General features: G+C 38.5%; 8 protein-coding genes and 4 long non-coding RNA genes across 12 annotated transcripts in view; 5 read left to right on the top strand and 7 right to left on the bottom strand.

Annotated features, from left to right (window-relative positions):
* The first annotated feature begins 396 nt into the window (after window positions 1–396).
* Window positions 397–8155, top strand: LOC134812058 (uncharacterized). The gene is made up of 2 exons (XM_063819245.1): window positions 397–491; window positions 7645–8155. Exons 1-2 carry the CDS (start codon window positions 397–399, stop codon window positions 8153–8155), a joined length of 606 nt encoding a protein of 201 aa, XP_063675315.1.
* Window positions 8156–11615: 3460 nt separating this feature from the next.
* Window positions 11616–16568, bottom strand: LOC134811076 (uncharacterized). Its single transcript, XR_010159755.1, has 3 exons — window positions 16483–16568; window positions 13906–14005; window positions 11616–11709 (listed from the first exon to the last, which is right to left on the bottom strand). It is a non-coding gene; the product is annotated as an uncharacterized LOC134811076 (long non-coding RNA).
* A 12729-nt stretch (window positions 16569–29297) lies between these two features.
* On the top strand, window positions 29298–31637 carry LOC134812051 (ankyrin repeat domain-containing protein 50-like). Its single transcript, XM_063819237.1, has one exon. The coding sequence runs from the start codon at window positions 29334–29336 to the stop codon at window positions 31635–31637; it is 2304 nt and encodes a 767-aa protein (XP_063675307.1). The 5' UTR covers window positions 29298–29333.
* An 18-nt stretch (window positions 31638–31655) lies between these two features.
* Window positions 31656–32951, top strand: LOC134812048 (serine/threonine-protein phosphatase 6 regulatory ankyrin repeat subunit A-like). Its single transcript, XM_063819235.1, has one exon. The coding sequence runs from the start codon at window positions 31656–31658 to the stop codon at window positions 32949–32951; it is 1296 nt and encodes a 431-aa protein (XP_063675305.1).
* A 3009-nt stretch (window positions 32952–35960) lies between these two features.
* LOC134811075 (uncharacterized) lies at window positions 35961–36612 on the bottom strand. The gene is made up of 3 exons (XR_010159754.1): window positions 36538–36612; window positions 36160–36230; window positions 35961–36040 (listed from the first exon to the last, which is right to left on the bottom strand). It is a non-coding gene; the product is annotated as an uncharacterized LOC134811075 (long non-coding RNA).
* A 632-nt stretch (window positions 36613–37244) lies between these two features.
* LOC134811561 (FAD synthase-like) lies at window positions 37245–37937 on the bottom strand. The gene has a single exon (XM_063818517.1). The coding sequence runs from the start codon at window positions 37935–37937 to the stop codon at window positions 37257–37259; it is 681 nt and encodes a 226-aa protein (XP_063674587.1). The 3' UTR covers window positions 37245–37256.
* Window positions 37938–38959: 1022 nt separating this feature from the next.
* On the bottom strand, window positions 38960–39310 carry LOC134812044 (cytochrome c oxidase assembly protein COX19-like). Its single transcript, XM_063819231.1, has one exon. It carries the CDS (start codon window positions 39308–39310, stop codon window positions 38960–38962), a length of 351 nt encoding a protein of 116 aa, XP_063675301.1.
* A 3636-nt stretch (window positions 39311–42946) lies between these two features.
* On the bottom strand, window positions 42947–43932 carry LOC134812043 (zinc finger and BTB domain-containing protein 41-like). The gene is made up of 2 exons (XM_063819230.1): window positions 43539–43932; window positions 42947–43431 (listed from the first exon to the last, which is right to left on the bottom strand). Exons 1-2 carry the CDS (start codon window positions 43930–43932, stop codon window positions 42947–42949), a joined length of 879 nt encoding a protein of 292 aa, XP_063675300.1.
* Window positions 43933–44559: 627 nt separating this feature from the next.
* On the bottom strand, window positions 44560–49145 carry LOC134811712 (uncharacterized). Its single transcript, XR_010159845.1, has 4 exons — window positions 49025–49145; window positions 46390–46518; window positions 45684–45894; window positions 44560–45220 (listed from the first exon to the last, which is right to left on the bottom strand). It is a non-coding gene; the product is annotated as an uncharacterized LOC134811712 (long non-coding RNA).
* A 27193-nt stretch (window positions 49146–76338) lies between these two features.
* Window positions 76339–121896, top strand: part of LOC134826500 (uncharacterized) — a 95580-nt gene continuing 50022 nt past the window's right edge. Inside the window, exon 1 of the long non-coding RNA XR_010161708.1 lies at window positions 76339–76370. This is a non-coding gene — a long non-coding RNA (uncharacterized LOC134826500). The remainder of the gene's footprint in view (window positions 76371–121896) is intronic.
* On the top strand, window positions 83396–90757 carry LOC134826493 (uncharacterized). The gene is made up of 14 exons (XM_063838873.1): window positions 83396–83564; window positions 83708–83788; window positions 84075–84149; window positions 84284–84334; window positions 84489–86643; window positions 86774–86926; window positions 87050–87130; window positions 87234–87444; window positions 87591–88231; window positions 88391–88441; window positions 89404–89543; window positions 89703–89859; window positions 89965–90108; window positions 90263–90757. Exons 2-14 carry the CDS (start codon window positions 83744–83746, stop codon window positions 90574–90576), a joined length of 4218 nt encoding a protein of 1405 aa, XP_063694943.1. The 5' UTR covers window positions 83396–83564; window positions 83708–83743; the 3' UTR covers window positions 90577–90757.
* Window positions 96164–106013, bottom strand: LOC134826492 (uncharacterized). Its single transcript, XM_063838872.1, has 7 exons — window positions 105929–106013; window positions 105535–105617; window positions 101049–105118; window positions 98762–98847; window positions 98418–98651; window positions 98177–98283; window positions 96164–97992 (listed from the first exon to the last, which is right to left on the bottom strand). Exons 1-7 carry the CDS (start codon window positions 105961–105963, stop codon window positions 97025–97027), a joined length of 5583 nt encoding a protein of 1860 aa, XP_063694942.1. The 5' UTR covers window positions 105964–106013; the 3' UTR covers window positions 96164–97024.

The following is a 121896-nucleotide window of genomic DNA, read 5'->3' as shown; positions in this document are numbered from 1 at the left end:
TTCTCCATTATCCGCTGTCATATCGACCTTCACTGGACTTTTCTTGACATCTCTTGATCGTGTCATATCTCCGGGTGTCATACCTCAAATTATTTGTTATATAGTAGTGTTGAAAGTATTAAAAACTGGGATCATTTCGTCCGTAAAATTTTACACAATATAGAAGCTACAATAATTTATCTATAAAATTTATATAAACAAACTTAAGAGACCTCAAAGCTCGTCTTCTGAGGAATGAGATTGAAGGATACGTCATCCAGTCCAAGGTGCTGGGCTTTTTGTCTTCCTCTGATTCCCCTGAGTGCTATGAGTGTGCTTCGTAGCAGATCAAACCTGAATCGTGTTCTGATGTGGTTTTTGACCCTAACCTTGAATCAGTGTTTGTCTCCATAACAAATGTTGGCAGGCCCCAAACAGTTGGTGTCCTATACAGACCACCTGGTGGATCTGACAAAGATGCCCTACACGAAGTTGAGAGCCTTCTTAATCAGGTTCCTGATAGGAACGTTATCCTGCTTGGAGATTTCAACTTTAATCTATTTAATAAAGGCTCTGCCAGCTTTGAAAACATCTTATATGGAAATAACTTCATCCCACTTATATCACTGGCAACGCACCATAAACCAGGCTGTGTCCCATCGCTTATTGACAATATTCTGACAAACTCCACTGACAATATTGTGTCAGCTGGACTACTGGATACCAGGGTTTCGCATCACTCTCCAATTTTCTGTATTCTCGAATGTAGCATGCCTGAAGAACCAGAACTTGACCCTTGTAAACCAAAATACGACTACTGTGAATCTAATATGACCAAACAAATTTTTGTGGGCAGGTGTGCTACAACGTAGAAAACTTTGAAATTTTTGCAAATAAGATACAACTTTTGATCAAAGAAAACTTTTTAATTGAATCTGAATCGTTCAAAAAGTCAAAAAGAAATATGATTGCAAACCCTTGATCACACCAGGGATCATTGCATCAGTGAAAAAGAAAGAATATCTTTACAAGCAGTGGAAGAGTACAATTAAGGAACCCAACCCTCTTGGAATTAGAATTAGAATTAGAATTAGAATTAGAATCAAATTTTCTTGGAGACTCTGATCTATACTTAACCTATAGTAAATTCCGTCGACAGTTAAAATACATTATCAGATCTGCCAAGAAATTGTACTATTGCAGAAAATTCTCAAAAGTCTCAGGTAATATGAAGCAAACATGGGCACTGATCAATGAACTGAGGGGAAAAACAAAAACTGGAATAAAGGCCTCGTTCAAAATAGATGGTAGTTTAGTAAAAGACAAGCGTGTCATAGAATGGACCAAAAGTATTGTAGGAAGTAAAAGATTAATAATATATTAGACTGCTAGTATGTGCATTAATGTAGGACACCCATATTATAATAAGTGAGATGTGGAGTGTGTGTATCAAAAAACATTAATAAGTACATTTTCAATCTATGTTGTTGGGATCACAATAAATTTTGTTAAATGTTGATATATGTTGCACCCTGTCACTTATGGGTGGTGTATTGATCCTTATTTAGTTTGGATAACTTAAAGAGAAACTCTAAAGAGCTCTAGAAACCAGACTACAAAACTACTACAAAACCTCTTAAAAACTACCGTTATCCATATATACAAGAAAATTTTTTCTTAACAGTATCCAAGCTTGTAACTTTGAGACCCTGGGCTGCAGAATATCGCTTGTCTCTCTTTGTTAAGTGGCAAGAATCATCAACACTTCACAAAGGTAACCTTTTTCTTTCCACGTTTAATATTAAGACGCAATGAAAACTATCGGACCATATATCGGATATAATGTTGTTCCTGGATTTTTATGGTCAATTTTTGGCATTAAAATGCTTTTTCCTTGGGCCATTTTTTATTTTTTTCTGCCAATTTGAGTGTAGGCCATTAAAGCTATTTTGAGCCATTCAAAAAGGTTTTATGTTGTATTATATTTTACGGTTTTTGCGGAATCGTGTTAAAGTTGCAGGCGTTGGTGCCAGTAAAATGGTACGGATATATATTAATTCATACCATATTTATAAATATCGTCTCGCTTTATATTTCGTTTCGCTTTGGGTCGTTCATTCAAAATCGCCTTATATATCAAACTTTTATCATTGTCTCTCGAACTATTTATCTACGACGTACCTCTCAATTTCGGTATAGATGAAGATAGGTCTCGAAAAATTAATTCCTTCAACAAAACTAAAACCCTTCGCGACAATGTTTTGTATACGTAGTAGCGATATGTGATTAGCGATATGTGAATAACTGAAACATTTAGTTGGTATCAAATGGAACTTGGCACGTTTAGTTGTTTATCAAACGAATTAGGCACGTAATTGAACGATGTTATTCTTTCTCAAGAAATTTTCCAAAATTTTGAACTCTGTTCTGCTCTGTTGACTGCTATCCTTGTCGCATGCTTTATATAGTTGTTAATGTTTAAACTCCCCAACCAACTCGTCACTTTGTGTCATACATCTATTTAAAGCTCACAAAGTTCATTATATTTGTCTCGCGTGACTGTTTAATTTAGGGACTAGTCTGCTATCGGATTGTGCATGATTTTGAATATGTCGGCCTGTATCTCAGTCACTGCTGGAGATTATTATCAAAACTGTGTGTTTTATTTGGGTTCAAAATTTGATTAAGGGTATACAATTTATGATAATTATAGGGCGAGACAGTATATATCGTAGGTACATGTTTCCGTGTCAGATTTTATGTAGTCGACACCCTTCTGTCAAATATTCCCACTTCAAAGGTTAGCTGGTTAATTTCCAGTGGAACGAAACCTGTCAGTGATCAATGTGTCACAGTGATCAATGTCCTATCAGCCAATATCCGGTTAACCGCACTAATGGATCAGCCTATCAGTGAACTTTTTGAATATGTTATATTTTTTCTGTATCGTTCATCACTTGCCCCTTTAATCAGTAAAGCATATTTGGATGTCGAGTGTCTTCAAAAGGTCATGTATGTGGTTTTGAATGTCAAGTTACAATACAGACATAAAGTTGTAAGGACGGTCTATAAACACGTTTCCAAATTGATTGATCCCGCACGGGTAACGGACTATGGTAACTGGTAAGTGGTATGACCATACCACACGTTTTAACAAATCCTGCCAGAATACTTAGTTTTGATAATGTATTAATAATTAGTTGTAGTTGGTCTCAATGCAGACAAGCAGGAGCATGATATTTCAACGGAGTAAACACTCGAATCAAGAGCGGGCAATTAGAATATTGAATGTTGGTAATTCATTATTCGTATTTGGCACCGAGGATTGTTCTTTCTTTTAACCATACCATGTAACGATTCGTTTGCCCTCGATTCTAGTCTCAAAAATATCAATATATTATGTTCAGTGTTGTACAGTCAAGTGTAATGATAGTTTGTCCCTTGGTAACAACACTACAATGTAATCCTGAGTTTATGAAGAGTCTTCCCCGCCCCACATTTCGTGCTTAATCCATTATAACAGTATAAAAACAATGTACACCACTTTGTGCCACAATAGAGTAATTAAGAGATTAAGTTGTGAGGGGTGCAATATAGTTTATGCCGTGATAATTAGGTGTTGTCAATTACACGGAAAACTCCACCAATTTGAGGAAACCCTCGTATCACGTGCTCGATATTCTGTGTAATGTTGGATTTTAAATTGTTGATCACTTGATACTGGTTTTAAGATGGGTATGTCACGGTGTGTGATCACTTAGAATTAGTCTGAGAGCGTACAATTACGTGTTAATCAACATTAGTCTGCACTATGAACAGCTGATGTGCACCATCTCGCACCATTTATTGGACGTGTTTGACACGTTAAAAAGGCTCAAGATGTTGGTAGAGAAAGCTGAATTTTGTGTGGCTGATTGCTAAATATGGGTAAAGCCATCCTAGTTTACAAAATAGGTTCCAACTTCATAGTTAACCTAGGATAAAAAAGCAGCCGTGGTCGTTAATTATAATGTTGATTGGCTATTAATGTTTATTGGCAAAGTAGTGTATTCAAGTACAAGCTATCTTCAAGAAAATTTAGGCAGAAATAGATTTTGTTTAGATTTATAATTGCTGTACAATTTAAATTTGAAATCCACAATTTGTAAAGGTGGATTCTCTTGTACAAAGACGGTGGTCACTGAAATATCAAGTACCTGTTGCCCTATTAGGTTTGTTTGCGAATTACTACTTTCCTTATGTTCCACCTTAGATTAAGACCAGAACTTTACAAATTGATCGCAACTCTAGTAGGTCGCCAACATTCTGCAATGCTACATGTGTTTGTATCCAGACTTATCGGCCTTGTTACAGGAGAAATGTATACCCGACACCTTGATCAAATCTCCGAGTTTATTAAAAGTCGACTGATACTGAAAGGCGGAATGCACGTGCCAGTGCACAGTCAATGAATTGTAAAGATTAAAATTGATTGGATACTTCTATGAAACAGTTGAGCAAGAGTACAGTAAACACACATTGTGTTTAACATATCTGTATCAAAGTGTAATCTCATTACTGTCCTTATAAGTAAAGACGCCCTACCTTTTTACTTATAAATATAGATCGTATCTGCAAAGACATTATGGTCTTATCTATCAGCTCTTGATATAATATTGTGTTCTTTCATGTGTTATCATCATTATGTGTTATCATTCTTTTTACGCATGTAGAGTGTTACTTTAGGGTATAGCAGTACTATTATACACTCATCATTTCAGCACCTTATTTCGATGTTTGACGTTCGGTCTAAATTATTAAAGGTCTATCAAGGCTACAATTATCCCATTATATTTATGCATATAGTCTATAGCTGTAAACAAACAGTCGCTGACGACTAGAATGTTAAAATATCGTTACAATTTGATATTTAAAGCAGTTTCAAAGTTTGGAAAACTGGTTTAACAACAGGCAAGTGTACTGATATTGTCTTGTTATCTAGAGATTCTACACCGCGTTATTCGTGGTCATGTTTGTATTAGAGATCTACACACCCGTTACATTTTACAAATCCACCTTGTTTCCACAATTCCATACACACACGACCACGTTGAGTACACGTTGGTTTACCTTTAAACAGGTTCTGAGTTTAACAAACGATTTTAAGCTGCACGAGCCAGTTACCGTCAGTTCGGGATTATAACCAGAGTTGTCATCTGTACTTAGTGTTGGCTTCAGTGTGGGAAAATTACAGCTGTAGCTGTTTTGGAAAGTGTTTTGATGAATGGGTGGTATTAAGGTCAACATGCACGGGGTGGATTCTTCTAATTCTTCCTACTGATTATTGTATAGTCCGGAATTATAGAATATATATGGTACGTAGAGGTATGGTAAGCTAACAGGTTAGGGATTTTGTTTTTTTAAGGGGGTCTAGGTTTTTTGTTGTTTGTTCGGCAAAAACCTATTTTTGATTTTACAGAAGTACTGGAGTTACAAAATCATTGACGGGATACTTTAAAATCGGATGAATTGTTGGTCCCGTCTGTAAAATATTGCGAGTAAATGAGTAATGCCAAGTGAACTTGCCCGCCCGCACTAACCAAAAACCGCGTAAAGGCAAATGTAAAATGTTAGGCGAATATGTGGGGAGAATGTTTAGTTTTATCAGGCGGGACTGTACACTGTATAGGATTGAACACGCCGATATCACGTGGTCTAGTCTTGGTATCTTTGACACACTGTCAGGAGCTAAATACAACTTTAAAAAGTTCGGAATACTGGGGAATGAGGCTCTGTGTTCACTGTTCCCAACTCCTTCCAGAGGCTTCTTAGACTCTCTCCTCTCAGCAGTAAATTTCTTAGTTTTTAGGCAAATTTCATTGAAAAACACTGATTCAGCCCCGCTACCTATTCTGCATGCATTAGACTTGAATGGATACATAGTAATCAGGGTCATGAGTGGAACAGTGAGTATGGTTGTGCAACTGTGGCTTAGTCCATTTTACAGTTGTATATAATAACATCGGCTACCAACGATCAATGGAGACTTCTATTTCTTTATCGCAATAAGTTTGTTACAGCTGATAAGAGTGCAACAAAATGTAAATCGATTAACGGACTGTTGTCACAGTAAAGGTAAGGAGGCAGTAGGGGTTTGTCTCGCATTTCGTGAGCTTCAATTGTTAAGAAATCGGCTCAGGAACCAATCCTACTCGAAACGATCGTCGCGTTAGACGTCAGTGTTCCGAAAGAGATTTGTGGATGATTCACCCATCGGCGTTAATAAACAGATAATAAACTCAATGCTTTGCTCACATCGAAAGTCAAAAGAATATGAGATACCGTACTATGAGCAACTTAATACATTGATAAACGCAATTGCGAGGTGTGTTCTGAGACAAGGTGTCCCCCTGGGAGTACACATGACGTTTTCACAGAGATTCTTAATTACAGACACTTTGTACTTTACCATTTTAAGTTGTATATTAAGGGATCGATTTTTTGCCCTGAACATCAAAAAATTATCGTTATCCATTTAACAACTTTACAGGGACTTCATTTGATCCTTTCAATTTGTTTACCAATAATAAAAACACGCTCGCTTAATTGATCATGAATGGCGCGGGTCAGGTTGAACAATTTGTATTGGCGTTGTTAATTTTATTGCAGTCCACGTTTCGATTACGTTATGTTACTGAAAGATCTCTTGATATTATAACTGTATTAGTTCTTCCGGCTTCATACTAGTTTTAGATTTAAACCTGTAGAATAGCTTTATTATGTCAACGTGTGGGATCTTGGGGTCATAAATATAGGCCTCCTTTGACGACCGCCGGGAAATAGCGTGCAAATATTATATACGATTTTACAGATTTCAAGTTTTTATTATACATTATTCCACTCTAAAATAAATATAAAGTAAGAAAGTATAAACAAAGTTAGACTGTGTTGACGCCAAGCAAGCCAGTGCGCTAAACTACAAGAATTTTTGAATTTTTAGATTTATACTTATTGTGTTTGATTGCAATATGAAACACTATTATTCAAGATGTTGTCACATTTTACACGTTTATATGATATGCATCTCACATGTTTAAACCACCACCAAACAGTTGGTAAAGCGGTCAAATGGGGGGAGCCAATAACCTGGAAATGGCAATAAATGTCTATTATTTACTCAAAAGTTTTTCCATTTTCTCAATAAAAATGTATGCCATTTAAGTCATTGGCTCCCCCGATCTAATTAACACCTAAACAAATCCTTTTAACGTTTCAGATAATTCAAGTGGTTTGCTACCTGCTACGACAGGGGCTCCATACTTAAATAATGGAGGGTTTCAATTAAGAGGCACTGTTTGTGGAAACTTCACATGGAGTCTTCGCTTGCTGCAAGGACTGGTCGTCCTCGAGCTTTACAAGGTTTAGAATAGTTATTAGATAACTTGATCTTGATTTGCTGATTAAGCGTTAGCCAGTTTGTGAGCATTTTAAAAAAAAAAAAAAAAAAACTAGCCTGAGTGAACTTATCTTCGCCAGCTTAATCAAGCAACCACTTTACCCTGTAATCATGCTTGCAATGACAAGCAACCAAGCCCTTTACCTTGGACAATGGACAGGGTCCGGTAGGGGGTGGACTAAACGTGTCGTGTTTTAAGTCTCTGTGTGTCCATTCTATTTCTGGAACAGTGCCAAGTTGGAGCAGTGCCAAGTTGGAACAGTGCCAAGTTGGAACAGTGCCAGGTTGGAGCAGTGCCAAGTTGGAACAGTGCCAAGTTGGAACAGTGCCAAGTTGGAACAATACCAAGTTGGAACAGTGCCAAGTTGGAACAGTACCAAGTTGGAACAGTGCCAAGTTGGAACAGTGCCAAGTTGGAACAGTGCCAAGTTGGAACAGTGCCAGGTTGGAACAGTACCAAGTTGGAACAGTGCCAGGTTGGAACAGTACCAAGTTGGAACAGTGCCAAGTTGGAACAGTGCCAGGTTGGAACAGTACCAAGTTGGAACAGTGCCAAGTTGGAACAGTGCCAAGTTGGAACAGTGCCAAGTTGGAACAGTGCCAGGTTGGAACAGTGCCAGGTTGGAACAGTACCAAGTTGGAACAGTGCCAAGTTGGAACAGTGCCAAGTTAAAACACGGTATAATGTATAATAATGGACTGATCTGTAGTCTGGGAGACAATTTTGCAATCAACACGTGATTTCAAAGAATTTATGATCTACAATTATAAGTCTCCAGACACAGTACAATTAATAAGAATCGGGACGTTCTTTTAATTCCGACAAATATCCCGATAGTGATTCCGACAACAATTCTAGAATATTCCAGAATATTCTATACTATTCTTTGATGTTATGTAATGTTCTGTAATGTTCTGTAATGTTCTGTAATGTTCTGTAATGTTCTGTAATGCTCTGTAATGTCCTGTAATGTTCTGTAATGTTCTGTAATGCTCCGTTATGCTCCGTAATGCTCTGTAATGTTCTATAATGCTCTGTAATGCTCTGTAATGTTCTGTAATGTTCTGTAATGTTCTGTAATGTTCTGTAATGTTCTGTAATGCTCTGTAATGTTCTATAATGCTCTGTAATGTTCTGTAATGTTCTGTAATGTTCTGTAATGTTCTGTAATGTTCTATAATGCTCTGTAATGCTCTGTAATGTTCTGTAATGTTCTGTAATGTTCTGTAATGTTCTGTAATGTTCTGTAATGCTCTGTAATGTTCTATAATGCTCTGTAATGCTCTGTAATGTTCTGTAATGTTCTGTAATGTTCTGTAATGCTCTGTAATGTTCTGTAATGTTCTGTAATGTTCTGTAATGTTCTGTAATGTTCTGTAATGTTCTGTAATGTTCTGTAATGCTCTGTAATGCTCTGTAATGCTCTGTAATGCTCTGTAATGTTCTGTAATGCTCTGTAATGCTCTGTAATGTTCTGTAATGTTCTGTTATGTTCTGTAATGCTCTGTAATGTTCTGTAATGTTCTGTAATGTTCTGTAATGCTCTGTAATGTTCTGTAATGCTCTGTAATGCTCTGTAATGTTCTGTAATGTTCTGTAATGCTCTGTAATGTTCTGTAATGTTCTGTAATGTTCTGTAATGTTCTGTAATGCTCTGTAATGTTCTATAATGCTCTGTAATGCTCTGTAATGTTCTGTAATGTTCTGTAATGTTCTGTAATGCTCTGTAATGTTCTGTAATGTTCTGTAATGTTCTGTAATGTTCTGTAATGTTCTGTAATGTTCTGTAATGTTCTGTAATGCTCTGTAATGTTCTGTAATGTTCTGTAATGTTCTGTTATGTTCTGTAATGCTCTGTAATGTTCTGTAATGTTCTGTAATGTTCTGTAATGTTCTGTAATGCTCTGTAATGTTCTGTAATGTTCTGTAATGTTCTGTAATGTTCTGTTATGTTCTGTAATGCTCTGTAACGCTCTGTAATGCGCTGTAATGTTCTGTAATGTTCTGTCATGCTCTGTAATGCTCTGTAATGTTCTGTAATGCTCTGTAATGCTCTGTAATGTCCTGTAATGTTCTGTAATGTTCTGTAATGCTCTGTAATGTTCTATAATGCTCTGTAATGCTCTGTAATGTTCTGTAATGTTCTGTAATGTTCTGTAATGCTCTGTAATGTTCTGTAATGTTCTGTAATGTTCTGTAATGTTCTGTAATGTTCTGTAATGTTCTGTAATGTTCTGTAATGCTCTGTAATGCTCTGTAATGCTCTGTAATGCTCTGTAATGTTCTGTAATGCTCTGTAATGTTCTGTAATGTTCTGTAATGTTCTGTAATGTTCTGTAATGCTCTGTAATGTTCTGTAATGTTCTGTAATGTTCTGTAATGTTCTGTTATGTTCTGTAATGCTCTGTAACGCTCTGTAATGCGCTGTAATGTTCTGTAATGTTCTGTCATGCTCTGTAATGCTCTGTAATGTTCTGTAATGCTCTGTAACGCTCTGTAATGCGCTGTAATGTTCTGTAATGTTCTGTCATGCTCTGTAATGCTCTGTAATGTTCTGTAATGCTCTGTAATGCTCTGTAATGTCCTGTAATGTTCTGTAATGTTCTGTAATGCTCTGTAATGTTCTATAATGCTCTGTAATGCTCTGTAATGTTCTGTAATGTTCTGTAATGTTCTGTAATGCTCTGTAATGTTCTGTAATGTTCTGTAATGTTCTGTAATGTTCTGTAATGTTCTGTAATGTTCTGTAATGTTCTGTAATGCTCTGTAATGCTCTGTAATGCTCTGTAATGCTCTGTAATGTTCTGTAATGCTCTGTAATGTTCTGTAATGTTCTGTAATGTTCTGTTATGTTCTGTAATGCTCTGTAATGTTCTGTAATGTTCTGTAATGTTCTGTAATGCTCTGTAATGTTCTGTAATGCTCTGTAATGCTCTGTAATGTTCTGTAATGTTCTGTAATGCTCTGTAATGTTCTGTAATGTTCTGTAATGTTCTGTAATGTTCTGTAATGCTCTGTAATGTTCTATAATGCTCTGTAATGCTCTGTAATGTTCTGTAATGTTCTGTAATGTTCTGTAATGCTCTGTAATGTTCTGTAATGTTCTGTAATGTTCTGTAATGTTCTGTTATGTTCTGTAATGTTCTGTAATGTTCTGTAATGCTCTGTAATGTTCTGTAATGTTCTGTAATGTTCTGTTATGTTCTGTAATGCTCTGTAATGTTCTGTAATGTTCTGTAATGTTCTGTAATGTTCTGTAATGCTCTGTAATGTTCTGTAATGTTCTGTAATGTTCTGTAATGTTCTGTTATGTTCTGTAATGCTCTGTAACGCTCTGTAATGCGCTGTAATGTTCTGTAATGTTCTGTCATGCTCTGTAATGCTCTGTAATGTTCTGTAATGCTCTGTAATGCTCTGTAATGTCCTGTAATGTTCTGTAATGTTCTGTAATGCTCTGTAATGCTCTGTAATGTTCTATAATGTTCTGTAATGTTCTGTAATGCTCTGTAACGCTCTGTAATGCGCTGTAATGCTCTGTAATGTTCTGTCATGCTCTGTAATGCTCTGTAATGTTCTGTAATGTCCTGTAATGTTCTGTAATGTTCTGTAATGTTCTGTAATGTTCTGTAATGTTCTGTAATGCTCTGTAATGCTCTGTAATGTTCTGTAATGTTCTGTAATGCTCTGTAATGCTCTGTAATGTCCTGTAATGTTCTGTAATGTTCTGTAATGCTCTGTAATGTTCTGTAATGCGCTGTAATGTTCTGTAATGTTCTGTAATGCTCTGTAATGCTCTGTAATGCTCTGTAATGTTCTATAATGTTCTGTAATGTTCTGTAATGCTCTGTAACGCTCTGTAATGCGCTGTAATGTTCTGTAATGTTCTGTCATGCTCTGTAATGCTCTGTAATGTTCTGTAATGTTCTGTAATGCTCTTTAATGCTCTGTAATGCTCTGTAATGTTCTGTAATGCTCCGTAATGTTCTGTAATGTTCTGTAATGTTCTGTAATGTCCTGTAATGTTCTGTAATGCTCTGTAATGTTCTGTAATGTTCTGTAATGTTCTGTAATGTTCTGTAATGCTCCGTAATGTTCTGTAATGCTCTGTAATGCTCTGTAATGCGCTGTAATGCTCTGTAATGTTCTGTAATGTTCTGTAATGTTCTGTAACAGTACCTTGCCGTACTGACTCTCCTCCTCTACATAGTTACTGAGCATCGTGTGGTCATGTTTAGCGTTTAGGGTTATCTCCGCCACATTAGTAGGGAAATGTACGACGCAGTCTCCTAGAAACCTGGGACAAATGGGATTAGAACGGTATTATGTGTACAGTATTGGTACTAGCATAATGGTACTGTATAATATGCTAGTACAGTATTGGTACTAGCATAATGGTATTGTATATGCTAGCACAGTATTGGTACTAGCATAATGGTATTATATGCTAGTACAGTATGGGTACTAGCATAATGGTATTTTATGCTAGTACAGTATTGGTACTAGCATAATGGTATTTTATGCTAGCACAGTATTGGTACTAGCATAATGGTATTTTATGCTAGTACAGTATTGGTACTAGCATAATGGTATTTTATGCTAGTACAGTATTGGTACTAGCATAATGGTATTTTATGCTAGTACAGTATTGGTACTAGCATAATGGTATTGTATGCTAGTACAGTATTGGTACTAGCATAATGGTATTATATGCTAGTACAGTATTGGTACTAGCATAATGGTATTATAATGGTATTATATGCTAGTACAGTATTGGTACTAGCATAATGGTATTATATGCTAGTACAGTATTGGTACTAGCATAATGGTATTATATGCTAGTACAGTATTGGTACTAGCATAATGGTATTATAATGGTATTATATGCTAGTACAGTATTGGTACTAGCATAATGGTATTATATGCTAGTACAGTATTGGTACTAGCATAATGGTATTATAATGGTGTTATATGCTAGTACAGTATTGGTACTAGCATAATGGTATTATATGCTAGTACAGTATTGGTACTAGCATAATGGTATTGTATGCTAGTACAGTATTGGTACTAGCATAATGGTATTGTATTTATGCTAGTACAGTATTGGTACTAGCATAATGGTATTGTATATGCTAGTACAGTATTGGTACTAGCATAATGGTATTATATGCTAGTACAGTATTGGTACTAGCATAATGGTATTGTATGCTAGTAGTTAGTACAGTATTGGTACTAGCATAATGGTATTGTATATGCTAGTACAGTATTGGTACTAGCATAATGGTATTGTATATGCTAGTACAGTATTGGTACTAGCATAATGGTATTGTATATGCTAGTACAGTATTGGTACTAGCATAATGGTATTATATGCTAGTACAGTATTGGTACTAGCATAATGGTATTGTATGCTAGTAAAGTATTGGTACTAGCATAATGGTATTTTATGCTAGTACAGTATTGGTACTAGCATAATGGTATTATATGCTAGCACAGTATTGGTACTAGCATAATGGTATTGTATGCTAGTACAGTATTGGTACTAGCATAATGGTATTGTATATGCTAGTACAGTATTGGTACTAGCATAATGGTATTGTATATGCTAGTACAGTATTGGTACTAGCATAATGGTATTATATGCTAGCACAGTATTGGTACTAGCATAATGGTATTATATGCTAGCACAGTATTGGTACTAGCATAATGGTATTATATGCTAGCACAGTATTGGTACTAGCATAATGGTATTATATGCTAGTACAGTATTGGTACTAGCATAATGGTATTATATGCTAGTACAGTATTGGTACTAGCATAATGGTATTATATGCTAGTACAGTATTGGTACTAGCATAATGGTATTATATGCTAGTACAGTATTGGTACTAGCATAATGGTATTATATGCTAGTACAGTATTGGTACTAGCATAATGGTATTATATGCTAGTACAGTATTGGTACTAGCATAATGGTATTATATGCTAGTACAGTATTGGTACTAGCATAATGGTATTATATGCTAGTACAGTATTGGTACTAGCATAATGGTATTGTATGCTAGTACAGTATTGGTACTAGCATAATGGTATTATATGCTAGTACAGTATTGGTACTAGCATAATGGTATTGTATGCTAGTACAGTATTGGTACTAGCATAATGGTATTATATGCTAGTACAGTATTGGTACTAGCATAATGGTATTATATGCTAGTACAGTATTGGTACTAGCATAATAGTATTGTATGCTAGTACAGTATTGGTACTAGCATAATGGTATTATATGCTAGTACAGTATTGGTAGTAGCATAATGGTATTATATGCTAGTACAGTATATATATATTTATATAAATTACAAGTTAACTCAAGTCACATAAACACTGAACCTTAGTCACAACAAACTGAACTTAAAGAAATGACGTTGCTGTCAGAATAAAAACAAGAGTTTTTACAAAAACATAGACGGAAAGTTTCAATGTGAACACTTACTTTTGGTCTGAGACGATGTGAATGACAGAAGAGTTTTTATTGAAGATAGCACTAAGTCCCTCGCATTCCTGGAACGTTAAGTTGAACTGCTTCTTTATTCCTGAAATCAGAAGAGTTGTAACATTACAGTCATAGTACTGTTGCTAGGTTACTGTTGATAGGTTACTGTTGCTGGGTACTGTTGCTAGATTACTGTTGCTAGGTACTGTTGCTAGGTTACTGTTGCTAGGTTACTGTTGCTAGGTTACTGTTGCTAGGTTACTGTTGCTGGGTTACTGTTGCTAGGTTACTGTTGCTAGGTTACTGTTGCTAGGTCACTGTTGCTAGGTCACTGTTGCTAGGTCACTGTTGCTAGGTTACTGTTGCTAGGTTACTGTTGCTGGGTTACTGTTGCTAGGATACTGTCATGTTGCTAGGTTACTGTTGCTAGGTAGTGTTGCTGGGTTACTGTTGCTAGGTTACTGTTGCTAGGTTACTGTTGCTAGGTACTGTTGCTAGGTACTGTTGCTAGGTTACTGTTGCTAGGTTACTGTTGCTAGGTTACTGTTGCTAGGTTACTGTTGCTAGGTACTGTTGCTGGGTTACTGTTGCTAGGTTACTGTTGCTAGGTTACTGTTGCTAGGTACTGTTGCTAGGTTACTGCTGCTAGGTTACTGTTGCTAGGTACTGTTGCTAGGTTACTGTTGCTAGGTTACTGCTGCTAGGTAACTGTTGCTAGGTTACTGTTGCAAGGTTACTGTTGCTAGGTTACTGTTGCTAGGTTACTGTTGCTAGGTTACTGTTGCTAGGTAGAGGGCGAGCCCACTGCCCACTGATGGTAATACTAGTGCTTATCTTCCGACCAGCAAACTTAGCTACGATTAGATTTCAAACTCGAGCAGAATAAATTAAATCAACTTAATAACACCAGAATGTGTGTCTGATCGTGTGTTCGTGTGTAATTTCCGAACGGTTATACAAAAAAAACGGTAATAGTTACGGGACTGGTTTTTTCGGTATAGTGCCGACAAAACTCTGACGAAGCCAATAAGCAAATTTTATAAAAATCGGCCGGTGGTAAGTGGTTTAATTGATGGTTTTGTACCACAAAATATGTTACATAAAATGGCTTGAGAAGAACGGCAAGAGTTACGGGGCTAGCTCTCTCTCTCTCTCTCTCTCTGCATATGTAGCGTATATATACATGGCGTATATATTACATGGTCATATGATACTATAAACTTATTAGGGGAGGGAGTGCTCAAACGGTCTGTTTGGACTGTAGAGAGAGTTCATACTTTCATACGACAATGTAATGCATGTTGACAAATATGATAGGCTGGTGTGGTGCAGGGTTAATCTCTATTGATTATTGATTAAGAATTACAATTTTTTAAGCATACTATTGGATACGTGAGGGCACTCCGAATAGAATTGCTCGCCTAATCCGGGTTTTGACTCAGCGGGTAATTACTCCTACCCTTTTTAACTGCGGCAGTGAAGTCCCGGCCGTAGGCCGGGTTACACTAGTTATAATATAAGGTCACCGCAATTTATCGAGGACCGGAATTTTTCAAATAACTCCGCAACTCAAAAGTTCTTAACTTTCGTTTGATGACGAAATTGTTGCGCGTATATAAACCCAAGTACATATTTCGAGGAGAGCTTACATATTATGAACAGTCACTAACTGGTAAACAGCAGTGATTGATCTTTAAGCAGCATCACACTGTTTTATTTGTCACAACATTTCTACACGTATAAGGTAGTTTTTAAAATTTCTTATCGGGAGAAATGTTGTGTCTTAAATGCTGCTTTACTCATTTTCAGACGCATTTATTCGGAATACAATAGTTTGTAACCACGCTTATGAATTTTACGTTCATATTTAATTATTTTGCCTTGTAAGATTTCATATTTAATTAATATTTATTTTCCTGTAATTCATTCTATTGTTAACAAACTAGGAGCCAACTGGGAGTCGATCGGACACTGATCCGGTCTGCTTTCATTTTCAATATCTTGCTCTGTCGAACTTGTTTATTGAACAATCAGGAGTCATTTATAAGATTGTTAAAAAATAAGCTGTCACAATTATATTGACAAGAATGTGAAATTTCATCTATCAACCGTATAGTAACTGTAACTGTAAGTGCCACACTGTGGTCCACACTGACACACTAGAAGTATCCCAGTTTGTTTTAGTTATCATAGGATTTGATGACTATTATCAACTAATCTTGCTATATATAAAGCGAGACGATATATGTCCGTACCATTTTACTGACACCACGGCATCAACTTTAACACGATTTTCCGCAAAAACCGTTAAAGAATTAAAAATTGGCCAAGAAATAAAAATTTTAGTGCCCAAAATTTGGACCCCCAAGTGGTGTCAAAAACGCGAATTAAATAGGTAATAATTTATTTAGTCTCTTGAGTCTTGACACCATTTTAGGGTTAGACGGGTTCCTGCTAGTGTATATAATGTATATAATGTATATAATGTATATAATGCATATAATGTATATAATGTATATAACGTATATAATGTATATAATGTATTTAGATAATGTATAACACCAGAATAATAATAACCGTGTCTGTGATTGAGACTGAAGACAAGTTCTCCTTCCACGAACTTTAATTCTATGGTAAAAGTGTCCACCGATTTCTCCAGAGAAGCCAAGTTCTTGAAAATAGACAGGCACGACTGAAATGAAAAACATTTATAAGATCACATAAAGGTTAAAAGTAGTCAGCAATGTTTTAAAACCTATGAATGTGTAATATATAAGTTCTTATTACCCACTAATTAATTAATTTATTACCCACTAATTAATTGAGTTCATGAATCCGAGATTTTGGAACAATTTTGGAACAGTGAGACAGAATTGAGACAGAATTGAGACAACTTTGGAACAGGCTTTTGGGGCAGTAGTTATGTCTGGGTTGACTTAAAATCTATCTGGTATGGTGGAGGGGTATGTTTACTAACATGTTCAGCCACTCAGAAGTGCCAAATGATCCCCTGGTTCATGAAATGAACGAAATGAACAAAAATGAACTTTACCCTAAAATCGCCTAAACTGAGTTGAAACCGATCAGAGTCTGTTGGTATTGATACCAGGAGTGTCCATGAAAAGTTTGGTGGCCCTAGCAAGCTCAGAAAAGGCTCTGGGGGCAATGTTCCATTTTGGTTTCAGAGTAGTTGGGATTCTGGAACAGAATTGAGACAACTTTGAGACAGGCTTTTGGGGCAGTAGTTATGCCTGGGTTGACTTAAAATCTATCTGGTATGGTGGAGGGGTATGTTTACTAACATGTTCAGCCACTCAGAAGTGCCAAATGATCCCCTGGTTCATGAAATGAACGAAATGAACAAAAATGAACTTTACCCTAAAATCGCCTAAACTGAGTTGAAACCGATCAGAGTCTGTTGGTATTGATACCAGGAGTGTCCATGAAAAGTTTGGTGGCCCTAGCAAGCTCAGAAAAGGCTCTGGGGGCAATGTTCCATTTTGGTTTCAGAGTAGTTGGGATTCTGGAACAGAATTGAGACAACTTTGAGACAGGCTTTTGGGGCAGTAGTTATGCCTGGGTTGACTTAAAATCTATCTGGTATGGTGGAGGGGTATGTTTACTAACATGTTCAGCCACTCAGAAGTGCCAAATGATCCCCCCTGGTTCATGAAATGAACGAAATGAACAAAAATGAACTTTACCCTAAAATCGCCTAAACTGAGTTGAAACCGATCAGAGTCTGTTGGTATTGATACCAGGAGTGTCCATGAAAAGTTTGGTGGCCCTAGCAAGCTCAGAAAAGGCTCTGGGGGCAATGTTCCATTTTGGTTTCAGAGTAGTTGGGATTCTGGAACAGAATTGAGACAACTTTGAGACAGGCTTTTGGGGCAGTAGTTATGCCTGGGTTGACTTAAAATCTATCTGGTATGGTGGAGGGGTATGTTTACTAACATGTTCAGCCACTCAGAAGTGCCAAATGATCCCCTGGTTCATGAAATGAACGAAATGAACAAAAATGAACTTTACCCTAAAATCGCCTAAACTGAGTTGAAACCGATCAGAGTCTGTTGGTATTGATACCAGGAGTGTCCATGAAAAGTTTGGTGGCCCTAGCAAGCTCAGAAAAGGCTCTGGGGGCAATGTTCCATTTTGGTTTCAGAGTAGTTGGGATTCTGGAACAGAATTGAGACAACTTTGAGACAGGCTTTTGGGGCAGTAGTTATGCCTGGGTTGACTTAAAATCTATCTGGTATGGTGGAGGGGTATGTTTACTAACATGTTCAGCCACTCAGAAGTGCCAAATGATCCCCTGGTTCATGAAATGAACGAAATGAACAAAAATGAACTTTACCCTAAAATCGCCTAAACTGAGTTGAAACCGATCAGAGTCTGTTGGTATTGATACCAGGAGTGTCCATGAAAAGTTTGGTGGCCCTAGCAAGCTCAGAAAAGGCTCTGGGGGCAATGTTCCATTTTGGTTTCAGAGTAGTTGGGATTCTGGAACAGAATTGAGACAACTTTGAGACAGGCTTTTGGGGCAGTAGTTATGCCTGGGTTGACTTAAAATCTATCTGGTATGGTGGAGGGGTATGTTTACTAACATGTTCAGCCACTCAGAAGTGCCAAATGATCCCCCCTGGTTCATGAAATGAACGAAATGAACAAAAATGAACTTTACCCTAAAATCGCCTAAACTGAGTTGAAACCGATCAGAGTCTGTTGGTATTGATACCAGGAGTGTCCATGAAAAGTTTGGTGGCCCTAGCAAGCTCAGAAAAGGCTCTGGGGGCAATGTTCCATTTTGGTTTCAGAGTAGTTGGGATTCTGGAACAGAATTGAGACAACTTTGAGACAGGCTTTTGGGGCAGTAGTTATGCCTGGGTTGACTTAAAATCTATCTGGTATGGTGGAAGGGTATGTTTACTAACATGTTCAGCCACTCAGAAGTGCCAAATGATCCCCTGGTTCATGAAATGAACGAAATGAACAAAAATGAACTTTACCCTAAAATCGCCTAAACTGAGTTGAAACCGATCAGAGTCTGTTGGTATTGATACCAGGAGTGTCCATGAAAAGTTTGGTGGCCCTAGCAAGCTCAGAAAAGGCTCTGGGGGCAATGTTCTATATTGGTTTCTGGAACAGAATTGAGATCAATCGATCTGGTATGGTGGAGGGGTAAGTGTGCAGCCCTAGCCGTAGTTATTGACGTCGAATAGAGAAGTGACATAATGAGCTAACAATTTAATATCATTCATAAACATAAATATACAAAAACACTCCAATTCAACGTCTATCACTCCTCATTCTCTTGCCCTGTGCAGGTTTTATCACTCCGAATTGATGTGAACTGCATAGGTGCCATTTGAGAGTGATGTGATCTGAGCCCTTCTGCAAATGTGAACTGCATAGGTGATCTATGCCCTTCTGCAAGTGATGTGAACTGCGTAGGTGCAATTAGCTTGTTGTTTGCGCCACCGGACGAAGGGGTTTATAATTATTAGATGTCGATGCGCTTTCTGTCCAGGCAGTACAGAAAGCGCTAGTAGATGAACATCGGCCATCATCAATACCACATGCCATAAGAACACGAACTTCGGCCCTCGTTAATACCACATTCCATAAGAACACGCCCATCAGGCCTCTCTTTGACTATTTCCAGCAGTACAGTTACCCTAGTAGATGAACATAAGCCCTCATTTATACCACGTGCCATAATACGAACATAGGCCCTCGTTAATACCACATGCCATAATAACACGAACATCGGCCCTCGTTAATACCACATTCCATAAGAACACGAACAACGGCCCTAATTAATACCACATGATCTGTTCATGACGTGAACTGTTCGATAAATACCACATGCCATTAGAACACGAACAACAGCCCTAATTAATACCACATGATCTGTTCATGACGTGAGCTACGTTCGATGAAAACCACATGCCATAATAACACGAACATCGGCCCTCGTTAATACCACATTCCATAAGAACACGAACAACGGCCCTAGTTAATACCACACGATCTGTTTGAATGACGTGAACTGTACAATTACAAGATCCGATCAGAGAATGATCACGTGCATGATGCTTACTTGAGCAGCATCAGCTTGTTATCCTTGTCACCGGACGAAGGGGTATAAAGGATATCACGACGAGGATCATTCATCTTACCCACCATCTTTACAGCTTTCACTACAACATCTCAGACAGTTACAACACGAAAGCACCTACCCCTTATTCCTTAGTCAGGAACGTAGTTTACTACTACTTCTTCGACCCTTCTTCCTTGCTCGGAAACGTAGCTTTCTGCTACTTTCTGTTTGACAACACACCCTACATACCATCCTCCTTAGGTCGGTAACGTATATCTCTGCTCCCTGTCCTCCATCACTTGTCGGATCGATGGATCGACAGCTCATCACATCTTACATTGACCTTATTCGTGATTCACATAGCTTAGGTTCCGTATTTGGCATTTATTTCCATGACATTAAGGACGAATTACCTCCTCTCGCATATGATTATTCTGATGACCTCACAGTATGTTCCTCTGTAGTTCTTAGGCTAGAATGTGGAAATTATGTATTCGTATCTGACGCTAAAGTTAGCCCGAGGGACCCCTCTGTAAGATTATTCTGTGGCTCAAATGTTCAAATGATTTATCCTCTGTTAACTGAATATAAGACATTCTTTAGACATTTCTTTCCAGCGAAACATACGTTAGAAGTTTACGAAGGTTTTAATCACAGTAGTCTTGATAAGGATGGTTCTATTTATTCTCTGTTGTCGTTATATAGTTGTATTATCACTGATAGAGCCATCAAGTTTAACCTTCTTGAGTCCCAAAATCTCCACAATGAAATCGTTTCGAGTTTTAGACGTTCAGTAGATTCGAATCAATTGTTGAAATTTTTACAGACAATATTTCTTCCGGTAGATAAGATTAGGCCAGATGTATTGTATTCTGTCATAATTTTCACAACAGCAGAAATGTTGGATTTAGAAAAATCCAAGGATGCAGCAGCTCGTGAGGCTTTCAAGAAGAAGCTTCAGACTCAGTCAGCTAAGCAGCAAGCTGAACCGTCGTTGACAGATTCCGACGATGATTTTGAGCAACCACCCAAGTATAGATGCTCTGATCAGGCTGGCCCGAAACAGTTCGATGAAACCTCTGAACTTCCAAAGTTCTCTAGTTTTAAGAGAGCAGATCCAGCTGTTTCGAAGAGCCGTCTAGATTCGATTAAGAAACTAGCCTCGATTTCGGTGAATGACTTGCCTTCTGTGATTAACTCGACTTCAGTGATTGATCCTGGTCAATGCTCAGTTCAGATTTCTGCTGGGGTTGGTGGGGAACAGTCAGTCGGTCATGATCAGTCTTCGAGTTCTTCCACTGATGTTCGGGATCAACCTGTTGCTTCTCCTCCTGACGAGCTAGATCAGGACCTATCCACGAATCATCCCTTTGGTTCTGTGCAACATATAGAAAACGTTCTTAAAACCGATGATGTTGATTCTTTGAAGTCTTACAAACGTGAAATGACTTGTAGAAATTTATCTTGTATTAGAGTGAAAACGACTCGTGTACTTCATTTTCATTGCTTGTTGTGTAAGTCGTACTCATACCGTGATTTTAAGAGAGTAGTTACGCATATGTTAAAATGTTCTGCCGGGCGAAGTTTTATAACAGCCCCATCTTTGTCCTCGACTTCAGTGATTGATTCGACTCCAGTGATTGATTCGACTCCAGTGATTGATTCGACTCCAGTGATTGATCCTAGTCAGCCCTCAGTTCAGATTTCTGCTGGGGTTGATGGGGAACAGTCAGTCGGTCATGATCAGTCTTCGAGTTCTTCCACTGATGTGCGGGATCAGCATGTTGGTTCGTCCACTGCTGAGGTTGATCGAGATCAGCATGTTGCTTCTTCTCAACCCAGAGTATGCTGGGATACGTCTGCAAATTGCATTGTTATGGCTTCTAGTGGTAAGAGGAAGCACTATCATTGTCCAGTTTGCGACAAGTCCCACGCATCTCTTTGTCGAATGAATGATCACGTTGGTCTGTGTAGAATCAGAGTAGAATCGTCTGGAAGTGCTCGCCCCGGCAAGGCCGATACCACAAAATTGCTTCAGGCGGAGCTTATTTGTCCATCATCAGGTACGTATCTTGTTAGGCGGTGCGCCCAGGGGCCCGCTAGTCCAGTTCATGTAGTTCATAATAAGAATGGTTGGGAGTGTACCGCACCTCTTTGTCGTGATTTTTACAACTTCCACAACGGTAGCTTAAATCCAGGTTTTTTGTGTCAACACGTACTAGCTTGTGTAAACCGTAACCTCAATGTTCAGCCAGATTTAATTGATAGTGTTCTTACATACGATAGTTTTGGTGATGATGATAAGAATCTCATAATGGCTTTTTGTAAAACAGCTAGGGATTTCGGTCTTCCGGTCATCAAGCAGTACATTCCCACTATGGTAGATATATGCAGTACTTCTCGATATATCTACTATAGTGTGTTTGCTGGTGATGAGAAGCCGAAATACTACAGTAAGTTAGGGCGTGTAATAGTTACTTATGATAGGTGTAGTAAAACACATAAATGTGAGTGTGGCATCAAATCTTGTCTTCATCGGAAAGTTGCAGTTCTCGCATCAGAGATTAATCCGGTTATTGGTGAGTCACGCCCCGAGGATGACAGTGACCCCAATGAACTGATGTTTGCAGAAGCGATGATGCAATATGTACTTAAGAACAAAGTCATACCCTTTGACGTGACTGGATTTAAGGATCACTCACCAAAGGCGGAGTTTGCTCCGATTGAAACAAAGTGTCACAAATGTACTGATGTTGATCTTGTAACCTTTGACGTGAGCAACCGTGGCTGTATATTCACCATGCATGAAAAGAAAACAGGTGTTAAAGTTGTCACTAAGAATTGTCCTATTTGCTCCATGAGGTATAGATATGCCGAGTATTCAGAAGGTTATTTCAATTTTAATAATAATTCATTTTTCTCTATTTCTCTGATGGAAGTTGCTCTCGCAGCTTGGATCAAGAACACTTCTTTGACTGCTTTTTTTGAGATAATGTCAGTTATGACCGACGTTAAATACAACATCCACCTCTTACTTGACGCTGTTAAAGCATACATGGCCTTAAAGGATTTGAATCTTGATAAAACTCTTAATTGTTATAGATGTGGCCATTTTCCTGTTTATTTAACGTACGATGTAATAAGGAGTGTTTGTTTTGATGTTAAACCTGGTGAAGTAACTAACCATGAGTATTCTAGCTCTTCAGCAATGCATTTAAATTGTTCACAGCACAATCTATCTAGGTCATATCTTGATAAGAAATCTCCTCATTACAGTAGCAATGTTAAGCACTTCTCCATGAAAAAAGGTCAGACACTTCCACCTATTGTCAGTTCTCAAAATTTTAGTAGTATAGATCCATACACACGGCCCCTCCTTGCTAATGATAAAGCTGAAGAAATCAAACTGCCATTAGAACGCATAGAACAACTGGTGAATTCTACAAATTCATATAAGCAGCTTAACCCATTAGGGACGATAGGGTCGTTTTTATGACCCACCTTTTCTAGACGAAAAACCAAATTATTAAACGCTATAACGAATCTATAGCATATATGCTCAAAATTTATTGGGCTACATATAATGAAGCCCAATAAATTTTGAGTATATGTGCTATAGATTCGTTATAGCGTTTAATAATTTGGTTTTTCGTCTAGAAAAGGTGGGTCATAAAAACGACCCTATCGTCCCTAATGGGTTAAAGATATTTGTAAGTCACTTGATATTGAAACACGTGGAGGCAAGAGCCACATGGTTGCACGTCTTATAGACCTAGAAGGTAATACCCAACTTTATTCAGTAGTTCGCAAGAATTTTACCAAGCTCACTGGAAAATCTGGAGGTGTCTTACGAGCATTCTGTCCCCATGGTGTGTGCTATGGTATTAAGTTCCTTACAATGCCCGAATCAGTGGCCGACTATGCTAACCTTATAACTTCGTTTCAAGTTCAACCTAGCTTTAATTTTTCCGACATAGCAACGACTTGGGGCAATCACATGGAAGGAAATTATCCAGGTTTTTGTAGACCATACCGGGGTCGTTTAGGTGACCCCGAGTGCCCAAAGTCGGAAATGTACAAAGATGGTCGTAAAACAGCTATATTTAATCATAACACATACACAACCTGTCAGCTTGATATAAGTAGTTACGACCACACTTCAGTTCATCCTATAAGCTTATTACCATCTGTTCTAATGCTGTTTGACATCTTCCATGAGTCCAATCAAACTTTAGTCGACACGTACTTAAGGTCTGTTAAATGTACTAATCTAGGAGCCTATTTAAATACGTCAGTAGTAGAACAGCAGAACCACGTCCTTGCGCTCACAAAAAGTTTTTGCAATGAGATGAGTCCTGAACAGCACATATTGTTTGTATCGTATCTTACTAGTGTCCACAACAAGAAGATAAACGATGCTTGGAAAAGTCGAGTTGAGAAAAATGTAGGAGAAGAGTGTGTGGTAGATGAGTTGGGATTTCTAGTCCGGAAGGGTGTTGAAAAAACGTCTTCAAATTCAACCCGTTTTGACACTCCTTCAACGAGTGACTTGAAATCTCCTCACCCGCTGCCTCTTCTGCAAGATCCCTCTTCTGATTCGTCAGCCCTTAACTCTGTTGTTTATACGGTGTCACTAAGTAGTATAGGTGAACCCATACTTGATGAGGAGACTTGTTTATGTCACGAACTGCTTTCTTTTGTCTGTGGCAAGACCCCCTACAACCAGTTAGTACATTTTAGGATGAAGAAGAAGATCGATAAGAAAATTTCAGATGCTAGCGGTTCGACATCCGACCCCTGCTCGATCTTTTCTATCTGTTTTCTTCCTGATCTGAAGAAGCTTGGTGTACTGCTGATAGAATCTAAAGCAACCTCTTTAAATATGGGAATCGGTCTAGATAATTGCTTGCAATCTCAGAATTCCATGGTAGACTTCATTATTCTTACTCAGCCTGATGATGATAAGTATTTTAATGGCGTTTGTTCACATTTTGATGTCTCTTATTTTGATAGCCAGGTGAGGTTCGAAACTGTTGCATACATAGCTAAGTCCGGCCAATCTATCTATTCAGGCTTTGTTCGTATTGGCGACAATTTTTATGAAATGACCAACAGTAAATGTAATCTACTTTCTGAGCACGCCTTTCTTGAGTTTGCTCGCTCAGCCTGCCTAGTAATATTTAAACTTAGTACACCTTTAAGTAAGAAGCCTGTAAATATTCCTGTGAACATTCCTGAAGTAGAAAGTAAGAAACCTGTCAACGTCTTTGAGTTTGAACCTTTGTCAGGGATGAAAAGAGCTGCTCCCTCAAAAGTACAAATTAAGAGGAAGAAAGTAAAGATAGGTCCGGGTCACACTACAAGACCCGTAAGTAAAACGTGGCAAAGCTGCTCAGATACTGGTAGGTTAGATTTGTATTCAGAGCAGTTTCGTATTTGCCAGTCCGCCACTTCCTGGTATGATGATATTGTTATTAATTCGTACGCCCTCATGTGCCAGTTCAATCGTTCCAATTCTTTTGTATATCAAGATACCCTTTTAGAAAGTCGTTATTCGTTAAATGGTTTAAGTCCCGTTGATGGTAAGTTTATTCAAATAGTTAATCCTAACAATAACCACTGGTTTTGCCTTTCCAACGCCCTTACATTCGTTAGAGAGCCACACGTAGTTGAGATATTCGATTCATTAAGAACCCCTCAGTCTTTAGAAACATGCATAATTATAGATAGATGTATTAGCAGTCAAATTTTACAACTGAGACCACAGACAACAGTGGTTAGATTTGTACAAACTCAAAGTCAAGGTAATGGGTATGACTGTGGGCCTTTGGCGCTTGGATTCCTTTGGTCCCTATCTCACGGCCACCATCCCTTAAAGTTTCAACATCTCAAAGGACCGACGATTCGTAGACAGGTAAGAGAAAGTTTTAGAGATAACAAATTTTTAGCTCCATGCCCGTACAAGCGTCCTGATTTGACTCCTAAGAAAATCCTTAGAAATTTCACCTTAGAACTTCACTCCAACAGGTTTGTATTTAACAACATTTTGTATCAGTAACTAATATGGTTAAATTATTTGTAATGATTAACCTTACATTATTATTGTTATCGATGTATATGAACATTAATTTATGAGTGAATATGATTTAAATTATTTGAGTGAAACGATTTTGGTTTGCACTGAAGAAATCCGACAATCCTAATCGTCCTAATCCTAATCCTAATCGTCTCTTCATTCCTCAAGTTCCCTTGATCTATCCTAGCACTAAACTACCCATTACCTGGACATATTATTATCACGAACCTAATCCTTACCTGGACAAATTATTGTCATCCTTCCCTGGACAAATTACTGTCATCCTTACCTGGACAAATTATTGTCATCCTTACCTGGACAAATTATTGTCATCCTTACCTGGAACTGCTGTATCCATCCCTAGTATGTAACAGTTTATTTACCTGAAACTACTCCTTATCTGGAAGTCCTCGTTAAGGGAGCTTTATAGTACTTCCCCTTCTATGGAACTTCAACATCTCCTACTACAGCTGGAACTTACATGTCATACCTACAACTGCTCCTTCCCTAACATTGCTACATACCTAAAACTTCTCCTTCCCTAACATTGCTACATACCTAAAACTTCTCCTTCCCTAACATTGCTACATACCTAAAACTTCTCCTTCCCTAACATTGCTACATACCTAAAACTTCTCCTTCCCTAACATTGCTACATACCTGTAACTGCTACAATTTGCTATTTGCGTTAAATTATTATTATTGAATTTTGATTCATGTCTGATTATTGATTTATATGATTTGGATCTGATTGAAAACAATGAAAAAGCTGTCTTATTTTAATCGAAATAATTACAAACAATTAAAATGAAATAAGAATAAATAAATAATAAAATATTAGCTAATATATAATAACTCAGAAATGTTGACAATGTAGAAAATATAATGTGACACCGAAAATCACTATTATGTGTACACGCTGTCAAATGTGATTAGCTGTGTACACTGTACCTGTTCATACGAATTTCTCTGATTGCTTGAAATGTAAGAATAAATTAAGTCATTCAGTGAGGGACAACAACTAAAATTGAACAGTACTGCAGTAGGTATAGTACTACATAATCGCATATAAAAGGAGTTGGCAAGATGGTGCAGAATTCTAGAGAACAGTAGATGGGACACAGCTTATTTACTACATAAAAACCGCACCGTTAAAATTGTATACATGCTAGACCCACCAAACTTCCCAGGGACACTTCTGATATGAAATATAAATACCAATCGATTCCAGCTCAATTCGTGGGAATTTAGGATAATGTTGATTTTTTGTTCATTTCGTTCATTCCATGAACCAGGGGAATATTTCGCACTTCTAAGTGACTGGAAATGTTAGTACACATGCCCCTCTACCATACCAGATCGATTCCATGTTAGTCCAGGCATAATTACCGCTAAAAAGCATGTTTCTAAAAATGTTTCCAAAATCTTAACTACTGCTCAGAAACTAAAATGGAAATATTGCCCAGAGCCCTTTCTGAACAAGCTGGACCCACCAAACTTCCCAGGGACACTCCTGGTATCAATAGCAATCGATCCCAATCGGTTTCAGCTCAGTCCAGGACATTCTGAGACATTGTTCATTTTTTGTTCATTTCATTCATTCCATGAATTCGATAAATATTTCAAAACTAGCTGGAAATGTCAGTACACATGCCATCCTATCATACCAGAGCAAATTCAACTTAGTTTACGGACAAATACAGCCAAAAAACATCGATAAAAAGTTGTCTCAAACTGTTCCAAAATCTCGGATTCATCTTCTGAATTAATTAAGTGATCGTTCATATACTATGCTTGGTGTAGCTCGTTGGGATAGTATAGGAATTCTAGTTCCTATAGTTGGGAATGAGGTAGTTGTCTGTTCACAGATCGCCCTCTAAACTTACAAGGAAATATTTCCTGTAGATCCTTGGTATATAAGCAACATTTGACAGAGCATAGTGTGGAGTGAGCTATGTGCCCATCCTTGGAGAACCCGGTGGATGTCCTTGCTGTACGGCAGTGTTAAACAAGGAACTGAAACCGAGGGGTTCCGTTCAGGCCCTTCACACTTTGTTTCTGTCTAGTTCTAATGTACCGTCACAATAGTGACTTTAATATACTACGTTATTTACTGGGTTTACTGTTATTTCTCAACAAAGTTGCTTGCGGAGGGGAGGGAACTAAAATGGTCATAACCGAGCTCACGTAATACAAACTCTAACCAAATAGGAAGTAGAAAAAAAATCAGAATTGGTCACATATTTCCATTTATTTTGTCACAGATTCCCCCTTAAAGACCAGATAATTAGATTATGATGCAAGGATTATACTGAGACTGCGAGAATGTAATAATTCCGTGAGTTAGCACGCCGTGTGAACACTGTGTGTTAATTTACACGATCTTGGGGAGGTCGACACGTTCCGTTTAGGAGTATTCGTATGAGTTGCAATCATTACTCTTCGTTAAAATTGTTTCTGGTTTCGAATTCGAACGTTTAGTTTCAAGTCAACTTGTAGTATTAAATTACACTTTTAATCCTACATTTAAAAAAATAAATTGTTCATCAATGTACATATTATTACAATCACATTTACACAATACCAAAATAGATCTACAATGTCGCTTCCAACGTGCTATTCTAACTTTAACCTCAAGAAACGGTCTGCCGTTTCAAATGGATAAATAACGTGTAATATTAGATCAATTTATGGGGAAAAAAAACATTTTTACGAAAGTATTCTCGAAAAATATAAATAAAATCCCGGCTTGTGGCCGGACCAGGATTTCCAATATATAAACTGATATTGACCGGGACCGGAACTAAGCCCAACTTGTGGTAGTTACATAAGAAGATGGTTAGACGTATAAAGTTTGAAATTAAAGTAGTTTTTAACTAGAGGGGGCTGAAGACAGCCTGAGATATAATAACTGGAAAGAGCTTCTGAAACTGAGTGTAGCTTTTCGCAATTATTTCAAAACTAAAGTTTAATTACGTTGTGTTCAGTACGGGCTACATTTTAATGGGCTGTATCAGCCGATAAAAAATTGACTTTCATAGAATACTGTTTTACTATTAGCTTCCTCTCTGTGACCACAGGCTTTCTAGTAGTAGTAGTAGTAGTAGATTATAACACATTTTATATTCTTTTTGACATTTGCATATGTCTAGTTACATAATACAACTGAATATGGTTTATAACCCAAGCAATACAATAAGATTTTCTCACGTTCGCTAACTTTCATTCATACCTTAGGAGAGATGAGATAAGATGGCTGATGATGTGGAAGAACAGCTACTGTCGGAGGTGCAAAAAAAAGATGGTACTACTACACTGCACCAGGCTGATGGTACTACTACACTGCACCAGGCTGGTGGTACTACTACACTGCACCAGGCTGGTGGTACTACTACACTGCACCAGGCTGCTCAAAAGGGGGACATCAAGTTAGTAAATGATTGTCTGGTGGATGTGCATATAGATGTTAAGGACAAATACAATAGGACACCCATTATGTACGCAGCACGGACTGACGAAATAGAAATGGTTAAGCATCTACTAAATCTCGGATCTGATATCAATTTGAAGGATAACAGTGGGTGGAATATCTTACATCTCGCCGTGCAGAAAGACTCTATGAGAACTGTAGAATATATATGTGTCGAAATACCAACAAATGCTGCTACCTCATTAGTTAACGCTAAAGACCCACACGGCATTACACCCTTACATATGGCAATCAAAAGAGTATCCAGTAAGGAATTGATTTCAAATCTTTTTAAAATAGTTGGCATTGATGTAGAAATCAAGAATTCGATGGGAAAGACAGCCTTGATGTACGCTTTAGAGGTTAATAGAATTGACATGATAGAGATAGTAAACATTGTATGTCAGCACAAAAAGGTTTTCTCAGAAAAAGACGATTACGGATTGAATATCTCACATTATGCCGTGATGAGTCACAGGTCCTTAGAGTTGATTAAGTGTCTTCTCGGCAATGGATCGATCAATAATACTTCTTTGGTGAGCAGTAAGGATAATATTATGGTAACACCGTTTCATCTTGCAGCATTTGGAGGTAGCGTCGAACTAGTTTTATTCTTGCTGAAAATTGACGAAGTTGATGTGAATGTTAATGATGATTCCGGAAAAACAGCATTGATGCATGCAGCAAAAGCAGGACAAACTGAGGTTATTAAAGCCCTCATTGCTGATGACCGGGTAGAAGTCAACTATTGTGATAAAGCCGAAAGAACTGCGTTGACGCATGCAGCAAAAGCAGGTCAAACTGAGGTTATCAAAGCCCTCACAAGTGATGACCGGGTAGAAGTCAACTATCGTGATAAAATCGGAAGAACTGCGTTAATGCATGCAGCAAAAGCAGGTCAAACTGAGGTTATCAAAGCCCTCACAAGTGATGACCGGGTAGAAGTCAACTATCGTGATAAAATCGGAAGAACTGCGTTAATGCATGCAGCAAAAGCAGGTCAAACTGAGGTTATCAAAGCTCTCACAACTGATGACCGGGTAGAAGTCAACTATTGTGATAAAACCGGAAGGACTGCGTTAATGTATGCAGCAGAAGCAGGACAAACTGAGGTTATCAAAGTCCTCACAACTGATGACCGGGTAGATTTCAACTATCGTGATAAGTTTGGAAAAACTGCGTTGATCTATGCGGCAAAAGCAGGACAATTTAAGGTTATCAAAGCCCTCAAAACTCATGACCAGGTAGAATTCAATCATTGTGATAAGGCCGGAAAAACCGCGTTTATGTATGCAGAAGAAGCAAGACAAACTGAGTTTATCAAAGCCCTCACAACTGATAACCGGGAAGAAGTCAACTATTGTGATAAGTTCGAAAGAACTCCGTTGATGCATGCGGCGAAAGCAGGGCAAACTAAGGTTATGAAAGCCCTCGCAATTAGTGACCAGGTAGAAGTCAACCATCGTGATAAGGCCGGAAGAACTGCGTTGATGTATGCGGCAGAAACAGGACAAATTGAGGTTATCAAAGCCCTCACAACTGATGACCGAGTAAAAGTCAACCATCGCGATAAAGTCGGAATGACCGCGGTAATGTATGCAGCAAAAGCAGGACAAACTGAGGTTATCAAAGCCCTCATTGCTGATGACCGGGTAGAAGTCAACTATCAAGATAAGTTCGGAAAAACTGCGTTAATTTATGCGGCAAAAGCAGGACAAACTGAGGTTATCAAAGCCCTCATAACTGATGTACGGGTAGACGTCAACCATTGTGATAAGGCCGAAAGAACTGCATTTATGTATGCGGTTAAAGAAGGAAAAATTGAGGTTATTAAAGCCCTCATGACAACCGATGACCGAGTAAAAGTCAACCATCGCGATAAAGTCGGAATGACCGCGGTAATGTATGCAGCAAAAGCAGGACAAACTGAGGTTATCAAAGCCCTCATAACCGATGACCGGGTAGAAGTCAATTATCGTGATAAGTTTGGAAAAACTGCGTTAATTTATGCAGCAAAAGCAGGACAAACTGAGGTTATCAAAGCCCTCATAACTGATGTACGGGTAGACGTCAACTATCGTGATTAGGCCGAAAGAACTGCATCTATGTATGCGGCTAAAGAAGGAAAAATTGAGGTTATTAAAGCCCTCATGACAACCGATGACCGAGTAGAAGTCAACCATCGTGATACAACCGGAAAAAATTCGTTGATGTATGCAGCAGAAGCAGGACAAACTGAAATTATCAAAGCCCTCATAGCTGATGGACAAGTAGAAGTCAACCATCGTGATAAATCCGGAAGAACTGCTCTTCTTTTGGCGATGAAAGAAAAACAATTTGAAGCAGCTTGTATGTTAGTCGATAATGTGGAACAACTTGTATGTTCAATAGGAGACAATTCTGGATCAACTCCCCTAATCTTGGCTCTTGAAGCAAATCACAGGCATTTAATTCATGCAGTTGTGAACAAAATAAATATAAATAATGAGGATGTGAACCTGCCTAATGCAAAAGGAGCAACGATTCTTCATACTGGCGTGAACAAAAATGATGCTGAGCTCGTAAAACTGATATGCCAAAATTCACATGTCAAAAACATCGAAGGTCTAACTCCAATAGACATTGCTGTTAAGGAAAAGCTTTACCCGATGTTATGGATACTGGTGCAAAATTTACCGCCGGAAGAGATAGATATTAACAAGTCGTACGAAGAAGGGAACACACTGCTTCATTTCGCTGTGAAAGAAGGCAACCTTGACGCAGCCAGGTGCATCTGCTCCCTTCCTGGTGTCAAACGCAGGGAAAACGAAAGTGGCTTTGATCCGTTACAACTGGCAGCAGATTCAGAGATTTTGTCATTACGCTTCCTCTTGTGCATCTACAAACTTCCCGGCACCAAAGTCGATATAAATGAGCAATACCAAGGAAAAGGAATTATCCATATAGCAGCGGAGCTTCGTGATCTGAAAGAATGTAGCTACTTACTACAAGAATTCTCTAATATTGACGTAAACGCCATGGACAGTGATGGTAGGACTGCGTTACACATAGCAGCAGCCAATAATGATGTGGATACCGCTAAAGTCCTTTGCAAATTCCCATCCATTAAAATCAACTTAGGATCTCCTCTATTGGCAGCTACTGAGCACGCAAATGTGGATGTCGCATTTTATTTGCTCTCCCTGCCAACAATCGATTTGGATATAAAAGACAGCGCTGGCAATAACATTTTCGAGATAGTCTGTGGTCTTATAGAGAACAGTTCAACGGAACTATCTGCCAGCATCACATCAAAGGGATCTTCCAAACCATCAATACGCCTCGTAAAGGCAATTGAAGCTGTATTATACGAAGTGGATCATAATTCAACCAGAGAAAACACAGAAAGTGATGGCAATTGAAGCTGTATTATGCGAAGTGGATCATAATTCAACCAGAGAAAACACAGAAAGTGATGGCTCTTTACATAAACCACCAAAAGAAAAAATACCAGAAACTTTAAGATTCCTGCTCGAATTTAAAAGTCATGAGAACCAGTCAATTCTGGCGCTGCTTCAGGACAAAATCAAGGTTTTGTCAAGTTCTGATGATAAACAAGTTGTAGTCAAATTCACGATTGCATCAGCAGTTCTTAACTTAATAATTGTCGGCTTGCAGAAATATGCCGACGATGATGATCTTAGATATACTTTCTATAAAGATTTCATGTGCAAGCCCTTAGTTAAGATATTTGTCAATATGCAAGAAATTACTGAAAGTGATCAAACTGCTATTATCGAGGTAATGAAGCTTGTTTATGTATCATTGCAAGCTAACGCAGACTGCCAAAAATCAGAGAAGGAATTCCTTAGAAATGCCCTGCAGGGACAGCTTTACCCAGTGTTTAAGAGAACGATCAAAAGTTTAGGAAAAACAGTGGACAGTGGTGAAAAATGTAGTGACATTCAGCTCATGGTAAAGAAAATTTACGAAACGTATTTCAAGGAGGACAAAGAAAACTCTGTAAAGAAATTCTTTAAAGGCCGGGAGATTTGGATGGCTAAAAAATTGAAAGAGGCATCAACACATTACTTCTTACTATTCCAGGCGTAATAACTTATTTAGTTGATGTTACTCTGGATATTAAACTAGGGATTGAATCTCTAAAAGGATTTTCACAAAGACTGGGAGGATTCATGATTGCTTTGGCGATTTCTACTCTTATTCATGAAAATTATCAGTCAAGTGTTGAGCTCTACAAAGAGGAAAAGGAGCGCCTTCGAGTCAGTCTTGGTAGATTTGCATTGAAGGAAGAGGATTGGATTAGAAATTCGTCCCTTAACTACAGCAAATCACGTCTCAAGAAATTCTTTTGGCGACTATGTTGTCCGTTTATGATGAAATATGGTGAAAAGAAGAAAGCTCTACTATTTAACATCCTTACAATATGTCAGATACGACCGGTGGTCGACCGCCTGATGATCTTCATGCACTCTCCATCGACGATTCGAACTGTTATCCGCCAGAATTTAGCACAGAAGGTACTTAACCAGTATTTCATGATTACAGAACAGATACTAGAGCTGATGGTACAATTTTATCTCTTTCAGATCTATTTCAATAACATCGCCACCGAATCATTGTCGCCCAAAGATGATAGCACTGCAGATAATGATTCACATCATCTTGCTAACAGCACTGTTGTGTGCTTTGGAAAGTCGCATAATTTTACTTACAATTATGAGTTTTTCCAAGGACAAACAAACTTTTTAGGGATCCAAACAAGTGCACCGTGGTATCTGATAATTTCTATGATTATCCCATTTCTTAAAATGCCAGCAAGCACAGTTTCACTTGAAGGGGCATTTAGGAAATTAGACCCACTAACCCCAAAGATGTCAGACGGTGCCGCCATTCTGCTTTACCTAACTTATTTAATAATGATCCCGTCTAGATTGTTCCTCCATGCGGGTCTAATGCAAGCCACTCCAAACCATTTCATTAATATTGGATGGATAATATTCTGTACTTTAATTTGGTTCCTTATCAACTTAAAGGTTATCTCCAAAGATCCTGACTTCAAAGAAAGACAGCTCAGTCTTACAGCTAAGGTTAGAAAGAGTTTTCAGCTCCTTTTGTTCAGTTTTAGAGATTTGTGGGTAATCTCTTTGCGGGATACGACAGCTTATATGTCCAAACCTTCTGAAGTGTCGTACAAATCATTGAGAAGCTACAAGAGGATCATGTTGATTTCGACTTTTTATTTTGTTGAAGGATTGGCAGGTGCTGTGTACATGGAGAATTTCTTCCCCTGCGGTACAAACTCTGATGTGTTCAAATACCAAGGATGGGCATGGTTGATTATGTACATCATTTCCTCAACATGCCTGGTCCTACTGGCATACACTTTACAGCCGCAAAAGTGCAACCTCATTCCCAAAAGATTCCCAATCAAATTTGTGTTCATTTGTGGCTTTGGGTTGATCATGTTACTCTCTGCTCCAATGACCAAATTATTCATTGATGGGGGCTCGGCGATTAAGATCACTGTCGGCATCGTGTTAGCTCTGTTCTGCATTGTCTGTGTTTTGGTTTATCTCGGTCTCACTTACTTTGGTGAGGCTGAGGATAAAAAGAAAGCTGCATGCGATGGTGGAGAGGATGGCGGAGATTCAAACAGTTTCGAGGAAGATGCTGGCCCCCAGACCCTAAGTGGAGAGGGTGAGGCTAGTAAACGTCTTTTAGATACCTCAGTTTGAGTCACTGAATATTAAGATTTAAGAACCTTGCCCTAAGGATGCTTTCTAATTATTTTCTGTCTTTAAAAAATGTTTCTGTCTTGAAAAAGTGTTCTGTTCTTTTCCGTGCTGATTTTTAAAAGTTTTGTAAATGATTTTTATCTTTGAAATGTTTCGAATTAAGTTTTCAGAAAAATTAGGGAACCAATCATGTTGAGCATTTAAATGCTAAAATAGCTAAAAAGAAATTTTCATGATGACGTGTAACGGTGTAATAATTTTTTGTTATTATTAAATAATTTTGCTGTACTTTTTGTTGTTTGAAATTTTTAATGCTCAGCAAATGTTTTAGTACATTTAAAATAAAGTCTTCTCTGATATTGAATTATATACTACTCATTATCTGAATTTAAACAGTTTTTTGTAAATGCTTTTTTAATTGTATCACTAATTGGTTGCACCCACTTTTGTCCACTTAAGACTATTGCAAACGATTAAATTTCAAGGAAAAACTGTGTGCTTCCAAAAACTCGAAACTTATAATTTAAGCATGCTCCTAAATCATGAAAATTGGTTTTATCTACGGTTTAAATGACCAAAAAAGTATGCAAGCAACGTTTAATTGGCAGTAAGAAAGTCCTTACCCTTGCTGAGACTTTGCAGCGAAGTTCACCCGAATTTTGGCTTTGAAGGGAGAATTTTGTGAAAAAGGAAGTTTGAAAAAGAAAGGATCCATAGGCAGAGCGGGATAGATTAACCGTACGTACAGCGAGCTGAAAATGTAGGAAATATAATCAAGTATCAATACTGAATTATATGAAACAGTTAATCAGTGGTTTAGAGGAGTTGGGAAGTTCCCGATTTGTGAAATTCTGAAACAGAGAGCACTTACCCCACTAGCTTCACCCTCAAAGTATATCTCCTCTCCAACCTTCGCGAGACATAGTATAGCTTTACCAAATACTGGGGGAGGGAGCTGTCAATTTATCGTTTCAGCTGAATTTTCATCGTGCGTGCGAAGATTCTAAATTCTACAAAATGCTCAGATGTGACGTACGTGAAAGCAAGATTCATCATGCGAATGTTTTCGCGCCGTACGCAAACATTAATTTTCCTGCAAGGACCGCAAGTGGCAACAATTCGACGAGATTTGAAATTTTGGAAAAAAAAATATTGCATTGACCGGTGACCCTCACATTTCTTTTCTGCTTGATGCACGAAACATTATCGATGTTGTCAGCAAAAATCTACGAAACAGATGAATTATTACCTTTGATATGGCGTCCAGGAGCTGTGCAATTCATTCGGTTTCCATGGTGCTGCTAAACCGTCTACCTTTAAAAATCCATCTTGATTAAGAGGTTTCCTCAATTTCTTGGGTACACTTTACACAAAGATTACCATAGTAACACTACTAGTTACTATAGTTACACAAAGATTATCCTAAATTAGTTGTAAATTTCTTTGGTATGAGACAAGAGTGAGACTCGTTAGTTGCTACACTACATATTATAGGAAAACAAGGTTTAAACTTTGGTATTTATTAATAACAATCAAAACATATACCAAAACTGAAATCGATTAATGAAAACAATATATAAACAAAATCATTTAAATCACTGAGGGTGGAATGTTAACTTGAATGACTATAATGATATCACGACTATAATTAAGAGATAAAACAAAACATCACATTTTACCAAATCTTTTAAAGCCAGTTATGTCACTGAAGCCCAAATGCAAATGACGTTTGAAACAGAAGTTGCCAAAATTTAAAAACTCATAAAACACTAGATAAAACAGAGCACAAACTTCACTTAGTTCTGCCAGTGCGCTAGATAAAACAGAGCACAAACATTACTTAGTTCTGCCAGCACGCTAGATAAAACAGAGCACAAACTTCACTTAGTTCTGCCAGTGCGCTAGATAAAACAGAGCACAAACATTACTTAGTTCTGCCAGCACGCTAGATAAAACAGAGCACAAACTTCACTTAGTTCTGCCAGCGCGCTCCTTCGCACCATCTGTCAGACAATATGCGGGTTTGTAGGTTGTACCATCCTCGCAAAGCAAGGCTGGGTTCCTCTGAGTGTTGTGAATATTACCTAAGGAAGTGTACCCCTCATTGTATAAAGTACAGTAAGGTACATTCATCTCCCTAATAAAGCACCACACTTGTGTATAGGACCAGGATAAGATGGGGCTAACCCTCATCAGACTGGGCCAGCCCGGATCACAGGGCGTGAAGGAGCGAAGAGAGGCTGAGTAGGGGTCTGTGGATCTGGTGCCCATTAGTACAGCCGACAAGTGAGGCATGTCAGCCTTCAGTTCGAACAGCGCGTCTTTTATTTTACCATTCTTCTTTACTATCGTTAGTCTGTACAAATCTGCAGATTGGGCTATAAAGTTATTGAGTTCAGGAAAAACCTCCTCAGTTTCAATATTAACGGTTATTACTTTAGTGTTGTGTAAGTTGAGTCTCTGAAGTGTCATATGTAACAGGTGGAGAAGTACGGTGCAATCTTTTCCTCCGTTGAACGCGAGAGCGATGTTTTCCAGTCCATATTTATTGATAGCTTCGGTGATGAAACCTAAACTCTCCTCAATTAGAACCTTGATATCTTCACTGCATTGCAATGTTTCTGTGTTGAGAACAGGATTCAATAACATTGACTAAGGGAATTTTAGTGTTAAAATTAAGTTTGAATAAGAAACGTTATTAAAAATGTATACAGTAACACGGATTACCATAAGAAACTGTCCCAAATTTAGAAATAATCAATTTCTGGGATATAATTACTACGGAGTGTAATAAGTATATGTCCAGAATTAACAATTCGAGTATAAAACTTTTTCAGCAATTACCAAATTGTATAAAGAGTTTAGCCGGAAAACATAATTGACAAATAATAAAATACCCATATTATTTCAATAAATTAAAGAAGTTTATATTTTAGTTTATATAATGATACTCAAAAGTAAAAACTAAAAACTGAAACGTAATCAATGAGAACAGAACGGGTCACGACACCAAACAGCAAAGCCAAAACTTCATCTTATCTGCCTCCAAGCACACTTAAAAACACTTTCACGTATAGATTCAGAAGTGAATGAGAGAGTTATTATGAAAATGTTCATCCCTCGCTACCAGCCTCACTTTCTTGTTTCATAGTACACATAGCATACAACAAGAACTCGTGCTGACACTTATCTTTATCTCCTTTATCTATCACGCATTCTCTAAACTGCATCTTAAACTTAGAACAGTCCCCGGACTCTAGTACATTCACCAAGCTCTGTGTCTCATCGCAAGTTAACCTCTGCTTCTCGTTTTTCAAAGAGTCCGCCAGTCGGGCTATTCGCTGTAACCTCATCTCTTCTGCTTGTTTTGCTTCTTCTGCTTCAGACATGACTAACTAGGAGAAATCACTGATCAAGGAACTTTGATAATCAGAAATGTTATATAAAAGTTATGGGACAAAATCTGCTCATCTTTTCAAATAAGGACATCAATATTCAAAAGTTCAGAAATGTTTTTCCTTGAACCTCTTCATACTTTTGATTAAAAAACAGAGATAAACAAACAAAGTGATCAAAAAAGTATTTCAGATAAATTAATTCAAAACCTATTAACAAAATTACAAGGGTCACTGCACGAGGCTGGTAAAACAAACACTCCCAGGATATCTTCCTCAAGATACAACTTCTTCTTTTTTATCAGGCTGATCTGATTTAGTAATGTTATCATTGAACCCGGGCTGATCAGATTTAGTAATGTTATCATTGAACCCGGGCTGATCTGATTTAGTAATGTTATCATTGAACCCCAGATCATCTAAATCCTCACTTACCATGAGATCATTGTCCATTCTACACTGCAAATACTCTCTGCTCTCTACCCGGCACTTCCTCTGGTTGTATTCATGTTCCTTTAAACAGGACATGAAGGTCTGCATAAGGGCCTTGCACTCTCCAAAGTGATCGAGAGGGAAGCTGCCCTTGTCGGGGGGTGAGCCTCGCGGAGTTTGCCGGGCCCAGTTCATCCTCTGTTAATCCTCCTACCTTGGAAACGCAACTGTGGTAAGTTTAAATGAAATTTTAAATGAAATACGGTCGCAGTTTTTGATGATGGTTATTAAGAAAATTGGTATATTAAAGGCTAGATTATTACACAATTAGAGTATAACGCCAATTTGACCTAGTAATAGTATATTCGTTTTAGTTAATTGTAAATCTTCCTACCTGTGTTTTCATTTCATTTTATAATTTGGCCACCCCCCCCCCCCACACCATTACAAGGTATATTTTGGCCCCCCCCCGGGCCCCCCCCCGGCCCCCCCCCCCCCCCATCTACTTTCTACAGAAACACAAAACACTAAACAAGTGTTAACAAGTTAAAAACAGATATATAAACTTTATATTGGCACGAGATGAAATACCCGAGGGGTAGGAAAGGAAACAAGAGATAAATTATGCGAGGTAATGTGAGAATTCGGTTCAGTTATGACTCATTTAAATGTTCTGACGTCATAGTTAATAGAATCAGTGCCACGAAAATAACCCAGAAAAATATGCGGTTTTAAAGACCGCAACAATTTCCGCTACTTCGTAATCCTGATTATTGCCCGGCAGATTCCTAGTTCGCATACAATTATTATCGTAGTTGACTGCTGTAATATGTTCATGTTGTCGAACTTACCCCGAGCTTAGCAACTAGAACTTTTTTGTTTTGCTTAATTCAATTATTCGAGGGGGGGGGGGGGGGGGGGGGGGGGACAGTGGGTATTTTTTTGCAAAACTTGATTTCGAGATAACAGTTTGACCAACAAACTAGGATATATTTTGTCATGCAAAATTCAGAATTTGGCAGCCAAATTTTTTTGAGGTCTAAATCAAAAATTCGTTCCTAAAATAAGGTGGAAATGGGATGAAGAGTCGATTCCGAAAATTTCATGCACAAATTTTAAAAACTGATTGAGTTGTTACAATTTTAATGAGATCAATTTCGCGAATATCGCAAACCAAGATACAGGCACTTTTGTTCATTTTTTGTGGTCTTTTCGCCTTAGTATCCACATTTAAACAGATATAAAGCTATAACTTACAGAGAATATGTAGTTTAGGCTTGCCTTTCATATATAAAAAATATTGATATTTGACCAATTTATGGGCCGAAATCTATCAAATTTGGTGCGTATGCCCAAATATGGGCATATGGTTTTTGGCTCATAACTCAGTAATTTGTTGTCCAATCTTGATGAAATTTCAATTACGAGTTCAGGAGACCACTAGCTACAATTAGAGCACCTAAAACCTGGGTTTTTGACATGTTCAGGGTATTTGGCCAAATTAGGTCTATTTGTTAATACAAAATTCTAACAACAATTCGTCACAAGAGAACAGAGAACAGTAAATTAAATTTCAGAGTTGCTTGATAATATATAAATTTTGTGTTGTAAGTTTATTTTGTTTAGCATTTTATTCAGTGACAAAAGATAAAAAATTCCTGAAACCCACCATTGTATTGTAAAGAAGCAAATTATGATTTAAAGCTTTTCTGTGAATGATTTAAAATTCAAATCACATAAATGAATATCATACTCAATTAACGACTCGTGCCCGAACAAAAAACAATTTGAAAAATTAAGAATTATACATCGGGAAGCTTGCAATATTGATCATGACTGATAACAACTGAATCCTACAGTTCAAGTTTTGGCCACAAGGTTGAAACAAATATTGTTCAAATGATAATTGGTACCTAGTGGTTCATATATTGGTACCTATATTGGTACCTAGTGGTTCCGAAAGAAAGATATTATATTGTCAATAATATCAAACATTCAATTAAAAATAATCTGAAATCATAAGACAGTATTAAGGTTTGTGTCGGCCAACCCAAATGACCTCAAAAATGTGTTTATTCAACTGGAAAGTTGATCTTTTGGACCTCAAAGTCAAACAACGAATTTAGGCATATTTTTCGTTTTTCATATTTAAATGGAAGTGGAAAATAACCGCAACTAGAATATTTATATTATATGAGTTATGAATAACAAAACACCCGAAAATGCTTCCTTTTAAATTTATGGTAGAAAATGTGATTTTTTTCTAACAAAACAATCCATTGTTCCTTGACGGACTTTTTGGTCAAAACAATCCTGAAAAGAAAAATTACCAATTTTTGACTTTCAAAATTTATAAAAACACAGCCTTTTCAGATGCGATATCAAGATTTTACACACATCTTGAACAAGATATGAATAACTTCGTGCAAAATTTCAGCTCAATATCACAAGAAATTATTGACTTATAGCCTCTAAACAAAACAAATTGTGCTTTTTCCGAAAAATGCACTTTAACCAGGAAATGCTCGATTACAGAAATCGGTATTCTCATTTGTTGGTGTGGAAACGGTGCGCTAGATGACCACTGAACTTCCTATGAGGTCATTTGGGCTGGAAATTTTTGGTGTATGCCCCCTTAACCACCCTCACCATAATTCGTCAATCCAAGATCTTGATTTAGTCAAGTCTGAAAATCTACAATTCCAGTGACAAGAGGCGTGATCTTGATTTAGTCAAGTCTGAAAATCCACAATTCCAGTGACAAGAGGCGTGATCTTGATTTAGTCAAGTCTGAAAGACTGAAAATCTACAATTCCAGTGACAAGAGGGGTGATCTTGATTTAGTCAAGTCTGAAAATCCACAATTCCAGTGACAAGAGGGGTGATCTTGATTTAGTCAAGTCTGAAAATCCACAATTCCAGTGACAAGAGGGGTGATCTTGATTTAGTCAAGTCTGAAAATCCACAATTCCAGTGACAAGAGGGTGATCTTGATTTAGTCAAGTCTGAAAATCCACAATTCCAGTGACAAGAGGCGTGATCTTGATTTAGTCAAGTCTGAAAATCTACAATTCCAGTGACAAGAGGGGTGATCTTGATTTAGTCAAGTCTGAAAATCCACAATTCCTGTGACAAGAGGGGTGATCTTGATTTAGTCAAGTCTGAAAATCCACAATTCCAGTGACAAGAGGCGTGATCTTGATTTAGTCAAGTCTGAAAATCTACAATTCCAGTGACAAGAGGGGTGATCTTGATTTAGTCAAGTCTGAATATCCACAATTCCAGTGACAAGAGGGGTGATCTTGATTTAGTCAAGTCTGAAAATCCACAATTCCAGTGACAAGAGGGGTGATCTTGATTTAGTCAAATCTGAAAATCCACAATTCCAGTGACAAGAGGGGTGATCTTGATTTAGTCAAGTCTGAAAATCCACAATTCCAGTGACAAGAGGGGTGATCTTGATTTAGTCAAGTCTGAAAATCCACAATTCCAGTGACAAGAGGCGTGATCTTGATTTAGTCAAGTCTGAAAATCCACAATTCCAGTTACAAGAGGGGTGATCTTGATTTAGTCAAGTCTGAAAATCTACAATTCCTGTGACAAGAGGGGTGATCTTGATTTAGTCAAGTCTGAAAATCCACAATTCCAGTGACAAGAGGCGTGATCTTGATTTAGTCAAGTCTGAAAATCCACAATTCCAGTGACAAGAGGCGTGATCTTGATTTAGTCAAGACTGAAAATCTACAATTCCAGTGACAAGAGGGGTGATCTTGATTTAGTCAAGTCTGAAAATCCACAATTCCAGTGACAAGAGGCGTGATCTTGATTTAGTCAAGACTGAAAATCTACAATTCCAGTGACAAGAGGGGTGATCTTCCTCTTTTTGGAGAGTTGCTGAGAGCCCTCCCCATTATAAGAAGAGCAAGACTCTGTGTTTTGGTGAATTGTAAGCTCTACAAAGTCAGTGTACGACTGGTTTGTACAGGGAATATGCATAGAGAGATCGTCCTTATCTCTGAAGAAGGTGGAGCAGGCTTTACACTCGAACCTGGGTAGACAGGAGTGCAGATCTGTAAAGTGCGTGACCATCATCTCCCGTGTTTCACACTGGCTGCCACACTCCCAGCACTTAAACGAGCTCGCTTCTGATTTCTTGCGGGTCCACGTTTGTTTGGGGTGTGTTTTAAGGTGGGAGAGGAGCTCGTCCTCTGTTTGAAAGTACTTGTTACACCCCTTTCTAGTGCAGATCAGCGTGCTCTCCCACGAGTGACAGCTACTCATGTGAGATGTGAAGGTTTCTAGAACATCCGACACAACTGGACAAACTTGCAGATTAACAGGGAGCAAGGGTCGTTGCCATGGACACGCTTAAAATGCTGTTTAAGATAGATCGGGTCGAAGAAAGTTTTGATGCAAAACGGACATTTGCTGTAGTTGATAGTTTTCTTGTGTGTTTTCTGCATGTGCTCCATAAGCTGAGTGGTAGATGTGAAAAATGCCTGACAATCCGGACATACCTTTCTGTCGTTACAGTTGAAAGTTGAACTGTGTTTTTTGGTGAAATGATTCTCGAGATCATATTTGTGCATGTAGCGCCGTTCGCACAGTGAACACACAAACTGTTTCTCTTTGACATGAACACTTTTAATGTGGCGTCGGACGGAGGAGATGTCTTTGAAGGAGGAACTGCAAGTGGGACACACTTTATTCTTCTTGTGCACGTTAATGGTGTGTTGTCGGAGATCTTTCTTCGAGTTGAGTATTTCAGGGCATATGTAGCACGGGTATTCACCTTCTTCATTCCTTACTTTTATCATTCTGCGAGTTGTACAGGTTAGTGGAACATTACAGAATATTTCAAAACAATCACTCAGAATTGCTGGCAGGATTATATTATCATATTCAATAAAAATTAAAAACATAGTGAAATTTGTAATGTTCCGAGACAATAAACACAAGGTTTTAATGGTCTAATAATTGTCGCAAGAAAGAATACTGTAGCCTCAGCTGTTTCCCAAATTACAGACTCCCAGATCCCAACTTAACTAAGGTACCCCCTACGTTATATATGGTAAGTGGTTACCTCATTGCTCAGTGGCTTAGTTGGTTAATCGGCTAGTCTACTGACCTGGAGGTTGCGAGTTCGAATCCCAGTTGGGCTAAAGTCTCAAAAACTGAAGGGCAGCCGTCACTCACTAAACCATGGTGTAAATGGTAGTGGCTTTCGTTAGAGCTGGGAAAATAACAGAGTGCATATGCCTGGGCCGGCATGCCGACTAATCTGTACCGAAAGGACCTAACGATACACGAAAAGGAAATCGGCCCCTTGTTCCTAGCTTGCTCGGTTCGCCATGTTGTTGTTGTTGTTGGTTACCTCACTTTAGTTTAGTAGAGGGCAGGGAAGTAGTGCATGTATTTAGCTCAGCATATTGGTATGTATTATAAAGGAGCACACTTAGAACATAATACATTGGTATTCTTTCCTGCGACCGTAGATCGATATGTAATCAATTACAATGTGTAGAGAACCATTACTAATGGTGTAATAATTACTAATGGTGTAATAATGGAATAAATAAAATTTGTACAGTCAAACACCCGTTTATTATTGGCTCATATTGCAAAACAAGGACTCATGTAGATCTGGTAGAGGATTACAGTTAATCAGAATATATTTGGCATTATGCCAAAAGGAATTTGACCATACTTCATTGATACAGTAAATCTTTGAATACTGAAATACAATAAGATTTAAGATTACATTCTGATTGGGTCAGATCATGACATTCTCAACATTATGAAGTACTCTGAGTACTAAATACTCCATTTAGGCCAAAATAAATGTGGAAATTTTGCAACAAAAAAAGGTGGATTTTTCATCTGAAATACAAAAATACCCGATATGTCATTGTTTGAGGTAAGCTGTGCAATAATACAGCAATTAGACCCGACCTCACTTTAGAAAATCGTTATTAATTATTTCAATACTGCTTTAACGCAGATCAGCATTCTCTCCCAGCGCTACAGGAGTAACGCTTCAGGAGTAACGCTTCAGGTGACATCGTGATTTTCCCGCTTTTTCTTTCTTCCGCCTGTGCTTCTTACCTGCAAAAAAAGATTCGTATTGAATATGTATTATTATACAATACATTTGATACATATTATAATCATATGATAGTATTGCGTTTTAAGGCAATATTATATAGTAGTTTTACACACAGTTTAAATAAATGCGAGATATTCGGAAATAAGCAATGTTATCAAAACTTTGCTGAAGTTGAACTATTTATTACAAGCTTCAATCAGTTAACAACTAACAACAAATCATCATAAAAACACGATGGAATAAGTAAGTTATACCGTAATTATTTAAAAGAGGGGATCGAGAGGTTAATTAATTACTAATAATTAATAATTAAAATGGAATTTATTCGTGAATTTAATTGTAGCTACTGGATACGGTACAGACTTGTCAGGAACAAACATGGCAATATTATATAGTTACATACACCTGTACCTCCCCACTATTATTTAACCAAGTTTACTGAAAATAATTAGTTGAACTAACCTTCACCGTCTTCATGATCCCTCCTCTTCTTCTTCTTGCGGTGACTGGATGAAAGTGAATTTTTTACATCTCCCCAGCCTCCCTGGTTGCAACTTGAAAGCTGAGATCTGTTCGTAGGAAAGCGGGTTCAAGTCTCGCTGCATGGAGGGAGGCTTCCTTAACAATCCAGTTAGTCCCTCAGCATCGCTTATGGTTTTTACATCGATCTTACCTGAAAAATGACAAAATTTGTTAAAATTTCTCAGTTCTCAACTATCAGGACCCATCAGGTAGCTACCAACGATAGAACGATATAATATATAACATTCTCACTCACTGACTCGGAACATTTATTATCTTTTCAAAGAGGGCAAGAATAAATAAATTTAGTACCAATTCTATCTCAAAATGATTAACTATTACTATCGACAGCTAACTGAGCAACAATGAAACTTGCATCAGCTCAGGGATGATCAATTAGATTGTTAGTGTTATATATTATAATATACATATAATATAGGCAGTATCTAGATAGCCCGACCCCTGTCCGCGGACAACTGTCCACGGACAACTGTCCACGAACACCATCAGATCATATTAATGCATAATAACAGTATCCCCTGAATCAAGCAGGGTTCACATCATCGATCCTCGATGGGATTCTACTTACCACTACAAAAACCCATATATAATATACGTATTATTGACAGTTAGCTGTTAAATAAACCTTCCACTGAAGTCAAGAAATCGCTGAGGTTTTCCTTCATTTTCCCTTTGCATAGTTTGTTGTAATCCGGCATGAGTCCTGTCTGGTTAAGGAGATCACCTTGTGCAGTTAGGTGTCCTTGAGGTAACTCTGAAATAGTTACATTACTTGAGGTAACTCTGAAATATTTACATTACTTGAGGTAACTCTGAAATATTTACATTACTTGAGGTAACTCTGAAATATTTCCATTACTTGAGGTAACTCTGAAATATTTACATTCCTTGGGGTAACTCTGAAATATTTACATTACTTGAGGTAACTCTGAAATATTTACATTACTTGAGGTAACTCTGAAATATTTACATTACTTGAGGTTACTCTGAAATATTTACATTACTTGAGGTAACTCTGAAATATTTACATTACTTGAGGTAACTCTGAAATATTTACATTACTTGAGGTAACTCTGAAATATTTACATTCCTTGGGGTAACTCTGAAATATTTACATTACTTGAGGTAACTCTGAAATATCTACATTACTTGGGGTAACTCTGAAATATTTACATTACTTGAGGTAACTCTGAAATATTTACATTACTTGAGGTAACTCTGAAATATTTACATTACTTGAGGTAACTCTGAAATATTTACATTACTTGAGGTAACTCTGAAATATTTACATTACTTGAGGTAACTCTGAAATATTTACATTACTTGAGGTAACTCTGAAATATTTACATTACTTGAGGTAACTCTGAAATATTTACATTCCTTGGGGTAACTCTGAAATATTTACATTACTTGAGGTAACTCTGAATATCTACATTACTTGGGGTAACTCTGAAATATTTACATTACTTGAGGTAACTCTGAAATATTTACATTACTTGGGGTAACTCTGAAATATTTACATTACTTGAGGTAACTCTGAAATATTTACATTACTTGAGGTAACTCTGAAATATTTACATTACTTGAGGTAACTCTGAAATATTTACATTACTTGAGGTAACTCTGAAATATTTACATTACTTGGGGTAACTCTGAAATATTTACATTACTTGGGGTAACTCTGAAATATTTACATTACTTGAGGTAACTCTGAAATATTTACATTACTTGAGGTAACTCTGAAATATTTACATTACTTGAGGTAACTCTGAAATATTTACATTACTTGAGGTAAGTCTGAAATATTTACATTACTTGAGGTAACTCTGAAATATTTACATAACTTGAGGTAACTCTGAAATATTTACATTACTTGAGGCAACTCTGAAATATTTACATTACTTGAGGTAACTCTGAAATATTTACATTACTTGAGGTAACTCTGAAATATTTACATTACTTGAGGTAACTCTGAAATATTTACATTACTTGAGGTAACTCTGAAATATTTACATTACTTGAGGTAACTCTGAAATATTTACATTACTTGAGGTAACTCTGAAATATTTACATTACTTGAGGTAACTCTGAATATTTACATTACTTGAGGTAACTCTGAAATATTTACATTACTTGAGGTAACTCTGAAATATTTACATTACTTCAGGTAACTCTGAAATATTTACATTACTTGAGGTAACTCTGATATATTTACATTACTTGAGGTAACTCTGAAATATTTACATTACTTGAGGTAACTCTGAAATATTTACATTACTTGAGGTAACTCTGAAATATTTACATTACTTGAGGTAACTCTGAAATATTTACATTACTTGAGGTAACTCTGAAATATTTACATTACTTGAGGTAACTCTGAAATATTTACATTACTTGAGGTAACTCTGAAATATTTACATTACTTCAGGTAACTCTGAAATATTTACATTACTTGAGGTAACTCTGAAATATTTACATTACTTCAGGTAACTCTGAAATATTTACATTACTTGAGGTAACTCTGAAATATTTACATTACTTGAGGTAACTCTGAAATATTTACATTACTTGAGGTAACTCTGAAATATTTACATTACTTGAGGTAACTCTGAAATATTTACATTCCTTGGGGTAACTCTGAAATATTTACATTACTTGAGGTAACTCTGAAATATTACATTACTTGAGGTAACTCTGAAATATTTACATTACTTGAGGTAACTCTGAAATATTTACATTACTTGAGGTAACTCTGAAATATTTACATTACTTGAGGTAACTCTGAAATATTTACATTACTAGAGGTAACTCTGAAATATTTACATTACTTGAGGTAACTCTGAAATATTTACATTACTTGAGGTAACTCTGAAATATTTACATTACTTGAGGTAACTCTGAAATATTTACATTACTTGAGGTAACTCTGAAATATTTACATTACTTCAGGTAACTCTGAAATATTTACATTACTTGAGGTTACTCTGAAATATTTACATTACTTGAGGTAACTCTGAAATATTTACATTACTTGAGGTAACTCTGAAATATTTACATTACTTGAGGTAACTCTGAAATATTTACATTACTTGAGGTAACTCTGAAATATTTGCATTAATTGAATGTAAGAATTTGAATAATGGCACACTATGTAAAATGCAGCCAGTAAATAAATCTAAAAATATGTTTTTACTTATAACTGAGATACTTAAATAATGCAAGCTGTATGTATTATGCAATAATGATGATGCTCGAGGTACCTGCTGGTGACGTATGAAGATAGAAAGGAGAACTTTTCACTTTTTTCTCCTCTTGAACGTGATTAGCATGTTTATCTTTTCCTTCCAGCGTTCAGCTATTTAATACATCACAAGCCTTCTATAAAAACATTATTATAACAAATTAGGGTGACTCAAATAACATAATTTCTTAAAATTAATCAAAAGCATCATCTCAAATAGCTACGCATTTTTGAGGTTTACGAAAAAGATTAATGAAATCAATCTGATGCTTTAGATGTTAGTTGGACAGAATAATACAATTTTAGTAGAAAAGAAAGTTTAGTTGTGATCTATTACATAATTTCGATATAACGGCTGCACCGTACTATACTGTACATATTTTTATATATTTACAACTTGAGAGTGTGTTTGATAAGAAATGTTGAGTGTGAATTAGTGTGGAAATAAAAAAGACTGGATATCTCCTGCTCCTCATTTCAGACGAACGGATGCTGGATTTATGTTATGTGGACCAAAAATTTGGAATGAACTACCCTACTCAGTGAGATCATTATCATCTGTAGAATGTTTTAAAAATGCGCTCAAGACGTTTTATTTCCACCTAGCTTTTGATAATATTTCTAATATTTGTCCATAAAGTCTGAACTGATATGAAAGTGCATAATCTTGGTATTTCAACATTAAGTCTCGCTTGAATGACTTAAATGTACATCTTTGTTGGGTATATTTTAATGTCGAAGCGTGTAATAAATGTTAGAATTTAAGTTTGGGGCACAAAGTTACTTGGGGCACACTTGGGGCACACTTGGGGCACACTTGGGGCAGAAGCAGTTGGGGCACAGCTGGGGCACAGCTGGGGCACAGCTGGGGCACACTTGGGGCACAGTTGAGGCAAAAAAGTGACTTGAAGCACAGTTTTTGTAAACTAAACACACTTGGGGCACAAAGTTACTTGGGGCACACTTGGGGCACACTTGGGGCAGAAGCAGTTGGGGCACAGCTGGGGCACACTTGGGGCACAGTTGAGGCAAAAAAGTGACCTGAAGCACAGTTTTTGTAAACTAAACACACTTGGGGCACACTTGGGGCACACTTGGGGCAGATACAGCTGGGGACCAGCTGGAGCACACTTGGGGCACAACCAGGAAGTTAACACTAACAGCTACCAAGCACCAGGAAATTTCTCTTTCAGATATCAGGTTAAAAGATAGTACACGCACAAATGACGGCACGTTAGACACAGATACCTAGCTCTAAGAGCTATTAAATCACCAGGAAATTCTCTTTCAGCTTTCAGGTCCCATCGAAGTCACCCACCACAGAGCTAGGGATTCCAATTCGCTCATTCTGACACACTGATAATGAGTAGTCTTGGTACTTCTCCCTCCAGTAACCACTTTTCAGGTCTTTTCAGGTATTTTCAGTTACAACAGCTAATTCATAAGGGCTGACACACGCTAGACACAGGCTCGTGAGTTAGGGATTTCAACTCTCTCACTCCGACTTTGAGGACACACTGATTTTCCTGGCACTTCTTCCTCCAGTAACCACTTTTCAGGTCTTCTCAGCTAGACAGCTAAGGGCTCATCTTGAGGCCATCACATATAACCTAGGATTAGGGGACGGGGTTAGCGTTTGCCACACTCTTCATTAAAATGTGACTTGACGCTCTACAATCATCTAGTAGCAGCAGAGTTTGACGGGCACCCTTACTGGTTCTAATCAGTTTCTACAGCGGAAGATCTCAACGCTCGAAAACAGTTCATCTCGGACATCCTGCAGAGATGCTTTATCACAGCCTGTCCCATTACACAGGGAACCCTTAGATCTACAGTACCCTGGTGGACAGCATAGCTCACTAAAGCATAGCGGACCTCTTTAGTTCTGAGCGCAAAGCTAACTGGACCAGGAATAAACAACAATTCAATGCTTCGGGGATGCAAATAGGACATACAACTTTTAACATACAAACTTTGGATTCAATTTGTTGGCTCGATGTTACATGGTAACAATACAGGACAGACAGTCCTCCTTCAGGTTCATTGAGGAAATCGTACCCGCTATTTGCGTTACACATGGCACGTTATCTGGACTTTAAATGATAACTTAGGATCCCCATCAATCATTAATTCCTCTCAGATTCCCAGGCTGCATTTAAAGCGCTTAACAGCACCAGTTTTAACTCCAGGTTTGTTCTGAACATCTCAGATCAACTCAACTCACTAGGTATTCACATCGAGTAGAACTTAGATGTTCCAGGACATGAAGGAGTATACGGTAAAGAATTAGCGGACAAATTCGCAAGGGGCGATCAATCCAACAACATCCCCATAGGACCAGAACCCTTCCTCCCACTTAGGCCACACTCAGCGACAAAGGAAAATCACACTTCAGATGTTCCTCCACAAATATAAATACAGGAACTTTCATTTTTCTGGAACTCACATCAGATGCTAACATGGCCGCTGTCAGGATAGGTCACAGCCCACTAGTTTATTTTCAGAACGTGGCAAACAACGTCAACTTCGAGATGCAAGATTGTGAACACTTTTAAGGAGAAACAGAAACATCCCATCACTTCCTCTGCAAGTGCATCCAGATCATGACGCTCAGAATGAGGATAATTGGTAAACCCCTACGGAGGATCTTAACAACAGTAAACTCAACCATATCTTCAAATTTGTGGAACAGTCAACAAGACTGGATAGGGAAACCTCTTTTGGGTAACCTCCTTGGATTCTTCACCGGGAACTTTCGCTAAATTCCACACTAGGAACTCAACCTTGAACCTAGGCCCATCTTTGCATAGAGACATGTCTCCCAGGCTTTGAACTTGCTTGGAAGTCCCTTGTCTGCCCGCAGAAGTACTACAACGGAATAGGGTTTGCTCTGAGCCAGCTAGCGACAGCTTCAAGACTCCAGGGGTCAGTTGCATTGATATTTATTATTTTATGATTTCGTATATACTTTGAGAGTCCTGGCGTGCAGCTAGCAGGAGTTGCATTCTGTGGGCACGGCGATAAGACCTCCTTCTTAAAATAGGAGGCCAGAAACCGTTGACCAGAACAAAGAGAGAGAGAAGTTCCCTTGACGGATGTTACTCGTCTAAATTTCTTCAAAGTAGCGGAACCGCTTTCTTCTCGAAATGTTGGCCCGAGGCAAGTGCTACGAAGTAGCGCGCCGGGCTAGTCCATCAACAATGGAAAATTAGTTCCCTAAACGTGGTAAATTTCTTGCCCCTCTGTCTCCCCGGGGAGAAATAACTGTTGCTCTTAAGATTTTGAACCGATGTATCCCACAGCATCTGAATATCGTTGACAGCTGTATGATAATCCATTTTACTACCCAGCTTCTTCACCAGTTTTTCAGCTTCACCACCCATTCCACCTGACGTTGAAAAAACTAACGATGTGAAGCTTCCTTGTATCACGTCGTGACCCCCACGGTCGTTTCACTATGGTGTAGAGTTTCCACGATACAGGTGGAGCCGCGCACTTGCGTTGTAGGGGGGGTGTCATGTCCGTCTATGTCCGCCTATGTCCTGTCCTTTTTGGATTCTATGAGACAACGGACGTGATTTTTGGGACATTGGCGGACACGGACGGACATTGGCGGACTCGGACGGACATTGGCGGACTCGGACGGACATTTGCGGACCCGGACGGACATTGGCGGACTCGGACGGACATTGGTGGACATTAGCGGACATTGGTGGACATTAGCGGACAAACATTTTGAGAATTTTTCGCAACTTCTATGTATTATAAATCCAGATCTATTTGTGTCGTCAACATATCTTTGAAACAGTTACACAGGGTACACAGTAGGCACAGTACCTATTTAACGAAGTATAGGGAATATAACTTATTAATCACACTAAAGCTATTAATAGCTTTAACTTATTATATCAAATTATATAGGGACCCAGGAAAAGGCCCCAGGAGGAGGAGGAGGAGGACTGGGGAGGAGGAGGACTGTTGAGGACTGATGAGGAGGACTGAGAACGAGGAGGAGGAGTAGGAGGAGGACTGAGGAGGGGAGGAGGAAGAGGACTGGGGAGGATCAGGAAGACCCAGGAGGAGGACCCAGGAGGAGGAGGAGGAGGAGGAGGACCCAGGAGGATGACTCAGGAGGAGGAGGACTCAGGAGGAGGAGGACTCAGGAGGAGGACTGAGGAGGACTGAGAAGGAGGAGGACTGAAGAGTACTGAAGAGTACTGAGGAGGATGGCTGAGGACGATGGCTGAGGAGGATGACTGAGGAGGATGGCTGAGGAGGATGACTGAGAGGGAGGAAGAGGATCAGGAAGACCCAGGGGGAGGAGGAGGAGGATGACCCAGAAGGAGGACCTAGGAGGAGGAGGAGGAGAATTGAGGAGGATGACTCAGGAGGAGGAGGACTCAGGAGGACTGAGGAGGACTGAGAAGGAAGAGGACTGAGGAGGATGGCTGAGGAGGATGGCTGAGGAGGATGACTGAGAGGGAGGAGGAGGAGGAAGAGGAGGAAGAGGACTGAGGAGGAGGAGGAGAAGGACCCAGGAGGAGGACCCAGGAGGAGGAGGAGGACTGGGGAGGAGGACCCAGGAAAAGGCCCCAGGAGGAGGAGGAGGACTGGGGAGGAGGAGGACTGTTGAGGACTGATGAGGATCAGGAGGACTGAGGACGAGGAGGAGGAGTAGGAGGAGGACTGAGGAGGGGAGGAGGAAGAGGACTGGGGAGGATCAGGAAGACCCAGGAGGAGGACCCAGGAGGAGGAGGAGGAGGAGGACCCAGGAGGAGGAGGAGGACTGAGGAGGACTGAGGAGGAGGACTGACGATGACTGAGAAGGAGGAGGACTGAGTAGTACTGAGGAGGATGGCTGAGGAGGATGGCTGAGGAGGATGACTGAGGAGGATGACTGAGAGGGAGGAGGAGGAGGACTCAGGAGGAGGACTCAGGAGGAAGAGGAGGAGGAGGACTCAGGAGGAGGATCAGGACTTAGGAGAAATAAGAAGGAGGACTGAGGAGAACTGAGGAGGAGGAGGAGGAGGACTGAATAGGAGGAGGAGAAGGAGGGGGACTGAAAGAGGACTGAGGAGGAGGAGAACTGATGAGAAGGATGAGGAGGACTGAGGAGGAGGACTGAGGACCGAGGAGGAAGAGGAGGAGGATGAAGAGGAGGAGGAGGACCCAGGAGGAGGACTGAGGAGGAGGACTGAGGAGGACTGAGGAGGATGGCTAAGGAGGATGACTGAGAGGGAAGAGGAGGAGGAGGACCCAAGAGTGAAGAGGAGGACTCAGGAGGAGTAGGAGGACTGGGGAGGAGGACTGTTTCCATTTTTGTCCGTTTTTGTTCATTTTTGTCCGTTTTTGTCCGCTCTATTTTTTGTCCAAAAACATGATCCCCCTATAACAGCAAAAATTGAACATTTTATTTAGCAATTTAGGTGTCCATTAATGTCCGCTAATGTCCGTATATGTCCGTCTATGTCCGTCTATGTCCGTCTATGTCCGCCTATGTCCGCCTATGTCCGCCTATGTCCTGTCCTTTTTGGATTCTATGAGACAAGCGGACATAGACGGACGTGACACCCCCCCCCCCATTGTAACACCGTTTTATCTCATTTTTTTGAAACTGGTACATTGCGGGGATCGATTTGCTTGCATTGGAGGCCGGAGGGGCATATATTCCCTAACTCAAATATTGGGAGAACCATTTGAAAATCACCCTTGGCATTGTGGCTCCAAGTTCAAATATAGACTATCTATACCCAGAAAACCTTACCACCTGCCGGGCTCGCTAAAGGTGATCGATTTTCAACAGCACGTTTGTTGTCGCGCGTCACATCAAGTTCACCAGTTTTCGCACGCTGCATTTAGCCTAGTAGTCATGACAACGACATTACTTTGCAAAGTTTAAAAGCTACGATCTTTTATTTAGCCCAAAATCAAACTTTTCGGTTTAATTCAGAATCTAAGTTGTCCCAAATTTGGTTCCTGGGGAGCTAACTTTAAATTTACGAGACGGAAATTTTGTTGAAAACCGGAAGGTTCTATCTATTTTACTTTTGGAGATATACCCCAGCCGGTAGGGTTTGCTGGGCCCCTACTATGACTGCGCCGTTGCAGGTGGACAGGCGCAGTTTTTGTTGTGCAGCAGTGTTGCAAGAGAATAAAACCAACTTATTATCAATTATGTATTAATAAAATCAAGAATTTTATTGACTATATTTTATGACGATGAATTGTAAATTTCGATCAATTTATATTTATTCGGTCTCCAATTATTGAACTGCGGAAGCTGGTTGCCTTAACACTGTTGACTATAGTAATAGTATAAAATCAAGAGGCTTATATGACTGAATTGTCAACCCGTGATTATTAAACAATTAAATAAATAATCAATTAAACAAATAATCAAAGTTTTAGCACATTTTACAGCAAAAAATTTAAACAAATGAAAACATATAATGCTCTTAGTGGTAAATGGCCGTTTGTTCTGAGCTGTATGATTTTTTGACAGTAAAACAAAGTATTTTAGTAAAACAAAGTATTTTATTTATTAGCAGTGCAATCAATTCATATGATATAATTATAAGAATATAATATTAGTATGTCACACCTATTCAACTGTTACGTTTGAGTAGTCTAACTAGGACCAGTGGTGTCGATTAACATTTAATAGGTGAGTCTAAGTGACACAAATGGAAAATTTTAAGAAAAGACGGATCAAAACACAGATCCAAGGACAAGGAGACCCCACTGCAGGACCATACATGCTATTAACTTGTGCCATGCACAATGTGCATGGCCCAAAAAGGTTCCAGTTGTCCAGGAAACTGTACGTAGCTGGTCAACTAGTTTTGAATTCAGACTAGGCTTGATGAGTTCTGGGGTTTTTAGAGGTAAGATTTGATGGTGCCAGGTTTGTTCAGGCGGACATGGAAATTATGCGATGAATATATAGGTATATAAAAATCATATCAATATACAATCAACTAGCGGGGCAAGGAATGTACTGGCTGGTAGCTTTTGTACACACCATAACGCTAGTCTGGTTGATTAGTGACCAAACTAGAGGCGTTGATAGGAAGGCATTATAATTTGTGGGTGTAAGAGGGAATATTTGGCATGCATTATTCTAGCAGCTATTTTGTAACAAATGGTCTTTACGATTATTAAGGACGGTAAGTATTTTGGGTGTTCAATACTAAATCCTGGCTGAATGTCTAAGTGGGGGCCCTGATATAACTATTGTACTAAAAATTTGATCATAATGCTTAGGGTCTTTATTAGAATTCAAATTGGATACAAAAATAGGATCTCTTTACACTACACTACACTTACTCACTCACACATCACATTTAACTTGACAGAGGAATACGCTGGCAGAGTAAGTCGATTTGGTCATGAAATTTTGGAGGTCAGGTGGAATCCCTGCAGGAGCCTACGAAAATTTAAGGTTACAAATATCAAAGTCTTTATTTGTCCAGTCATACACGGCATGACAATGCTGGTTGGAAAGTAGTGAAGATTTCAGTTTGGATTTCAGGCAAGAAATACTAACAGAACAATCAAAGATTTTAAGGTTAGGGGTTATTATATTCCATATTTTCGTTGACCTCGTGTTATGGTTGTCTGGGGGATCCGGTTTGTTGATAATAAGCATTGGTTTCCTGGAAGAACGAGAATACTCTTCGTACATAGACATAGGAGTAGAAACGGAAAATAAATGATAAACATGATTTATAATTTAAAAACTGTAAACCACCAACTGATTATCGCTTAAATTTAAAAAAAGGTATAAAAACAAAAACCATCATGTGCATGCCGTTAAGCAGCAGGACATGGCTCACTTGGGCCACAGCAAATCGGCGAAAATGGGTTCGGAAAAGCCACTATTGACACTTGGGTCTTTGCTCTTTCCGGTGGTGCGCTGGGCCTTTTGAGCTGCCGTCCTGTCAGCTGAAATTACTACTAATCCAAGTTGAGGCAATCAGCCGACGAGCGGCTTTTATGGTTATATATGATATGTTTAATCTGTAATAAAGATCAAAATTCAAATTTGTATTCGTATTCCTTAAAAATTTGTATTCCCTAAGACGCGATCGCCTGTAGTAATAGTAATACGCCCAGCCACAGGTTTACTGGGACTCTTTGAATTTTATTAACAATGAATTTGAGTTGGTTTCATTTGTATTATTAAAAGTTGCTGGAAATGCAAACGTCCAGGGGAGGGGCATGGTTTTGAAAATTCGGACACACCCGGGGAGTAGGGGAGTCTGAAAATTTGTGATTTTGGCGGACGTCCTAAATAGCGCTCATACTTAATCGCTCGCCCAAATTTTAAGAAAATTCTTGTGAAAAGGCCCTTTCGGTATGAAATTAGTCTCGATTGGTGTATTTTTGGACGCTGATTCCGAATCACCCCCCATGACTTAGGGTACAAATGCTTCCCTGGAGAGTTATCTGCAAAAAACCATTTTGGTCACGTGACAGGCTAGTAAAACATGAATTCGATTGTTTAGGGCTCGGGTTAGGGTAACGGTTGTGGTAAGGGTTATGGATAGCTTCGGGGTTATGGTTAGGGTTAGGGTTAGGATTAGGGTTTATGTAAAACCGTTTTGTACGGCTGCAATACCATAAAAACCAAAGTCACGTGAAATTTTTGGGCGAGCGAATTAGTAAGAGCCCCTAAATAAAATAGATAAGATGGCCCCTTATATTAATAATGTAACTACATTAATTGACGATGTCAATTCATCGCAGTGCAGCTCGGTGAGGCCCACAGCCCTGTAATAGTAAAACAAAGTATTTTTTAGTAAAACAAAGTATTTTATTTATTAGCAGTGCAATCAATTCATATGATATAATTATAAGAATATATAATATTAGTATGTCACACCTATTCAACTGTTACGTTTGAGTAGTCTAACTAGGACCAGTGGTGTCGATTAACATTAAATAGGTGAGTCTAAGTGACACAAATGGAAAATTTAAAGAAAAGACGGATCAAAACACAGATCCAAGGACAAGGAGACCCCACTGCAGGACCATACATGCTATTGGCTTGTGCATGGCCCAAAAGGTTCCAGTTGTTATTACTGTTCACACTTTTCTCTCTCTTTCGTGACAGAATACTTCTAACCGTGTTTACCTTTTCTAGCAATGACAAGCAAAGGAGGATAACCGATTGGACTGGGGAGGAGTGAAACATTGGCAGCACACTACCGTCCAATCGGTAAGTATTTATAATGTTTAGTTATTAGGTATTTATTTGGAATTGGTTTAATTTGGTGGTAAAGTTATTCTATTATGTAATAAAGTATTTTGTTTTACAGGTTTTGTACATACAACAAATACGGGTTTTATTGTTCAACTAGAGGCCATCTAACAGTGATAGCAGGAAGTTGGAAAACGTTCTACGCAACGACCGGACAGTGGCACTTTGTTTGTGTGTTATTTAGACTACAATTTAGAGACTAATTTAGAGACTAATTTGAGAGACAGTTTTAGAGTTTTTTTTTTTTTTAGTCGAACTATAACTATGAGTCTTCGTGAGATACCAGTTTTAGACGACAGCGCTGATTACAGCACATGGAAGAAGAAAGTGCTAATATGGCAGCTTGGCACCGCAGAATCAACGAAACAGCAAGCTAGTAAGCTGATTATGAACATGAAAGGTAGACCACAGGAGGTTTCTATAAACATGACATTAAAGGTGCTAGGAGCAGAAGATGGAGTTGATAAACTCATTGCCGAACTGGACAAACTGTATAAGAAGGACAGTACTCAGTCTTTATTTAAGGCAATAGATGATTTTGAGGGATACAGGAGAGGAGATGGAGAAGATATAGACAACTACATCTTGGAATTCCAGAGGAGGTATAAAATTCTCAAACAGCTCAGAAAGAACGAAGATCTTTACGATGACATGGTATTAGCGTATAGACTATTAAATCAGGCTAGCCTAAACGATGAACAGGCGAGATTAGTTAGAGCAACTTGCACTAGTACATTATCCTATGACTTGATGCAAGAACAGTTAAAAAGGACGTTTGGAGATGGATTCACAAGGAACGAGAATCACTCTAGTCTACCTTTTAAAAGTACTCCTATGGAGGAAATGGTAAAGCAGGAACCTGTCTTTCTAGCTGAGGATTACAAATTGGGGTCTGACATTCACTGGACCAGAAATGGGGATCAAAGGAATTTCACGGGTCAAACAATGAGAGAAGAAAACAGATATAACCCTGATGCTCAGGATAGAGGACAGCAAAGATACAACTCATATGCTCAGAAACGAGGACAAAAGCTTTATATGAGGGGGAGTAGTAGTCCCAAGGTATGTTGCTTTATATGCCACCAACCAGGTCATATGGTTGCTCAGTGTTCCTTTAACACATTACCCGGATCTGAGGATGCTGACCTTGGAAATACGGAATGATCGAGAGAGTTAGCAATACATAAAAACCTTTGTTCAGAGTAGATTTTGAAAAGTATCTTGATCGAGAAACAAGAAGGCAATCAAATGAATGTTTTGTGTCGTTAAATGTATGAGTCAAGAGCGTTGAGTCAAACAAAAGTCAATGTTTCTATTTTAGGAATTGTGAGTTTATTCAGCTTTATGTTTTGTAATTTGTTATGTGTCGTGTTTTAAGTTTTTATCGCATTTTATTGTCGGATTCTATGATAATAAATATAGAAATGAGTCGAATATTTTTTATAAGATCAATTATGTCTGTTTATAAGAAATAAGAGTAATATTCAGTATGTAAATTCAGTTCCATGATTCGTAGAATCGTGTTTTAGTCGTTTTTTACGAGTTAATTGCTGAGCAATGTCAGGAGTATATATTATTTCGTCTCGTCAGTTTTTATTTTAAGTTTGTATATTTCATTTTAATTTGCAAAAGAATGTGGTCCCAGGTAAACATAATAATATATCTGCGTATATAATATGTTTGTAGCTAATTTAGGGAGCTAATCTACTTTGCTGAGTTGTTCTTTTAGTATTTATCTCAATTATTTACTCGTTTTATGGGGACGCTTTTAGTTTTTGAGCTATATATTATAATCTCTCGGTGAGTTTTTTTTTTTTTTGAGAACAAAGGATTTTCTGTGTTGCTAGTAATTTTGAGCTCGTAGGTGTAGAAAGTACTTATAGTGTTAGCATTTGAAAATGCGCGCGCGCGCGGCATTTATATTTTAGCGGGGTTTTAAAGAGATTTTAATATGACTTGTTATGTTTTTCTCTGTAATAAGTTCCGAACAGTTTCGTCTCGATAGGTCACTCAAGGTGATAATCTGAAGACATCTGATGCTCCAACGGGGTTCAGAATAAAACAAATATTCAGAATAAAACAAATATTATATTCAAATCTCTTTATTCAACAATATTAAATCATTATAGAACCTAATTTGTGGCTTGATCGTTATGTTAGGGCTATTCTGTTAGCTGATGCTGACAGGCACTGCATGGGGCAGAGACTTAGGACCATTACGCTGGAGGCTTACAATGACCCTTTTTGAACCCCATGGCAGTGCTAGTTTTATTATGGTACAAATTGTAAATCGAAGTTATGAAAACGATCAAGTCACTCCTGTTTTACACTATCAACAGCTATTTAAAACAACCTAGATTGTACAACTCACTTTGAAGATTAAACTGTAAAGTGATGAGTGATTGGGCTCATTAAACATTTTAGTAGCGGAGACATGCGGATCAGCTTCTTGAGGTTCTAATAGTTCATTCAGACAAGAAGTTTTATTTTTTCAAATTTAGTCGTTCAAGCTGCCTGAGTTCAGAAAGTTTGCCAAAGGGGCCCAGGTATTCTTGTCACCTTTACCCTGAGACGAGAGAATAACTTTTTTTACCTTTGATTTGAATACACCATGAGTGATTTCAAGGTCGTTCAGTGCCAACATCTGACGGAATGAATTCCAAAGGCAACTAGATTTGTAAACGAAACTGTTTGAGGGCATGGTTGTTATAAGAAGAGTTTCTTTGCCGGGTCTTTTAGACAAACAGAAAAGTTCAAATAGTGCAATTGGTGTTCGATATTTAAAGACTTTAAAAAGTTCATTGCAGCAGTGATACGCGTATAAATTATGCAATGTCATGAGTGATTGACGGGCAAAAATTGGCTTGGTGTGCTCTCTCTCAAAGAATTTGCTAGTAAGTTTCTGTTCACTGATAGGTCTAGTCCTAGCACATGTCATAAATTTATCAAGGTATGCTTTTTTGTCACCAAACATGATACGAACACACTTTTTCTGGGCTACAAATAGTGGTTGAAGTTTATTATTACTTGCACCTCCCCAAACGGTAATGCCATAAGATAGGTGACTTTCAAAAAGTGTGTGGTACAGGTCCTTATGGATAGATGATGGAATTTTATCCTTAATCATGTATAGCCTCCCAGAACAGGACGAGAGTTTTCTAACTAGTTTGTCTCTATAGGGATTGAAAGTTAGGCCTTCGTCGACAATTACTCCCAGGAATTTCGTTTCCTGCACCTTTGAGAGAGGTAGGCCGTTGAGGTAAAGTCTATTTTCAATTAATAAAGATTGATCATCAAGTTTTCTTTTAGCTGTATTGAATTCTATGTAGCAACTTTTCTTGGCGTTAACATGTAATTTATTAGCCAATGTGTACTCGTGGACTGATCGTAGGACCCTATTTGCATTATTGTAGGCCTCTGCTCTAGTTTTGGCAACTACAAATATGTTTGTATCATCAGCAAATAGGACATAGCTAGTGTTATCGAGTTGAGAGTTTGTTAAGTCATTTATGTATATTAAAAACAGGAGAGGCCCAAGGCAGCTCCCCTGTGGAACGCCATAGAGAACAGGAAGTCTGTCTGATACTTCGCCCAGGACGGACACACACTGCTCTCTGTCCGACAAGTAACTTTCCAGTAACTTAAGTGGCACTCCTCTAATCCCATATATTTCAAGTTTCTCAAGCAAAATTGTGTGGTCTATTGTGTCAAAGGCCTTGCTTAGATCAATAAAAATTCCTAGAACATGAAGACCTTCCTTTAGGGCCTTTTGGATGTGAAAAACTGAGTAGTTAAGTGCATGTGATGTTGAGTGACTCTTTCGGAATCCGAATTGACTGTCGTGAAGGATTCCTTGACTAACCAAGAAGCTGTAAAGACGTTTGTATATTATCTTTTCAAAAATTTTACCAAAAATTGGAAGTGTGGAAACAGGCCTGTAGTTCTCAATCAGTTCTTCGTTATCTTTTTTGTATATTGGGGTTATTTTGCCAAGCTTCAGAACTGACGGAAATATCCCTTGAGATATTAGGCGATTAAATTGAACAACAAGAGGTGGGCTAAGAATACCCGATAGTTTTTTGATTACTCTTATGGGAAAGTCGCTAGCTTTCCCACTCTTCAAGTTGGCTATAATCTCAGAAATTTCATCTTCACTACAGTCATGGAAGTAAATTGAATCGAGAGTTTTTGGTGGCATGAATTCGAGGAAAGAGGGAAGAGGTTCTAAAAGAAGGCCATTTTGAGTATTTTCATTCATTTTTGAGGCAATAGAGGCAAAGTACTCATTAAATTTGTTGGCTATCACCCGTCTTTCAACAACACGGACTCCATCTACCATAAATTGGGGTTTGATGGTTTTTTTCCTTTTCCCTCTTATCTCATTTATTACTTCCCACATCTTTTTAGAACTATCAGAATTTTCAAGAATTTTGTTACAGTTATAGGTATCTTTTTGGTTTTTTATTATCTTTTTAAGACAGCGTCTGTAATCACGAAAAATTTTGTGGAGTTTCAGATCTCCAACTGGCTTGAAGTCAGGGAGCTTTTTTGAGTTCACCCAGTTATCATACAGCTGACCTTTCTTTTCAATTGCTTCAATTATGCTGTCGGATATCCAGGGATTACTTATAGGATTTCGTTTGGTGAGTTTGGGTTTGTCGAGTTTACAACATGAGTCAATAGCTGAGCTAAAAATTTCAAAAAATTCGTCAAATTCAATTGGATTTTCATTGTTTGTTAGTATGCATTTCTTAGATAGCAAGTTTTTTGTTAGTAGTTCAACATTTCGGTTTGAGAAATCATAGCTTTGCAATTGCTTAGGCTTAGGGGAAGTTTTCCTAGAAGTTAAATGACTGATGTCAAAGAAAGCAAAGATTGGTTTATGATGGGAAGAAGTGTCTTCAATAACTCCAGAGAGGGTTACCAAGTCAATCTCATCAGTAAAAATGTTGTCAATGCAGGAGCTTTGGCCTACATTTACTGAGTGAGTGGGACGAGATATAAGAGGAAAGTAACCATAAGAGAGCATAGTGTTCTCGAAATTCTGAACCTGTTTTTTATTACTCTGATTTTTAAGCAAATCGTAGTTGAAATCTCCAAGAGTTATAGTTTTTGCATTTTTTGGAAATTTGGACATTAATTGTGTGTATTCTTCATCAAATTTGACTGAGTCTCCGTTTGGAGATCTGTACAACACCCCAACATTGAGTTTGCTATCTCCATGGTTGATAGTTACATATAGGGTTTCTAAATTTGGTGTGATTGTGCAAAGTTGGTCATTAATTGTTGCATTTAGGGAATCATGAATATACAAGCACACGCCTGAGCCTTTAGCTTTGCCTTGGAGTTTATCTCCGTAAAAGTGTGAATATCCATCAAGTGCATAAACATCACAGTTCTCAGCATCTGTATTTGTTTCCGCTAAAGCTAGAATAGAAAATTTCGTTTTTTGAGTGGCAAGTTCCGAGAGGAATAAGTCGAAATTCGATTTATTACCATCAATGTTGTAAAATAAAGTTTTTAAGCCAGAGTTTTCAGGGGTGTGCTGGTGTAAGGATTTCAATCTATAATAGCTGCATTTGTCCAAGATAGAGGAGGCAGTCTGAAGACTTCCAATAGCCTCAGACCAATTTTCGGAGTAAAATTTGTCATTCTCGCTATCCTTGAAGAGATCCTCATTTGTGGTACAAAGGTCCTTAAACGGGTTGTAAATTAAGTTTTCTCTTTTTGAGCAAACTTTACAGAGAAGTATGGAATCAGTCAGCTTGAATTCAGATGTTTTGAAACAAATTTTGTGGATAATATTTTGGCAACTTTGGCACTCAAGAAATCTTTGGCCAATATTAATGTTTTTGCTACAGCATCCGCATTTCTCCTTAGTTGAGTTAATCTTAAACATTTATATCAGACTGCATCTGGCGGTCCTCCTCTTAGTGTGTTGCTGTACAATCTACTACCTACTAACTTGTTATGATCCTTGGATGTAAAAATACAGTTCTTAATTAACTTGACTAGTGCACCAACGCCCTTGCCATTAATATGAAGAATATCATTCACATCAGACTTAGCTAGACTGTTCTTAAGCAGGTTGGTGCTTTTATCTAGAAATGTCAAAAAGCTATCAACAATTAGAACTTTAAGATTAGATTGACTGAGATCGTTGTACAAATACTGGTTAAAAACATTAACTTTTCGATTGATCTTATGCGACCTTGTTGGCAGCACAGGACAGATTATCAGTTTACAACGTGGGTTGTATTTCCTAATCTGAGCGATTTTGTTCTTATACTTGGTATACAACTCTCTCTCATCCGTTCCATCTACTTTTAAATTGTTGGTTCCTTCCATGATGACAACGTTTCTGTAACCTACACAAGACAAGGGATCGATCTCCTCAACCGTAGCTGCCCAGAGGCGAACTCCAGGGGTGGCTTGTCCCATCTTTCCACGACCTGTACCAAAGTTGATTTGTCCAAAGTTTGAATCTCCAACAAGCACTGTGGAGTTAAAATTTGACCAGTGGATTGAGCGAAAGGTTAGACTATATCGCATTCCTACTTCATCAGACGTTTCAGGCTTGATTGAGTGTTTAAAAAACTCCTGGCTTGCTTTTGTCATATGGTACATGCTTCTACCCTGACATTTTATCTCCGTAATCTTATCTGTAGAAGTTTCACGAAAGCTAAGTGTTCGACATGAGCCTAAGGAAACTGTGAATATCGATGACACCCGATTAATGTCTCCCTCGTTGTCTGAATGTTCAGGAAGTGCTTCATTCCCATCTGCATACCTGTTAACCAGGCAGGAGTTTAGGTCATAGTGGAACTGTTTCTGGGGGTGTGTGGAGGAGAATTCAGTGTTAAGACGTTTCATGATGTTGCCAATCAGGGTGGGCATGGGCTTTGGTTCCGATTTTGCACCCATGTAGTGGTAATGTTGGCCATACTGGATTGTGGCATGCTTACCTTCTTTAGTGAAACTCTCAGCTTTGAGAAAGTCTGTGAGCTCCATCTCTTCATCAGGAGTTAAGAAATCTTCCTTTATCCCTTCTATGCATTTAAAATTATGAGTAAGGGGGGTATCCTTTACTTCAATCCTTGGAACTGATGGAGGTGCTCTTGGATGATGCTGCTGTCCATACGTGGAGGGCATATCAGAGGGTGGTGGGGGTGGTGCCTGAGGGATCTGCATGGACTTTACCTGATCTGACAGGGAGCTGAGTTGTTTCTGGATACTATCAATCAGATTGTTGGATGGTTGGGTGATTTCTGCAAATCTTGCCTTAAGCATGCCGTCAAGAGATTCAATAACTGATGCTGACACCTGATTTGCTTCTGATAAAGACCCCAGTTTTAATGCAAGTTTGGCAGACTTATGTGTTTTTGGGCAGGGATGAGGGCATGTGTAGCACCAAGGGCATTCCCAACTCTTAAGTATTTCATCAATGGCTTTCTGGCCAGCTAGTTCACTGCCCTTAAGGTTTGCACAAGCAGAATGCCAGACTTGGTTACAGCGCGAACATGTCAAGAGCCAAGACTTCCCGCCTGAAGTTGCCTTGCAGGGGCATTTGCTCTTCTTGGGCTTGGGTTTCGGTGATGCACTGTTGCTGTCTGAGGCTGAGGTCTCTGCTTCAGTATCTGAGAAGGGGGTTGCTAGTGGTGATATTCCTGGTGTTGTTGAGCGTATTTATGATTTATGTGTATTATCAAAATGTTTGACAGTTTCGTCTTGATAGGTCACTGCGGGTGATAATCTGAAGACAGCTGTAGCTCCAACAGGGTTGTTGAGCGTATTTAATTATTTGATGGATTCGTCCAGATAGGTCACTGCGGGTGATAATCTGAAGACAGCTATAACCCAAACGGGGTTGTTGACTGTATTTTAATTATATAATGGATTCGTCCAGATAGGTCACTGCGGGTGATAATCTGAAGACAGCTAAAACTCAAACGGGGTTGTTGACTGTATTTTAATTATTTAATGGATCCGTCCAGATAGGTCACTGCGGGTGATAATCTGAAGACAGCTATAACTCAAACGGGGTTGTTGACTGTATTTTTAATTATTTAATGGATTCGTCCAGATAGGTCACTGCGGGTGATAATCTGACGACAGCTGTAGCTCAGACGGGATCTTCGAGCGTATTTTTGTGTAATTTAACAGTGCAATCTTGAGAGAAATTGGGGCTAGCATTGCTGGAAAAGGAAAACCGGGGAATGTTATTACTGTTCACACTTTTCTCTCTCTTTCGTGACAGAATACTTCTAACCGTGTTTACCTTTTCTAGCAATGACAAGCAAAGGAGGATAACCGATTGGACTGGGGAGGAGTGGAACATTGGCAGCACACTACCGTCCAATCGGTAAGTATTTATAATGTTTAGTTATTAGGTATTTATTTGGAATTGGTTTAATTTGGTGGTAAAGTTATTCTATTATGTAATAAAGTATTTTGTTTTACAGGTTTTGTACATACGACAAATACGGGTTTTATTGTTCAACTAGAGGCCATCTAACACCAGTTGTCCAGGAAACTGTACGTAGCTGGTCAACTAGTTTTGAATTCAGACTAGGCTTGATGAGTTCTGGGGTTTCTAGAGGTAAGATTTGATGGTGCCAGGTTTGTTCAGGCGGACATGGAAATTATGCGAGGAATATATACTATATAGGTATATAAAAATCATATCAATATAAAAATAGATCCAAAAATAGATCCAAAGATTTACACGGCAGTCAGGGAACTTCCAGACAGGATGCTTTTGAAACAGGTATAATTAGCGCTTTTGTAATTAGTTGTATGCAAGGGATGGGATGCTGATTGACTAAGCTGGTTCAATGCCCCAGCTATTTAGGGGGAGCCACTCAATTTCACGCCCAGGTGTTGTCAATTGCTGGGTTTCAAGTAAGAGCTTTTTGATACGGCTCTTGATAATTGAGATGGGGGAGGAAAGGTCGGAAAATTTACTAGAGCCAGGGACCATGACATTGTTTTCATTAGGAGTGCATTTGTCGAATATTTTATCAACCAAACTGTTCCATATAGTCGTACCTTTGAAGACAAAATTGTGTTTAGAAATTTCAAGTTTGTGTCGGGGGACCCGCATAGTTTGGCTACATGCTCTGGAACTTGTTTGGAATAAACTTGTCAGAGAGATAGGTTGATGCAGTTTCAAGATTTTAAACAGTTCAGTGGATATATGTTGGGTGTACAGGTTGTGGATTGACATGATTTTCTCGGTAGTGAATATTGGCTTAGTGTTTTCCAAAGCAAAGCTCCTTTTTTCGATGTGTTCACTGTATGGTCTTGCACGTGCACATGTTTCATAATACTCTGCCCGGTCAAAGCTTGGTTTGCTTCCAAATAGAAGGCGTACACATCTTTTTTGGATGGAGAACAGTTTAGATAGTCTATAAGGTGTGACACCACCCCAGCTACTGATACAGTAGCTCATATGAGACTTGAATAAGGAGTCATACAGCTTATGGTACTCTGTTTCTGGAATAAACTTCATAATACGTTTAATTATAGCTATACTTGTAGTTAGTTTACTTTTTATGTTATCTAGTTGGGGTTCCCAGGATAGTTCATGGTCTATGATAACACCAAGGAATCTCACTTTATCTACTCGTGTAAGCGTGTTGCCTGATAACGTGAGTGAGTTCTCAGAGCCATATTCACGAGCACGTGCACAGGACGAGTACCGGCCAGGTCTGAATAACATGTAGACCGATTTGCTTTGGTTAATGTGCAGCAAGTTAGATTCCATATAGTCATTTACAGATTCAAGTACTTTATTAGCATTCAAATAGGCTTCTTGTTCAGTTTTTCCAGCAACAATTTATATGTTCGTGTCATCTGCAAACAGTATGAAGTGTCCAAGTTTGCTAGAGTTGGTAATGTCATTAATGTAGAGTAAGAAGAGGAGAGGGCCTAGAACTGATCCCTGTGGTACCCCATATTCAATTTTGCAGTGATCAGAGTGTGTATTTTGGAAATCAACATACTGCTGTCGGTTACACAAATAGCTTTCAATTAGGTCAAGACAGGGCCCTCTTATGCCATAGTGTTCAAGTTTGACAAGTAATTTTCTGTGGTCGATTGTGATTTATCCATTATAAATCAGACGTCCACCCATGATCTACTCATTTCAGGTGCAGCTAATTCGCCGGTGGTGGCAGCCCAGAGGGCACTCAGCACATCCCCGTGATCAATATTCTCAATAATATGAGCGGAAAAAGACTTGACAGAAACTCACCTAGGACCCCCATCTCCTTGATGAGCCCCCACCCAGATAAAAGAACCAGATCATCCAAGAGTGAAAGTGAGAAGCGAAGTGTAATCCTGAACTCTACCTTTGAAAGAACCCCCAGCAATAAGAGCCTCCTACAGACGTCACTCCTCAAAAGTGGCCGTGCTTCACCTCTGGCGACATCAGTGTCAGAGTCTGAAGGAAATGTTAGTGATGACAGCAACAGCACATCAAAGCCAAAACACAAAGTCACCAAGTCTAAATGCCCCTGCTGCAGAACCTCTGGGGGTAAGTCTTGGCTTTTGACCTGTAAGGACTGTGGCCAAGTTTGGCACTCTCTATGTGCAAACTTGAATGGTACAGATCTTACCCAGAAGGGGATTGATTCATTGCTTCCCAATTGGGGCTGTCCCTGGTGCTTTGTTGCCCCATACCCAAGACCAAAGAATCATAAGTCTGCTAAGTTAGCAAACGCATTGCAAACAACTTGCTATGCAAACCAAATCTCGGCTGAGGTAATTGAGTCCCTGGAGGGTATAGTAGAGCAGAAAATGAAGCATATTACCCAACCCACGACTGACTTCATTTCATCGATACAACATCAGCTGACAGAGCTAACCCAAAACATAGCATCCTTAAAGAACACTCCTAACCGTCCTCCTCCTCCTCAAATGAACGACTACAATCCTCCACAACCACCACAACCCCCTAGGAGGGCCCCAATTCAAGTAGAAAATGTCAGTTCAATCAACTTGGTTCCTGATATAAAGCATGTAGAAAACCAGCTAGAAGGCTACATCACAGAGAAAGAAGAGAGCGACCTCATGAACATGCTACAGAATCAAATTGCAGACTTCTCAATAGAGGGGCAAAGAAATGTACTTCAATATGGAGAGCACTACAAGTACATGGGTTCAAAGTCAAACCCTTTGGAGATGCCTGAACCCATCAAGAAACTGATGGAGCGTCTCAACAATGAGTATGGGTCTTCACACCAAGAGGAAAGGCACCACTACATACTAAACTCTTGCCTAGTGAACATGTATGATGATAAGGAGTCAACTCTCCCAGAACACGCAGACAATGAGGGGGACATTGACCCTAAGTCATCTATCTTCACCATATCTCTAGGGATCCCACGTCACCTTCAGTTTAGGAACTTACAGTCTGACGAAACAATGACTGTCAAATGTAATAGCAGAAGCATGTACCAGATGACTAGGCATAGTCAAGACTTCTTCAAACACACCATCAAAGAAGAAGATGATGATTCTGTCTCTGACGGCATTCGCTTCAGCCTTACATTCAGGGCCATCCATTGGTCAAACTTCAACTCAACTATTCTCGTAGGGGATTCTAACTTTGGGCCTATAACATTCGGAAGCGGCAAAGGTAAACTTGGAGAGTCGACCCCTGGCCTCAGATCTTGGGCTCCTACAATAGACTCGATAGACCCACTATCATGCACATCATACCGTAATGTTGTGCTAATGGTGGGCACTAATGACCTCAAGAACAAAGTCACCGACCAAAAGGTCAAAGAACTTTATAAGCAATATAAAACAAAACTTAGTCTGATAAGGAAGTACAACCCTAAATGTAAAATATTCATATGTCCAGTACTTCCCACAAAATCACACGACAAGAACCGTAGAATTTTTATGTTTAATAGATTTATTGCTGAAGATTTATGCCAGTGTGACCTTAAAGTTATCCTAGTTGAAGGTTTTATCAAGTTCCTAGACAAGCGAACAAATCTTTTAGATTATGATCTTGCAAAGACTGATGTTGGAGATGAACTCCATCTCAATAGAAAAGGCACCAGCATCCTTGTTGTCCTATTAAAACGCTGCATCTTTCAATTTAAATCTAGTAAAACTAAATTATCAAGCAGTAGGTTATATTCTAACGCACTCAGAGGTGGCCCACCAAACCCTGTATAGATAAATGACTCCATCAATCAAACGAGAAATATGCGACTGCTGCAACAAAAACGTCCTTATTGGTCAAGGATACTTGGAATGTCAAAATTGTCCCAAAATAATACACAAATTATGCTTCAAAAATTCAAAATTTAGCCAAGGAGGCTCTGGACACTTATGTACCAACTGCTATAGTATTAGTGTCATGATCTACAATCCCTTTAAGGAACTCATAGGACTTGAAAAAGAGTCTGATGATAAGTTCTACTCAGAAGACTTCCTGGAGTCTTTTGACTGTATTAACCAAGCATCCACAATTTTGGAAAACTGTAAGAGTTACAAACTTAAATCAGTCCATGAAAAGGTCCCTAATAACTCTGATTTTAGCACAATGTTCTACAATATAGATGGAAATCTATCCAACTTTGACTCCTTTTCTGCAGAAATGAGCATGCAAAAACTTACCTACTCAGCTATTGCTCTTGCTGAAACAAATGTTAATCAAAACAAAGGTGATCTGTACAAATTAAGCAACTACTCGCATTTCTATAATGATAAAATTCCAAATAAAACAAAAGGAACAGGTGTCTGTTTATATATCCACTGTTCCTTCAATGCAACCATAAACGACAAGCTTATCAGTACAACTAAAAACCTTGAATCACTCTTTGTTACTGTCAATAAAGGGAGTGAAAAAGTTAATGTTGGTGTGGTTTATAGATCACCCAATGGGGACTCGAAAGAGTTTCTCAATGAGTTGACACACCTGAAGTCACTCTTCCCCAAAGACATAAAATCTATAATTTTGGGAGACTACAACTTTGACCTTCTAAAGAGAACAAATCCCACAACTCAAAAATTTGAAAATTTGTTTCTTTCATTGGGATTCTTTCCGCTCATCTCATTACCAACTCATTCCACAAACATTCACCAACATTCCTGCATAGACAATATACTCACCAACGACATTGAACACGTCACGATGTCTGGGGTAATTGATGATATGAATTCCCACCACAAACCAATCATAGCCATGTTCAACCTTTGCATGCCTATGAACGAAACTTCTTCAGACCAAAAGCTACTCCAACACTACAGCTTCTCCAAGAAAAATGTTGATACTTTAATTACAGACCTTGAATCCAAAGAAGACATCATGGCAAACAGTACCAACTTTGAAACCTTCTTTAACATCTTCACACATACAATTGACTCTAACTGCAAACTAGATAAACCCAAAGTCTCCAAAAGAAATCCAGTTAACAATCCTTGAATTGGATGACAGATGGAATTTCAGAAGCTATTTCAACTAAAGAGGAGCTGTATGATGACTGGATAGCCTCGAAAACGTCAAAAGAATTTAGTCCAGATGGAAATATTGATCTCCACACAAAATTTTCAAACTATCGTCGATGTCTTAAAGGTGTAATAAAAAGTCAAAAAAAGAAATATTACTGTACTAAGATTATGGATCATCAAGGAGACAGCAAAAAGACTTGGGAAGTTATCAATGAATTAAGAGGAAAATGCAAAAAAACCATAAAGCCTCAATTCTGTGTCGACGGAGTACGCATCACAGAACGTAGACTCATAGCCAACAAATTTAATGAGTACTTTGCCTCAATAGCGTCGAAATTGAATGAACAAGTTGATGGGGAAATGAAAATTGAGCCACTTCCTTCATTTGTTGAATTTTTACCAAAAACTAACCCAAATTCGATGTACTTAACAGACTGCACTGAGAGTGAAATATCTCATATCATTTCTGAGCTACAAAATGGCAAAGCTAGTGATTTCCCCATCAGTGTTATTAAAAAGGCCTCACACATTCTCAGCCCAGTGCTTTCCATACAATACAACAACCTTATGTCAACAGGATGCTTTCCCGCCATCCTTAAGATAGGTAAAATTAGCCCCATCTACAAAAAAGATAACGAAGAACACTTACAAAATTATCGTCCAATTTCCACTCTCCCAATTTTCGGTAAAATTTTTGAAAAGGTTATCTACTCACGGCTTTATGGTTTTCTCTCGAGTCAGGGAATACTGCACGATAGCCAGTTTGGGTTCCGAAAGGGTCATTCAACATCACATGCACTCAACTACTCTATTCACCACATTCAGCAGTCACTCAAAGCCGGTAATCATGTTTTAGGAATCTTTATCGACCTAAGTAAAGCATTTGATACAATAGATCACTCAATACTTCTCAAAAAATTAAACACATACGGGATCAGAGGACGGGCACACAAACTCCTGGAAAGTTATCTTTCCGACCGTAAACAATATGTTGGTGTGCTCAATGAAATATCTGATACTCTACCTGTGCTTTTTGGAGTGCCACAAGGGAGCTGCTTAGGGCCCCTTCTGTTCTTAATTTACATAAACGATCTTACAAACTCTGAAAAGAACTCTAAATTTGTTCTATTTGCTGATGACACAAATATCTTCGTCGCTGCAAAAAGTAAAAACCTAGCATACAAAAAAGCCAATGAAGTCCTAAATTCCGTACACCGCTACATGCTTGCCAATAAACTTCACATAAACACTGGCAAGAGCTGTTACCTTGAATTCTCAAACTCTCGATCCAACAAAGATGAAGATACACCCTCTGATCAAGAAATCAATATCAATGGCATACCCTTGGAGAGAGTACATGAAACTAAATTCTTAGGTGTAACAATCGATGAAGACCTAAACTGGAACGCACATAGAAGGAAATTAGCAAAAAAACTAGCCAGCTGCTGTGGCATGCTAAATAGAATTAAAGATAACATTCCCACATCACTCCATAAAGATCTATATCACACTCTGTTTGAAAGCTATCTTGCATATGGTATAACTGTCTGGGGAGGGGCATCTAACAAAAAACTTGAACCTCTGTTCAAAGCACAGAAAATGTGTGCCCGCATAATGTTTGAGATAAAGAAGCATACTTGGATAAATTTAAAACTAGTGCACGATGCAGACCCTACGGGGAGCAAATCTTGGGCAAGGAATTCTACAGAAAGGAGCATACAAAACCCCTCTTCAACACTCATGAAATCATGAATGTGCATAATCTGTACTTCTACCATTGTATTAATGACATCTTCAAGGTCTTGAAATATAGAACCCCTATATCACTATACTCCCTCTTTGAAACATCTGGCAGACTTGGCAAAGAGACCCTCATTCTCACACCTAAACCATCAGACAGCTACATATACAGAGCAGGGACAATATGGAATACAGTACGACAAAATCTCATGCTAACTACATTCACCTGTTATAAGCCCAATCACCTCAAATCATCCATAAGAATCACCATCACTCACACTCAAAAGGAAGGAGAACCAAATGACTGGAACTTAGCCTTAAACAGCGTTCGACAAAATTCAAAAACTTTAAAATTGACCTTGCCTAGATTACTTAAGCTTGAAAAAGCGGTAATATCTTAGCAAAATATAACTTGCAGCAGCCCCATACCTTGTCATGAACATAATATCGAAACTACCTCTGTGATCACATCTTTCTCTGGGTGCAAAATGAATATATATATAGGTTTATTAGTTTTATAGAAATTTAAAAGTTCTATAGAAATTTATTATATAAGGATTATAACATTTTGTTTGTGTGTTTTGTGTTATGCATTTTTATACCTATTTTAGAAGAGATTTTTATAGAATGTTACAAGTGCAGTAGGGTCAGTTTCAGACGAATTAAGCATAAATGACATCATTACCATGTCTGAAGTGGTTTGTAAATGGGTCATTGTTAGCCCCAAGCGTTTTGGTCCCTCATTCCTGCCACTCAGCATTGCCTACTGTAAAGTAGAAATTTTTCTAAGATAATAGAGAAACTGACCTTGTCTCACTAAATTCAACCACTTACCATAATTAAAATACTAACAACCAAATAAAGTTTTTTAAATAATTATATACAATCACCAAAAATATTTCCTCAAGTTTACTTCTAGCTAACTAATTCGTGGTTTAAGCTCTTATTTTATTTATGATTAAAGGAATGTAAAATAAAACTTTTCGTTTCATTGAAAACTTTTCGTTTCATTGAAAACTTTTCGTTTCATTGAAAACTTTTCGTTTCATTGAAACGCTTTGCTTAAGTCAATGAATATGCCAATTACATGATTCTTACTTTCTAGATTTTTAAGAATGTGGTCAATGGAGTAATTGATGGCATGTGCCGTTGAGTGGTTGGATCTGAATCCAAACTGTTTATCGTATATGACCATATGTGAAGTAAAGAAGCTATATAGTCGGCAGTAAATTACTTTTTCAAATATCTTACCAAAGATAGGTAGAATGGATATAGGCCTGTAGTTATCAAACAGCTGTGGGTCTCCTTTCTTAAATACGGGGGTGACCTTACCTATTTTGAGAATATTTGGAAATAGACCCAGCTTCATGAATGAGTTGAGGAAACCAGCTAGGTGCCTAGAGATTGTAGTGCAACATTTCTTAAGAACAGCTATTGATATGTCACTAGCCTTGTCACCCTGGAAGGTTTTAACAATTTTTTCGATTTCCTCAGAGTCACAGGGGTTTAAGAACATACTGTTGGTAACTCTTTTGTTAAAGTAGTTCTTATAATTAAGGGGCCTCTGGCAAGCTGTGTCACGACTTATTGGTTTGGAGGAGCAGAGCTTCGCATTAAGTTTACCTGCAATGGAAGAGAAGAACATGTTAAAGCCATTCGATATGACACGCTTGTCTTTTACTAAACTACCATCTATTTTGAACGAGGCCTTTATTCCAGTTTTTGTTTTTCCCCTCAGTTCATTGATCAGTGCCCATGTTTGCTTCATATTACCTGAGACTTTTGAGAATTTTCTGCAATAGTACAATTTCTTGGCAGATCTGATAATGTATTTTAACTGTCGACGGAATTTACTATAGGTTAAGTATAGATCAGAGTCTCCAAGAAAATTTGATTCTAATTCTAATTCTAATTCTAATTCTAATTCCAAGAGGGTTGGGTTCCTTAATTGTACTCTTCCACTGCTTGTAAAGATATTCTTTCTTTTTCACTGATGCAATGATCCCTGGTGTGATCCAAGGGTTTGCAATCATATTTCTTTTTGACTTTTTGAACGATTCAGATTCAATTAAAAAGTTTTCTTTGATCAAAAGTTGTATCTTATTTGCAAAAATTTCAAAGTTTTCTACGTTGTAGCACACCTGCCCACAAAAATTTGTTTGGTCATATTAGATTCACAGTAGTCGTATTTTGGTTTACAAGGGTCAAGTTCTGGTTCTTCAGGCATGCTACATTCGAGAATACAGAAAATTGGAGAGTGATGCGAAACCCTGGTATCCAGTAGTCCAGCTGACACAATATTGTCAGTGGAGTTTGTCAGAATATTGTCAATAAGCGATGGGACACAGCCTGGTTTATGGTGCGTTGCCAGTGATATAAGTGGGATGAAGTTATTTCCATATAAGATGTTTTCAAAGCTGGCAGAGCCTTTATTAAATAGATTAAAGTTGAAATCTCCAAGCAGGATAACGTTCCTATCAGGAACCTGATTAAGAAGGCTCTCAACTTCGTGTAGGGCATCTTTGTCAGATCCACCAGGTGGTCTGTATAGGACACCAACTGTTTGGGGCCTGCCAACATTTGTTATGGAGACAAACACTGATTCAAGGTTAGGGTCAAAAACCACATCAGAACACGATTCAGGTTTGATCTGCTACGAAGCACACTCATAGCACTCAGGGGAATCAGAGGAAGACAAAAAGCCCAGCACCTTGGACTGGATGACGTATCCTTCAATCTCATTCCTCAGAAGACGAGCTTTGAGGTCTCTTAAGTTTGTTTATATAAATTTTATAGATAAATTATTGTAGCTTCTATATTGTGTAAAATTTTACGGACGAAATGATCCCAGTTTTTAATACTTTCAACACTACTATATAACAAATAATTTGAGGTATGACACCCGGAGATATGACACGATCAAGAGATGTCAAGAAAAGTCCAGTGAAGGTCGATATGACAGCGGATAATGGAGAAATTGAAGAAGAAGAAGATCGTAGCTGTGAATGTAGAAGATATATTGCGGAGGAGTTTTCTTTGGCATGTGCAACTTGCGACATGTACTGGCACTACTGCTGTGTTGGGCTTACTGGATTAACGCAGGAAGAAGGTAACCACTTGACTAACTGGCGCTGCCAAAATTGCTTTATCTCTCCCCACATCAAGGGCACAAGAAGCCAGTCCACAAATCCAGACAGTGAAGAAACCAAGACCCTACGGAATGTTATTAGAGAAGAACTTGGTGCCCTTACTCCGTGTATTAGAGGAATTGTCGAAGATTCTGTGAGTCATACCAGTTCTTCTAATGATTCATCTGAAAAACCAAAAGAAATCACAAAAATTGTGAACCAGGCTTTCCAAACCTGGGCAGATGTTACTGCAAATAGTCAGAAGAAAGTTATTGAAGAAATGAGCCTACAGCAAGCTTCTCAAAGTGTTGTCAGTAAAGTTCAGTCAAAGATGCACACTGATGCATATGAGCGAAATTTAAGAAAGCTCAATCTGTGTGTTTTGAATGTACCAGAGAGCAAGAAAACTAACTCCAAGCTACGCCAGGAAGAGGACTCGAAGTTCTGCAAGGAGACACTAAAGATTGAAAAAAGTGACTTTATCAGTTGCCATCGTGCAGGTAAAGTGGATCCAGGTAAGCCAGACTCCTGTCGGCCATTGATCATCCAGACAGCTGACGAGGAGTCAGTTAACTATTATTCCAACCATGGCAAGGGCTGGAAAGAGTCATCATACTGGATAAATCTGGATCTCTGCAGAGCAGACCGAGAGATCCGTTTTTTAGCCAGAGAAGAGAGGAAGAAGAGGCGGGAAGAAGCAGAGAAGGAAAAGACAGAGAAGAAGGTGGAGAAGAAGTAAATAGCAGTAACAAAGAATGTAGTCAGCCCATGAATATATTTTATACTAATGCTAATGGACTATTTAATAAAATTGATGAACTAAAATGTATTCTATCAGTTTATAAATCCATTCATGTAATCTGCATTACAGAAACTCATTTTAATAGTGATATTTTAGATGCTGAAATTTTTATTGAAGGTTTTAGTATGTTTAGAAAAGACAGAGATTTTAAAATCGATAATTCCACTAGCAACATAAGTGGAGGTGGAGGTTCTATTATTTATATTAAAAACAGTTGTAATGCTTCATTAGTGAGCTCATTTTTAAAAGCACCAGACTCTTTAGCTATTAATGTCAATACCTCTGGTGGATTGATTAGTATTTGTTGTATTTATAGGTCTACTTCTTTGAATTTAAAACAGAATAATATGTTATTATCTTGCATCAAGAACATATCTAGTGAAAAGAATGTTTTTGAAACCATTATCATAGGAGATTTTAACCTACCTAATGTATCTTGGGAAACTGGTAGTGTAAATAGTGGTATTTCTAGTAAGAATCAGGTTTTAATGATTCAACAAAAGTATATTGATTTATTTAATGACAGTGGTTTGACGTGGTACTTTACTAACGAAACAACCAGAAGACGGCTTGTGAAAGATACTCTCCAGGAGAGTCTTCTTGATCAGGTTTTGTATACAAATGATGCTCTTGTCAACGGTTGTAAGATCGTTTCTCCGCTTGGCAAAAGTGATCATGTTGGGATACTTGTTGAACTGGTTGTTTCGCCCAATACTAACAAAAGTCCCAAACAAAAGATTTTAAAGCCTATTTGGGGTAAGATTTCCTCAGAAGAGTTATTTAACTTTAGTAAGAATAATATTGAATGGGATTATAGTTGTACAAATAATGTTCAAGATATGTGGGTTGAATTACATGGTAAATTGGAGTCTGTTGCTGCAGCTGTCCCAGCTGCTTCGGTTTATCTCGACAACAGACCTGTCAAGTTGCCATGGAGTACAACTTCACTTAAAAGAATGAGGAAGAACAAAGATAAAGCATGGGCTGAATTTGATATTAATCCTTCGGATATTAACTTTAGCTGTGCAAATAGCAAGCAGCATATTTTTGAGGTGGCAGAAATTAAAGCTAAAGTAAATTATGAAAAGAAGATTACATCTAATTTAAAACAGAATTGCAAATCTTTTTACTCGTATTTGCGTAATAAACGTCAAGTCAAATCAAGTGTTGTTTCTTTAGATAGAGGAGATGGTACACGCACAGATAGTTCATCTGAGTCTGCTGAGGTACTTGCTAGTGCCTTTAGTTCTGTGTTTGTGTGTGAACCACCTGGCCCTCTTCCCCAAAATGAGAGTTATAACAGAGAGGTTATTGATGATATGGAAATTAGTAGTTCTGATATCAAGAAGCAGCTTTTAAAGCTTAATGTTTTTAAGAGTTCTGGTCCGGATGGCGTTCATCCAAAGTTGTTGAAATCCTTAGCATACGATGAAAAGTTTGTTGAAGCTGTAACTGAATTATTTGTTAAGTGTTCAGAAACAGGAGTCCTGCCTGACATTTGGAAGACAGCATCTGTTGTAGCATTGTTCAAAAAGGGTGTTAAATCTGATCCCTTAAATTATAGACCTGTCTCTTTAACTTGTATTTTGTGCAAAGTGTATGAAAAGTTGGTGAGGGCACATTTATTAACATTTTTAGAAGAACGAATTTCAAAGCATCAGCATGGATTTGTGAAGGGTAAATCTTGTCTTTCTAATCTCTTAGAGACATTTGATAATATTCTTGATATTTTAGACGAAGGTGCTCCTGTCGATCTTTTGTATTTTGATTTTAGTAAAGCTTTTGACACAGTCCCCCACTTTAGACTTCTATCTAAATTGGAGGGGTTTGGGGTCAAGGGAAAAGTTTTAGATGTTATAAAAGACTTTCTGACAGACAGAACCATGAGGGTTTGTGTAGAAGGACAATGGTCTGAGGTGAAACACGTGTTATCTGGTGTTCCCCAGGGGTCAGTATTGGGTCCTTTGCTATTTATTCTTTATATAAACGATTTACCTGACAATGTTAAAAATAAGATTAAATTATTTGCAGATGATCTCAAGCTAGTTTTAATACTTTCAACACTACTATATAACAAATAATTTTAGGCATGGCTACCGATGAGTAATCCGTTGGAGTAAAGTCTGCCGGTGTCCTGGGTGTGATGGATCTGAGTTAGATGGCAGGTTGTGGAGGTGGTAATCGTTTCTTCCTATTGCCCTGGTAGTCTTGTACTACCAGGGCTCCTGCGGTCTGGTACGAGGTTAGTTTTATTGTTAGAGATCTAGTGATGTTTGAAATTTATTAACTCCTTTTAGCTACTTCTCCTTTAGATAAGTATTGCATTCTTTTTTCTGCTATACAGTTCTTTACAACACCTCTGTTCATTATAATTCAAATTTTTTTTTTCACTCTGAACTATAAATCTCTGGCCTATTAACTGTTTCAGATCCAGATTGCTAGGGTTTACAACGGTGCCACTGAAACATCCTGCTGTTGATCTCTTATCCGGATCACCCAGTCTCCTCCCGATCCTCCCACACTTCACAACAAGATGCCAACACTGCCCGCCAACTTCCTCGCCTTACTGCAAAACTTATCCCTTGAAGTAAAGCAACACATGCATACCCTCCTTACTCAGAGTATCCTGGACAGTCTGAAAGAGGAAAAGCTTGCTTCTAAAATAGAACGGTTAGATGAAAAGAAGAAGGAAAAGAAAACGAAGAAGGAAACTACTGTTCAAAATGTCTCGTATAGCCCACTGGTCGTGAGCCGTTTTCAAGTCGCCTTCTAGTCGCTTTTAGTTCGCTTCCGGTCGCTTTTGGGTCCAAGTAATTAATTTCATACTGAAGAATATGGACTTGTCAGAGATAAGTGAAAAGGATATAAATTTACTGACCGAATTTACAAATTTTTCAAAGGCAGAGGTTAAAGATATGATCGACAAAGAGTTCATGGAACTGGTCAAGATATTTGGTCTTCTTAAACCGGAATTCGGACAACTATTTTATTCTGAAAATGAAGATTCAACGGACTCTGATACTGATAGCAGGGAAAGTTCTGACAGTGGAAGTGACGATGATGACGAAAATAGTGAAAATAATATAATCGTATCAAATTACAGAGAAAATACTGAAACAGAAGATAGTGCAGAAAATGACGATATGTCCGATAAAGATAGTGACTAATAGAATGTTTTTATTTAGAGTTTACCTGTGTATGAAATATAAATACTTAAATATTAAAGTTGTTTGTTTCACTTGTATCTACAAAAAAAAATAGTAAGAGTTCTAAAAAGATTAAAAAACTAATAAATTACAAAAGAAATGTAATAAAAAACATGAAACTATAATAATGATATAATAATGACATAATAACGGTATAATAACCGTATTAATATTATTATAACTAATGACGTGTATTTATTAATGACGGATATTATTATTAGTGACGGGTTTTATCATTAATAATGACGGGTGTCATTATTAATAATGACGGTTTTATCATTATCAATGACGGGTGTCATTATTAATAATGACGGTTTTATCATTATTAATGACGGGTGTCATTATTAATTACGGGTGTCATTATTAATAATGACGGTTTTATCATGATTAATGACGGGTATCATTATTAATGACGGGTGTCATTATAATTAATGACGGGTGTCATTTTTAATAATGACGGTGTTTATCATTATTAATGACGGGTGTCATTATTAATAATGACGGTTTTTATCACTATTAATGACGGCTATCATTATTAATAATGACGGTTTTATCATTATTAATGACGGGTGTCATTATCAATAAAGGGTGTCATTATTAATAATGAAGGTTTTATCATTATTAACGACGAGTGTCATTATTAATGACGGGTGTCATTATTAATAATGACTGTTTTATCATTATTAATGACGGGTGTCATTATTAATAATGACGGTTTTATCATTATTAATGACGGGTGTCATTATTAATGACGGGTGTCGTTATTAATAATGATAGTTTTATCATTATTAATGACGGGTGTCATTGTTAATGATGGGTGTCATTATTAGCAACTAAATCCATTCATCATACAGCAGAAGTCGATAATGTATAGTGTACGCGTTCACGTAACAACAATATTGTTGATATGGTAACGTAATTAGAGAACACTTTCAGGCCGCGGTTACTCAATAATATCAAGATGGTATTATCAATATACTAGTGTAACCCGGCCTACGGCCGGGATTTCACTGCCGCAGTTAAAAAGGGTAGGAGTAATTACCCGCTGAGTCAAAACCCGCATTAGGTGACCCAATAGTTTCTTAAACAATAATCTCATAATCAGTTATTTCTTGTGGATAATTAAGTCATTATTAGCCATGAGGCACCACACTCCATGATCATAAGGTCTGAACACCGAGTATTACACCTCATCACTCCCGTCTTGAACCGCTTTCTATTTTTATTTAAATCGTTATAGAAATTAACCCTTGTTAACTCCGCACCACACCCGCATATTATATTTGAAAACACGCATAACATTGTCGTATGAACTCTCTCTCTCTCTCTCTCTATCTCTGCAGTCCAAACAGACCCCAAACACTAACAGTCCCCCCTCCCCTAATAAGCTTAAGGTATAACATTACAGCGAATCTTCCAGGCTAATCCAATTATGACGCTACTTAAATGCAGCTATAACATATTACACAGTAATGAGAGAGAGAGAGCAAGCCCCGTAACTCTTGCCGTTCTGCTCACGCAATTTTATGTAACATTTGTGGTACAAAACCATCAATTAAACCACTTACCATTGGCCGATTTTTAAAAAAATTTCCTATGGGCTTCATCAGAGTTTTGTCGACACTATACCGAAAAAATCAGTCCCGTAACTCTTACCGTTTTTTTTGTATAACCGACCGGAAATTACACACGGACAGACAGACAGACAGACACACACACACACACACATTCTGGTGTTATTAAGGTGATAGGCCCAGTACATTATACTGCTTGTTTCAGTGCTTGTTTTAGCGCTTGACAGTTCATCAGTGTTGTCGCTTCAATGTTGTCTAATAATATCAAATATTAGACTCAATGTTAGTTTTATCCATTGTTAGGATGGGTCTAGATATTTTCTACTTTATATAATTATATCAGAAGATCTAGACAAATTGATCAGTAATGAGCGTGGAACTCGTTATTATAATAACCATGATGAAAGATAATGCTTGTTACCTCAATAGAGGACTAATCCTCATGACATTAGTGTTCAGTGTTTGTCTTTGTTTGATAACTTGATAAGGTATAATTGTGAATAGGTGATGTGTTTTCAACGGCAGTTAATTTGCCAGCCCTCCAGCCAACCGAGGTTAAATACGAACTACCGTTGCAACCTATGGTTACATGTTGTTCAATGTTACTTTTATTCGTTGTTAGGACGAGTCTAGATATTTTACGTTGTAAAATTATATCAGTAGATCTAGATAAATCAATATATATAATAACCAATGAGATATAATGCTTCTTTGCCCTTAATCACATTAGTGCTCAGTGTTTGTCTTTGTTTGATAACTTGATATGGTATAATTGCGAACAGGTGATGTGTTTGAAAAGGAACACGACAGTCACTTTGCCAGCCAACCAAAGTTAAATACGAACTACCGTTGCAATAAGGCTCATTTCTAATTTGTACGTTTTATAATCTGTGTACGCTACTTGTGTCCGTTGAATACAACTACGTGTCAAACGTTGTTCACGAACTTAAAATTCTCCCTGTGAATGTTATATTAGATATGAAAATTATTAGATCTAAGACTTGACGTTAAGTTTAATATTAGGTTATTGTTCAATAGCTATTTTTGTTGCAGCTTCAATTTAAGTAAACAAATTTGATTATTCCTTGGTTAGTAAGTTTTTATTTAATGTACAATAGATTATTACGGCTATTATTTCAGTAACAATATATTCTTGCAGTTAAATTAACAATAAACATAACTAAGTTATAATAACCATCACTAGGAATGAGATATTGGTGGTTTAAAAGTAGATTAATTCTATTTTTGATACTGTTTACGTTGGTTAAACCTGATTTAACCGATGAACAACCTGGACCTTGCAATACGGAGACAAGACCAAAACGTAGGAAGGTTGTCGCACATTGTAAGAAATGTGGTTTTAAAGCTGATACAGAGGTTAGTAGACAAGTTATTCAAATCATGTAGTATTCTTTTGAAGTTTCAAGTTCATGCTGAGGTTAACATCTGTGACTTGGATTCGACATTTTATCAGGTAATCCATAATATATATATATATATAATATATAAGAACTCTACAGACAAAGCTAGAAGGACATACATGTGACGAGCCGGCGATGGGAGAACCTAGTGAACAAGAAGCGACTACTAATGACACGGACGTAAGCTTAAAAATATATGTTTTCTAATTTTTATTTTTATTTATTTTTTAATGTACCAACTTTATAATCATAAATAATGAGTTGGATAGGAGCCTCACTATTTATTTTGAGTCTGATCAACATTAATTATCGTCAACAAACCAAAATATCTAACTATGATAAATATGATAGACTTGCGTTAAATCGCAGTATTTGATTGATCAGTGGAATCCATTAAAGATTCAATTATAAGCAGTAACATAGGTCAAAATTAAGTCAATTTTTTCTATCGCACTTGTTTTTACAGTTTTCAACGAGTTCAAGCAATGTTTACGAAAACGAACAAGTACAAACAACTCCGGACGAAACTGTTGATGCGCCTGTAAGTTATAAAGAGAGCTTATTATTATAGATAGATAGTTCTATATATATATATATGTCAGTCTGATATAAAAGTATGAATAATTTATTTTGATAATAGCTAGACATAATAATGATAATAAACAACTTTTTTAGAGGAACAAAGAACAAATTGAAAATGAACCGCCCACAACATCATCTAATCGGGTAAATTATTAATACAATAAATATAATATAGTCATATCTATATTATAAATATGTATTTCAAAATTGACGAAGTCTCCCTCAATTTACTTAACATGCAATCATTCTACCTTTATTTGTGATCGGTAATTAAATATTTGAAATAATTATGTTTCAGCATAAGATCATCTCATGTGATCTTTGTGGTACAGTTCAGCATTCTCATAACATGGAACGTCACAAAAATAGCAATCGTTGTAGAATACGTTGTGAAATATGTGGTATTCGTGTTACATCTGGAGTCTACCAAGAACACAAGAGTACTCACTTGATGAATCTAAATCTGGGGTTTGGTGATTCATCTAATTCAACTGAACCTACGCCAAGTCCATTTGAAGTGGAAGTTGAAGAGGAGCACAGCGATATCTACAAGATTTTCGCCAGATATATTAAAAGTAAAGTGAAGTTAGGTAGATTAATGGATCGGTTCAATTTCCAAGTGTCTAACTTCAGTCCGAGTGAGTTGGTTCATCTGTTCAAGAAAGTCTTCAGAGCTCAGAAAAACGCTTTTAAGGTGAACTTGTCCATGGGGTTGATTCTGCAACACAAGACTTCTGGAGAGTACAGATTCAATTGGAGTTCACAGAACAATCAACTCCTATTTATGAAACCCGGTCTTATTCGTAACTCGATGGATAAGGCTAATTTCATAAAAGCCTTGAATGAAATCTGTCTTATAAACAAGGTTTTAAGACCTAACAGTGAATGGATCTTTGTTAAAGTAACGAACATAGAGTTTTTCATCTACAAAATGCCTGGAATTGCTATAGGTTCTTCAGTTGATCTCCCTGCACACCTCTTAAGGAATAAAGGACTACTCTCTCTTACAAAAGACAAAAGAGGTAAAACATTCACCGATAAGAAATGTTTCTTTCGTTGCTTGGCTTTGTATTTCGAGACACCACTTAATGGACTTGAAAGAAAGACCAACAAACTTCTGAAAACGTACTGTGAAAAAGCTTCGATAACTCACTTTGATGGAATATATCTTGAGCAGCTTGAGGAGATATCAAGAATTTTTGGTGTTCCAATCAATGTATACCAACAAGATGAGAATCGGAACACAAACCTTCTATACCGGACAACTCTGGAGTCAGAAAAAACACTCAATCTTAATCTCTTTATTGATCATTTTAGCTTCATTAAAGATCTTAGCGTTTACTCTAGGTCATTTCGGTGTCAAAAGTGTGACAAAATCTGGACCAATTCTGGACACTTCCACCGTCACGTAAGAACATGTGAAGCTGGTATAAAAGAATACTATGGCAACGGTACATTTTCTGTAAAACCGACCATTTATGATGAACTCAGTGATGTAGGTATCGATATCCCTGAAGATCTGCGGAACTTTCCCTACCGGGCAACATTTGACATCGAATGTTTATTAAAGAGCACAGATGAAAGTACTGAAAAGATCGATTACTGTAGTGAACACGTGTTAGTGTCAGTATCGGTATGTTCAAATGTTGATGGTTTCTTGGAACCAAAGTGTTTTGTCCTAGGGAAAGAGGGGGATCAGAAACAACTTGTAAAAGATATGTTGGATTATCTGCTCCAAATAAGCGAAACATCGGCCATGCTCCTTAGGGAAAGATATGCAGATTTTCTGGATACCATAGAAAAGTCGCCATTGCAAGATAAGTTCGAGAGCTACATTGGTCAGTTGCCGGTTTTAAGTTTCAACGGGGCCAGATATGATCTAAAAGTGCTCAAGACGACACTTATTCCAGTTCTTATTGAGCTCGACTCGGTCAAATTTGCAATTAAGAAGGGTACAGGTTACATGGTTATAGCAACAGAGGAGCTGAAATTTCTCGATGCGACATACTACATTGCCCCAGGATTTAATTATGATTCATTTTTAAAGGCATACGGAGTGAAGCAGAAAAAGTCGTACTTCCCTTATGAACACTTAGATTCTCTAGAAAAACTTGACTCAAGAGAATTTCCAGCTTATAAGGATTTTCATTCGTCTCTTAAGAACTGCAACACTTTAGAACCTTTAGGAAAAAAGGATCTAACTGAAAGTGAAGTAAGATTGTTAGGATACACCGATACAAAAGACAAACTTTTCACGGCAGAAGATGCTAAAGTTATTGGTCAGAGTAGATACCGTGATTTGAAGAATAGGTTTGAAGAAAACAAGTGGAACATCCGTGACTACCTTATTTACTATAACAATTTAGACGTTAAACCATTTATCGATGCCCTGGAAAATATGACGAAATATTACACGGAGAGAGGGGTTGATGTTTTTAAAGATGCTGTTTCAGGTGAGTGCTCATAAATCTTTTAGTCTCATTTTGAATCAACAACTTCTTAGTCCCATTGTTTTTTGTTGTTGCAGAAATGACTCTTTAATCTTACCCTCCGAGACTTATAATTAAACTACGATATTTGCAGCGCCAGGTATTGCAGAAAGGATTGCTTTCCAAACTCTTGAAAAGGATGAGACTTTTTTCCTTTTCAATAAGAAGAACAAGGATCTTGTCAAACTCTTCCGGGATAATTTGGTTGGAGGACCCGCTCTAATATTTGACCGTCATCAGGAAGCCGGTTAGAGACAAATTACAGTAATTTTATTATTATTTTAAGTAAGTGACATATTTTAAACTAACACCAATCAGTTCTTTTATGAAATAGTAAATCTTCAAACGCATAACTTTCAAATCTATCTAGGTAAAACGAAGATACGACATGATCCAGATGGTCCTGATTGTGTTAAGATTTTGGGATTTGATGCAAACGCTCTATACTTGGGTAAATATATTTTAAAAGACAACTAAATGATACGGTTGGAACTTCTAGAATATAACAAGGATATAAACATTGATTTAACTTAACGAACTAACGCTTATTTCAGGCTGTATGGCCGAGGAATGTCCATGTGCTATGTATGTAAGACGACGGGCTGAAAACGGTTTCGTAAAAGAGTATCCAACTCCCCAATCCTACGCTGCTACAGATTGGTTGGCCCACAAAGAAGTGGAAGATAATGTGTACATCCAGCATGCCAGGAATGGACCGGAGTTTAAAATCGGTGTTAAGAAAATCCCAGTCGATGGGTACTGTCAGTAAGTTAAATATTTGATAATAACGTTAAAAGTTAGATATAAACGTTAAAACCGTAAAAGAATAATGATGAGACGCTACCAACTAAATATCGGTCTTGTATAACAATCATATAAAATTTCCTTAATCATTACATTTGTCATTTCAGGACGACGAACACCGTTTACCAATTCCACGGGTGTTATTTCCATGGATGCAGATCTTGCTTTCCGGATGCCTACCATGATAGAAAGGACGCTAAAAATGGTTGGAAATCTCTAGACGAACGTTTCCAGTATACCAAGGATATCTCTGAGTATATCATTGGAGCTGGTTATGATCTGCAGGAAATGTGGGAGTGTCAGTGGAAAGAACTAAAGAAGAATACCACAACTAAGAACAAATACTTGTATCCTGGTGAAGATAAGTTCCGACTGACAGAGATCGAAATTATTGACATGATTATGGATGGATCACTGTTTGGAGCAATTGAAGTTGATATAGAGGTTCCTGAAAACTTGAAGGAAAAGTTCTCTGAAATGACACCGATCTTCAAAAATGTTGAAGTCACGGTTGATGACATAGGCGATTTCATGATAGGTTATCTCAAAGATTCTGGAAAGAAGTTTCACAACACTCGATATTTAATTGGCTCGATGTTTGGAAACAAGATTCTACTTATCACACCATTGATCAAGTGGTATCTGGAACACGGTCTTGTTATTACTAAAGTACATCAAGTAATCCAATTCCAACCTAAAAGATGCTTCAAACGGTTCGCTAACCAAGTTTCAGACGACCGTAGAGCAGGTATTATGAATTAATAATGTTTAACTACTTACAAAATAAATATAGCCTTCTACTTAAGCACAAAGTAATTTCTCACCACCCTGACTTAATGATCTTAAGATTCTATTTTTGTTTCGAAAAAAATAATAATAATAATAATAACTGAATTTAATTTTATAGGAGATGCAGATAGCAGTATGGCTATGATAGCTGAAACATCTAAACTGTTAGGTACCAGTCACTATTTGTTTTATTTATTTATTTATTTATTTATTTATTTATTTATTTATTTATTTATTTATTTATTTATTTATTTATTTATTTATTTATTTATTTATTTATTTATTTATTTATTTATTTATTTATTTATTTATTTATTTATTTATTTATTTATTTATTTATTTATTTATTTATTTATTTATTTATTTATTTATTTATTTATTTATTTATTTATTTATTTATTTATTTATTTATTTATTTATTTATTTATTTATTTATTTATTTATTTATTTATTTATTTATTTATTTATTTATTTATTTATTTATTTATTTATTTATTTATTTATTTATTTATTTATTTATTTATTTATTTATTTATTTATTTATTTATTTATTTATTTATTTATTTATTTATTTATTTATTTATTTATTTATTTATTTATTTATTTATTTATTTATTTATTTATTTATTTATTTATTTATTTATTTATTTATTTATTTATTTATTTATTTATTTATTTATTTATTTATTTATTTATTTATTTATTTATTTATTTATTTATTTATTTATTTATTTATTTATTTATTTATTTATTTATTTATTTATTTATTTATTTATTTATTTATTTATTTATTTATTTATTTATTTATTTATTTATTTATTTATTTATTTATTTATTTATTTATTTATTTATTTATTTATTTATTTATTTATTTATTTATTTATTTATTTATTTATTTATTTATTTATTTATTTATTTATTTATTTATTTATTTAATTATTTATTTATTTATTTATTTATTTATTTTTAAATTTTGACCCAGAATGAATTTATAAACGTTTTGTACAGTCTAGCTCTATTTAGTATTTTCCACTTTTTGTTTCCTCTCGGAAATTCTGTCTTGATCTTGCCAGTTTTGTATTATATATGTTATTCAATGATACAAAGTATATTACAACATTTTATTACTAGGTAACTCTGTATACGGACATTCTATTATGGATAAATCTAAGTTTACGAATGTGACATTCTGCGCTTTTGACCAAGCTACCAAACTCGTCAACGATCCATTTTTCCATAGTTTAGATGAATTTGAAAACGAGACATTTGAGGTTTGTGCAATTATTATTTAAAACACCGTAACACGATAATCAACTCCTGAGAAATTTGATAATGGTTTTTATCTATTTATTTATATAAATAAATTTGTAGTATTAATTTGTTTTCTTGGTTTATTTTAATTTTATTAGTAATATTAAACTTTCTTACAGATTGTACGATTGAAGAAGTCTGTGAAATACGATTTACCCCTACAACTTGGATATTTTGTTTATCAATATGCGAAACTCAAGATGTTGTCATTTTACTTTGACGTTGTGGATAGGTTCATCGATAGACGAGATTTTTCACTCCTTGAAATGGATACTGGTAGGTCTATTAACCAGAGACTAAAGAACTAATAAAAAAATTTAGGAATACGTGTTTTGATATTGAATAATCCTATTAAAGTCAGCTTCAAACAAACAATTTCAGACAGTCTTTATTTAGCTCTTAGTGCAACATCGTTAAACGAAGTGATAAAACCAGAGATGCAGAGTGAATGGCCAGAAACAAAAGCTCGTTGGTTCCCCCGTTCTGATTCACCTGAGAACAAAGCCTACGACAAAAGAACTCCTGGTAATTTGGTTGTTATTCTCAAAGTTAAAAATGAATAAAACAGATAAAATATAGTGACGTAAATGATAGGGAGAGAACAAAATTCACAATTTCAATTATTAAATGCACTTCAAATCGCTTGAAAATAGTTTAATGTAAATTCATGTTTTTTCAGGACTGTTTAAGCTGGAATGGTCGGGGGATGGTTTCGTCGGACTCAACGCGAAAACCTATTACTGTTATGATAGAAGTGATCCTAAGAAAGATAAACATAGTAGTAAAGGAATCAGTAGAGCTTTTAACCTTTCAAAAGAAGACTACCTTAACGTTCTTGATACAAAGTACATTAGTAACCAGGAGAATAGGGGTTTTGTATTTAGAAACAACAAAATGTATTCGTATGTTATGCAAAAGCAAGGTCTGACATACTTTTACTGCAAAAGGAAATTGCTGGCTAATGGTTTATCAACGACATATCTCGATATTTAGTTATTTTTCTTAATAAATTACAGTTATTAATGACAGAATTCGTTCTTTGGTGACATATGCTTATTTTCTTAGCATAATTGTGTTAAAATGTATCTAAGGAATTATATAAATTACTTTTCTCACTTAATTTTATTTTTAGAGTGAATACTTACTGTATCTGTAAACAAACGTTTGTTGAACATACCAACATATTACAAACAAACAAAAAAAATAGTATTATTTTGATTAATATATTAAAGTAATAGAGTAATATCATAGTAAAAATAATTGTTGAGTGTATAACGATTTGACCTAGTGAGTAGTGATAATGACACCCGTCATTAATAATGATAAAACCGTCATTATTAATAATGAAACCCGTCATTAATAATGATAAAACCGTCATTATTAATAATGACATCCGTCATTAATAATGACACCCGTCATTAATATTGACACCCGTCATTAATAATGATAAAACCGTCATTATTAATAATGACACCCGTCATTAATAATGACACCCGTCATTGATAATGATAAAACCGTCATTATTAATAATGACACCCGTCATTATTAATGATAAAACCCGTCACTAATAATAATATCCGTCATTAATAATGACACCCGTCATTGATAATGATAAAACCGTCATTATTAATAATGACACCCGTCATTATTAATGATAAAACCCGTCACTAATAATAATATCCGTCATTAATAAATACACGTCATTAGTTATAATAATATTAATACTGTTATTATACCGTTATTATGTCATTATTATATCATTATTATAGTTTCATGTTTTTTATTACATTTCTTTTGTAATTTATTAGTTTTTTAATCTTTTTAGAACTCTTACTATTTTTTTTTTGTAGATACAAGTGAAACAAACAACTTTAATATTTAAGTATTTATATTTCATACACAGGTAAACTCTAAATAAAAACATTCTATTAGTCACTATCTTTATCGGACATATCGTCATTTTCTGCACTATCTTCTGTTTCAGTATTTTCTCTATAATTTGATACGATTATATTATTTTCACTATTTTCGTCATCATCGTCACTTCCACTGTCAGAACTTTCCCTGCTATCAGTATCAGAGTCCGTTGAATCTTCATTTTCAGAATAAAATAGTTGTCCGAATTCCGGTTTAAGAAGACCAAATATCTTGACCAGTTCCATGAACTCTTTGTCGATCATATCTTTAACCTCTGCCTTTGAAAAATTTGTAAATTCGGTCAGTAAATTTATATCCTTTTCACTTATCTCTGACAAGTCCATATTCTTCAGTATGAAATTAATTACTTGTCGCACTTTTGGAATGTCAGATTTTATTTCTTCAACATTTTCGGCGGCAACTAGGGATTCCATTTCAATCACATTGTCGACTAAGTCTCTTGATTGAAGATCAATTTCTTTCTGGTTCAGTTGTTCTGTATTTTTGCGGTCCCTCTTTCTAGCTTGTCTTAGTTCATTAATATCAATTTTATTTGATTTCACAAGAAAATCAAGTTCCTGAAGCGAGAATTTCACCGTATCTACCATTCTTTTCAATTCTTGACAGTCAAATTCTGGTACTTTTTTATCTAATTCACCTGTTTTTACTGTCTCCAGGGAGTGATCATCAAGATAGCTGGTATATTTTGGAAATGAATTCTCCGCTTTTCCAGAATCCTCCATCGGAGAATCGGAGTTGAAAACATTATGTGTAGTTTTAGAATATGGTTTATCCTGAAATTTTTGTGGAGTATTTTCCGAATGATAAGAATATCTGTGTGTTCTGAGACTTCCAGAGTTCTTGTAGCGTTTATCACAAAAATTACATTGATATAATTTCCCCATTTTTGTTTGTAGCACTACAGAATTATATTAGTGGATACAATTCTGGAAATGATTAAATTTTTGACGGATCTCCTCCTTATATAGCCGAAAAACCAGGCATGTTAATTATTGTCTTTAATTTTGTGCATTGAAAATTAGAAATCAATCATTAGTGTTTTTAATCTATAAATTCGAAAGGAATAAGTAGCTTGACTTACTTCCTATTATAACATAATTTATCAGTTTCTACAGGTTTCCGATTTACTTCTGTTTATTAATAATAGACATTTAAAGTCAAACTCGATACCAGGAACGTCACTATAATTATTGACAACAACAAAAAATGTGTGCATCATTTTCAGGCTATAAAAGGACCTGAACTTGTGGCCGTTGAATCATTAATTTCCATTAAACTCGTTATGGATGCAGCAATTCTACAAAACTTGCCAGAGTTGTACCGCCCAGTTTATCAACAAAACTGGAGAACAATTAGAGAAAGTCTCAAACATGGTCGGATACGTGATACGTTTCATTTCCCTCTTTTTGAAAACGAAGATAGCGAAATTAAATCTAAAGCAGAACGGGTAATTTCAAACTACAATCGTACAATTAAAATAAATGTCGCTTTTGGTTTCATTCTGAAAAATCGGTCCACTGATGAACTCAAGTTTTTCCACCCATCAAACAATACGATGTTATTTCTGACACCAAAGCTGTTGGAAAATGCTTCAGATTATGAGCAATTCAGAACTGATATCGAAAAAGAAGACGCCTTTCAGTATGCAAGAACAAACAGGCCATCAACAAACTGGAAAGTAGCAAGAATAATTTGTGTTCGATTTGATGTTTACAAGATGTAAGAAGCTTTTGATTCCATAAGGATTTATATTTGTAATTTAAAAGAATTTCTCGTAATATGTTTTACATATAAATAATCATGTATTTAAATTTCTTAAATACCACATTTTAACAATTAACCTGTAGTTTTATTTGGTTCGTTAAGTCAGTAACTGTCAAGCATTAACAGTAACACAGCTGTTACCGTAACTTATGTACTCGGACTATATATTGTTAATACGATCTTGATATTATTGAGTAACCACGTCATGAAAGTGCTCTCTAATTACGTTACCACATCAACAATATCGTTGTTACGTGAACGTGTACACTATAATACATTGAACGACTTCTGCTGTGTGATGAAAGTGATTAGTTGATACATCAGTATCACATAACGTAGGGTTAGATAAAATTTATTGCTGGGATAAACTAGGTTAAAATGTATAACATAATAACATAGTCACATTTTAGAACGACTCTGACTGGGATTTGAACTTGTAACCCCCGTCTTAAAAGCCGGCAGATTAACCAACTGCGCCACCCGGGTGATTGCATAATAACACGCGTTTTTAAAAAATGTGTCTCAATTTTTGCTTAAATACAGCTCCAAAAATCCCTCATACACTACTAACCCTAACCCTAACCCTAACCCTAACCCTAACCCTAACCCTAACCCTAACCCTAACCCTAACCCTAACCCTAACCTAACCCTAACCCTAACCCTAACCCTAACCCTAACCCTAACCCTAACCCTAACCCTAACCCTAACCCTAACCCTAACCCTAACCTAACCCTAACCCTAACCCTAACCCTAACCCTTACCCTAACCCATCAACGATTCTTCGATGCGAAGCAAGAATGCTAGTTCGCGCGGCGCGTCGAAGCGGCGAAGTCCTCCCCTAACCCTAACCCTAACCCTAACCCTAACCCTTACCCTAACCCATCAACGATTCTTCGATGCGAAGCAAGAATGCTAGTTCGCGCGGCGCGTCGAAGCGGCGAAGTCCTCCCAACAATATAGCAACGTCTGATAAAGGTTACATTGGGCGAAAGCATGACATATTCAACTTTTATTTCTTGTATTCAGAAATTAAAATTTCAATAGTAAATACAAAATATTCGGGTCATTTTATTTATAAACTTCGGGTTTTTTAAAATTTTGTAAGATTGTTATTAAATTTTTATATCGTACATTCAATTTTTATTTATCATTTATGGTCATTGCTATATTATTTGTATATTGTTTTAATTGACGATGTCAATTCATCTCAGCTCGGCGCGGCACAGTAACGCATCGCGCTACAATATATTGTTTTAATTTCTCATTGCTGTAAAAGTATTCGCTTCACGCTTCAAAGCGTAAATTTTAAAATATATGCGCGGCTTACCTGACCTTTCGTTTCAAAATACTTTGGGCAGTGAATGAAATACATTGAAATGTGCCCATCTTGCTCGAGTCATTGCTAAGGTTTGGCTTATAGGGGTTATTTAAACAATAAAAGGAACGAGTTTTATTTGAAGTGGAATGGCACGCTATTTTATGTGCGCGGCCGGCGCTCTTTTGAAGCGTTCTGAACATGAAGCTCCGATACTACGTGAGAAAAGCTTGTATCACGTGGTGACCCCCACGGTCGTTTCACTATAGTGTAGCGTCTTCGACGCTACAGGGGGAGCCGCGCACTTCGTGCGCGGCGGGTCATACAACGTATGACAAAGAAAAGCGAACAACAGACTAGCAAGCTAGGTAAGCCGTAAAAGTGAAACAGACAACTTGGTGCATAAGCTCGATTTAGTAGTGCTCGCAGTAAAAAGAACCACAACACAGTACAGCTGCGTACTTGTGCGCGGCGGGCCGGCTTAATACGTTAAGCAAATGCAAAATATAATGGCAATTAAAATATTACATTTCTGACATACCTTCTGTCACATTACCGCAGAGGTAGTGGGGACATACCTTCTGCCACATTACCGAAAGGTAGTGGGGAAATACCTTCTGCCACATTACCGAGAGGTAGTGGGGACATACCTTCTGCCACATTACCGCAGAGGTAGTGGAGACATACCTTCTGCCACATTACCGCAGAGGTAGTGGAGACATACCTTCTGCCACATTACCGCAGAGGTAGCGGAGACATACCTACTGCCACATTACCGCATAGGTAGTGGAGACATACCTTCTGCCACATTACCGAGAGGTAGTGGGGACATACCTTCTGCCACATTACCGCAGAGGTAGTGGAGACATACCTTCTGCCACATTACCGCATAGGTAGCGGAGACATACCTTCTGCCACATTACCGCATAGGTAGTGGAGACATACCTTCTGCCACATTACCGAGAGGTAGTGGATACATACCTTCTGCCACATTACTGCAAAGGCCGTAGTGGAGACATACCTTCTGCCACATTACCGCAGAGGTAGTGGAGACATACCTTCTGCCACATTACCGCAGAGGTAGCGGAGACATACCTTCTGCCACATTACCGCATAGGTAGTGGAGACATACCTTCTGCCACATTACCGAGAGGTAGTGGAGACATACCTTCTGCCACATTACTGCAAAGGCCGTAGTGGAGACATACCTTCTGCCACATTACCGCAAAGGTAGTGGAGACATACCTTCTGCCACATTACCGCAGAGGTAGTGGAGACATACCTTCTGCCACATTACCGCAGAGGTAGTGGAGACATACCTTCTGTCACATTACCGCAGAGGTACAGGTAGTGGAGACAAACTTTCTAAATAACTTCGTGATCCAGGTCGCGTATACAGAATTATCAGAAATTTTGAACTGTAAAAATCACAACAATGCGACTCATAATTGCCATAAATAATGTTCCTATCCTTAAATGTAATATGCATGTACTACGGCTTCATGTGCCTTTCAGATTTTATGTGACAGGATTATCCAAATTTGAGAAAGAAGAGAAGGAAATAACGTATTATAAGAATCTTAACATAAATAATTTATTAATTGACAATATAGGATTGGTAAACAAATTCGAACAAATCAATAATCTGTTTTATCGTCACCATAACAACAGTCACTTCTCTATCCAAAACATAGCTTTAAATTACAAAACACTGATTTACCCACACGTCGGAGGGGTTAAATAGGAAATCACTTTTTTTTAAACGATAACTCCCCCCCCCCCCCCCCCCCCCCCCCAATACCACGGTAAGTGCGTTTTACTAGTCATAATTAATGATTTAATGATATATTTAACCATTTAATACGTTGATTTCATCATTACCAAATTAAACTTGTCGCTACTATTTTGTCATGCAAATTGATTCCGAATGAAAATATTTCCAAAATGGTAAATAATCATCATATTCAATATTTGAACTAAACCGAAAAATATAAGATTACAGACTAAGTTCAGACTTCACGAGAACAACCATGAAATTAGAATCCCAAAAACGAGCCTATACGTGAGATGTCTGCCAACGTGGCCTGGGTTTCATACTATGTATCGCTGTCAAATCGAACTGAAGTGAGCTTCTTTGTTAGTAAAAATACACAAGAAATACACAAAGACGAGAAGAGAGTTTTGACTTCGGTGATTTCGCCAATCTCATCCGACAACACCATACTAGATGTAAAAATGGTTCAATATAAACACAGCAGAACTGCACTTTAGAATCGTTTCAACATATTTACAAAAATATAAGAGTTCATCTTTTCAGTCTGTTCCTTCATTTCATTTTCAGTTATAGTTCGTAACAACAGAACACACTAAGATTGTCTCAAACAAAACATGACACGTTACCACAACAATTAGCAGCAGTCTCCCTCACTTGTTGCTCCTTGTTGGTAATTTACTTGGTAACCGGCTACGAGGGGCGGGAATTCTCGACCTGCTGGCAACACCAGACTTCACCGCAGTTACCATGGCAACACCAGACTTCACCGCGCCCCCCGTTTTAGCAGCTGATACTTTGTCAGCCGGTTTGTTTACATTTGATACTCTGCTAGATTTGGAGGAGTTTGCAGTGTCGTCCTGTTTAGCGGCTTTATTCTCGAGAGAACCTAACACGGGTCGCCTTGCTCCTGGCGTTGCCATGGTAACTGCTCTTCCTCCTACAAGCTTGCTTTTATCAGCCACTTTCTTAAGATCAGCTCTACCAGCCAGCCCTGTGTTTATCTTAGAGATGCCCGCTAGTTTAGGGGGGACACCTATTTTTGCTTTTATAGTCGGCTTCTTTTTGGCAGATTCGCTTAAGTCAGATGAGGGTTTTGGTTTTGCGAGAGGTCTGTTCAGGGTATTGGATCTAGCGGCTAGCTTTATTTTGGGAGTGGCTGGTTTAGTAATTGCAGACTCATCTCGGGGAGTCGCCGTGGCAACTGCTCCTGCTTTTATGCGAGGAGTAGCAACAGCCCCGGTTCTAACGCGAGGAGTGGGGGGTTTCTTTGGAGCAGCGTTCTCGTTATTCTCAATGAGCAGAGTTCCAGCGCTGGCTGACTTGGAGGAGGCGTAGTCACCTTTGCCGCGAGGCGGAGTAGAGCAGATCTTCTTCTGCCTTATTCTTGGAGGTGTGCTGATCACTGGAGTAGGTTTGTAGTTACTGCGCGCTTGTAATGCGCTTGGTCGAGTGGGTGTCAGCGGTAAGTTGCGTTGTGGAGTCATGCAACCCGACCCCTCGTACGACTGTGATTTCTTGGGAGTTCCACAAGGACTCATGGGCCTAGATCTGGGGCTGACTGGTGCCTGCATGTGAGGTCGGGGACTGGGAGGCATCCAAGGCTGCTTCATATCACCAGCTGAAAAGGATTTTGTTTGATGTTCAACGTACGTATAGACAATTATAATTATTATAACTCCTTTCATGCCTAATTTATCAATTCACATTATTAATCAAGACATCTAGCTAAAGAAGAAAATAATTGTAAAAGCAGTAAACTGCTCCCCTAAACTAACAAAGTTACGACAGGATGCTGGTCTCACCACTAGCAGATTTGGAGACAGGACTAAAACTTGGTGTTTTTGAGACTGGAGAGCCAAGTTTAGCTCTAAATGCCGCGAACGTTGACCTTTCCTCTCCTATATCCTCCCTGTAAATAAGGTAGTCATAAGGAGACTAAAGTCTAGAATTATTGTTATAATTATTGTTATTCTAAGTATAGTATGAAAACCACAAATTAATCCAACAAATAGGGTAGTCCCCTGCCTAAAATTGGGGGCTTACTTTTGAGGAGCCATGCAGGGAAGAGTTGATGGTCGAGGAGGTTTTGATGCACCTCTTGTAGGAGTTGGGGGCCTTGCTGCATCTCTTGTAGGAGTTGGGGGCCTTGCTGCATCTCTTGTAGGAGTTGGGGGCCGTGCGGCACCTCTTGTAGGAGTTGGGGGCCGTGCGGCACCTCTTTTAGGAGTTGTACTGTGTACCGCTTTTACTGGTGTGTTCTTCTTATCTGCTCTCAAACTGGGAAAAATTATATTATAATCTGATAAATATAATTATTATAAATTATATCATAATATGATAGAAGTATTGGTGAGGATACAATAATAAAACTCAGAAACTAAACTCACAGTTTTGGCTTGTAGGAGACTGGAGTAGTCGCAGGATCGCGAACCCGTTTACTCGGCTCCATCACTATCTGCTGACCTTGATACATCTGAAATGTAGGAATAAGTCGGGTCCTCACCAGACACCAGTCACCACAATTTCTTATTAAGTCAATCAAACATCTACACAAACTGTAAGACAGGCTGTGAGGCTGAGAATGATGGGTTGAAGAAACGTTCAACCTATATAAATGGTGTGGTGTACAGTGTACTGTGTTCACTGAACAGCTCTTATGTCATAGTTTGTCAAAATTCCTTTCTGTCATCGCTCCAAAAATTTGAATTTTGAAATATTGCGCGAAATGAGGAAAGTGATCAGACTTTCTTCACAAAAACGTTTTCGCGCGCTACGTTCTCAAGATTATAATAATGTTGGAGAAACACTTCCCTCGGGACAATCCACTACACAAGATCTTGAACCGGAACAGTGTAAAAGTCTCATACAGCTGTATGAAAAACATGGAATGCCTCATAAAATCCCGGAACAAGCAGTTGCTTCGTCAGCACCAGGAAACCCAGGAACCCACCACACGGCAGTGCAACTGCCGCTCCAGGAACTCCTGCCCACTAAACGGAAAGTGCCTATCGAAGTCTGTGGTATACATGGCGACTCTCCGTACGGAAAATGAGAAGCACCACTACATCGGTATGACGGAGGGCACATTCAAGGACCGGTACAACGGGCACACGTCATCATTTCGCCTGGAGCGGTACCGAAATAGAACCAAACTGTCGGAGAAGATCTGGTCCTTCAAAGACCGTGGGTTAGAATTCGGGATCGAATGGAAAATAATCAGACGTGGACACGGATACAGAGCCGGCCAGAACAGCTGCGATCTGTGCACGTCTGAGAAATTAGAAATTTTGCTTCGATCCTCTGACCCACACTTACTTAACTCCAGGACGGAAATCCTCACAAAATGCCGCCATAAACGGAAATTCCTTTTATAATCTAATGACTCATATATCTAACCCCTAGTATTGTTTCACGAGTGAATGTTTATGTTAATTTTTAGCTTTGTAATTTTAATTTTAGTTCCTATACCTCAGTTGTCACTGATGATATCATGGTTTTGTATCATGATTGAAACATTTGTCTGACTCAACCGGTCGTTTCATTTTGTATCTAGCTCTCGGCTTGCCGATTGAGCACTGTAAGCAGACGACGCCACCCACAATTATATTTAAATATATTTATATTTTCATCACAATTCAATTTTAAGACGTTTTAAAGCCGATGCCATTTGCCCAAAAATTGGCAAGGGGTTCCCAGGCGGGATTTAAAAAATTGATAATTGGAAAAACAAATATCTGGCTGGAGATAACCGCACACAAACATGCTAGCCAGTGGTAAAACGACCGCGGCATTTTTTCCAATTTTAGACCTTTTTAAAAAGATTTTTTAGGACCAATCAGTTTTTGAGGGAGCGGCATACAGGTACGTTTCGCCACTGCTACCCTTATAATAAGCTTGGTCCTATCTGAAATAAGACTAGCCTTAGTCCAAGCCAAAACCCCAACCCCAAACATGTCTCTAACTCTCGCTTTCACCTAACATGTCTGGTGACACAAACTGTGAAGGGTTGGGTGGAGTGGGTGAGTTCGGGAAGGGGTGAGTTCGGGTGGAGGGGGTGAGTTCGGGGGAGGGGTGAGGTCGGGGAAGGGGTGAGTTCGGGTGGAGGGGGTGAGTTCGGGAAGGGGTGAGTTCGGGAAGGGGTGAGTTCGGGTGGAGGGGGTGAGTTCGGGGGAGGGGTGAGTTCGGGGAGGGGTGAGTTCGGGTGGAGGGGGTGAGGTCGGGGAAGGGGTGAGTTCGGGTGGAGGGGATGAGTTCGGGTGGAGGGGTGAGTTCGGGTGGAGGGGGTGAGTTCGGGGAAGGGGTGAGTTCGGGTGGAGGGGGTGAGTTCGGGTGGAGGGGGTGAGTTCGGGGAAGGGGTGAGTTCGGGTGGAGGGGTGAGTTCGGGTGGAGGGGGTGAATTCGGGGGAAGGGTGAATTCGGGTGGAGGGGGTGAATTCGGGGAAGGGGTGAGTTTGGGTGGAGGGGGTGAGTTCGGGGGAGGGGTGAGTTCGGGTGGAGGGGGTGAGTTCGGGGAAGGGGTGAGTTCGGGGGAGGGGGGGGTGAGTTCGGGAGGAAGTAGTACATATGAACGTGGAAGGGAGGGGGAGGGGTGAGTTCGGGAGAAGTAGTACATAGGAACGTTACACCAAGTTGAAACTGAGGGTTAAGAACTTTTAATGAAAGAGACGAACTAACCGGAGAAGGAGGTTTGAGAACTTGTCTGAGATAACTCTTTTCTTTGTCACCGAACAGGACAGATGGCGAGTTAACTTGAGAGATGAAGAGATCGTCATTGTCAATATTAGCGAGGTAAGAGGGAGGGAGGAGACCCAGGGATTCTCTAGACTTCACGCTGCTCATACTATCGCGGGAACATAAAGGCGCAATACTGTCATAGTCCTCTTCTTCAAGAAAATCTGGTCGAGCGATAAACAGTTCGTTTTCTTCAGTTGGATATGTAGCTACTGAAGTCCCACTAATTTCACCAACGTTTTGGGAAAAAGATACGTCACTTTCTGCAGTAATTTTGTCTTGTTCTTCTGTCCGAGATAAATTGGTAACAATTTCTAATTCAGTGCTGGCTATTTGATCAGACATTTCACCGGGCTCATTGTGATTAGGGATCATTATATCCTCCGATAAACTCTGAGATCCTCTATCAAATTGATCTAAAACATTATTAGCAGACACCAGATCCTCCTGTGTTACATCTTCTTTTGTTGTGCAGTCACCAAGATCATCTTCAACACTCACAGGACTCTCTTCAACACTCACAGGACCGTCTTCAACACTCACTAGATCAACATCGGTGATGATTGAATCAACTTCAACGCTAACTGGATCATCTTCAACACTCACTAGATCAACATCGGTGATGACTGGATCAACTTCAACGCTAACTGGATCATCTTCAACACTCACAGGACCGTCTTCAACACTCACTAGATCAATATCAGTGATGACTGAATCAACTTCAACGCTAACTGGATCATCTTCAACACTCACTAGATCAACATTGGTGATGACTGGATCAACTTCAACGCTAACTGGATCAACTTCAACACTCACAGGACTCTCTTCAACACTCACTAGATCAATATCAGTGATGACTGAATCAACTTCAACGCTAACTGGATCATCTTCAACACTCACTAGATCAACATTGGTGATGACTGGATCAACTTCAACGCTAACTGGATCAACTTCAACGCTAACTGGATCATCTTCAACGCTCACTGGATCAACATTGGTGATGACTGGATCAACTTCAACGCTAACTGGATCATCTTCAACACTCACTAGATCAACATCGGTGATGACTGGATCAACTTCAACGCTAACTGGATCATCTTCAACACTCACTAGATCAATATCAGTGATGACTGAATCAACTTCAACGCTAACTGGATCATCTTCAACACTCACTAGATCAACATTGGTGATGACTGGATCAACTTCAACGCTAACTGGATCAACTTCAACGCTAACTGGATCATCTTCAACGCTCACTAGATCAACATTGGTGATGACTGGATCAACTTCAACGCTAACTGGATCATCTTCAACACTCACTAGATCAACATCGGTGATGACTGGATCAACTTCAAAATTAATTGGATCAACTTCAACGCTAACTGGATCATCTTCAACACTCACTAGATCAACATCGGTGATGACTGGATCAACTTCAACGCTAACTGGATCATCTTCAACACTCACTAGATCAACATCGGTGATGACTGGATCAACTTCAACGCTAACTGGATCATCTTCAATACTCACTGGATCAACATCGGTGATGAATGGATCAACTTCAAAATTAATTGGATCATCTTCAGCACTCACTGGATCAGCATCGGTGATGACTGGATCAACTTCAAAATTAATTGGATCATCTTCAACACTCACTGGATCAACATCGGTGATGACTGGATCAACTTCATCGCTAACTGGATCATCTTCAACACTCACTAGATCAACATCGGTGATGACTGGATCAACTTCAACGCTAACTGGATCATCTTCAATACTCACTGGATCAACATTGGTGATGAATGGATCAACTGTAAAATTAATTGGATCAATTTCGTCAATGCTTTTGACATATTCTTCTTGGTTCAGTATAGATTGATTGTTCAAGGTTACAGGCTCTTCTAAAATACTGAAATAACAATCTTCTTCAACAGCATTAGAGCTTTTTATGATTCCAGAAGATTCTTCAATGGTTGTGTAAGGTTGCTTTTCTATATATGCACAATTCTTCTTTTTCTCTTCCAAATCCCCTGCTCCAGAAGAAACTTCCTCTTCTATAGCAACAGGTACTGTAGCAGTTTTATCTTCAACCTCTTTATTGTCAAGATGCTCCTGCTCTTCGCTAGCAAGTATTTCGGTACAATATTCAGTTGTTGATTCCTCTGGACTATAAGCAAGGTGTCCTGATAGAGTATTAGTGTTAATTGAGTTGCTGAGTGGTTTTGCGTCTCTAGCAATAGGTTCTTCTACAATCATCTCACAATCATCTTGCTCTGGGCTAGCAACTTCAGATACCTCATCAATATGATTAGGTTCCTCATGCAGAGAGATATATTGTTCAGAGGGAGCGGCAGCACCATCTGTTATCTTGTCATGAGGTGTAGGACTCTGGTCAAAAGTGAGCACGGACCCAGTATTAGGACTTATCTCTTTTTTAAACAAATTCTGATCCTCTTCCTGTTTTTTTTCTGAGTTAAAGTCAGAAATTTCGATTGGTGAGTGTGTTTCAGTAGTGGGTTTGTATAATTCCGGACCAGTTTCTGGTTTTGTATTGGGTGACATATCTGAGTTCTCATCTTGACTCAAATACTCGCTCAGGTCAGTTTCTGAAACATCCTCATAGTCAGGAGCAGTAATTATCTTTTCTTCCTCGTTTGATCTATTTTCCGCAAGGTAAGCACTTAAATCGGTATCAGATACTTCTTCGTATATCTGAGGTTTTACAGTGGGTTCTGGGATAACAATTACACTGTCATCTGATGATGGAGTATAACCCTGTAGCTGTTCTGAAAACATTGTGTGCACGGATTCTTGATACAACTCTTTATCAGAGGCCATTCTCTGAAAATAGTTGCCAGAAAGTCTCTCTTCTCCACTCTCGGGTAGAACTACAAAGCTTTCCTCATTTTGTGGTATGTCAAGTGACTTGTAAAGGAAGGAACTCTCTCCAACTCCCTCATATAGTCCCGTCTCAACTGAGTCTAGTGTAGGGGTTACTGCTGCTACTGGCACAAACCTGTCCAGGTGAATGTCCTCAAGATCGTGTAACTCTTCAGAGGGGGCAGGTTGTTTTACTAAAGGATCTTCTGTTGCCTGGTCAAACGAATAATTGTACTTGTCTTCAAAATATTTAGCAATTTCAGACATATCAATGTCTTTTGGAACAGGTTTTGGTGATTTGCCTCTCAAAACCTCGAGATCCTGATCTAACAATTCATCAAACTGCGAGATGTTGCCATCAAACTGATCCTCTTCTTCAACACCAAGTCCACGCTCAAGAAATTTCTTCTCTACTTCACCATCAGGTCCACCACTAAGAAGCCCAGCCTCTTCTTCACCATCAATCGCACCACCCAACAAGTCCTCCTCTTCTTCTTCACCATCAAACGCACCACCCAACAGTTCCTCTTCTTCTTCTTCACCATCAAACGCACCACCCAACAGTTCCTCTTCTTCTTCACCATCAAACGCACCACCCAACAGTTCCTCTTCTTCTTCACCATCAAACGCACCACCCAACAGTTCCTCTTCTTCTTCCTGAGAAATGAATACAGTAGAACTGTTCTTATTTGCCTCTGCCATCAGCAAGTTTCCTAAGTTGTGTATCTCTGTTCGTACCTCTCCTGGCACATAAGGACTGGTGTTCTTGGAGAGAGAATTTCGTTTCTCCAGGGAGCAATCGAGGTCTAGTTTAGTGATACTATCACAGAGATCTGTGATACTGATATTATGGGACGTCTTCACCACTTCTACTTCCTGGTTAAACATCTGATCAAAATCCTCTGCAAAATTTTCTATCTTGTGAGCCAACAGCTCTTTCTCGGTAGATTCTCCCACCTCTTCATAGCCTACCATTCTCTGACAAGATGGTGACTTCTCACAAGGATTCTCCAGAGAGCGCCGTATCTCTGATTTGGGAGTGAGGTTCAACTTCTTGATGTCTAGTAACATCCCTGTGTTGGGCGTTGCCTTTGGAGAGTGCACATCAACGTGTTCTTCCTCGTACAATGGTCCTGAAGAGTAAAATATTGTTTAAAACTGTTCAATTCGACTGAATTGGAAATTTACTCAATTAAATCTATCGATAAAGTGCTCAATTATTTATGACGGTATTATGGGGAGATCTTCTCTAAATTATGTTTAGTTTGTGATTGCCAAGACTCAGGACGATCCTACTAAAAGGTCGAAGGAGATAAAAATTATCATTGCATTGTTGGGAAATCGCAGTTTAAATTCGAGTATGCCATAGAATTACACCTACAGCTGACCTTCAAGGACCCGTAACTTTGGTAAGGATCAATATTTTTTTATGAGTTACGGAAATCTGGTAGATCAATTTCCATGATTGACAATATTGGTACCCACCCCCCGGCTCCCTTGACAAGCTTAGAGTTGGCTAAATTATAATTTAATGTATTCCTTAACTTACTGAGAGGTGTTGCAGGTTGGGAGAGAGAGGGAGTAGCATTCCTAGAGCGAGCTCCAAAAGAAATCTCATCATCAGAATAGTCACTGAAAGAAATGTAAAAATAAATGACCCCTCTCACCCTTAAGGTATGTTTCTATCTAAAAGAGGGAGCCATGGCCAATTTAGGCTACATTTAGATGTACTAGTTAGTATATATACTATATAATATAGAACTTAGATGTACCAAAGTAGGTATTATCAACTACCATCGTCCATAATGATACATTATTATGACAAGATTTTGAGCAACATACCATTATTATTCATTTTGAATAAAGCCAACAAAACTTGTTAATTACATTATTAATTGACAGGCTTTCTAAAAACAAAAAATTTTAGAAATTCAGTAACTTACCTGCATGTATTTGTAGATAATCGTTTGGTTTCCATTAAAACATACACATAAAAACCTGAGATATCAAATTAGTAGTGGTAATAATTTCAGAATTCGATAGCTTTCGGTGATAGTTCTGAATTCTGGTTTTCAGTTAAACCAACAATTTTTAGATTAAATCATAAAATGATGAAACATATAAATGCTAGGCGCAAAACTTTTTTTGTGAAACTTGATTTTGAGACTGCAGCTGACCGACAAACTAGGGCCTATGACCAAACTTCTGAGCGGGGTCCAGACTCCACCTGCCCATCAGTACGGTGCCTGCTGCGCAATACAGCCTACTAAATTTTGCCAAATAACTTAAACATGTAAAAAACCAAGCTTTGAGGTACTCTACAGTCTACATGTACTAGTCTCGATCTCCTGAACACGTACACAACCTTTGATCGAAATTCAAGGCCTAAATCAAAATTCCCAATAGCTACATTATATTCTATTGTTAATCACGGAGAATATAATGCAGATTAAAGTTTGCGTCATCCGCAAACATTAATATTCGACCAATTTATGATTGGTCATTGGACGACGTACTAGATACTGTTGTCCAGAAGCGATCCCTGCCAAACCAACCTAAAGTAAGTATATGTCGATACCTGGGTTCCTTTATTGGTACAGAGTCTGGAAAGAATAATTTTATCCAAGCCAAATGTGTTGAATGGATAGAAGAGATCAAGGGATTGGCATCAATTGCACAGCATGAGCCACACCTTGTTTACGCCGCTTTTGTTTACGGCTCCTCCCGCAGATGGTCTTTCCTGATGAGGACCACCCTTGACATAGCAGTGAACTTGCAGCCAGTGGCGTAACGTTGCCTGTTGGCGCCCCCCTGCTGAAAAATGCGCCCCCCTGTTGGCGCCCCCTCCCCTTTTGGTGCCCCTCCCTAAAATTGAACAAATTAGGTGATTTTAAAGAATACTCCGGTAAAATCTCTAAAAAAGTGTTTATCTAGAGCAAAACGCGCAGTTTTGCTAGTACTTTAGTTAAGTTTTCGAAATTGTCCCACATTCAAACGACGATTTGGCGCCCCCCTAAGACGGCGCCCCCCTGCACAGCGGGGTCAGCAGGGCCTTTCGTTACGCCACTGCTTGCAGCCCATTGAGGACAAGATCAGGAATTTGCTCATTCCCAACATGACAGGACACACAATTCGGTCAAACCTTGAGCGCAGTCTGTTCTCCCTCCCAGCCAAGTTAGGTGGACTAGCTATCATCAATCCAGTAGAAATTGCTGATAATGAGTACAAGAACTCACTCATGGCTAACCAGCAGCTTACAAAACACATCCTGAAGCAACACACCACTCTCAATACCAACAGAGAGGCTGGGAAAGCAGTCAAGTCTGCCATTAGCCTGTCAAATGCCAAGAGGTATGAGTCACTCAAAAACCAGCTGATGAACGATCTTCCACCTTCGATCAGTGAGAAGATCCCACATGCATGTGAAAAAGGTGCATCAAGCTGGCTGACCGGACTTCCCTATGAGAAGTACGGCTTTGTCTTGAACATGCGAGGGTTCAAAGACGCTATAGCACTGAGATATGCTCTACCCATTGCCAACATAGCCAAGAAATGCATTTGTGGCAAAGATAACACCTACAACCACATTCTTATTTGCAAGAAAGGAGGCTTTGTCAACAGCAGACACAACCGACTGAGAGACACTGTTGCAAGCATACTTGAAAAAATCTGTAATGAGGTTGTTGTAGAGCCACACTCCAGCCATGCACTGGAGAAAGCCTTCCTGGATGATGGGGCAAGGCTCGACATAGCATCTAGAGGTCTGTGGTCACCAATAGAGATGGCATTTTTTGATTTCAGGGTTTTACGCCCCGGAGCCAAATCCAACGCTAATCACAACACCCCAGCAAAGATGTACAGTAAGCATGAGAGAGAGAACGAAAGGAAATATGGAGACCGCTGTGTACAGATTGAAAAAGGAACCTGCAATGGCCTTGTATTCTCGACCACCGGAGATATGGGCCCACAGGCTACCATGTTCCTTAAACGAGTAGCAACACTTCTGGTAGCCAAGACCAGCCAGGACAAAAGCCTCATTATGGCAAATCTAAGACGTCGTTTGCGGTTTGAGCTACTTAAGACATAATAATAAATAATAAATACAACATTTATAAACCGCCTTATAGCTAAATCATATAACTCGATATAATTTAATCCTGGAGATAAACTCCAGTGCTTTCTAAAGCGGCTCTTACATTAACTGAGCTTAGTTTAATTGAAAATTAGACATGACAAGTTCATTAGACAGTATTAGTAAAAGTGTGTCAAACAGTGCAGTATATATACATTTAATTAAGTCAAGTGGTGCAATTGGCAGAGCACAATCAAAAAGAAAGTAACAAAAACGGTTGCTGACACAGCATTTGGACTTATACCTAGTATGACCTCTCATGAGTGCCGTTAAATTATTAACAGGAAAATTGTTTTAATTTTGGTTGATCGAATGTTTTATATCAGATGTTGATTTCTTAAAGATAGGTGTATATTTTTGCTATTATTTCCATGAAAGGGGAGGTACGGATAAAGTACCAAACCTTATTGTGTATATGTGGTTGCAACTCCGGTAAATGATGAAACATGTCTCTTATGAGAGTGATACCGTGAGTTGTTTCCTTTTTTCTTTTTTTTTCTTTTTAAAAAAAATTTTAAGTGTTGCAATTGGCAGAGCACAATTCATTGCTACCAATGATTTTTTTAAAAACATTTTAACAAAACACATGATCTACTCCATTAAGACAGTATTGATTGCAGTACTGGCGGCCAACTGGCGGCCAACTCAGTTGGACTCCACCTCAACGAGGGAAAAACTAAGTACATGGGAATCAACATAAGAGATGATGACAACCCGACTCTGGTTGCTGGGAGTGGGAAGAACATTGAGAAAGTCGATGACTTTGTATATTTGGGTAGTAGAATGAAGAGTTCGGAGAAGGACTTCGAAGTGAGGAAAGCTAAGGCATGGGGAGCGTGTCACCAGATGAAGCTTGTATGGAAGTCGGATATGCGAAGAGATCTCAAGATACGACTGTTCCTGGCTACAGTCGAGTCCATCCTTCTATATGGCTCTGAAACATGGACTGTCAGCCAGACCCTCGCAAAACGTATTGATGGATGTTATACGAGAATGCTGAGGATGGCACTTAACATTGACTGGAAAGAGCGGCAGACTAACGCCAAGGTGTATGGACACCTCATCAGAGCATCTGATAAGATAGCTGCACGGAGGATGAGACTCGCAGGTCATTTAGCCAGACATGAGGAACTATTGGGTTATCAACTTCTCTTAAAGGCAAAAACAAGTTTTTGCCTTTAAAACAAGTTTTTGCCTTTAATACCTTCAGCATTTAGGGCCTTTTCACAAGAATTTTCTTAAATTTTGGGCTTAACGGGTGCCGAGTCACGATCTGGTTGACGGTTCGTTTGTCATAGTCATACAAACAAATAATTTGAGCTATATAGCATTATGAACGATAAAGGAGAGATGATGGCTGGAGAGAGGGAGGAGAAGAAGAAAGAGGAATTCAGGACGATGGTGGGAGGAAAGTCGCTGACTACAGCTGAGATGGAGCCAGACAGGATAGACAAGGAACTCACCAGACTCAAAAACAGAGAAAGGAACAACAGAAGAAGAAATCAGTCAAATACCGATAACTCTGGTAAGCCTCGTATTAAGAATGCAGTTAATAGATTCGACCCTTACAACTCTGCAACATGCAGACTCATACAGACCAGTTCCAGGCCCTCTGGTGAGTCGGCATCCACTAGTGGAGTCGCCGACTTAGTAGAGGAGCCCGGGACATCCAAGGCTGTCCCTAACGGGGCGCCCAGCTCAGGTGTTTACACCGCAGACCCCGACTTGACTCTCCTAGTTACTTATACTAGGACAGACTGTAGAATACTGACTAGAGAAGACGTATTCCATATCCATGCAGAGATCGCTATAGCGGAGGTAGATCTCCTAGAATCTTTAGACACAAACCCGCATGATATTAAAAGTGCTAAACGAGACAGACACGGGAGGGGTTACGCCCTTTCTTGTAATAACCTAACAGCCCTCAGCTTCTACCAGAAAGCCATCGAAACACAGAAAAATAACCTTCCTGACGACCACTCGGGATTCAAATGCTTCAAACCAGGAGAACGACCTCTTGGACACAAAATTATGGGCAAGATATACCTGGCCCACAGAAACCTTATTGACAAGATACATTTAGCCTTCGCAGCAGGATCATGTGGAGAAGTTAACCGCAAACAAGTATCGATTTTCAGACCTGGTAAGCTTTCTTCAGATAACTCCATGCTCCAAGTTTACTTGGAATTAGACGAGAACGCCTTCAGTTGGCTTAGAACCCACAACTGGACCTCAAGGATCGGAGGGTCCACTGTTACGTGGAGAGCTCCAGGCATCCCTGGATTGACAGGTATCTACAGACCCGACGAAGACCTTTATGCTATCAAGGCTCAGATGATAGCCTCACTCAACAGTATCACGCCACAGACCAGAGACAAAAACGACCCGTGGGACTTAAAGAAGATCTCCCCAGCGGTGATAACCTCCTCTGAGTCTCCAGCGGAGCTGATGGCCGATCTGGACATCGGATCCGCTACAGATACAGAGGATAGACTGCTCAACACCCCAACAAAGGACAAAGGGGAAAAAACTCCCACACCCCGGAGCAGCCCTAACGATCACTCGCCTACAAGAAAGATTCAAAGGAGCCGTAACAACAGTTACGCTAAAGACTCTCCCTCCTCATCACCCGAGGACATAACTTCAGCTTAACGCTAACCTCAGTTTTACGTTTTCTCTTGAAATCTTCTTTACAAGACCTTGTTTCTCTCTTTCGATTTAAATATGACTGTCAACACTAATGTTTCAAATTCTAAACTCCCAGCCACACCTATCATTCAAGCTAACCTTCGCAAAATGACCACAGCTACAGCCAGCATACTCAAAGACCTCAAACCATCCACTATTCTCTTATTAACAGAACCATATCATGGGCACATATTAGGTGCGATGGGTGCGGGATCGCACAATTTACCGTTTTCCGCTCACTTCCGCATAATTTATTGTTTTCCGCACATTTCCGCACATTTTGTAATTATCTGCATATTTCCGCATAATCTAGCATTTTCCGCGTAATTTCGCATAATTTTGAAATTTTCGCGTTAAGATTTTCGAGTGTAAAAACCAAAATATATTAAAAATCGGGCTCTTTTATAGTGACTCAGGCCCTTTCGGGACCCTGACCCAGGCCCTTTCGGGACCGTGACCCAGGCCCTTTTGGAACTCATACCTAGGCCACGTGACCCAGTTACCACGTGACTCAGGCCCTTTCGGGACCCTGACCCAGGCCCTTTCGGGACCCTGACCCAGGCCCTTTCGGGACCGTGACCCAGGCCCTTTTGGAACTCATACCTAGGCCACGTGACCCAGTTACCACGTGACTTAGGCCCTTTCGGGACCCTGACCCAGGCCCTTTCGGGACCCTGACCCAGGCCCTTTCGGGACCGTGACCCAGGCCCTTTTGGAACTAATACCTAGGCCACGTGACCCAGTTACCACGTGACCCTGACCCAGGCCCTTTCGGGACCGTGACTCAGGCCCTTTTGGAACTCATGCTTAGGCCACGTGACCGAGGCCCTTTCGGGACCGTGACCCAGGCCCTTTTGGAACTCATGCTTAGGCCACGTGACCGAGGCCCTTTCGGGACCGTGACCCAGGCCCTTTCGGGACCGTTACCCAGGCCCTTTCGGGACCGTGACCCAGGCCGTTATGGAACCCTCGTCGTTACCGTACTTCGATTATAGTGTGTCAGTTATCATTCGTCATCACAACGTCATGCACCGTTATCTAAAGAAACGAACAGCTACAGACAGTGACCCATCATCAAGCTCACCACACAAGAAACAGAAGATACCTAGTACTGACGATCAATGCCAACAAGCGTGTCACATATTTGCGATCACGCATGGGATCTGATCGACTCTATCAAGAGGCGTCTTCAAATAACTGTATCCTGATCTCTACCAGATCAAGTCACTGTTCTCAGATAACTGAATCTCAATATAGGTTCAATCATGGTCTCAGTAAAGAACTACACCCTCAGTAACACATAAACAGACCTATTTTGGATAAGAGCGGCGGTTAGAATAATCAATGAAACAAGAAATTTTCAATGAAACAAGAAATTTAATTTTAGCACATTTTACAGAATAAAAGATGTAAAACAATTCATAAAATATAATGCCCATTTGGTGTATGACTTTTTGTCCTTGACTGCTTGTTTGGTTTAAGAAGGACAGGTAACTAACGGGGCAAGGAATGCGCGTGCCTGGAAGCTTTTGCACACACCGAAACGTTAGTTCAGTTCAGTTTATAGAGACAAGGCTCAGATTAGGACTATACGAAAAATTGTTAGCAGACATTAGGGGTTCTGTTTAAAGTTTTTACTATCTAGGTTGCAGTCTTGTTGTGACAAAAAGTCTACACTAAAACATGCTTGACTTTATATTGTGTAGTTCAAGGATTAAAAATGCACCTTCAAGGTGGATATTGGAGCAGGCGAAAGATTATGGCTTAAATTTATCAATGGTTATAATAAGCTATAAATATTTTAAACTATACAATGCTAATTAAAAATTTCTTTATACTTCATTCTCAAATTAAAATTTAAAAATTCAAAAATATACATTCATTTTATTAAAACTTTCTCACACATACTTTACTCACAGGACAAGACTTGGAAAACAGTAGCCTAGGGTAATTTAATTTAGATGTGTGTGACCAGCCAGTTATAATGTTTGGAAAATAATATTTGTGCAGTCAAAGTCTTTTGCGGTCCAATCAAGCAGGGCGTGGTTATGTTGATTAGCTAGTAGCGCACGTTTTAGCTTTCCTCGCAAGCACATTACACTAGTAGTAAAATCAGTCATTCTGAACTTTGGGGTTAAAATGTTAAAAATTTTGGTTGATCTAGTGTTGTGATTGTCAGGTGGGTCTGCCTGACAGATTAGAAGGCAGGGTTTCCTTGATGAACATGTGTAACCCTCATGTAAGGATATTGGAGCACGGAATTTCATTATCTTGTAGAGCTCCAGGTAACTGTGGTATGTATATAGATTTTGTATAGCTAGAATATTATTATGCTTGAATATCGGTTTGGTGTGCTCTTTTATGAAGAATTTTTGGTCTAGTTTCTGGTGTCCTATAGGCCTAGTACGTGCACAAGTCTTAAACTTATCTAGGTACGCCAGTCTATCACCAAATAGTACTCTGAGACAGTACTTCTGAGCAGTAAATAATGAGCTTATACGTTGCTTCGCTGCCCCACCCCATACAGATATACAGTAGGAAAGATGTGATTCAAACAGGGTATAATATAATTGTTGGTGTAGAAATTCTGGAAGGGAGCAGCGGAGTCTACATAAAGTGGATGTGGAATGATTTAGAGTTCGCTTAAGAGCTTTGATGTGATCTTCCCATGATAGGTTCTCGTCAATTATAACACCCAGAAATTTTGCGGATGAAACCTTTTTGATTGGAAAGTTGTCTATAGTTAGTACAACTTCAGGGTGTGATAAAATCTCTGATTTAGAACCTGCCATGGTGGGTTTGAAGTGTATGTAGCAGCACTTGGACATGTTTATATGTAACTTATTCGCTCGCATATAAGACTTTAATGATGATAGAAGCTCATTTCCTCGTTCATATGCCTCACGTTTTGTTTTGCCGACAACAAATATATTGGTATCATCAGCAAAGGTAACAAATGATCCTAGTTTAGAACTGTTTGTGATGTCGTTCACATAAAGAAGAAATAGGAGAGGTCCAAGAATTGAACCCTGCGGGACACCAAATTGAATAGATAGGGTATCTGATTTTTCTCCTACAACTTCGGTGTACTGTTGCCTGTTTGTCAAGTAGCTTTTTATGAGGTTATTTGCAACTCCTCTCACTCCACATCCCTCTAATTTTATAAGAAGTGTTGAATGATCGATGGTGTCAAAAGCTTTGCTTAGGTCGATGAATATTCCTAAAACATGATTCTTAAGTTTAAGAGATTTCGTAATTAAATCTACAGAGTAATTAACTGCATGAGATGTAGAGTGAGATTTCCTAAATCCAAACTGTGTCTTCGATATAACTCCCTGGGAGCTAACAAATCCGTATATTCTAGAATATATGAGCTTTTCAAAGATCTTACCGAAGACGGACAGTGTGGAGATAGGACGGTAGTTCTCGATTTCTTCTGGGTTACCTTTCTTATATACAGGTGTTATTTTACCAGTTTTCAGGACATCAGGAAATATACCTTGGGTCATAAGGATATTGAAGTAATTCGACAATACAGGTGCAATTACATGAGATGACTTTTTTACTACACTTATGGGAATGTCACTGGCTTTACCATTTTCGAACTCGCTTATGATTTTCAATATTTCGTTCGAGGAGCAATCTTCTAGCCTAATATTTTTTTCATTTCTTGGGTTCAGGAAGTCATAGAAAGTTTTCATGGGTAATATATGCAGGCCATTAGATAGATTATTCAGTGTCTCATTAAGCTTTGGTGCAATAGAGACAAACCAAGCATTGAATCCATTAGCAATTGCTCTTCTATCAACTATTCTTTGGTTATCAATGATAAATGGGGGCTTGGTTTGCCTCTTCTTTTTGCCCCTGAGTTCGTTAATAATTTGCCAGGTTTTCTTGCTGTTTTCACAGTTGTTTAGAATTTCGTTACAGTAATGCCAACGTTTGGCAGCTTTAATGATAGCTTTGAGCATCCTACGATAATCACTAAATACTTGGTAGAGCAATATATTACCACCAGGGTTCTTGTTAGTAACAGTGTCAGACCACTCCTTACGCAGTTCATGCTTCCTTTCTACAGACTGGATGATACTGTCTGTAATCCATGGGTTAAGTTTGGGAGTTCTTTTTGTCACTTTTGGTACCTCCAGTTTGCAGTGTTTGTCAAGTGTCTGGTCAAAACATGCCGTAAACTCATCAAATTCTATTGAAGGAGTGAGCTGGTTTACCTTCACTTCAAGTTCAGTTACAAAGCTTTTTAATTTGGAACTCGAGTAATCATAATAGCGGACATGTTTCTGAGGTTCTGTATTGCGAGGGGTCTCTACTGAAGTGAAGGTAAATATAGGGGCATGCTCACCAAGCCGTTCTTCAATAACACCTGATAAGACTATATTCTCAATTTTATTTGTTAAAATGTTATCGATGCAGGAACTTTTACAGTTTTGACGAAAATGTGTTGCAATGGAGATAGTCGGGTAAAAGCCATTTCTGTAGAATGTATCCTCAAAGAGCTGGGAACTGGTAGAAATATTAAGTATGTTTGAGTTAAAGTCTCCCAACAAATTGACAGTTTTCCCATTTAGCTGCTTTGCAAGTAATTCAAGGGTTTCACAAAAGCTATCAAAGCAGCCATTGGGGGGTCGGTAAATGACTCCATGAACAATTTTGCAGCCTGCGCTATCTGTGGTTTCAACAAAGAGGCTCTCAATATTAGTAGTACAGTGTGACACGTTTTCTAAAACCACAGTGTTTAAATGGTCAGATACATAGAGTGCAACGCCTGTGCCTTTTTTCTTACCTGCTAATGTTTCTTGATAGAATCCTGTGTATGCTGGAATTTGGTACAGGCCCTGCTGTGCAGGATTAGTATTGGTTTCAGCAAGACCAATCATATCAAACGAGTGCCCTATACTTTTGAGTTCAATTAGGAAGCTATCAAAGTTAGATGCATTTCCATCTATATTGTAGAATAAAGTTGATAACATAGATTTTTTTGAGGAATTGAGCTGCTTGATTGCATTTAAGAACTCGGATTTAGAGTAGCGACGGCAACGTTCAAGTACAAGGGCATATGATGCAATTAAGGCATCCTCCTGGTTTCTGTTATCATAGAATCTATCAGAATCAATAGATTCCTCATCAGATGGAAATGGACAGTACCGTTCCTCTGCAGAACTGGCACACTCGCAGCACATCCATAGTCCATTTTTGCATGAATATTTAGCTGCTTTGAAACACTTAGTATGGATGGCATTATTACAGTTTTCACACTTAATACGTTTAGAATTTCCAAAGTCCTTGAGAAAATGCAAAAGAAAACCGCACAATTCCCACACAAATTTCGAAAAAATCGCCGCACATTTGCCGCATAATTGGTAAAAATTTACCGCACCTTACCGCACATTTTACCTTTATAGTCGGGTGCGGTACCGCATAATTTCGATTTTTTTACCACACCTAATATGTGCCTCTGAACCATATGTCAGCAAAAAACAGCGCATACCTAACATCCCTAGCTCACACAAACCGTTCATCTCGTCCACCGGACGAGCTAGATCAGCGATCATTATCCCTCAAGGACTTCATGCACTTAGCATGAGACTGGGACACTTCAGCTCACCTGACATTACCACAATCAGAATTACTCTTGACACAGAATCATTCATCCTCTGCTCAGCATACCTAGACATCACTCTCCCTATTAACAACCCGTTGTTATTAGACCTTATTACTCATTGTAACCTCAACAAAATCCCTCTAGTCATGGGTAGCGACACGAACGCCAGGAACACACTTTGGGGAGATAGACTCACTAACTCCCGAGGCAGATCACTAGCGGACACTATTGCTGCCAACTCTCTTCAAATCATCAACAAGAGATCAAATCCTACTTACCTTTCTAAATTAGGAAGCTCTATCATTGATCTCACGATTACTAATGACTACGGACTCCACCTCCTAGATGACTGGTCCAGCTCCTTTTGCTCGACAGTTTCTGACCACGCCAGATTATCCTACACCATTAATCTTGCCCCTCCGACTAAACTTCCCTACAGATCCCCCAAGGATTGCGACTGGAAGCTTTTCAACGATCTAGTTACGCAATCTATCTCTGACTCTCCTTTCAGATATTCTCCCACGTGCGACTTACCCCATCTCAATAAGCTTAACTCTTATATCTCTAACACACTCATCCAAGCCTTCAACATAGCCTGCCCGATCAAGTTCTCCTCCATCAGATCATCAGTACCATGGTGGAACCTTGAACTCACATCAAAGCGCAGGCTAGTCAGAATCATGCACCGGAAAGCCAGAAAACACAAAACAGATCTCTTCTGGAACCTCTACAGAACCGGACTTAAAGACTACAAAAACATCATCAGGAAAGCTAAAAGATCTAGCTGGAAAAACTACGTGAACAAAATTTCTAGCATACCCTCAGCAGCTAGACTCCATAAAGTCATGAAATCACTGAACACTAATCCCGGACAGCTAGGATCCCTTAAAAAACCGAACGGCAGCTTCACTTCATCTCCAAGAGAAACCCTAGATACGCTAGCTGAAGCTCTCCTCCCCATTGACAACCCGATAGCACACACTCCTATTGACCCAGGCCCAGATCACGACAACATCATCAACTCTCTGATCACGCCTAACAGACTGAAGAAAGTCTGCATGGACATGGCTCCGAACAAATCTCCGGGACCAGACAACATTCGATTCAATATGATTAACGCATGCTGGGATTCTATCTCACCTTGTATTCTTCACCTTTATAAACACTCCCTTCGTTTGGGTATCACACCTGACGACTGGAATGAGGCTAATGGTGTAGTCATCGCCAAACCTCTTAAAGACGACTATACAAATGTGCGAGCATTTCGTATCATCAGCCTTACTTCGACTCTACAGAAGATTATGGAGAAACTGATCATCTGGTACATTGAAGCCGACATTGGACTCTCCAACCTCACTACAGACAACCAACATGGTTTCAAGAGAAACTTCTCTACCGACTCCGCCCTTCACAAGATTACCAACAAAATTGAATTTTCCCTCTCAGCTGGAAATCAAGCCCTAGGACTCTTTTTGGACATTGAAGGAGCCTTCGACAACATCTCTTATGACGCCATCTACCATAACCTCAACAACTCGGGAATTCCCACCACCTTATGCAACTGGATTTACTATATGGTTTCCCATAGAGTTATCACTCTCACCCTTAACGGTATCTCTATTTCTAGAACTATCAGCAGAGGCTGCCCTCAAGGACGAGTACTCTCGCCATTTCTCTGGAACCTTACTCTTAACGACCTCCTCTCTAACCACAACCTAGACACATCATTCATTCAAGCCTTCGCAGACGACCTCTCCATCATAGTAGGAGGAATAGACATTCCCACCATCAGAGCCATTTGTCAAAGATACCTCATTATCATTGATAATTGGTGCACGACCATCGGCGTAAAACTTAGCTCTCTCAAGACCCAAGCTATCATGTTTACCAGGAAACGATTATGGACGCTTGATAAACCCCTATCTCTAAGAGGCATCAACATTCACCTTGTAAATGAGGTCAAGTACCTTGGTATTACCCTTGACTCCAAGCTCCTATGGAGATCCCACATTGATGCCACTTGTAATAAAGCTATCAGGAACCTGCACACCATCAGATCTGCCTGTAGCAAAAAATGGGGACTTAAACCTTCCTACACACTCTGGATCTACGAACAAATCATCATCCCAGCTCTTTCTCATGGATCAGTGGTCTGGAGCCATATACTGGACTCCAGAAAATGGGCTACTAACATGCTCAACCACGTACAAAGAACAGCTCTACTCCTGATCACAGGAGCCATCTCCTCCTCTCCGACCTGTTACTTAGAGGTCCTCACCCAACTCCCCCCTCTCGACCTCAGGATTCACTCCATTTCTCTTAAAACTTTCCTCAGGCTTAACATCACTTCGTCCGCCTCATACGGACTTAGAGACGGAAAGCTGACATCTCACTCGTTACTCCTCAATGATCAGCTCAAGAAGATTCTCCCACCTCTTTCCCTTTTAGACATAGCACCAGCATCACTCAACCTGTCACAATCCTTCACAACGGATATTCTCGACCGCTCGGTTGCCCTAGTTCAGATCCCTCTCCTACATAAACCAGACACTCTAGTGGGATACACCGACGGCTCGGTGAAGAACAACCTCGCAGGAGCGGGGTTCGTCCTCTTTCTTAACTCATCGTCTATTACAGAACATTTCCACCAACTCGGAAACACCACAACCATCTTCCAAGCAGAGTTACTGGCTTTACTCCACCTCTGTATCCACCTCTCCAAGAACTCTTACGAAGCTACTGAGCTCCACATCTGTATCGACAGCAAAGCAGTTCTTCTTGCCTTATCGGGCACTATCTCCCGATCCCACCTCATCCTAGACACTCTAGGAGCCCTCAACGCACTTAGCAGGACGATATCCGTCACCCTCCACTGGGTACCGGCGCATAGTGGAATAAAAGGCAATGATCTCGCAGATTCTCTGGCAAACAAAGGATCCGACTCTCCTCCCATTGGACCGCCTCCGTTTGCCCCTTACACTCACTCCTCTCTCTCTCTAATATTTTAGACAGTTACTTTTCTCGACTTCACTATAAACGTTTATTACTCTTCAGATCCTCCACTGATTTTCACCAATCCAACATTATTAGTTTCTTTGACAGACACCTTGACGTTAAACGACATAATAGAGACAATACCAGAATTCTTACCCATCTATTCACAGGATGCAGTTATCTCAGATATTTCCAAAACAAGATTGGCAACGAACCCAACAGCATATGCAAAAAGTGTGATGAAGACAAGGAAACTACAGCACACTACCTCACAAGCTGTCCAGCATTCTCCATACACAGGAAATTATAAAATTATTCAAACAATATACACATAATATAGCAATGACCCTATTACTCTAGTAGCAGAGAGGAGTTGAGTGTGCACTTCAATGTACACAATTTTTGACCACGCAGGGTCTTTCATTAGGTCATTCCAAACCAAAATCATCTAGGTACCCATTTTGTATCGGTAGTCCCAGTCCTACAGGGCGAAATTTCTAAATTGCCCTCAGGCGCAAATTTGGGATTTTTGTATCTCGGCTTCTAAAAGACTTAGAGACTTGAATATTGGCTTAAAATAACCGCAATACCCTTATTTATATACAAGTTATGAAGCAATATAAGGTCTCAAGTGCCTAGTTTTAAAGATATTCACGAAAAACTGTTTTTTGGCTCATCGCAGCTGGAATTACCGGATTATTTTTACATCTGGAGCTAGAAAGGTCGTAGAAACTTCTCCGATATTGGAAAGTATTCGCAATGAGCACATTTATATAAGACTTATGAATCATTGTATGCTCTAAAATGCTTATTTGTAGAGATATTAGCAAAAATCGGTAATTTTGGCTTCACCAATACAAATTTGGTAATTCGTTTTGTCTTTTTGTTGCAAATTTTCACGTTGCAATTTTCAAGATGCGGTTTGTGGCTATCGATGGGGCTTTATATATGCTATTGTATGGTTTTGATACAATCCTTCAGCACCTAGGACATAGGCAATAGGGGTCTCAAACCCTGAAATGTCAGGAACTGGGCAGTGGCCGAGATAAATATTTGATAATTACTTGGACTCTTGACTCACATTCATCTTTTCAACGGTTAGTTAGACATCTTAAACCAGTATTGAACGTTGAGTGAAACTTCTGATCCATTTGTAGCTCAGGTGATGTGCCCCAGAACAACACACCTGAGTGACAGTGGGCCTTATCGATCATGAGCCGCAAATCACAGTGACTTTGGGCCTCAGAGACAAGGGCATTCGTACTCTTGGCTTAAATTGGCTCTTCGTTAGTATCATCAATCAGGTTTCTAACCTCTAAATCATCTGCCTGTTCATTGTCCATCCGTCTCTTTGAGATTCATTATTACTTCAAGTTTAGTCATTTCGTTTCTGTTCAACTGTAGGCGTAATGAGGGACTTCAGTCCAGCAATAAAGTCAATATCTCTAGATTTAGCAATATTTCGTTGGTTTCGCTACTTTTAAGGTAATTATGTTCAGCAAGCAAGGTTGTAAGTTTTCAGCCCTACTGCCCCGAAATATTGCCCCCCCCCCCCCCCCCCCCCCCAGATCACTAGTAATGCTGGAGCACAGGTAATGCACATGGTAATGCTGATTTTTTGCTTAACATAGCTCATTTTAAAGTTCCTTTATCAGCAGTCTTCCCTATCATACTGGCATATAAACAGATTCACCTCCTTTATCTCTAGATATAATCTTGAACCTGGGCTCTACAGGTTATCGAATGTCCACCAACCTCTTTCCCCAATTATTGTCAGCCCCAGGACCTCTATCACCTGCAACTTTGGGTCTTAGAACTTCGGGCCCAAAGATACCTGTCCCTCAGTGACTCTGTGCCCCACATAATTCTAATTTATGACTCAATGTAAATTGTAAATGCTGAGATGGACATAAGATAACCCGTATCTATCGCTAAATTATTTACTATTATTATTGTATTGCTGTGTAAATTTAATTCTAATTCTAATTATAATTCCCCTCCCCCCCCCCCCCCCCCCCAGAACACTAGTAATGCTTGAGCACTCTGCACTAGTAATGCACATGGTAATGCTGATTTTTTGCTTAGCATATCTCATTTTTAAGTTCCTTTTTCAGCAGTCTTCCATATCATACAGGCATATAAACAGATTCACCTCCTTTATCTCTAAATATAATCTCCCCTCCCCCCCCCCCCCCAGAACACTAGTAATGCTTGAGCACTCTGCACTAGTAATGCACATGGTAATGCTGATTTTTTGCTTAGCATATCTCATTTTTAAGTTCCTTTTTCAGCAGTCTTCCATATCATACTGGCATATAAACAGATTCACCTCCTTTATCTCTAAATATAATCTTGAACCTGGGCTCTACAGAATTATAATTAGAATTAGAATTAAATTTACACAGCAATACAATAATAATAGTAAATAATTTAGCGATAGATACGGGTTATCTTATGTCCATCTCAGCATTTACAATTTA

The sequence above is a fragment of the Bolinopsis microptera genome, chromosome 2 (assembly GCF_026151205.1).
Source record: "Bolinopsis microptera isolate Bmic1 chromosome 2, MBARI_Bmic_1.0, whole genome shotgun sequence".
NCBI classification, from domain to species: domain Eukaryota; kingdom Metazoa; phylum Ctenophora; class Tentaculata; order Lobata; family Bolinopsidae; genus Bolinopsis; species Bolinopsis microptera.
This window is presented reverse-complemented; position numbering and strand designations above follow the sequence as displayed.

What these genes read in the sequence shown, in the direction of transcription:
- LOC134812058 (XM_063819245.1), top strand. Translation starts at nt 397, where the DNA reads ATGTTGGCAGGCCCCAAACAGTTGGTGTCCTATACAGACCACCTGGTG. An exon ending in TTGAGAGCCTTCTTAATCAG is followed by an intron (nt 492 to 7,644) that starts GTTCCTGATAGG and finishes TTTCTGGAACAG; the next exon opens with TGCCAAGTTGGAGCAGTGCC.
- LOC134812051 (XM_063819237.1), top strand. Translation starts at nt 29,334, where the DNA reads ATGGCTGATGATGTGGAAGAACAGCTACTGTCGGAGGTGCAAAAAAAA.
- LOC134812048 (XM_063819235.1), top strand. Translation starts at nt 31,656, where the DNA reads ATGTATGCGGCTAAAGAAGGAAAAATTGAGGTTATTAAAGCCCTCATG.
- LOC134811561 (XM_063818517.1), bottom strand. Translation starts at nt 37,937, where the DNA reads ATGTTATTGAATCCTGTTCTCAACACAGAAACATTGCAATGCAGTGAA.
- LOC134812044 (XM_063819231.1), bottom strand. Translation starts at nt 39,310, where the DNA reads ATGAACTGGGCCCGGCAAACTCCGCGAGGCTCACCCCCCGACAAGGGC.
- LOC134812043 (XM_063819230.1), bottom strand. Translation starts at nt 43,932, where the DNA reads ATGATAAAAGTAAGGAATGAAGAAGGTGAATACCCGTGCTACATATGC. An exon ending in AACTATCAACTACAGCAAAT is followed by an intron (nt 43,432 to 43,538) that starts GTCCGTTTTGCA and finishes AAGTTTGTCCAG; the next exon opens with TTGTGTCGGATGTTCTAGAA.
- LOC134826493 (XM_063838873.1), top strand. Translation starts at nt 83,744, where the DNA reads ATGGGAGAACCTAGTGAACAAGAAGCGACTACTAATGACACGGAC. An exon ending in TGCAAACGCTCTATACTTGG is followed by an intron (nt 87,131 to 87,233) that starts GTAAATATATTT and finishes CGCTTATTTCAG; the next exon opens with GCTGTATGGCCGAGGAATGT. An exon ending in TGAAACATCTAAACTGTTAG is followed by an intron (nt 88,442 to 89,403) that starts GTACCAGTCACT and finishes TTTTATTACTAG; the next exon opens with GTAACTCTGTATACGGACAT.
- LOC134826492 (XM_063838872.1), bottom strand. Translation starts at nt 105,963, where the DNA reads ATGGAAACCAAACGATTATCTACAAATACATGCAG. An exon ending in CCAACCTGCAACACCTCTCA is followed by an intron (nt 105,119 to 105,534) that starts GTAAGTTAAGGA and finishes TTTACTCTTCAG; the next exon opens with GACCATTGTACGAGGAAGAA. An exon ending in TTCTCAAACCTCCTTCTCCG is followed by an intron (nt 98,848 to 101,048) that starts GTTAGTTCGTCT and finishes CCTACATTTCAG; the next exon opens with ATGTATCAAGGTCAGCAGAT.